The sequence below is a fragment of the Periplaneta americana genome, chromosome 4, assembly GCF_040183065.1.
Source record: "Periplaneta americana isolate PAMFEO1 chromosome 4, P.americana_PAMFEO1_priV1, whole genome shotgun sequence".
NCBI lineage: Eukaryota > Metazoa > Arthropoda > Insecta > Blattodea > Blattidae > Periplaneta > Periplaneta americana.
Genome location: NC_091120.1, coordinates 178,189,154 through 178,311,049, shown reverse-complemented (window position 1 = coordinate 178,311,049; position 121,896 = coordinate 178,189,154). Strand labels below are relative to the sequence as shown.

Below are 121,896 nucleotides of genomic sequence, written 5' to 3'. Positions count from 1 at the left end.
TAGGTCTATTTTATTTTTTTTTAATTCTACTCATTCATTTTTAAGATGTAGTGACATTCTGAGAATTTAGATGGCAATTTTGAGCAATTGTGCTACATATCGGTGGACTAGATATCTTAACATTTAGCATGTTTTCTGAATACCAAACACACTGCATGGAAAAGCACTAGTTTCATCTATATCTTCCTGAAATCATAATGCAGTCACTTTACGAAACAGTAATCATCTTGTGCAAGTAACTTTCCAAACTAGAAGACTCCAAGGAGTATCAGTAGATTATATTGAAACATATGGTTAATGGCTGCCAACTCGACAGCTAGTGGACAGTTTTCCTTACAGCTTTAAAAAAATTTGGCAAACTAAAGATTTTAAAATCACTCCACATCATCTATAACGGTGGTGAATATGTTGATTGTTGGTTGCAAGTAGTGATTGCAGTATTTACTGTAAAACTTAGCCAAACATGGTGCCCAGACAAGGAATCTAAGCGTGGTGCTTCGTTGTAGATTATATGGACTTAAAATGTTGCAATTACGATATCCTGTAGACACAGTCGTGCATGGGTTTTGAATTTACCGGGTTGCATGTGAGATTCCTTGTTTTAACACCAATTTGTCTTCTTAATTGCAGTAAGTATTATGACCCCTGTGGAGGTCACAGAATAGTACCCATATGGGGGGGGTGCAAAAATATAAAAGTCGTGGTAGAGAGGCTTAAATTATGGGAGAGAAAGTACAATTGTATAATAAAAGAAAAAGAATTGTATATTTAAAGATGTATGTTGACATCGGTTGTTGAATATTGTTATTTTTCATTAGTGCAGAGTTTTGCACCTGCCCGATGAATGGGGGTGATAAATGACAAATGGTTGGATAGGGGAATGATGATGATGTGTAAATATAACACTAATTATTGTGATATAATTGGCCAAAATGTTGAGTATCAACCCTTATCTTGCTCTTTTGTCTGGGGTATTTTGTTTATGATAAAATATTTAAATTCACGTAATTATCCTTCTCATGTTTTTACTATGGCTCAATTCCATTTAAACATTTTTAAATCTGCAGTCGAAAGAAAACTTGACAAAGTTTAATTTCAGCCCATATATTGCTGTCTTCTGAGAAGATTAATCTTTTACCTGAATTGTATTTCATACACACAATCTCACATTCATTAAAAGAATCATTTCAGTTGAGCTATGACTTTCTTCCATTATATTATGTACATAAATAGCTCTATTCATGAAATGTTACTAAGTTTGTTTCCGAAGCAACATCTTTTATTAATAAGAGAAATCCTGAAATGAAGCTTTGTCAATTTAGACTGTAAAAGCACTGAAAGTACTTACTTACCTTTCTGTTTCTTTGTTTCTGTCTTTGAAACAGACAAAAACTATAAAAATCACTTGTTTGTTCAAATTTTATCTGGATATATGAACAGCAATACATCACAAAGCACAGTTACATTTTTGTCTCCTGTCTTGATTTCAGTTTTTTCCATATGAATTTTTTTAAGATAATCAATGTAAGAAGTGGGATAAAACCACCAAAGCTTACTGGAAATTAATGGATGCAACATCTTATCCTTGTTCTATTTTCCCCTCCTCATTCCCGAATTTCTCCCAATTTCAGCTTTCTACGAGGGATATCTCGATGTACGAACTCGAATACATCACTAACTCGCAAATGTTCTTAAAAAACGTACTGGTAAGTAGAGCTGAGACGAGATGTTATGGCACCAACCTGCGCGAAGTTTTAAATTGCCGCCCAGCAGGGTAGAGGAGTGGGGGTTGTTTGGGTTACGGTTCTCAAGCTCAGAGCGGCAGGCATATGCGTTTCATCTCTTTCTAAAAACATTCGTCTTACCTTAGTATCACCACTTTCCTACTCAAGAGTCCGAAGGTACCTAATGGAATTACGCCCGCTATTCCATCTTTATATTGTTATGCTCCGTCTGAATCAGACGACTGTTCTGTGCTGGAATCAGATGTCCCTAAGTTTATGGAAATGTTCTCCAAAATACTGTCCATCACGTGCTCACTTTCAATGTAATTGTTCTCTACTTTCTTCACATAATCATACACTGATATCCATTTTTGGAAGAAGCGATTGCAGAATCGGCTTATGCGTAGCGTAGAAATTATAGATGAGACTTCTTAGGACTTCCTCATCAAAACTGTCTACAGCTGCAACAATCTTCTTCTTCGGCTGTGATTTTTCCGGACTGGAGAAAGAATGTGCTGTTTCTGCCTCAATATTTTCCCCTTCTTTCCTAATTCTTGCAAAGGTTCGCTTTGAAATACCAGTGGCAGCCAGTACTGTTGCATACACGATTTTCAATGGAATTGGTATTTCATTTACAACCTCTTCTGACATGAATTTCCATACATTTTATGCTATTTCATGTCCTTGACTATGAACGACTCTATGATTTCACACCTTAGACAATGCCATAATGAGGGCGCTCAGAAGGACAATGTTTTCAGTATCAGCAATAGCTGTAGTAGCAGAACGATCTGAACACTCGGAATGCTAGTAACCAACTAACCGAACACCCCTCCAGTTGAGTGTGAGGGCGAGTCCAAGCAAACAAACTAAAATGCGTCCCTCGTGCTGGTGCCATAACTTCTCGTCCTGGCTCTATAAACCAGTTGATGCTCGTAGTTAAAGACTCTGACATGAAAGTGCCCCTAAAAAAATCTAAAAATATACATTTACTGGTAATACAGTAGAACCTCTATTATCCGTGGTAATGAAGGGGATGTGCTGAACGGTTAATCGAAAAAAATCGGATAATCCGTACCATAAATATTTCGTAATTTTCTCCATGGTGTAGTGTTTAAGACGCTAAATAGTGGACAGTTCACTAATTTTATTCTGGTTGCCGACAACGGGTTTTTAAGGGCAAGAAAACTCTTTATAATGGCTGTCTACAGAAAAATAGGAATAATGGAGGTCTCATTTGTAGATTTACATACTTTATACACTCTATACTTGTTTTTTTCTTTTAAATATCGCAGTTATAACTCCAATCTCGTATTCTGATGCGATATGAGCCATAGTTTCCCTTCCCCAAACCATTCAATTATTTGTACATTTTTCGATACGTTTTCTCTTGACACCCGTGGAAGACATTTTATATAGAAATTATACAGTAGCATGACTGTGAAACGAGCAAGCCCGGATTCAAATCCTGGTTGAGGTTTATTCCGGAGTTTTCCTTCAACCCATTAAGAGCAAATGCTGGGTAACTTTCGGCGCTGGACCCTAGACTCATTTTTGCTGGCATTATCACCATCTCATTTTGACGCTAATAACCTTAAAAGTTGATAAACCGTTGTAAAATAAATAATTAAAAGAAAATGAAAAATATAGCACGGAAATTCAAACAGTAGACCATAGTGTGTAACGATAAAGAATTGTAATAATGCTCTCTTGAAAAAATACGTACCAATACAGACCTAGGCGTTATTAACTCGATTGAGTCACTGCAGATCACCCTTTAACTCCACCTTCCCCGGCTTAGACAGTTTTGTTTCGGTATGGTATGAGCCGAGAGGAAGTCAGTGACGGATTGTATCAGGCTTTTACGAACTCACGGCTCTTGCTGGTCGTCTAAAATCCACCACTGATGCAAAGAGCCTTACTCTGCGGTTTTTTATAAGGCGGTGTAAGCGAAAAGGATATGGGTGGGGGTGTCTTTGATCCTTTAACTTCCCGTCTTATGCCAGAGCTGTACTAATATAATGTACAAAACAGTATTTCATGTAAATTAGTTCTGAAATAAAAGTGAAACAAAAACAGTCGGATAATCCACCAATCGGTTAATAGGGTGACGGATAATTGGGGTTTTACTGTAATAAATATTTGAATCTCAAGTGAAAGAAGATGTCTTTTTCCATTCCTGCAATGCATTTATTCTTGGATACTTGAGTTTATTTCTTAATGAAACACTGCATCTCAATTACAGCAACGTTATAAGTCATTCGTTATCTCGTGAAACCAAATGCATTCTTGTGGAATATGCACTATCGTGCAGAAGGGAGAGGGAGAAAGCATGCCTGCCAGCAGCCTTGGATGCACACTAGTGCATCTCCTACTCACAGGTAAGAGACACTAGCCCAAGGGTGCACTGTGTTGATGACTGCTGTATTAAGTCAACAGTCATCGTACAAGGAGCACACTCATTTGAGTGACTTGGTTGCCAGAACTCCACAGTAAATATTGAATTGGTCGGAGCTGAAAGGCATTGTCAGTTTTTGCAACTTTTCAGAAGAAGGAAAAAACATTGTATTGTGAAGAAAATCAAGTAAATTTATTGAATGCTTATGTTAAGCTGTAAAATAATTCCCTAGCCTAACAATAGGAAGATAATTCCTGTGTGTAATAAACGTTAAAAAAAATATTTAGAAAAATTGACTCAATGCTTTTCAGCTACGTGGTTGCTACTTACACTTCATAAATGCTTTACATATTTAAATATTACATGGTATCTTAGTTATATTTATTTTTAACATAAATATCACCTACATTCAATGAAAAGATTGTTTTAAATTACAACTTCTATTATGATACAGTGAAACCTGTTCAAATCGGAACCTGAATAATCCGGAATCCTGTCTATTTCGGAACAATTTATTGGTCCCAGCGAAATTTGTATGTATTATGTGTAATTTTTCCTGAATAAAACGGAAACTGTCGAACGCGGAAACGGCAACTGACTGCTACTGTTCAAAACGGAAACAATATCTTGGACACACTATATTTTGAAACAACGTGTAATTTCAAGAAATATACGAAATATATAGGTCACTAAGATAAAAACAAGTTTTCTTTGCAAAATTCTAGAGGGTAGGAGGGTGTGTTGGCCTGTCGGTCATAAATTTTATTACCCTGTTGACTAGGCAGATTAGTCCCTTTAAAGATTTTCACACCCGTGTACTGTCGTAGCTAAACAGAGCGCAAGTGTAGTGATTTCCAGGTAAAAAAAAAAAGTTGTATAAAATGTGGCATTAACATTAAGTGATGAAGTAAAAAGTTATCGAGATAAAGGAAAATTAGAAACAAACTCTATGTGAAACAATATTGAAGTACAGTTGTAGAAAACTCAGGTGTGACACTTTAAAAAATAAAGATCATAATGAGTGGCGTGCGGCCAATATTGGTGACATAAAAGGAACCAGAAAGCAACTGTTTATGTGAAAATAAATGAACTGTTGTGAGAGTGGGTTCTTCATGACCTTTCAAAGAACAAGCCAATTTCTGGATCTGTTCTGCAAAGCAAGCTATTGAACTGGGAAAGAAATTAAATAAACCAGAATTCAAGGCTTCTAATAGATGGCTCCTAGTCTAATTAATTAATAATGTGCAGTGATATGCAGTACAGTATTAGAGTATAGTGTTAGATATTAAATGTAATGAGATTAGTAAACTTTAGTAATGTTTAATGACTAATGAGTGAGTTACGATAATATTTATACAGAAAATGAGATTTTAATCAAGATGATTCACCAACGTAATAAGCGACAGAAACCTGATTTAATGTGATGAGTGTTAAATAGAATATTTTGTACTTCTTGCAGTTTGCGGCATGCCATTTTGTTTTTCATGTACTTATATGAATGACAAAATATTCCATTTTAATGTCACACCTGAATAATACGGAAACCTGTCCACAACAGAAAAAAAATTAGGACCATGTCACTTCCGTCTTGAAACAGGTTTCACTGTATAGCAAAATACAGGCTAAGTAGAGTACAGTAGGGTAAAACATACAAAACCACTTACGGCAGCTGAACTTACGAGGATTCCACTTTAGTTTGTGTTACTAGCCATTTCAAAATTAAATAAACAGAATACTATAGATTACAACATCTTTTATGATACAACAAAATTCAAGCTAGGTAGGGTAAAAACACGAAGTCACTTATGACTCTTATTACACTGGAACATAGGTAACACAAGGCCGCGAGATTGGTGGGAATCGGAAAGCAGCAGCTTAGCTGCTTGGTCAACCTCACATGGTGCGGCGGGGCGCTAAAAGGCAGGAAGTCAATGACTTAATGCTTTTCTCGTCCGTTCACGTTACCAGTAGCAACAGTTCCTTATACAAGGAGAAGGCTGTCTTAATTCTTTCTTGCGCTGACCAATAAGTCTTGCTTAAATAGTTTATAATGCTAAATAAAAAAATATCCAATTTTGACTTAATGCCTTTCAGCTCCGACTGATTCATATGCACTGTTGAGCGAATGATGTACGTAAAGATTAAATTTTTGGTCCTACAGAATTGTCTGTTATGGTTACCATTGGCTATGATAATCTTCAAGCAGAGTTAATAATTTGAATAATGATTAAATATCGATCTTACTCGTGTTAATTGTGTAAGCATGTGCAGCTTACAGCTGTTTCGGTGCTTCTTCACACCATCCTCAGAGCCTACTAGATCTTGGAGTCATCTCGAACTTCGCTGCCTGTTGTGTGGGTGCATTCGATTGTTGAAAAGTGTTGAAATGTAGTGTCAAATAGTGTTTGTGTTCTGAAATTGATCGCCGTTTAATCAATTATTTATATTCAAGTGTTAAAAGTAGTGTACGAAAGATTCAACATGGATAATAATGTAAGTTTTCTGTGTTACTGTTACTACGTTTTTTCTCTATTCTCCTATGTTTTAATTTTGTTTCAATGTTGCTAACTTATTATACCGATACCTATTGTTTTTTATTTTGTATTAAAACTATCCTTACTTGTTCGAGATATAATTATAATAATAATAATAATAATAATAATAATAATAATAATAATAAACCAAGAGCTAATGCTAAGAAATGGTTGAGAAGACAGAATAAAGAAGATAATTTACTAATCTTAACATTGGTAAGTCAATACATTGTCCTATATAGGCCTCCTCCTTTTGATCAAATCATGATAACTCACATTAATGCTAATTAATTGTCCAATTAACAATGTGAACTATTTAAGTCAAAGCATATTGATAAAACCAAGCTCTGTAAACATTTATACCGGTACTTAAGTTTTACGTCATTAATGACATATTCCAAATTGTTAGATAAATTTGAACTTTCAAATTCAATTTCCCGTAAATGTTATTTTTGGAGTTATCTGATTCTGATCTATGACCACAGAATTGTAATCTGTACCTACTAATAATAAAACTGAGACCTTAAATTTTTCTGGTTATTTTCGCTTTTATAAAAATAATGTATAAGATGTTTAATGATCTGTCCTGAGACCAAAATAGCATTTTTTAAATTTTTGTTTGTGTGTCTTATGTTTGTTACCTTTTCACGCGATAATGGCTGAACCGATTTCTACGAAAATTGGTAAAGTAAGTTAGATCCCACTTAGATTTTAGTTTATATGGCATTCAGAATACTTTGTTTAAAAGAGGGGTTATAAGGGGGACAAGTAAATTGATCGAAATATCTCTCTTATTATTGATTTTTAGGATAACATTACATAACAAAAGTTGCTTTAAAAAATGTTTCCGATAAGTTTTATTCTAAGAAAAAATTTTTATAGGACCAATATTTAACGAGATATATGACTTTTAGAATAACAATGTGTTTTATATCCGTGCTACCTCAATCAGGCTAATATAATAAAATAAATTACTCTACGATTATTTAAGGTGGCCTTATATAACAAGCGGAAGATATTCGTATAACACTCTTTTCTTTCTTAATTTATTGAGTATGCCCGATCAAGTAAAACTCATATTCAGGGACTATGCAAGCATATCCGATTCAAGCAATTTAGCTATAGAAAAAAGTACAATGCATATCAAGCACATCAATTCAATTTACAAACATAAACAGTTTATCAATTGAGCTAATTCAAAGCATATATAATACCTAAATCAGTAGAGCTATACAAAAATATGCAATATATAGCAAGGAGATTAATTGTAATTTACAAGTATAAACAATTTATCAGTTGAGCTATACAAAAGTATGCAATATATATAGCAAGCAGATTAATTCTAATTTACAAGTATAAACAATTTATCAGTTGAGCTATACAAAAGTATGCAATATATATAGCAAGCAGATTAATTCTAATTTACAAGTATAAACAGTTTATCAGTTGAGCTATACAAAAGTATGCAATATATATAGCAAGCAGATTAATTCTAATTTACAAGTATAAACAATTTATCAGTTGAGCTATACAAAAGTATGCAATATATATAGCAAGCAGATTAATTCTAATTTACAAGTATAAACAATTTATCAGTTGAGCTATACAAAAATATGCAATATATATAGCAAGCAGATTAGTTCTCAATTTACAAGTATAAACAATTTATCAGTTGAGCTATACAAAAGTATGCAATATATATAGCAAGCAGATTAGTTCTCAATTTACAAGTATAAACAATTTATCAGTTGAGCTATACAAAAGTATGCAATATATATAGCAAGCAGATTAGTTCTCAATTTACAAGTATAAACAATTTATCAGTTGAGCTATACAAAAGTATGCAATATATATAGCAAGCAGATTAATTCTCAATTTACAAGTATAAACAATTTATCAGTTGAGCTATACAAAAGTATGCAATATATATAGCAAGCAATTAATTCTCAATTTACAAGTATAAACAATTTATCAGTTGAGCTATACAAAAATATGCAATACATAGCAAGCAGATTAATTCTCAATTTACAAGTATAAACAATTTATCAGTTGAGCTATAGAAAAATATGCAATACATAGCAAGCAGATTAATTCTCAATTTACAAGTATAAACAATTTATCAGTTGAGCTATACAAAAATATGCAATATATATAGCAAGCAGATTAATTCTCAATTTACAAGTATAAACAATTTATCAGTTGAGCTATACAAAAGTATGCAATATATAGCAAGCAGATTAATTCTCAATTTACAAGTATAAACAATTTATCAGTTGAGCTATACAAAAATATGCAATATATAGCAAGCAGATTAATTCTCAATTTACAAGTATAAACAATTTATCAGTTGAGCTATACAAAACTATGCAATATATAGCGAGCAGGGGGCAAAGGCTAATTGGGAATTCCCGTTCTCTGATCAGGTCAAAACCCTGATAGAACTGATATTTAGCCCTTGTGGTGAAGTCTTGAAGGCCTAATGAGTCAAATCCACTTTCCTCACCTGCACGGTGAGGTCTCCTGGGATCTTTTAAGATGCAAAAGAGAGAGTACTTACGGGTCTACAGTTGATATTTTTGCAACCAATTCTAGCAACCTAACCAATTCTTCTTCTGCACCGAATTCTTCTCCCACTCACCATTCCTTCCAATGCATCCTTCAGCAGACAGTTTATTCTCAGCTAGTGACGCAATCAAGTTCCTTTTTCTCTTCCTGATCAGTTTCAGCATCATTCTTTCTTCACCCACTCTTTTCAAGACAGCTTCATTTCGTATTCTGTTTGTCCCTTTCACACACTCCATTCTTTTCTGTCTTTCCCTTTTACACACTCCATTCTTTTGTGTCTGTGGCTTTCACATGCTCCATTTTTTTCCTCCCCTGTTTGTGATCAAGCTCAGCACCTGGTCTATTGTACAGAGCATCATATTATGATTTTAATATCCCGTTGTGGACAGCCAAGAAAACACTACATAAGTTCATTAATTACAATAAGTACTGAAATGCAACACACAGTTCTGACGTCATACTAACATTACGGGTTAAATTATCAAGTACTGGTATATTAAAAATTATTACAATAGAATTTCACCATCAAATGATTTGTGTTACACAACATTCGACAGTATGCATTCGACTTTCAAACATAAATGATCGTGTGAGTGAGTCGACCAAGTTTTTAAGTTATAGTTGTATTTTAACATTCTTCCCTGTTAATTTATCACTAGTTCATTACAAATGAGCCGTTTCCAAAGTGATTGTGCCAAGTGAAAGAAGAGAAGAAAATAGTAAGAAAAGTCTGAAATCCCGAAGTAAAACTTAGGTGGACAATTTTCAGATATTTTTTTTTGGAAATTCTGCATGTGTTGGACAGGAATGTAGAAGTATTGTGTAAATCTTGCACGTTTTTATAACTGAGATCTTAATTCTGCAGAGCTGATATCTGAATGTCACAACTTTGCTGCATATCTGAAAATAAATATGAAATATTTGCAAGAATATGCTGGAGATGATCAGGATTATAAAGATCTTAATATTCACAACCTGTACACAGTTGGGCTATTTGAAAAACGAGAATATTTTGTCAGCATTCCCCAGTATGGAAATTGCTATGAGAATTTTTTTTTACATTTTTGTGACCAATACATTTGGAGAATGTTCATTTTCCAAGCTATGTACCGGTAATATTAATAAAAGATGAATTACTGGTAAGAAATTGCACGCCACAGTCAGGCTTAAATCATTTAATGATTATGAATAGTGAACATGAAATTTGGGGAGATGGATTTTGAAGACAGTTAATTATTTTGGCTTCTCAAAGTGCTGAAAAGTTCCTCTCTTAGAGACTAGAATTTGTGGGAAGAATGTTAATAAATGCGTGAGTGTGAATAATGAAACTCGTCCCTGCATTTAACATTGAAGAGGTGTATTGTTGTTGTTGTTGTTGTTATTATTATTATTATTATTGCTACTACTGCTGTTGTTATTACTATTACTGTTGTTGCTATTATTATTGCAATTAAGGTAGTATTGATTTTTATTTTTTTACTCAAAGGGCCCAATTACCACGCCCAATTATTATTTTCTTCAGGCCCACACCTTGCTAATGATGGAAAAATGACAATAAAATGTATAAAACAAAGATGTAGGTCTGTTCACTCAGTCATTGGAATTTTTGTGAATGCCATGTCTTTTTTTGTCCAAACATTATTCTTAAATATATTATAGATCTGAATTTAGGAGATAATCAACATCTAATGGTCCTGCTCTGCATAATTGCCAATGCCAATAAGGTGTTTGAAGTAGTGTGAAAATTTCTCATCTATTGTTTCTGCACTCAATTGGGAGGATAGCGTATACACAGTCTAGTATATACAGTCACAAAGCTCAATACGTAGCAAATATGAATCCATAGATAGTTGCTAACCACTAGGATCGCTAATATCGCCTCATTACAGACAATGCGAAATAGTACTGGCACAATCTATCATTCCTAGCACTCTCACAACTCAAGCTTCGTGACCGTATATACTAGACTGGCGTATAGATGGTAGCACAAAAATGTTGCTTTGTACCGTCCTCTATGGGATATTATTGAAATCTCTTTGTTTCGTCACAAAAAAATCCAATGAGAAAGTATCAACGATCCACAGCAGTAAAATGGCGTCACCGCGGAGAAATAGATATGGGAGTGGAAATCAGTAAGCGCTCGTGCCATCATTTGTGTACATGGCGAATATGTCAAGTTGTTTACGTATGATATCATTTAGGGCAGGGCACTTTGTAGGTACTGTAATGGTAGATTAGAGTTTTGAATGCACCGCTCAAAAATTGTTATCACTCACCTTAATACGAAAACATTTACGTGAATACGAATATAACATGGGTAAGCAATATTGTACATGAAGTACATAGAAAATCTGTTTGGTATCGAGTTGAATGTTGTAAGTTTCTTGTTTGTTTGACATTTGCATGAAATGGAAAGTTGCCAAGACGTGGTACACACCTTTAAATCCACAATAAATGTCTCTTTTCAGTGGAAGCGGTGGTCGAATTTGATTATGTAGCTCAAGAAACTGACGAACTAACGTTACGAAAAGGAGACGTTATTACAAACATCAAAACACAGCCAGGTGGTTGGTGGGAAGGCACGTTGAATGGAAAACGAGGAATGTTTCCTGATAATTTCGTGAAAGTAAGTATTTCAGATAAAAATATAAATATTCACACACTTTATATGTCATAACTCGCCAGATAATATCGTACCGTCTATCGTTATATTTCTTTTATAGCCTATATTTCTAATTATTAAATGATGGCATAATATTCTTAACACTGTGAATGAGCAATGTATAAAAATGTATGTTTGTTCCAATTGTGTAACAACTATTGTATCTCTCCAGATAGTATTAACTCTAGAGAGGTAATAAATATGTATTTTATTATCTCGCAAAACAGATTGCGGTATACCCAGGTTGCATTTGTCTTTCAATTCTTGTCAGAATGCGTATTTCATATTTTCACTTAAGGGAACTGCAGAATTTCTTAATAGAATACACATGTTATATCTTAAGATTGGCATATTAAATAGTTCCTCTCAGCATCATAATTCTAATTATCTAATAGAGTGATTGTCACTAGGCCTATTTTCCACTTTGTAAACTGTCAGAGTCTACCAAGTGACGTAGAATCCGTCGTAAATTAAAAGACTACGTGGTAAACCTGATAACTCGTATATATGCCAGTAATTTAATTTGTTCTATTAGATAGACACGACCATTAAATTGAACAATTTCCTTTATTTCAGGTTTCAGAGTCTGACAGTACGAAAGATTCAAATGCTGTGACAGTAAGATCAAGTAAGTGAAAACAGTTACGTAATAAGAAAAGTGTAACGAAAAAGGGATGATGTCAATAAGTATTGTTATATATATTTTAGTGGAGAATTTAAAAAAATTGAAACATTATTTTTAGTCACTTTCTTTGATTTCATTTGAGAATTATGAGAAGTCACCCCCATCCTCTTTTCTTTTCGTGACGCTTTTCACATATTTTGTGTTTAATCATGTGTGATAGGTTATTTTGGTTTTTAATATTCATTTATGTGCGATATAGAATTTAGTACTTCAGTGATACAGAATTTAGTACTTAAGCTGCTTTGGTTTGAGCATTACCAGTAGCTGGCAGGATGTTTCAACTATTGCTGTTGAAAGTTGAGGGCATGGAAGGGATAGAATGTTTACCGTTGATTAATATTTGCAGTTAGGTACTCTGTGACATTATTCCTAACCATGATTCAGAAATAAAATGTGATGTACGAATGCCTGTAGAGTTGAATTAAAATATTCATGGCTACAGACTTAGTAGGATAACTTTTTTTAAAGTAAAACTCTTAATCGAAATTTTTATTTACTGAAGTGAAATTTCTTTAGGTAAGGTATGGGTCAAACGCAGTGAAACAAAATTCTGTGACAGACATTTTAGTCGGACCCCACTTCCAAGGAAACACCTATTGCTTCTCTTAAGATGCAGCTACACGGTTCAACTTTTCTTTCAACTTTAAGCATTCAAGCAATGCATACAAGAATGACTGAAACACATTTAATTGTGCATGCTTTTTTCCACTAAAAATGAAAGGGCATGCAGCAGTTGAAAGCTACCCATCACCGGTGGGTATATTATGCGTTATTTCGTTCAACAGCAGCATGTAGCGAGCAGCTGATTGTTTTAGGTGGCCGTGAATAAACTGAAAATTCTTTTGTTTGGTGATGGCAGACCTTTTAAGCTGAAAATGGCGGCAAGTATAATTAGCTTTATTGAAGATTGTCACAAATATGAGTGCCTATGGAGTGTTCAACCTCAGTTTTGCGAATCTAGTAGGTCTAAGTATTGGATTGATATTTAACGTAATTATTTAATAATTTGTGTGTGTGCGTGTTTTTTTTTTAAATTGAGCGTTCGTTTTCAACTTGATTCTTTCAGTATTCTCCCCAGAATTGCATATGTGTAAACACATGAAAAATTGAACCATGTAGATGCATCTTTATTTTTTTTTGTATTAGCCTACAGCAAGAAAACTGAAGTGAACATTAAGAACGTATATCTTTGCCAAAGCTAAGATCTTTGACTTAAATTTACCATGTGAACTCCTGACATGCAGCCATTTGTTTCAATTCGCTGATATCAGCCAAAGCAAGTTGTTTTATTCTACACGAAAAAAAAAAAAAACAAAAACAAAAAAAGCAAAACAAAGTAAAACTGGAAAACTAATTTTAGTAGTTAATATGAATACATGGGTTTGTTAAAAGCAGGACATTTCTGAGATTGCTGAAACTGTTAATAAGACATTTACACTACATAATGGAGGAATAAGGTCTACTTATACAAAATAGAATTGAAGTAATCTAAAATTAAAATATAAACGCCATTTTGTTCTTTAGTCATTAATAGTCTCTTCTCGAGGCCTTGTGTATCATTGAGATGAATATCCAGCAACTCAAGGTGATGGTAAATTATCTTTTACTTTCAAATAACGCTGAATTTCCACAGATTAATGCATAAATTATTGCTAATGGGGCTCCCAGCAGGCAGTGTATCTTCTGTGTAGTATTGTGAAACCAGTATCGAATCCAGTGAGTGAAATTATATTGTTGAAAAGTGTTTTGCTAGAAAATATGCTGAAATCAGGAGCTGGATGAACAAGAGCATGGGGTGAAAGAAAGCATACAAATGAACCGCCAAAAACTGAGCCAAAAGTGAAGAAGGGTAAAGTGGAATGAGTCATTGTAGCTGGTTTTCAGAACCAGATTTCTCTAGCTATTGTAGCTCCCCAAATTCATCACAAGGCTGGTTGGGGATGGTCCCATACACTGGTTGAAATTTCATGAAATGAATAAAAATTTTAGATTTTTTTCAAATTTCGAGGATGTGTGTACCATTGCAGAAGTGAGGTAACCTTGTCTATGAGAATTGTGTGTGCTTGAAGAATTGTTAAATGAAGTTTGAATGTTAGAAACCAAGATACTTTTTTTTATATTATTACTGCGTTCTCATACCATTTCTTATTATAATAAGGCTAGAGTCTAATGCAAATATTTGCAACTTAAAAAGAAAGGAAAATTAACGTAGACCTATTTGAGAATATACATAATTTTTTTATTTATTCAAACTGCCCCCCCCAACAGAGGTAGCCCATATTACTCGATACAAACACTAAACTATAAATTGCAGTGCAATAATTCTATATATATTACCGAGTGAGTTGGCTCAGATGGTAATGTTTGAGACCTGCATTCAGGAGGTCCTGGCTTCAAACCCAGTGGCCGGCCAATCTGACTAGGGTTTTTCATGGTTTTCTTGTCACAAAAGGCAAATGTCGAATTGGAAATTTACATATAATGATTCATCACCGCTACAATCACCAATATCATAAATATTAATCAAAATCTAAATCAGTAACATGAACACAACCATCAACAACACACAGTAATTCAACAATAGTAAAACTGGCCTACTGACAGAGCATAAAAGACACAATATGACCATAGATGTTCAAGCCTGTATAGATAAACTTAACAGAAAATATTCTAAATTGAATTTCATTAATATAGTAGGCCTATAAGTAGGCCTAATATATTTTTGTAACATTCTGTATCATCATCATTAATGGCACGACAGCCCTTCATGGGCCCTGGCCTTCTTCAGAAGTATTCACCATTCCTCCCTATCCAATGCCAAACTTCTCCAATTTCTAACACCCAAAGTCTTGATGTCATCCATCACACAGTCTTCCCATCTCAATCTCGGTCTCCTAACCCTCCTTCTTTCCATTGGAATAAATTTAAAAACTCTCTTCACAACTCTATCATCTTGCATTCTCACAACATGCCCGGCCCAATCCAATCTTCTTATTTTTATGAATTTAACAATGTCCGGCTCATTATATAATCTGTACAGTTCGAAATTATATCTTCTTCTCCATGTTCCATTTTCTCTAACTGGTCCAAAGATTTGCCTAAGAATCTTTCTTTCAAATGTACATAATAATGTCGCATCTGACTTCGACAATGACCAAGTCTCAGATGCGTAAGATAGTACAGACCTTATAAGAATTTTATACATCATAATTTTTGTATTCCTAACATTCTGTATACCTGAATAATTTTTTTGTATGACGCTGGTATAATGTTAGCCTACTTGATTTGTTTCTAACAACTTTTGTATATAACATTTTACTGTGAAACTAAAAGTTATAACAACAATAACAATATTCCATACATTTTTTTTTTTCACTCTTTTTATGTATAAAACACATTGTATGATCTGGTGAATATATTTATATGAAATTTGTCCAACATTATTATGGTCAATAAGATTGTTTACGTAACACACACAAAATAATTTGTTGACAGATATCAGATTGTAGATAAATTTGGTTAGTGTAAGGCTATTTTAAGCTGCTGACAGAAAGTAAGGCCCCATGTTAGACTGTTGCTGCTTGAGGTTTTAGTTATTTACAATAGATAAACTTAACTGACCTTGAACAGTAAACTGGGTGAGTAATATCGTTGAAATTCCTGAATAAATAACGCTAACATGAAGTGTTATCTGTACACTATTAGATAGTTCAAGGAAAATCCTTGCACAGTGGGTATGTGTTGAAAATACCAATATTTGAGGCAGCTGTTCTTAGTGAATATATAGAATAGCATACTTTTTTAGTGAGTCGGGTAAATAAATGTCATTTACATGTAAGCTATTTTAAAAATAGCGTAATCTTTCTTGAATGCTTATTGCAATTACGGTATTATTCAAATACTATATTATGAAAATAATATAATATTCTTTTTTATTGCAACTTTTCTTGAATACAAATTATTTTGAAAATAATATGGAACACTTCCTTGAATGAATAGGGCTCGCATTAAGCTTATTTTAGAAATTATTTGGAAGTAATACATTGCATGAATGAATAGGAATGAATTAGTTTGAAATTAATATAAAACGTTTGCTTGAATGAATGTGATAATAAAATTGTTGTATTGTTCACACATAAATTATTTGAAAATAATATAAATCTTTTGTTGCTTAAATAATTAGATAGTTGTAGTATTACGTACACATAAATTATAAAAAAAATTAATGAATATCATAATATTGTTGTATTACTCACATATAAATCATTTTGGAATTAATATAAAACTATTCCCTGAATGAAGAGTGTGATTATTGTTATAATGCTTAATATTATTCACATACACGTTATTTTGAATATAATATAAAATTCTTGCTTAAATGCATATAAGACTCTTACCTGAGTGAATTGAAGGCTAAAATTGTAATATTATTCACATTTGAATTGTTCTGAAAGTAATATTACAATCTTGCTTGATTGAATATAATAATTGTAATATATTATTGGCATTGAAATTGTTTTGAAATTAATATAAGTCTGGCTTGAATGAATGGGAGAATTGTAAAATATGTTATTCATGTTTAAATTATTCTGAAAGTAATATAACACTTGCTTGGATGGATAAGATAATTGTAATATTATTCACGTTTAAATTATTTTAAAATTAAAAACTTTTGCTTTGGATGAACAGGACAACTGTAGTATTATTCACATTTAAATTATAAAACTCTTGCTTTGTATGAACAGGATAATTGTAATACTATTCTTGAAATTAATATAAAACCTTTGCTTGATTTAATGGAATATTTATTATAGGTACTAGCCATACCCGTGCGCTCCACTGCACCCGTTAGAAATAAATATAAAGTAATTATATAATTAAAATAGGATATTTGATCCAGGGAACATTCGTGTTTGATAGAAGGATAAATCGTTTATTATGTTACTTAATTTAAATTCAATTAAAAAATTAAAATGCGATCATTTTGATCCAGAGAAGTTACTGTGATAACATTATAGCATTATGTCCATCTAGAGAAACTTCACTTTCCAATGGTGAATTAATAATTAATTATACAAATAGGTTAATTTAGCTTCCGATATTACTTCATAGAAATGCAGAAACATTATCTGTAGGCTGTCTTTCATAACTTTCGATTGTTGCTGTCCAAGGCCCCTTATAGACGAAGTCATTTGTTTTTTAATTCATTACACGGCCTTAGATGGCAGTTATTTTAATTTTAAAACTCATTTATCTCATTAAATATCAGTCCTATCAAACATTTTCAAGGAATAAAACTTATCGCAAATTATTTTTAAAGAAACTTTTGTTATGTAACATTTTTCACAAAAATCAATAATAAGCGAGATATTTCGATTTATTTAATTCAGACCCCCTTATAACCCCCTTTTAAATAAAGTATTTTGAATGCCATATAGCCTAAAATCTAAGTTACAACGAACTTAATTTATATTCCAATTTTCATCGAAATCAGTTCAGCCATTATCACGTGAAAAGGTAACAAACATACAGACAGACAGACAGACATACAAACAAAAATTTCAAAAAAGCTATTTTCGGTTTCAGGGTGGTTAATTATATATGTTAGGACCAATTATTTTTGGAAAATCGAAAATTACCAGAAAAATTTCGGCTACAGATTTATTATTAGTATAGATTAGTCATGCATGAATTACTTTGAAATTAATATAAAATCTTTATTGTAATATTATTCACATTTAAATTATCCTGAAACTAATATAAAACTCTTGCTTGATTGAATAGGATATATTTTATAGGCTATCTTATTCACATTTAAATCATAAAGCTCTTGCCTGAGTCTGCTTGAATCATATAGGATAAGTGTTAGGGCATACATCATTCACACTTAAATTGATTATAAAACTCTTGTTCGAATCAATAGGATAAGTGTTATCTGTTAGTCACATATAAACTTTAAAACTCTTGCTTGAATGAATAGGATAACTTTAATATTATTCGCCCTACAATATGATATTATATTGACAAGTATCAAATCGAAAGTTTAGAGGTTATAGGGCTACAAATAGGTGCACATGAAATAATTCCTCTACATTTCATGTACTTTTGGAAAGCATTCTCTTATAACAGAGTGTTTAGTACTTTAAAACCTCCTTATTAATTTTGCGGAACCATTTTTATTTTATTACGTACTGCATTTCCTTATGAATCAATAAAATTATTAATAAAGAAGAAAATGAACTTAAATTGTAAACTTACGGAACTTTTGGAGAACTCTAATCTAATTCCTGAATCCAAGTATGTGCCGTTGTTTCCTAATTCAATAATTCAACTTTTTTGACTGGACTAAGGTTGCCAACTCTTAGAGGACGAAAATTCAGGACACATTAAAAAAATAAAAAAGCACATAAACTTATAATGAATTTCAGTGTAAATACATTTGTATTTTGACGCTCAATTAATCAATTAGAATTACCTTCGTGTTATTATTTGGTTGTAGCAGTGTAGCCCTATATTAAAGAACATCCCATAAATCTGTACACATTGAAAAGCACAGGGGTTGATAAGTATACATGTCTCTACACTCACTACATTAACATTGTTTAAAAGAATACTTGTTGCTTCCTTTGTTTTTGTTTATTAGTTCTTTGTTTGTTGAAATATAATAAAAAAATTCTCTACATGACATAATAAAGTTCGTCTTTACTAAGAGTTCTGATTTTACAAGTTCTGGCCTCATCCGGTTTCTTTATTTTTTTAAAAAGCTTGCTCCACATAAACATTGCTAATTGGAAGAGCATCTCTTGAGGAGTTGATAGAACTTTTTTTCAATAGGCAATACTCTTGGTACAATGCATCACCATTTTCAAAGACCAGTTCTGTATTAACGTGCAATATATTCACAATTTCAGTAAGGACACTGAATGTGAAAGTATCATTAAGGCTTAGAAAAGTGATTTTCTTAAGAAGTGAAGAATAGTAATCAAAGCATTTTTGTAGTCAATGGCCCTCTGATACATATTCAGTGCTCCCTTTGTAAAGAGATGCACATCAGAATCACTCAAGTTATTCAAATGCTGATTTACTATCAAGCCATGTCACCAATGAGCGCCACAAACTTGCTTCTGTGTTCTATCTTACACTTCTGTTCACCAAAAAGTATATCATATAATTATAAAATATCTTTGGTAGCCATTGCAAACTACGTTGGATCTCTAATAATGAAATATCAATACGAAATTTCGGAATATAATATTGCAATGAACAAAATTCCGGACATTGTGTCCTGAAAACAATTTAATTTTTTATGCTCGACCATGCCGAAATGTAGTAATTATACACCTGGTAGCAGCCCTTTAATGGACCTCATTAAAGTACACCTATTCATTAAAGTTCAGGTGTTCCGCCAATCAGAAAGCACCATATGAAAGCGCAAGTATCGATTTCACGAATTGCACAATAAATAACCTACATTTAAAATAAAGTCAGTTCTGTTACTATACTAATTAGCGTTAATTGTAAATAATAATCAAATAAATTCAATTTGTCATCTCGTTTTTCAATGTATAATTCAATTTCAAGGTTATATCAAGATAAATGTTTCTTTTACTCTCGGAAAATATCAATACTTTCGCGTCTGCGCACATCTCACAATTTACGAGGTAGGTCAGTTCCGCTCCTCACTTAGATAACAATAACATGAATACTTATGAATAATTTCAAGTTAGAAATATGGTCGAGCATAAAAAGTCGTATGAAACTTGCCTATACAGTGAAACCTCTCATTTACGGACATCGAAGGGACGTAACAATCTGTCCGCATTTGGGAAGTGTCCTTTATTGGGAGGGAGGCTCCCCAATCTAACAGTAAATTTATAATATGCATTATGTATCCCTTCACGCTTAAATGAAATGTATTAGGCCTACTGTAGTTTAATTCTAAATACAGTCTACTACAGTAAATTCTTTGCAACTACGAACTACAGTAGATAAGACCGAAAAAGAAAAAAAAAACAGTACTGTGCTGTGCCATGCAATTTTATTCCAGGTCTATAGTTAATTTACAGTTTTCAATTTAACCTTTACGTTCAGGTGCCATGTCTCTCGCAACAGAACAACTGATTGAAGTGAAGAGAATAATCCTACTAATCCTATCAGATGTTGAATACAATTTCACGATCGCGAAAAGCTTGGACCCATCAGACAGGTTAAATTTTATGACTTTATCTACTCGCTTCCAGCTAACAAAGGGTAGCCAGCTGGGCTAGTGGTAACCTACAAGACCCTTATTGTCTTCTTTCATGTTAAGGAATTTTTGTACAGTTCTCAAAACTAAATTGTTCATTTCTGTAACACATTAGATCTTGAAATCCAAGTTCTGTCCGCAGTCAGGAGGTAAAGCAAGCTTTAGGACTGTGAAACAGCTGTCCGTGTCCGTGTCTGAGAGTGTCCGTAAATGAGAGTTTAATTGATCATTATTTCTATATTATTTCAGTTGGGACATAAAAATCTGTCCGTATCTTGGAGGTGTCGGTAAGGAGAGGTTTCACTGTAATTGTAATTAAGACGCTCGTATGAAAATTATGAAACTCACTTGCGCTCATTTCATAAACATATTCGCGTCTTAATTACTACCATTGTAGGCTCGTTGCATATTGTACTATTCCTGCATAGAGGACTGATTTCCTGATAATCCAGGAAAATTCCAGCAATCAATCCATGAGTAACCCCGATTTATAATTTGCATTGGGTAGCCCGTGGTCCAGATAACACAGGGGTTTCCTCCAGAAGCTTCAGTTCCCCTGTGGCTTCTTAACAAATCTCCATCATCATCTCATCTCATTGCAGTGTAACATAGTCTAGGTCCTATGACACACCCTGGACAATGACTCTGTCGGTAAATTGGTCTTCACAACTGGCTTCATATGGCTTTAGAAAAAAAAAAAAACTTGAAGTTAGTGTGAGCAGTTAATTTTTTTTTTTTATATTTATCTATTTGCTGTGTGTATGTGTGTGCTTGTGCGTGCATGGAGTTTGAGGAGAGGTTTCGATGTGGCCTCATTAATGTTTCCCTTATAAGTTACTAGTAGCCAGATGTACACATTTACACAAAGCAGCATCACCACTGCCGTTTCTAGATGTGTGGTGATGTTGATATGGAGATATCAGTATTCAAACTGATGTATGAGGTTAGATTGAATATGTGTCTGCCCATATACAGCAAACAAGGCACATAAAGTTCTGTACTGCACACATACCTACATATAGATACATGATAGATAAGAAATGTTTTGCAAAGTATGATGTGATAATGACGGTGTAATGCTGTTGTCAGATTGATTGTAGCTCCCACGTCAATGAGTTGGTTATCAAAGTGTAAAGATGCCATTTCGTGTTTTATCTTTCACTTTAAACTTAACAATTTCTTGATCACCTGAAGTAGTACTAAATTTCTGGTCACCTGGTTTCTGTAACTGTTTAAACTTAACAATTTCTTGACCACCTGAAGTAGTACAAAATTTCTGGTCACCTGGTTTCTGTAACTGTTTAAACTTAACAATTTCTTGATCACCTGAAGTAGTACTAAATTTCTGGTCACCTGGTTTCTGTAACTGTTTAAACTTAACAATTTCTTGACCACCTGAAGTAGTACTAAATTTCTGGTCACCTGGTTTCTGTAACTGTTTAAACTTAACAATTTCTTGATCACCTGAAGTAGTACTAAATTTCTGGTCACCTGGTTTCTGTAACTGTTTAAACTTAACAATTTCTTGACCACCTGAAGTAATAATAAATTTCTGGTCACCTGGTTTCTGTAACTGTTTAAACTTAACAATTTCTTGATCACCTGAAGTAGTACTAAATTTCTGGTCACCTGGTTTGTGTAACTGATTAAACTTAACAATTTCTTGACCACCTGAAGTAATAATAAATTTCTGGTCACCTGGTTTCTGTAACTGTTTAAACTTAACAATTTCTTGGCCACCTGAAGTAATAATAAATTTCTGGTCACCTGGTTTCTGTAACTGTTTAAACTTAACAATTTCTTGACCACCTGAAGTAGTACTAAATTTCTGGTCACCTGGTTTCTGTAACTGTTTAAACTTAACAATTTCTTGATCACCTGAAGTAGTACTAAATTTCTGGTCACCTGGTTTCTGTAACTGTTTAAACTTAACAATTTCTTGATCACCTGAAGTAGTACTAAATTTCTGGTCACCTGGTTTCTGTAACTGTTTAAACTTAACAATTTCTTGATCACCTGAAGTAGTACTAAATTTCTGGTCACCTGGTTTGTGTAACTGTTTAAACTTAACAATTTCTTGATCACCTGAAGTAGTACTAAATTTCTGGTCACCTGGTTTCTGTAACTGTTTAAACTTAACAATTTCTTGACCATCTGAAGTAATAATACATTTAGCTGGTCACCCATTGCGGTTTCTCTGGAACCACAATGGACTGTTCTTGCCTAAGTGCGTTAATCACCTCAATTACTCTTTTTTTTTTCTTTTGTTTTTCTGGTAGGATGGAAGAGAAGGCCTTATGACCTTAATCCTGTCATACTTACTTACTGGCTTTTAAGGAACCCGAAGGTTCATTGCTGCCCTCACATAAGCCTGCCATAGGTCCCTATCCTGAGCAAGATTAATCCAGTCTCTATCATTATATCCCACCTCCCTCAAATCCACTTTAATATTATCGTCCCATCTACGTCTCGGCCTCCCCAAAGGTCTTTTTCCCTCCGGCCTCCCAACTAACACCCTATATGCATTTCTGGATTCGCCCATACGTGCTACATGTCCTGCCCATCTCAAACGTCTGGATTTAATGTTCCTAATTATGTCAGGTGAAGAATACAATGCGTGCAGTTCTGCGTTGTGTAACTTTCTCCATTCTCCTGTAACTTCATCCCTCTTAGCCCCAAATATTTTCCTAAGAACCTTATTCTCAAACACCCTTAACCTATTTTCCTCTCTCAAAGTGAGAGTCCAAGTTTCACAACCATAAAGAACAGCCGGTAATATAACTGTTTTATAAATTCTAACTTTCAGATTTTTTGACAGCAGGCTGGATGACAAAAACCTTAATCCTGTCAGGTTATCTAAATAAAATATTTTCTTGTCCTCTCTCATAATCTTCTTGTATGTCCTCTGACACTTTTTGATCCTCTTTCTTATCCCATTTTTTGCCACTTTTTTGCTCTTCTTTCTTTTTTCTCTGATTTCTTTCTCTAGTTCTTCCCCTGTCAAGCTTCTCGTTTCCTTTATTCTGATCCTATTTCTCTTCTTCTCTTGCTCCTCCATTTTCGCCTTTCCTCCTTCTCATTTCCTTCCCCTTCTCTTCCATATCTTTTTCTTATTTACCTCTTCTTTTTATCTATTAATTTGAGAAAAGTTTGTTCCGGCATCAGGAATCGAACCCGGGACTTCTCAGCTGTGCGCTCTTTCCATCTGAGCCATACCGGGACACGATCCACGGTGCCTGCCAAACTCCTCTCATATTGTATGGCTACTTACAGTCATTCATTATTCAATGAGGATGGCAAGACCTCATACAAGAATATATATGTATATATCTTTTTTTTATACCTTCTCTTCCTGTCCGTGTATCATCTGTCTTCTCTTGCTACTATATTTTCTACTGTTTTTTTTTATTTTCTTCCTTTTATTATTGCCATTTTCTCTTCTTCTCCTACTCCTCCACTTCCATTTTCTGAGCTCTTTCTATGCCCGTTTCCCTTCCTTTCCTGCTCATCTGCCTCGTTCATGGGCGCCCATAGGGAAGATTGTGGGAAGTCATTTGAGCTTTTCTTGCAAAACCACATAAAATAGATCTTTTAGGAAATGCAATTCACAGTGAGTAGAAGAAATTTACAAACTATATCAGAGTGCTTCATAATGGAGTGGCTATTTAATAAATTTAATAAAAAAGCCACCCTAAATAAGGGTTCGAATAGATCGGCCTACTAATCAATTCATAAAGAATAATCATGAAAACCAATTGTGTGACAATTTGAAAGGAAAATGAAAACATTAAGATAAATGATATGAAAACATAGGAAATCATTTACAATAAAAGTTTGTTGGGTACAAATGATTACTAATTATAGCTAAGGATTATTTTAACACATGAGATCCTATGGCATCAATCGTTGCATCAGAAATTTTAAATTGTTTAAGTTGATTTAAAGTTTCTCGTGGGATCGTGCCACAGGCACCAAACTTGAGCCCAAAAACTGTCCAATGTGTGATGTGGTATTGTGCTCCGAGATGCTGACAACAAGGCTCATATATGACTTGTTTTTCACGACACACCTCTTGTGCTGTTGCTTGCGCATCTCGAAATGGATTGTGGGATCAAGAATGACACCCTTATCCTTCTGCCGATCAGTTATGATGATATCAGCACGTCTAGTAGAGCCATCAGAAGAGACGCAACCAACCTCCTCATAAACCTCATAGGAAGCATTCTGACGTTACTGAAATATAATTTATTTTATGCTCGACCATGCCGAAATGTAGTAATTATACACCTGGTAGCAGACCTTTAATGCATGTCATTAAAGTACACCTACTCATTAAAGGTCAGGTCTTTCAGCCAATGACGACTCAGGTTACAACTGTTCAGCCAATGACAGGTCAGCTTTCTACCGTTATAAAACCGCAAGTATCGATTATTCTCGGATATGCAATCGAAAGAGAATTAGTGAAAAGTCACGGAGGCTGGAAATCCAATACTGTCGCAGAAGGTTATGTTCTGTTACTATAATAATTAGAGTTAATTGTAAATAATATTCAAATAAATTCAATTTGTCATCTCGTTTTTCAATGTCTAATTTAATTTCAATGTTATCTCTGTAGGTTCTTATGGCCTAGCAAGGTCAGTGTGGACATCTGTTCCTCGGAAAAAATCAATACTTTCGCGTCTGCGCACATCTCACAACATATGGGACATTGCTCAAAAATTAATAATATCAAGTTAGAAATATGGTCGAGCATAAAAAGTCGTATGAAACTCGCCTATAATGGTAATTAAGAAGCTCGTATGAAAATTATGACACTCGCTTGCGCTCGTTTCATAAATATCCATACTCACTTCTTAATTACTTTCATTATAGGCTCGTTGCATAATGTACTATTAACGTAAGTTAGTGAAAACTAATGTTCAGTAAATTTACAATATGATACATATTTCCGATTTTGTTCAATTTTTGTGGAATTTAATACAATAACTGTATTCACAGGCTTTTGAGCCAGTGAACAATGCTATTTTTTTTTTTTTTTTTTTTTTTTTTTTTTACTTTTTATTGCAATCTACTTGAAAAAAAGTATGAGTTGATACCTCCCCTCATGAAGAAAATCCTGCCTGCGTCCATGGCCTGGTTCTCTTCCTTACTGTACAGTGTATGGGATCAACTTCGCCTGTTCTAGCTCTTTTTTGTTTTGTGTTCACCTTTTATGTGATCTGTCTCTCATGAACATGGTGAACATGTTGATTGAATGAAACTCTTACTTTCGCAGAATGACTTAGTCATCATCCATGCCTATCACCTTATCATGTTGGTACCGCAATGAATTCCTGCCTTACATGTCCTCATCTTAATTCAAGTCTTATCGGATTATCAGAATTCTAGGAAGATTTCAGGTGATCCTATCTAAAGGCATTGAAAAACCCACCCAGCCAACATAAATCAAAGAAAGAATAATAAAAAAAAAATCGTGTCATTGAACTACATGTACCTGTACTTTCTCATTATATAGGTTTTTGCGAAATGCCATCTCAAAAAAAGAGCCCATGATAAAGGACATCGTCCACACTTGTGGAGTAATGGTTAGCGCGTCTGGCCGTGAAACCAGGTGGCCTGGGTTCAATTCCCGGTCGGGGAAAGATACCTGGTTGAGGTTTTTTCCGGGGTTTTCCCTCAACCCAATACGAGCAAATGCTGGGTAACTTTCGGTGCTGGACCCCGGACTCATTTCACCGGCATTATCACCTTCATTTCATTCAGACGCTAAATAACCTAGATATTGATGAAGCGTCTTAAAATAACCTACTAAAATAAAAAAATAAAGGACGTCAAGTTAACGTAAATTCAATATGTTATATACCTTCCCCCCTAAGATGCAACATGTTTATGCATATTAATGTGCTCAATTCGAGCACTGCATTTTATTATTCACTCCAGATATCTTGAACACATATGTCATAGAGTCTTTGAATTTCAGTACATTAACTCATAAAAATGTTGTGCCCTATTTTATTGGAAGAGTAAAATTGCGAGATATAGGGTAGTTATGTATATTGAATTTACATAATTTGATGTTCATTATCAGGTACTGTTCTTCTTAGCATTTTAAGGACACGTCATCTTAGCCCTGGCAAGAGGGTAAGGCATTCATGGTTGTAGTAGGAATTTCCGTCCTATATGCCTGCCACCTGTACCCCCAAGGAAACACCCTTGGTACTCATTTCTTGAGGCTGAATAGCCAAACTCTAGGGCTGTAGTGCGATCGGAAATGATCGGATCAGTGGAGGAAAACCATGACCCCATCAGGAATCGAACTCGCGACCTTTCGGCTTGCAGTGTTACGTCTTAACTGCGGCAACACTTATTGTTTAATCTCCTAAATAGCTAATCCTTAATATCTTTGAGACAACCTGTTTGGTGACATTATGGTATGTGTTGTTTCATTTGTCACCTTATCTAAACATTTGTTCACCTTCTTTTTGCAGATAGTGGACGGCGATGTAAAGTTCTCTTCAGCTATCAGCCAGCCAATGAAGATGAGCTTAAGTTACAAGTGGATGACGTTATCGACATTTTGGCAGAAGTAGAAGAAGGGTGGTGGAAGGGCAGATTGGGAGAAACGGTGAGTATTAATAGATGAACATTGCATTAACTGTATCAGTCCAACTGGGCAAGCTGTGAACTCTGTCTGCGTTACTGGTAAATTTAATGAGTGTGGTTGAGAAGCCAGGTTTGAGTTAAATCAGCACAGTAGTGTGCAAATTAATTGGTTCAAACATGAAATAAATGTTGTATTACTTATCAACTATCCCCTCTTTCCTTGGAAATCCTGTATATTTGCCTAATTCTGAGCAAAATTCCAGATCCCATATTTTTTTTAACGTATCCCTATTTTTACTCATTTATTATTATATCTTGAACAAAAATCTTTTTTGTTTAGTGCAGACCACTGAGTTCACTATAATGAGATCACTGACACAAATTGACGTAATGAACACTCCATTTTTTCTGTGTCAGCACCACTCTGTGGCAAAGACCTTAGCTTCGTCCACCACTACTTATGCTACATTTGATTTCTCTCTGCAATCATTAATTTTGATAGAAGAGCTTGTAGCAGATGGTTTAGTTTAAAGTGGGATATTTTGTAGAACGTGGCCAACTCAACTTTCAAGTATGAGTGGTGATGAAGAATATCACTACTTGCCAGAGAAAAAGACTAAAAACCTTTGTATATACAACTCTCTTTGGGAAATCTCCGATTCCCCAGGACAACATCAGTGAACTTATTCCGTCTCCAGACAGAACATGACTGTTTGGCAGTCCGCATCCACAGAATGTCACTCAGTCCATTACCACAGCCTAATATATACAGTCACGAAACTCAATACGTAGTAAATATGCATCCATAGGTAGTTGCTAATCACTAGGATTGCTAATATCGTCTCATTACAGACAATGCGAAATAGTACCGGCACAGTCAATTGTTCCTAGCACCCTCACAACTCAAGCTTCGTGACTGTATATACTAGACCAGACGTCTCCAAAAGCATACTCGCGAGTAAGCCCCTGAACGGAACCGAAGCCAGTACGTAATGAGCGTGCTCCGCCTCACCCATCCCCACCTGTACTGTACTCAATGTTTATGTGTAAACGAAGAGCAGTGGTGGACTGCCATTATCACTGTGTTGGTCGGAGTGTTCGACCGTTTCACAATGTCTTCTAATCATGGACGTAGTACATTCAAGGATGAAAGGGAAGAGAAATATATTTTCGTGTTAGTGGGAAGAATATGAAATGTTTAATTTGTTCGAAAAATCTTAAGAATGTGTTAAAATTCAACATGTGAAAATAATTTATTTGGGACGTCTGTATGACTGTTGGTTATACATATTAATAAGTATATTACGATATGTTTACACTCAGTTTCTCAGGATATACTTATAGTTTTCGTTTCATTTTAGGTGAAATACATACAAATATTTCGATAAATTTGAAACAAGAAAATACAAACACAAATCACACACGTATCCTCAGTCTTAAACAAAAAAACTTCTTGCTAGGTATGTTCTAACTTGGAATATTGGAGAATTAATGAAGCCCTTTACAGAATAAGCATTTGTAAAATCGTGCATACAGAATGTCTTCTAGATGTAATGCGAAATGAATTATTCCATTATTGAATATTCCCCATTCAAAAGTAGAAGCTTCCTAGTATGTCAAAATAATATACAAACGTATGATATTTGTTATCCTTTCGATGTTATTATTTGTAAACATAAGGGAGATCGTTGCCGCAATCCCTCACTGACCACTCCCATCTGTTGAGGTACGAGTCTCTCCCCCTTCTCTACAGCACACTGTGTTCGGCGGGCAGCATCAGGATCACAAATGACTATATGCATTTTGGAGACCTCTGTACTAGACTGTGCCATTACCTTATTGCCCAATATGTCGAAATTGGAAAATAATAGTGTTGTGGGATTAAATCGATTAATCAATCAATTTCTATTGTAAGATTAATCTATAAAAATATTTAATCAAATAATCGAATCGATTAAAATTGATCGGTTGTACTTGATATTAATTATTATTTTGTTAATGCAAACTCAGAGTAAAAATTCCGACAATATTCGTCTCTCAGAAACTGTTTATTTCAAACACGATAATACCCTTATTTTGTAACTGCAAAGCAGATGTTGTTGTTGTTCTCTAATGGCCGCAATTTGGGATCATCTAACCCATTTTGCTTCTTGCTTCCCAATAAAGTTGAGAGAAGTTTTTATTTTGTTGTGCTTCCTTGTTTAGTGCAATGCATGTGAATAGGTGTTCTCTTCCCATAGATGAACCTAGTAAGTTGCATAAGCAGGTTGCATAGGGCAAATCTTTGCACAAACACTTCAGAAAGAGATTAAGATATGAGGACAGTGACCTGGTCTACACCTATTGAAAGTTGAAACACAATGTGAAACCCTTATTAAGTTTGTCAGCTCATCTTCCTAGAATATAAAATACACACTTTTCTGCAATTTTCCCCCTCATCCCTTAGCCATGACTACACTGTTTGCAAGTGAGAAAGTAACTATATTCTTCTCTTTCTAAAATTTTGTAGCAGTAGGTGCCAGTCTACTGTTCTGTTGCAGTTTCTTTACTGAGTTTCTAGATGAAGCTTGTGTGTTTAGTTTGCTAAAGAAAAAAATCAGATTTTTGTGGTCTGTGAAAAAAGTGAAAACTCCATTATGTCATAGACCTATGAGAATTTGAGAAGTGAACTCAGTGAAACGTTTTGATTTAAATTGAACGATCGTGGAGAAGTACCGTATTTGCTCGCGTAATTTGCGCCCCCGCGTATTTTGCACACCCTAATTTTTAAGGGATTATTTTGAACTTTATTTTTGCTCCGTGTATTTTGTGCACACATTTTACATACATATTTTTTTCAGTGTAGTAGGGATTACGTACATATTTTTTTCAGTGTAGTAGGGATTTTCCTTCCCTACAGTCCATCGTAGGTCATTCACGAGCAACTGAAGTACCTGCTTCAGAAAGAAACCCCAAAGTCCCGCTACTTTAACAATGCTTGTCCTTGATAGAGACAAGTTACCGGTATAGAAAATTAGCCCTACCGTAAATACTTGTATTTCAGAACAGGATCTCTTATTTGAAAAATCCGCATATTTTACTCACCCCAAGTTTTCAGTGGCCAAAGTTAATTAAAAAGTGCTCAAATTACGCGAGCAAATACGGTACTTGACAGAAAAAAAATTTCGTGTTTAGTGATGCAGGAAACATTGTTACTAAATGTAGAATAGCACTTAATTCGGAGCATGTGAATGCACTCACATATTTAAAATCATGGATGGAGCATTATTAACTAGGTGAGACTTCATACTTTTTTTTATTTGTGTTTGTCTCAAAAATCCCCGAAGAATTGACATAATAAATTCTGTGGCCGGGAGAAAAAAAGGTCTTCAGTCAATTTTTTGTGAAAATGAGATTTTTATAATATAAAAATGAATAAAGTATTAAAATAAATATCCTTAAGTCCTTTATTCGATTCAAAAAGTACTTAGGACATTTGGTAATGCTCTATAAATCCAGTCAGGAGTCTTATTGACTTTATTTTATTTACGTTTATTTTATTTTATTTCATGTAATTGTAATTATTGTACTGGGTGTTCATTTCAAAGTGTGTCATGACGTCACTGTTGTTGGGTCACCGATTTGAAGCGAGTTTCAGTTTATATGTTAGAGAAGTTGCCTATTATTTAAGGCATTCTTCAATCTGAACTTGAGAACATGTACGGTATAACTTGAACGTCGTAGCAACAGATGGCGGTCTGTACGGTCTGTGTGCTACCATAACCTCTTTCGAACTGTGTTTTGCGCCAGCAAGTCGTACGCAGGGTATTTGTTATCATCAGTTGCGTACGGTAACATTCCACAACACAAATCAAATGCTCCGTGTCCATGTTGACCGTCGAAGTTAATGTCAACAAATACGTAAGTAATCGTCTTAACCCTCTCCCCATATCCCGACAGTACGTATTTCCAAACAGTTCACATTCCTGCCACTACCGGTGTTACCGTACGTATCGGCACGTACTCTTCAGAATGAACGCCGTACTTGCTAGCCAACTTCTCTGCCTCTTAGATTATACACCTGAGCTGCGGAAGTGTAGGAAGATTGAATTCTCTAGGCTCATCAGCTAGCCACATGACGGCATACAGCGAGCCAAGACACATTTTGAACTGAACACCCAGTATATTATATATCACTGCCACCGGGTGTATACCCAATTGTAGTGTTAATACATACATACATACATACATACATACATACATACATACATACATACATACATACATACATACATACATACATACATACATACATACATACATACATACATTAACTGTTTTACTAGATTGTAGAGAATTGTTTCTGCTTTCAGAATATATAAAATTCTCATTTTCACAAAAAATTGACTTAAGACCTTTTTCCTCCCGGCCACAGAATTATAAGGCTACATAATAAATATGTTAGTAAATAACTAAAATAGTATTGTTTTGTAATACAATACAGTATATACAGTACATAATAATATATACTACATTTTGATCGATCAACAGCACTAAAAATAATGAATAAAGACCATTTTTTCAACTGTCATGTCATTGCGAAGATTGGTGCTGGTGAAGATTCTCAATTAGAAAAGTAGTAGTGGGATACAAGGCAAAAATGGAGAAGATCCATAGGCAGGAGCATTAGCTAACAATGACAATAACAACAACAATAGCAACAACAACAATCTTTTTTCATATTCACTTGTAACATAGAATTCATTACTCTCAATATTAGTATGATTGGCAATGATTAGCTACTTAATTTTGACTTGGGCGAAAAATGGCCTGTAAATTTTACGCAGAGCCCTCTTATTTTAAAAATACAGGCCTTTTTTTACAAGTTGTAAATCCACAACACAGACATCCCTGTTTTGTTCCTTTTCTAAATGAATTTTTTTTTTGTGGCACAAAAAATTTGGGTTTGAATTTAACAAACCTCTGCTCTAGTCACAAGCTTTGTATTCATTATAACACTAAGAAAAATTTTTCATTTGTAAATGTTAGGCAAAAAAATGGGAGATAATCTGAGAAAATGTGATACTAGGCCATTAAAACTTAAAATATGTTCTTTCTGAATAACTTTAAGATAATATGAATTGAGGTAAAACTCTGTGAGATAACATGAAAGACTGAGATAACGAAAATTCCCCGAACCAATGTGAGTCATTATCACCTCGTTGTGGACTGGCATACTCCATTAGAATCCTCGTATTTGCCATTAAAGGTCTGAGTGCTGGTTTTCATGGAAGGAGCAAAGTTCTTGTAGGTTATACAAATTCTGTTATCAGATAACGTTATTCCACTAAATCAAATAAAATATTGGTTTATATGTGTATCCTTCACATGTCTTTTGATAGCATTTCCTGCCCAAATACGTTATCAGGTGCTATGTTCATAGCTTAAGCTTCGTAAAGGCTTATTTTATGATGTTGGGAATTAGAGATATGATATAAACGAATTAAGAAACATTTTCACTTTCAGTCATCTCTGAGTATAAGAAAGTATTCTGTGGCATACTTCCTTTATGCAACTTGCAAATATGTCTGAAGCCCAAGTAGCTTATTTCGTTTATATGGGCAATGTTTTAATAAACGTGAATTATAAAGAAAACGACAATTTTGACTTAGCACATTAACATCCTTCATATTAATGTAATATACAATACAGTTAAAGATGTTTGATGTTTCTGGTTACACAAAAGAAAAAATATTTTTTTGGTTAAGTAATTAACAACAAAAACAAAGTAGTGATAGGAATACTTACTTACTTATTGGCTTTTAAGGAACCCGGAGGTTTATTACCGCCCTCACATAAGCCTGCCATTGATCCCTATCCTGAGCAAGATTAATCCAGTCGCTGCCATCATATCCCACCTCCCTCAAATCCATTTTAATATTATCTTCTCATCTACGTCTCGGCCTCCCCAAAGGTCTTTTTCCTGCCAGCCTCCCAACTAACACTCTATATGCATTTCTGGATTCGCCCATACATGCTACATGCCCTGCCCATCTCAAGCGTCTGGATTTAATGTTCCTAATTATGTCAGGTGAAGAATACAATGCGTGCAGCTCTGCGTTGTGTAACTTTCTCCATTCTCCTGTAACTTCATCCCTCTTAGCCCCAAATATTTTCCTAAGAACCTTATTCTCAAACACCCTTAATCTCTGTTCCTCTCTCAAAGTGAGAGTCCAAGCTTCACAACCATATAGAACAACCGGTAATATAACTGTTTTATAAATTCTAACTTTCAGACTAGATGACAAAAGCTTCTCAACAGAATAATAACACGCATTTCCCATATTTATTCTGCGTTTAATTTCCTCCTGAGTGTCATTTATATTTGTTACTGTTGCTCCAAGATATTTGAATTTTTCCACCTCTTCGAAGGATAAATCTCCAATTTTTATATTTCCATTTCGTACAATATTCTGGTCATGAGACATAATCATATACTTAGTCTTTTCAGGATTTACTTCCAACCCCTATCACTTTACTTGCTTCAAGTAGAATTTCTGTGTTTTCCCTAATCGTTTGTGGATTTTCTCCTAACATATTCACGTCATCCGCATAGACAAGAAGCTGATGTAACCCGTTCAATTCCAAACCCTCTCTGTTATCCTGAACTTTCCTAATGGCATATTCTAGAGCAAAGTTAAAAAGTAGAGGTGACAATGCATCTCCCTGCTTCAGCCCGCAGTGAATTGGAAAAGCATCAGATAGAAACTGGCCTACATGGACTCTGCTGTAAGTTTCACTAAGACACATTTTAATTAATCGAACTAGTTTTTTGGGAATACCAAATTCAATAAGAATATCATATAAAACTTCTCTCTTAACCGAGTCATGCGCCATTTTAAATCTATGAATAACTGATGTACTGTACCCTTATACTCCCACTTTTTTCTCCAATATCTGTCGAATACAAAAAATCTGATCAATAGTCGATCTATTACGCCTAAAACCACACTGATGATCCCCAATAATTTCATCTACATGTGGAGTTAATCTTCTCAAAAGGATATTCGACAAAATTTTATACGATGGCAACAAAAGTGATATTCCTCGAAAGTTACTACAGTTAGTCTTGTCCCCCTTCTTAAAAATAGGTACGATTATGCACTCCTTCCATTGTTCTGGTGATAGGAATAATAATTTATTTTATTTTTATTTATTTATTTAGAATATTAATGTGCGAAACAACAGCACAAGGCTAATTACAGTTTAGCACAGGTACAAAACGAAACAAAACAACAAATGATGATGAGAATGAATGATAGAAAATGGCAATGAGATGAAAATACAATCAATATCAAAATGCAACAAAATAAATAGCACAAATAATATTATTAAAATTAGTTCAGTGAGATAATTAAAATAATGGCAATTAAATAAAATGTATTACAAATGAATTAATGAAATCATATAAATGAAGACAGGAATCATATAGTTAATATTGTAAAGTTATGCAAATGACGAGAATAGTATGATACATGTCTAACAATGGCATAAATAATAAAACTGACATAAAACTCGAAAAGTATTACTACACATTAATAATAATAATAATAATAATAATAATAATAATAATAATAATAATAATAGTAGTAGTAATAATAATAATAATAATAATAATAATGATTGGGGCTCGGATTTGTGTGATGTGTCATGTTTTTAATCAGGTCTCTTTTTACAAACTTAAGTTAAATTAAACACATTTCTAGCTTTTCTGAATTTGGGACAGTTTTTGTTGGTCATATAAGTGCATGTTTTATCATATTTTAGCTCTAAGTCATATTTCACCAAAAATGGTTTAGAAGTATATTTTCGGTCATTATGCAATTTTTTAACAGTTCTCCAAGTATTTATTATTCACATGTTTTGTATCAATATTGGCAACGGATTTTGTTTGCATGGAAAACTCAGATGTATTGTTCAGTGGAGATGAACTGTTGGCTGATTTCTCAAACAGCAAGTGCTATCTGATTTCTGCAGCAAATTGTCTGTTTTGATAGCTTTTGTGTTTAGCAGTAGTGCATTGTTATTGGATTGTAAAAACATTTTGTAGAATGGTGAATAAAAAGGGGTTTCTAGGTAATTTTTGGACAATATTTAATTTCTTTTGGTGATGATGATGATGATGATGATGATGATGATGATAATAATAATAATAATAGCAATAATAATAATAATAATAATAATAGTAATAATAATAATAATAATAATAATACATTACATATTATTATTATTATCATTATTATTATTATTATTATTATTATTATTATTATTATTATTATTATTATTATATCGTTGCCATCGTTGATTACGAATTAGGTGTTTAATGGGTCTGTTAAATAATTACTGGTTTTATTTGTGACATAATTTTTATATTTCTTCGAAATTATTCTTATTTTTATCAGAGAGAAATTTTGAAACTAGATAATAAATCGAGCAAAATAGAGAAAAATTGTAATAATATGCATTAAAATATGCAAAATAAAATATATATATGCATTTAAAAGTAAAAATCCTCGAAATATTTATTTATGCTAAATAAAGTTGGTTTCATTTGAACATAAAAACCATGATCGGCAAAGATACACTTTTACTTTTTCTATATATATACATATTTTTGAAAAATATTGAAGTGCAAGAGGTCAAATGACTTTATTGTCAAATGCCTGGCCTTAGAAAACAACAACAGTTTTTTCAATATGCCAAATCAGTAAAAACATGGAACTGCATGAAGTTCCGCAGTCTATTAATATTATATTGTTGGAAAATGTGGCAAACAGAAATATTTCAAGTAAATCCTCTCTCTCTCTCTCTCTCTGTTGTAAATATTAACCATAAAATCTAACTTTATAAGGACTAGCACCAGAGTGTCTAACATGATAGATGTTGCACTAATAGTGATTGAATGAGTCTTTTGTGAAATGAATTAAATACATTTCATGTAAGTAAACATTAATTTTGTATAAGTGTTTTATTGGTGTACAGAGCATTTCTATGCTGACTGGTCCCAAGTAGTCATGTTCTGTCGACTTTTATGATGGTAATCTGGAGCGCCCGTTCCGATGAAGCTAAGCGGTAGAGGGTGGAGTAGGACCGGTCTGCGTAGTGAAGTGTGAACAGATCTGTCTGTATGCTGACATACAACCACTCGCCACCTGCCAGCAGATTTTGTTAGGTAGAGGCTGGAATGGGACCGGTCTGCATAGGAATTCTCTGTATGTTACGAATACATGTCAGACAGAAACATACTGTATCATTAATATCAAGATTTTTACTTTTACAGGTTGGTGTATTTCCTTCAAACTTCGTGACTGAAATTGTGGATGCACGGCCAACAGGAGTTCGTAAAGCAAGAACTAGCAGTCGTGAAGAAGCTAGTGAGTATTTATCTTATTTTTCTATTCTGGAAGTATGTTAGGTATTGTGATTACCTGATAACATACAGGGAGTTTCTCTACAAATGCCCAGGAATTCAGAAAATATGATCTTGGTCAAATCCTTTTTCTGCCCTGACATTTCATTCTTATATTTCAGTCCCTCCACCATTTTGTGTCGTCAGAGGAGAAAGTTACTCATAGCAAAAAACATCCGACATGTAGAAACTTAAATTTAACTGTAATGTATCATAAGTCGAACTCAGAGACTGTCATTTTTTTAAGTCAGCTCACATTTGTAGATATAAAACTACAGTAAAACCCTATTTTAAAATTCCCATTTTTAAGGAATTGCCGTTTTCAAGGAATAATCTCTTAATTCCCAGTCAAATTACCATAAGAATTGTCTGAAGGCAGGTCTGAACCTCATGAGTGATACCAAGAAGATACCACTTATGAGGCTACTAGGCCAGGAGATAATAGGGTAGGGTGGCCAGTTCCTTTCCCCCTCACCATCAGAATAATGTACAGTAGCATGCAAATTAATCCGAACACGACATATTTTTACATTTTCTGTCATTGTTGGCCTCACAGCTGCTCATACCGCTTTAATTGACATCTGTAGTACGTGTAATTCCATTGTTGAAGGTCTGTCGTTATTATTTTTTTTATAATATGTGACATTTTGCCTGTCGTTTTGTACTTATAAGCATTTCTGTTGTGTTGAAGATTTAATTCTGCAATCCTATGTACATTCTGTCGTCTTCACAAATGGATACAGCTCCACGAAAACGGTCTAAAATTATAACATTAGCAGAGCATTCTTCTATGACACAGAGGCAAATTGCTGCAGAATGTCATATCGGTTTGGCTACTGTTAATTCGATCATAAAATGATACAGGGAGACTGGATCCATCACACTCCAGAAAAAAGGAAACTGTGGCCGGAAAGGGAAGACTTCACCTGCAGATGATCGTTTAATTGTCAGGAAAAGTAAATTAAATCCTAGACTAACTGCTGTCGACTTAACCCACGAGTTAATGGCTACCACTGGGGCGAATATTCACATCACAACAGTGTGGCGTAGGCTTTTGGAAGCTGGACGAAGGGCTCGTATGCCTATTAAGAAGCAACTGCTAACCCCTGTTATGTGCAAAAAACGCTTAATGTGGGCAAAATTACATCAACACTGGACAGTGAATAACTGGAAGAATGTGCTTTTTTCCGACGAGTCTCATTTCGAGGTCCACGGCCACCATGTTTCTTACGTACGGAAAGGATCTGAAAAAGTAACAGCAGCTCATCTCCAACAAGCACCCAAATACCCCCCTAAAGTAATGTTTTGGGGTTGTTTTACACATGAAGGGCCTGGAGCATTAATACCTATCAAGGGAATGATAAATTCTGACAAATATATTCACTTATTGGAAACCAGAATTGTACCCCAGCTACAAAAATCATTTCCGGATGGCAGAGGTGTGTTCCAACAAGACCTGGCACCATGCCATACGTCTCGAAAAACTACAGAATTCTTCAACAAGAAGAATATTCAGGTACTCCCCTGGCCAGTCAACTCACCCGACATCAACCCCATTGAGAACTTGTGGTCAATTTGCAAAAGAAGAATGCAAAAAATGGATTGTTCTACAAAGGAGATGATGATTTCTGCCCTCATTGGTGAATGGTTTCGCGATGAAGAAATGAAGAATATTTGTGGGAAATTAGTGGAATCCATGCCAAATCGTCTCAGAGCTGTTATTAGGAACAAGGGAGGTCACATAGATTACTGAGGTATGTCTTAGATCCTTTTTTTTATCCCGTTTGAGTGTTTTTGCATAAGTAATTACGTTGTTCGGATTAATTTGCACGCTACTGTAATTAATTCCTGCTTTTAAGGAAGCCGGTTTAGGGAAAATCATTATCATTCCAAATGCCATCAGGCCACAATATTCTCAATGATTGATCAAAAACTCTAATGATCATTGATTAATTACTGTTAACTTTGTCCAACTGCTCATTATGTAGTAGGAATTTTTCTCCAGGGCTCCCTGCTTCCAAATTACAAAAATAACGTTCATTGTTTTTCGTCTATGGATATTCATTTTTTCTCCCTGTTTCTTCCAAAAGTTTATTATAGCACTGGTCAGCATAGGTAATTCTCACTGATCTGAAATTAATTTTCCGATCCCTTCTGCTAAGAAATTGCTCAGCTTTGGATGATTCAGCTAGTTCAATGGAATATAGGCACATACAATGTTATGCATAATTTCTCACAAAATGGCGAAAATGTTGAATGAGTTTCCACCAGAAGCATCTGCTGTAGACCACCGTTAGCTTTATCTTGATTAGTCACTGCAGACCACGTTTATGTTTCTCTTGAAAGATGTGTTGTTCTACCATAAACTTTTTTTTCAGCAGCCACTTGCAAATCACATACTTTACAGAATAATGTTTTTCCATCACTGGGAAAAATATTTTCTTTCACTTTGGGCATCTTAAGGCTTGCTCTCACTTAGCGGAATCGAACTGCACAATACTTTTGTGTTTTGTCATAGAAAAGAGGATAATTCTACACAAGATTTATTAATTTTTCTTTGTTCATATTAAATTGTGATTTTTGTATATGTACTATTTCAGCAGTAACTTTCAATAATAAATGAATTAAGCCAACAAAAGTGGATATGGTTCATTTGTTTTTTCACGAAGACTTCACGAGAACTTGTGATCATACCCGAAACAAGAAATTCTGTTCTGGCAGTGGAATAAATATTCTAGCTCCTGAATTCTGTTCTGTCCGATTTGCTTTCTGCTATCTTTCTTTTAAATACATTGTGAAGAGAAATTCTGTTTGATTCGATTTTACTAAGTGGAAGCGGGCCTTTACTAGTGTAATATTTAATAGTCAATTGAATATCTCCGGAAGTATAGGCGAGTCCATTATGTACAGTTCTTGAAAAATTGGGATAGGAGCTATTGCTATAGGTGAACTTGTTTCCTGGAAATTTCTTGGCTTGTATGAGAAGAAGGACAAGCGGGAATACTGGATAATAAATAAAATGTAAAAGTATAATAAAAATGGCATTGCCTTCCAGAAAACTACTAAAAATGCTCAAAACGACCTAAAATGTGCCTAAAATATTTACCCTAGGTCAGCATTTCTCAAACTATGGTCCGCTGACCACCTGTGACCCTCGATGTCTGCCCTTGTAGTCCTTCAAAAAAGACAGAAGAAAAAATAAAATTCGAACGAATTGCATATCACACTATAGCTTAAAATCTCAGAGTTTGGAAATGACACATGGCAATCGAATTTCACTTTTTCTCCCAGTACAGACATTTTATGAAATTTATCACCCAACCCATTTATCGACTTCCCACTCTACTTGTCTTTTTTAGCAAGAGAGGGATTTAAAGCATTATATACATGGTGTTTCTCGACATATTTTCCCTGCACATCTGGCGCCGCACTTGTAACCCAGCCAGGGACCACCCGAATTCATAACAGAGGACCAAAGTACCGAACCTTAATTCAATTTTAAAATATAAGCATACTGGTATTAAAATATGCTTCGAAAATGATAAATTTGCTTTCGAAGGGAACAAGAGTAAGGTGGTCTACGGAACTGTTCTGACTTTAAAAAGTGGTCCCCACTTCGAAAGAGTTTGAGAAACGCTGCCCTAGGTATCCCTAAAAATGATCAAAGTGGAGAAAGAAAACCGTGAAAAATTGCCTTCATTTAACCAATTATTTAATATTACACATTTTCATATATGCAAACAATGATGCAAAATTATCAAATGCTTGTCCTAATCATTAACTTCAAATGAGTCCAAAGTGCAGAGTATGAAAGAATCTGCACTATACCAACGACTAAGTAGCCTTTATATTTTGAAACAGTCACGAGAAATACTTAACCTTTGCTGTCATCCTTTACGCTACATTAACATTTGCATATGAAAGCTTATCTTCTCAGATCTCTAGAATCCTGGCACTAATAGAAAATTGAACTTAACATTTATAGGTGAAAGTGATGGTGAATTGTCGACTTCCGTTTCAAGTCCAGACTCCAGCCAAGTATTGGATTCAGTAGGCAAGCCTGATCAGGACACGGAGGCACCAGTACTACCACCAAAACCAGGTATATACAGCATTAAAGGTGTGTATTACTTATCAACATTACCATAGAGGGAGGTGGGATATGATGGTAGAGACTGGATTAATCTTACACAGGATAGGAACCAATGGCAGGCTTATGTGAGGGCGGCAATGAACCTCTGGATTCCTTAAAAGCCATAAGTAAGTAAGTCATGATGTCAACTATTGAGGGAAAAAGTAGCAGTGGATTATTCAGAAGAAGTGTACGGTAGATTGTATCATTATTTTGACGTGAATATCTCTTTAAAATCAGACCAATGTATGAGGTACCAGGACAGAAATGGTGATGTAACAATGTAATATTTGCAGGGGAATCCATTCTGACACTATAACTTTGTGATTAATAACACGATTGAAATAAATATGGTCTTGTTTGATCGGGTATACGACTACGATGCGAGCATGAACTTAGTGAGGGCCCTAGCGACTGGCAGTAATTTTGGGCGTATGGGAAAATTTCCAGGCAGTAGACCTATATCTCGCAACTGCGATGTGTTAGCGCCCTGATTTTGATGCCAAATGAAAAACCTTGTCAGGTCTATTGATATGTACTCACATAAACCCCACGGTTTTGTCCCCGATACATTCACACCCATTTTTTGCTTTTATAAGTTATCCTCCTCATCATCATATAGTTTTCTGCCCAATGGCGAAACCTTCACTGCAAACACAGCATTCTCCAATCTTCCTTCTTTTTCGTCATCCTCTTAACCTCCGCAAATAATCCATATATCTTAATGTTGTCTATAATCTGATATCTTCTACTGCCCTGAACTTTTCTCCGATTCACCATTCCTTCCAGTGCATCTTGCAATAGTCATTTTCTTAGCCAGTGACCCAGTCAATTTCTCATCTCTTGCTGATCAGTTTCAGTATTATTCTTTCTTCAACTGCTCTTTCTGGCACAGCTTCATTCTGATTTATTTAAGTATAGAAACCAATATTCCAGAATCACTTGTTACACAGACATTATGATCAGTATCTGTAATCCCTAGGTTCAATACTCTGGGCTAATGAAGATTGCCACACTCAGGCATACATTATGGCATGATGCTAGGGCTCTGATATCTCTGGAAATATGCATGCACTTATGCCCTAAAAGTACTAAAATATGACATAAAAACATGGAAATATGACGCAAAACAAATTAAATATTGTCCACAAGTTACTTAGAAAACTTTTTTATTCACCATTCTACAAACTTGTTTTTGTGAATAATAACTTCTTATATTGTCCATTGCAGACTGTTCAGTCTCTGGAAAATAGAAGGGAGAAAAGAGGGGTGAAAAATATCATAAGTTTGTCCTCAGCATGACTAATTCTTTTACACCTATGTAAACACAAATTTCTTGCCGTTACTGCCATAAAACATGTGAATAATAAAAAATATACGTTTATATGACCAACAAAAACTGTGTTGTCATGTTCAGGAAAGCTAGAAATGTGTTTAATTTAACTTATGTTTGTAAAAAGAGACCAGGTCAAAAATAAGTCGTGTCATAGAAATCTGAGCTGTAGTTATGACTGACATCTTCAGGTGATTAATGCTCTGTGACTCTCTCAGAAACTACCATTTCATGATCTTGAAAAAGCTGTCGTCATGAGTGAAAGTTTCCCTTGCTAAGCAAATTCATTAGCATTGTCAGTGTTACCAACATCAACAGTATCATATGAAAGAGGATTTAATGTTATGAATCTACTGAAAAGTAAATTCAGATCTTCTTTATTAAAGACAGCATAAATCATGAAGCGATGATCAACATGAATGGGATCTTTATTTTGATCAAATGCTATTAGCAGAACACTAGTTTTCAAATCACTGCAGCAGAAAGAACACTTAAGGTACGGTCACACATCGCTACTTTCGCAGCGCAACTTTTGTACTGCAGCTGCAAAAGTTGCGTGTCATGTTCAACGTAAGCCAAAAGTAGTGCGCTGCACACTACTTTTCGTGCTGCGCAACCCGAGTGCTGCAAAAGTTGCAACTGAAGGTTGCGAGTCTGTTCACACACAAGGCGCTACTTTTGCAGCCGCAGTCATGCTGCAGGTTTCCATCTCCGTGTTGACTTCTCAATATATATTTTGTGGTTATGTTCTCATTATTAAGAAACTCATGCGAAAGCTTCCTTATCTATTAGTTGCTTTTTTGTCATATCTAGTATTCAGAAATTGACATTATTTTTACTATAAAGCTTTAAAAAACGTCTATATACTTAAATGATAACCAACAGTATATTCACGTAATCAATGTTGGCAACCCTCCTGTTTGGGACTACGCTATGGAAAATTAAAAAAAATGAATTATATCGTCAGCAATTATGCTCAGACTGTGTTGTGTATTTAATAACTGTTACAAATAATTAATTTTCATCACATTTAACATTAAAATATATCCAAACAATAGAAAGTATCATTGGCACATTTGGGTGGTAACACTGGTTGCAACCGCAGCAAAAGTTTCAACAAAACCGATATCAAAAATGCTGCAGCTGCAACCCTGAGAACCTTGTTCACACGTCGCTACTTTTAAGCTGTGCGCAGCGGGCAGCAGGTTCAGCAACCGCTACTTTTCGGGTTGCACCGTTGTTCACACGTCGCAGTACAAGAGTTGCGCAGTTTTTTGTACTGCAAAAGTAGTGACGTGTGACCGTAGCTTAACTAGTAAATAGCAGAATGCAGTGGGATTTAACTGGATTGCTTTTTCTAGAGGAAAGCAGGTCAATTTAAAAATTGTTTTGTGCCTGGCTCTTAAATTTTCGATCACTTTGTCCATCTTTGCTATATAATAACAAGTGTCCTTTAATATGCAATTATACGAAATTAGTGAATGATTAACTCAATTTCTCAACAGTGAAAGAAGTTTGTCGAGTCCTGTTTCCATACGATGCTGCAAATGACGACGAGTTGACACTAAAGGAGGGTGATGTCATCACTCTGCTAAGTCGAGATGTCGCAGACAAGGGCTGGTGGAGAGGGGAGCTCAAAGGGAAGGTTGGCGTGTTCCCTGACAACTTCGTAGAAGTAATTCAGCAAGAAGAGGTGATCTTCTATTACAACTTACTTTACGAAGTGTAGTCCAAAAGTACTGTATTTTCTCGAATACCCCACGCCCTCGAATAAGCCGCACACTCCACTTTTGAAAGGCAAAAAATAATAAAAGAAAAACACAAAGTACAAAAATAAAACTTTCAAAAAATCTATTCACGATAAATTAAAAACAATTAAACACAAATACAGTTCAGTTAACAATACTTAAATAAATTTTATCCTGGAACAGAACGCATTTCAAACCCATCTTAGGTGCATGCACTGCACACATATCAGTTGTCGTGCTTAATCCACTGTTGACACGATATCCTGCAATATTAATAGCATGCGTCACAATTCCCAGGTTCTTCCGCATATTCTATAATTTTAAGTTTTTCGCTGCTAGTAAGGGATTGAAATCTCATACATATAGTTCATTCATTCATTCATTAATTTTATTCCATAGATCTTACATGAGCAATGAAGCTTTAAGATGTGGAACAAGACAAAATTTTACAATATTACAATTACAATTTTTACAGTTTTACAATCGAGTAATTTTCTACAATTTTGTGCAATTTTTTACAATATTTTGGCGAGATGTAGTGAGATGAGGTGAGGTCCGGGGATTCGCCAAAATATTACCTTTGCCTTTTGGTTGGGGAAAACCTCGAAAAAACCCAACCAGATAATCAAATCAAAGGGGTTGATGCCGAGGACTCACCATAGACCATCCGGCTTCAGTCCCACAGCTGTGGAAAACCTCGGAAGAAACCAAAAACCAAAGGGGGATCCAACCCAAACCCGAACACAGCTCCGGATCAGCAGCCCAGCGAGTCTGCCGACTGAGCTACATCGATGGCTCTACTAAAAGTGTACAATACATAGCCAATCAGATTATTAAATTTACAAACGCAAATGATCATTCATAAGTTGAGCTATATGTATAATACAAAACAAGTAAGTTAATTAAATTTAAGGCATAAACAATTCAACCAGTTGTGATATACAGAAATTGATAATACATATCATGTTAACTACTTCAAATTAAAACACAAACAATTTATCAACAGAGCTATACAGATTACTATTCAATTTAAAGCATATACAATTCATCGGCCAAAACTATACAAATATATACAATACGAAGTAAGCAGAATAATTTAATTTACAAGCATACTTTCATTAAGCTATACACATTTGTGCAATTAATATCAAGTAGATTAATTCAATTTATAATCATAAACAATTCATCAGTTGAGCTATACAGACTACTATACAATTTATAGCATATACAATTCATTAGTTATGCTAAACAAAAATATACAATGCATAGTAAACAGATAAAGTCAATATAAAAACATATTTTAGTTGAGCTATATAGTGGTACTCATTTTCAGAATTAAAATAGAAGACGCACAAACTATACACTTACCACACTTGAATTTGATTCTGATACATGTACTGGTAGTCCAAACATCATTTAACAATGTTAAAATTGAAATATCCATGTGGGAACTTACTGGCATGTGCTACCATCTTAGAAATTGCACAGGAGGAAAATAGGGCCTGCTAACTTCATTTCGAATAAGCCATGCATTCGTATTTTTTACTTATATATTTAAAAAAAAAGTGCGCGGATTATTTGAGAAAATATGATAATGCATAAGAGATTAAATGAATTAAACATCTCTTAAAATGTGTTAACAGTTGCTGGGCTGGTCGCTTTTATATCTTTGGAAGAATTAGAAAAGCCCATCAGGTTATTAAAGAAAATAATATAATCGCTAAATGATTTGTTTACCTGCAACTCCTGATTCTCTTGCAGCTAACATTTCCGTAAGTCATAACTATAACCTGGATTCATATGCTCTATATAGTAGTATCATTACTTCGTATATAATTAATCACACCTCCATATATTTCTGGATACGTAGCCTTGGTGTGGAAAGCAATGTATATTTGGTATGTCCAATCACAGGAGCCTTTAAAGAAAACAAAACAAATTTGAGCGCTACATCTTTTGATAACTGCTGTAACATAACTTGCACATGTAATGCTTCCAGCATGTGGTTAAATGGTAAACTACTTCCCTTCTTTAAGTATTAGTTATTATTACCAGTAAATAATGACTGGAAGATTTAAACTTTGTAACATTGTAAAGCGTGATTTCTCAGCTCTAATGTACAGTATGCCTACCCAAATATAGTTCGTCATTTTTAGCTTATAGTGTGTATAAATCTAGGTTCTAGTCATAACTAATATATTTCAAAAATAAATATAGGCCTAATTTAAAAAAAGTCCCTATTTATCACATTTATTGTAAAAATGATTTTTTTTTTTTTTTTTTTTTTTTTTTTTTTTTTTTTTTTTTTTTTTTTTTTTTTCCCCCCCACAGAAACAGCCAAATTTTGTGAAAATTCTTCGGAAATTTGTTGTCAGATCACTTCCATATTAGATCCTGCACATACTTATTGGTGTATCTCTGAGTCATTTTTGACGTTTATTGCTCCCAAAAAATGGGGGAGGGAAGCCTGTTCCTGGCTATATTATGTGCAATAATTTCATATCAACTAGTACAGTCACAGTGGTCCAGTTTTGTGGCCTCCAAATTTGCAGAATCTGAACCCACCCAGTTTTTTTAACCTGGAACATCAAAGGCTAAATGGATGAAACATTACGGAAATTTCAAAATCTGACATCAGTTGTTTAGCAATGGCAGTGAGTTTTGTCATATTTTCTGATACGACATAGAGTGCACGCAGGTTGAGGGGAAGTTTCGACATGAGCTCATTAACAATTCTCTTGTTGGATGTTAAATTACACATGGGAGGAATTAACCTCATGTTGTTTTTTGTTATGTGTGTATCTATGTATTTATTGGTGGTCATGGTGATATTTAATATGGACAATGAAAGCAAAACTTTCATCTTGTATAATGTACAATAGGCTATTACAAAATACCTAAAAATAAGTAGGAACAACTTTATCTGTGCACAAATAGGGCACTTTATATATTAATATTACAGTTCCATAATTTTGTTCAGCAGCAACAGCAGAAGAAGCCTGATAGACCACCTGTGAAATCTCAGACCGCCACTACAAATCGCGTAAGGGATAGTATCACGAAACCTGCAGTGACTGTGCCTCCAAGTGCTCTACCTAAAGGAGAAACAACAATCCAGCGTAAGCTGTCAGAAACATCTCTCAAAACAGGTAACTTGTTACTTGCTGGAAAGAATTTTATGAAGTTCAGGGTTGTCAGATGTCCCGATTTTCATATAAAAGTCTCGAGTCCCGCTTCAATTTGAGGCGGGACGCAAAAAGTCCCTCCTTTAGAAAATTAACGTCATTTGTATAATTTTATCGTTACCTAGTAACTATTTTGACCTAGGCCTAAATAATTTCAACAAATTTAAATTAATTTTCTTAACAATGTAGGTTTAAATATATAAAAAAAAACGAATTTTGGCAAGTGTAAGTTTTGTAACAGCTAATTTGGTGGCGAATATGATATTTTTAAACATTTAAAAAAGAGATGTTCGTCACAAATGCATGGCAAAGAGAACTGAAAAAAAGCTTGTTGAAAATGCTAAAGTCCAGTGATAAATATGTAGGAAGCTCTGAAAATGTATACTGTACGGTATGTTAAATTATTGATTTGGAGCAGTAATATGCTAAGGCACAAAATGAAACGAATTCAGGTATCAGTAAATTTTGTGTCATTCTTATCAATTAACAAAAACTGAAATTTAAATATTTTGTGACATCTAGTGCCATATTTTTTTAAATTTGTGCTTTACAATTGATAAAAAACAACTGAGGAAATCTCTAAGACAGAAGTATGATGATATTTGATAGCCGTCCCAACCAGGGTTTAATAATCGGTCTCCTAATCATTTCTAAATGAATATTTATATTTAATTTAAATTTTTCTTCAATAGAAACCCTAGTTAGGTAGGCTATCATTGAAAAATTTATTGGATATGTAACAAACAATTTAGGCTACAAGGCAAATTACATTTTATAAAGAATATAAATGATGATTAATTATGCTAATCGATGACTTCAGTGCAGTGGAGGATATCATGTCCAGGGCGCTGTCAGGAACTTTTAATTTTCGGAAGACTTCTAAGGACTCCCGTGGGATTGTGCCTCTAGCCCCAATCATAATTCCTATAACGTCCCATGTCTTGATGTTATATTTGGTTCCCAGATCGCTGCAGCATGGCAGATAAATTGCCCGTTTTTCTTTGCAGACTTCTCTAGGTTGTTCCTCGCTGTTCGCAAAATGGACTGTGGGATCGAGAATGAGTCCACAATTTTTTTTCCTGTCTATAATAATGATATCTGCTCTTCGAGTTGAACCGTCAGCAGAAAGGCACCCAATTTCTTCGTACACCTCATACTTATCAGTCCGGCGAAGTTCATTAAGTCATTAAGTTAATAATTTGGCATAACATATTATTGCCTCCACAAAACTGGCTTCATTTATACACCGACAGATCCTTGATCTCCAGAGAACAAGGTGCCGGTGCAGGTGTTACGTGCTGTCTCTTCTCACTTTATAGATCTCTTGGATATGGAACAACAAGTTTTGATGGTGAAATCATTGCAATAAGGGAAAGTCTCAGGAATCTTCTATGCCACATCAATAAATTTAGGAATGCAGTTATATTGTCAGACTCCAAAGCAGCTATTCTATCAATCGTCTCTAAACACACACCTTCATCTCAAACAGCAGAAATAACTAAAATGCTCTCTCAATTAATATCACTCAATAAAAGAATTGTATTCCAATGGATACCATCCCATTGTGGAATCCTGGGAAACGAGAATGCGGATGCTTCAGCAAAGAAGGGCAGCACTGCTGCTTACAGACCAGTTACTAAATCTACGTATTACTCTGTGAAGAGATTTATTAAATCTACATACTTAGACTTCAACAATCAAAATTTGATAACACAATCCCAAGGGAAAAAATGGAACTCTCTGCATCAAAATCCACAGTTATTTCCCGATTTACCACGAAAATCGTCTGTAGCTGCATTTAGATTGGCAACAGGCCATGATTGTTTGGCGAAACACCTGCATAGAATTGGAATATATCAGTCCCCTAACTGCCCATTGTGCAACTCAAACCAAGAAATGGATTCGGAACACCTCAAAATCTGTGCTTCAGTGGCTGGCCATGATAATATCTTTGAAAAATATTGGAGTGCAAGAGGTCAAATGACTTTATTGTCAAATGCCTGGCATTAGAAAACAACAACAACAACATATTATTGCCACAAGCTCTTCAGAAAGATGCGAGAGAAACATGATGTAACTTACAAGCAGATAAATATTGTTTTGTACTTGGAAACATGTATCTACAATATGTTTTTTTCATTAAAATTTCAAATTTGAGATTCATATTAGTTATCTTCTACTGTATACAAAGGGATATTTTTTTTTTTTTTGTAGTCATGAAAATGTCAACTCTGCCCATATTCATATAATTGTTTCTTTAAGACAAAATGTACTCTATCCTATATTATGATAGAAAAAGAATTTCCCTCTTTGGCAGATCTAAAATCTGGCAACCCTGTGTAAGAGATACAACATAATAGATTTTCTATAATAACTTAAGTATGGCTTGCTCCGAGTTGTGGCCAGGAAGTATTCATTACCACGTGTTTACTGTAAGTTCTGTACTTTCATTGCTCTTGTAAAGCTTGCGTCTGACCTTCTATAAAATTAGTGGTAGGCAGGATGCATTCATTGCTGCATGTTTACACAGCACACAGTGAATGTGTTGATCGTAATGTGAGTTTGTTAATGATAAGGCTGTGTTCCCATATTGCTAGTGTGAAGTGCGTGAATATGCAGTGAAGCAGGGTTTAAGCTAGAAAATAAATAATTGTCGCAAAAATGCACAAACTTAAAATCGTATTTGTGCAAATTGCGAAAAGCTTGTGCAGTGTTATAAATAATTCTATAGAAAGATAAAATTAATAAAGTATGCTGAAACAAAAAGTTATGTAATTTGTTTCTTGGAGTTTTATTAATAATAATAATGGCTTTATTTAACCTGGCAGAGTTAAGGCCGTAAGGCCTTCTCTTACACTCAACCAGGATTAAAACTTGCTTACATAGTTGAACATAAAACTGGATCGGAATTAAGTAATTACATACTGATACAATTTAGGTACATAATGAGATCAAAAGAGGTAGTTACATGAAAATTTACCTCATAAAATAAAAATAAACATAGTGGAATACATATTAATGTTGTTAGAATCAAAAATACGAATCACATAAAAACAGAAGCCGATAATTCAATAAAAAATATACACAGTAAAAATAAAAATAAACACATTAGTATACATATTAGTATTAGATTACAATTAAGTAGGATTTATATAATTAAACCAGAAACCGACAATTGAATAAAATGTACACAAAAAATACATTAATAATAAAAAAACAACACAGTGGGATACATATTGGTGTTAAGTGATAAATAAACACGATTTACATGATTACACAATAAAAATAAGAAACAAAAAAAATAAAAATAAATACAGTGGAACACATTCCATTAAATATTTGCAACGCGTTAGGTCTGGCAACTCATCATAAGATATTTTTCTAATTTACATTTAAAGGAAATTAAAGTTCGGCAGCCCTTGACTTCAGGCGGCAGAGAATTCCAGTGACGAGAAGTAGCAACAGTGAAAGATGAAGAATGAAGAGATGATGTGTGCAGTGATATTTCTAGTGTTTATCATATTGTGACCGAGTATTTAAGTTATGATACTGAGAAAGACTGTGGAATCGGACAGATAAGTAAGAGGGAGTAGAGATGTGTAAAATTCGGTTTAAGAGAGAAAGGGAATGTAACTTTCTCCTCTCATTTAACCTGAGCCACAATAATTTATCGAAAGAATGCGAAATGTGATCGTAGTAGCGGACATTACAAATGAAATGAACACACGCATTATGAACAAGTTGCAGTTTCTGGGATAAATCCACCCTGAGATCACTGAATAAAGCATCACAATTACTTTCAGTCCATCTTACCACACTCTATATATACTTATGTAAGTAAATCGTTACAAGTAGGTATGTTTAGAATCAATTACTGCTGAATTTACATCACATTAAAATACGTTATTTATATGGGCACTCTAAACATTGAAATTCTTTACGAGTAGGGCCTTCCAAGATTTGTTGTTAGCAGAGTGCTAATTCTTTCTACTGAAAGGCGGTTTCTAATTCCAGTTTTTACAAGATTAATGCAACTAAATCCTCACTCACAATTATTTACAGTATGTGATGGAATTGTTACACAACACAGAACTGCACGCATTGCATTCTTCACCGGACATAATTAGGAACATTAAATCCAGACGTTTGATATTGGCAGGGCATGTTGCACATATGGGCGAATCCAGAAATGCATATAGAGTGTTAGTTGGGAGGCCGGAGGGAAAAAGACCTTTAGGGAGGCCGAGACGTAGCTGGGAAGATAATATTAAAATGGATTTGAGGGAGGTGGGATATGATGATAGCGACTGGATTAATCTTGCTCAGGATAGGGACCAATGGCGGGCTTATGTGAGGGCGGCAATGAACCTTCGGGTTCCTTAAAAGCCAGTAAGTAAGTAATTATGCAATGGAATTGTATGAACCAATTAGAAGAAATTTTTCACTTAACTGACATGAGTTACACCAATTCTTTGAAATCCATTCCTGAACATCTATTGCTCAATACCTTTTTGAACATCGCCCATGCCATTAGCGTTTTATTTAAATTCAGATTAGTTCAAACACATCTCTGATTTCATTTTCTCCATTACCATCTTCGTTTCTGAAGCCCAATGTGGTTGTCGCATTTTTGCACGTTTACATTGAAAGTTTGTTGCATTTTTAGAAGTCGAATAGCAAGATTCAGGGTGTAAGGGGTAGTGATACGCTTCCTATAGCCTCTCCTACCCAATTCCCACCTCAACCTGCCTGTGGTACACCCTGCTTTTAACAGATGAGGTTCTGGGGACCGAGTCACAGCGGTATAACTGTTTCATCTAAAATGGAGGAAATGCCATTTACATATGTGCTGGCCTATCACAGCACAACAGCGTCCGTCAGCAGCACATGAGGGAAAGGTCGGTGGATCTAAATAACATCTATTTAGTCCTCCCAGCTAGGTCCAAAGGACCCGTTGACCAACGGCAGGTGCGGTCCCCCTTGCATAATGGGGTTTACGTCGGGTGATGTAACTGCCACATTGTAAAAACTGGTGCCCGTTAAGAAAACAGTTACATGAAAGCCACAAGACTGCTAATGGCTTCATTGCCAAATGCAAGGCACTAGACAACAACAACAACAACAACAACATAGCAAGATGCGACAATTGCGACTGTGGCTTAAACCCTGAGTGACAGTGTACTGCGGAATGAAGAAAAATATTTGGAATTGAATTTATTAAAACTGAAATTACATATTGTCACTGTGCCTCCAAAATCCGCCATGTGTTTTTAAAAAGATTTTAATTCCCTTACACTTTCTGTATAATTTCATTATTTTTAATGTATTGATTGAAATTATACCGAAATTAGCTTTGAAAATCAATGGAATTAAAAGTGACAATGCTTTTTTCTTTCTCTTGCAAAATCATTTTAAAAACACACAGCGCATTTTTGAGGCGCAGCAACAATATACAAAATTAATACCTATATACAATTTGAACCTGAAAGAACAAATGCTCATGCATGGGGCAGTTCAGTATAATACTAGACAATTTAAGAGGCATATTGGTCCGACAAGTTAGCATATAAATCAAATAAGTATAATAATCCTTCAATAACTGTCTATTTAACCTAATAAATAATACAAGAAATTACATTAGGTCATTATACTCAAGATTGGAGGAAGAAGATGCGGATGCATTAGTAAAGAAGGGCAGCACTGCTACTTACAGACCTGTTACTAAATCTACGTATTACTCTGAAGAGATTTATTAAATCTACATACTTAGACTTCAACAAACAAAATTTGATAACACAATCCCAAGGGAAAAAATGGAACTCTCTGCATCATAATCCACAGTTAATTCCCGATTTACCACGAAAATCGTCTTTAGCTGCATTTAGATTGGCAACAGGCCATGATTGTTTGGCCAAACACCTGGATAGAATTGGAATATATCAGTCCCCTAACTGCCCATTGTGCAACTCAAACCAAGAAATGAATTCGGAACACCTCAAAATCAGTGCTTCAGTGGCTGACCGTGATATCTTTGAAAAATATTGGAGTGCAAGAGGTCAAATGACTTTACTTTATTGTCATACACCTGGCATTAGAAAACAACAACATTAGATCATTACACAATCAAATATAACTAGCGGTTTCGCCAATTAAATGGCATCTTCAGGTCTAATTAGCATATGGTAATGCTTTAAGCATAAAGACGTAGGTAAAAAGTAACATAATAACATATGATGAATAGCTTGATGTGAGATAATTAAAAAAAAAATATTATATGAATGAATATTATTCATGATTGTAGTCATTCATATAATATTGTTTTAATTATCTCACATCATGCTATTCATCATATTTTATTATGTTGCTCTTTACCTACGTCTTTATGCTTAAAGCATTACCATATGCTAATTAGACCTAAAGATGCCATTTAACCTCTTCCCTTACTATATATTTTACCAGTTTTGTAAAAAAAAAGTGTCATATTTTTTTATTTTCGTAAAGAGGTCTCTAATATTGCAGAATCACTGTACACCACTAATTTTCTTATGTACCTAAAAAATCACTATGAAATAGACATACATTCATACTGAATTATTATCCCGAGTTATCTCATACACCTCTGGTAGTTGTCCCACTTTGATTTTCTCCTGAACTATTTACCAACTTACGTTTTTTTTTATGGATTAATTTATGAGGTACATTACCAGTGCTGTTATCAAGGCGTTAAATGTTGCTTGTTGTGTGATAGACTCGAAAGCAGCATATTACGCATAGTGGCACATTGCATTCCGGACAGTAGTATCTGCTCTTCTATATGAGAGCGTTTTGGGAAGAATGGTGTAGCAGTCATTGAATATTTGTACCAGTACATCTGTTCTTCAGGTTTGTGAATAATGTTCTGCAGTATCACTATGCCCAAAAGTACACGTATTTCAGAGTCTGTAGTAGGCCGCCACGAATTATTTTCAGCATTCTGTGAACACTTATTAGCATGCCGAATCGTCTCCTCAAATATAATGTTGATAAGATCATTATTAAAGAATAATTTAAAAAATTGAGAATTATCGTTATCAGAAACAATGTTAAAATTTCAGGGAATGGGGACCCCGGAGGTGCAGAAGAAATGGTGCCAGATGTCTTCTATTCAAACCACTGTCGAAAAGACGCGACATCAACTGATCTGAATTTGTTTGTTGGTCTATAACTTCGTCTTCTGATACCGATGTTTCATTTTCTAATCTTCAACAGGAATATATTCCTGATCAAAAGTTTCGGAATCACTAACTTGATCCATCTTCACACAAAACAGCACAAAAAACACTAAACACAAACAGAAACCGCCAAAACTAACTAGCATCTACTCACTACTATGTGTGAATGCTATATGAGCATAGAATTCCACTTGCAAGGAAGAAGTACAAAAAACACCACCAGATATAGCAATATCACTAACTTCTGTAGCCATCTAGTGAGGAAAAGGTTAATGAAAGAATGGAAATGTACATATTCGGGATATAATCCTTAGCAGCGAAAATGGAACTCAAATGAGTTAACTTGGGTTAATAAATTTTGACACGAGTTAGCAACCCAAGTTAACTCGGGTTAATCAGGGAAATGGTTAATTGGCGAAAGCGCTAATCATATTTGATTGTGTAATGACCTAATGTTGTTGTTGTTTATTGTTAATAAAATAACATTGACAGAAATGCAATCTTAGTTCTTCCCTGAAGGAGTAAAATACTCGTGCTCAGGGAGATATCTAAACACAAAGATAAACACAAAGATAATTTTTTGACACAAACTGGGTCAAGAAAAAAAAAATTACAGGAATAAATTAAATTTAAAAATACAATTTCAATTTTAACAATTTAAGTCATACAAGTACATATACATATTAAACCAATATATATTCTTTAAAAATTAAATTCCTAATGCTATTTTTGAAATTCCTGATACTATAATTTTCCAAATTTGGGTATTTATCAATTATTTTATTGTATAACCTTGGACCAAAGTAGGTACCATGGCTCAGAGCTGTGCTTGTGAAACACTTTGGTTCCTCTAGTCGTATAAAATCGGATCTTTTAGTTCCATATTTATGATGATACAATTTGAATTTATTACGGTTTTTATGTATGAAGATTAATAAGGCAATATAATAAATCTGTTTAATTTTCAAATTATTAAAATCAGTAAACAAAAGCTCAGATGAGTAATCAATTGGTTTATTAAGGCATATTTTAATGATTCTTTTCTGAATAAGTATTAGTGGAGTGAGATTAGAATTACAAGCATTTCCCCACCCTAAAATTCCATACTGGAGAATGCAATTTCTTGTATTATATATTAGGTTAAAAAGACAGTTATTGAAGGATTATTATACTTATTTCATTTATAATACTAGAAGTTAAGTAATGTAATTAAAACTTATACAGAGTTTTCATTTCAAAACTTGCCAGTCTAAATAACTACTGTAATTATTTAAATTGAATTCACATGATTTCAGATGAGCGACCAAGTTCTGCAGGGTCTGTTGTTCCTCCACTCCCCGGCAAGAAGCCATCGTTACCTCCTCCACCAGTGAAGAAACCTCAGCGTGTTGGATCTTCAAGCCTCATCTCCACACAAATGGCTAAACGGGAAATACTCCCTGAGCAGAGACTGTCGATTGATGCCGTTGATGGAGCTGGACCTAGCCGACCAGCACCACCACAGCAGAGTTCTCCACGAGGACTTCTGGAGTTCGATAGCGTTGAGAGAAATGCTATGCTCACGCATCCAACAGCTTCTAGGGTCAAAGCCCCACGTCGCAGACCTCCTTCCACAGTGTACAACAAAGAAGTGGTATGTTCCAAAGCTTTCACAGTTTGCTGGGCTTCGCCAGTTACAACTGCAAAAAGTGCCTAGTAGGATACTGTACCTCTACTCCCCTCTTCTACCTTCTTTTTTCTGGTATATTGAACTTTATTTTGTTTCTTTGCTATAGAATCTTGATTATCAACAATTTCGTTGTCTATGTTCATTATGAATACTCAACTATTCTTTACACAGGTAAAGACTGCGTCTTAACATGTTAAGGCTGGTTCACAATAAACCGGGAACGAGAACCAGAATGAAAACTAGAAGCAGAGGACATGAATATAAAAATTTTTGATTCACAATAAACCGAGAATGTAGACGACTATGAATATCGATATGCATGTCAATAATGATATGTAAAGTCGATATTACACATTCTGATGTTATTTGTGTGTAATTGACCAATGACGTTCTCTCATGAGTACAAGGCAGCCAAAATGTTTATACAGCCAGTGCTGACATACTGCGGAGAAATTTAGATTACTTCACCTTTCATAAACCACATAGAATAAGTTCAAAACCAAGCTCTCAGGCTCATTACTGGTGGAATCAAAACAACTCCAATAGATTCTATGAGATTCCTCACTAACATTAACAGCATCAAAATGACAATAGAAGAAAAAGCACTGATTCAATATGAAAAACTTATCAGATTACCAGGAAACAATTGGCATTCATACAGTTCCCTCTGTAGATTGAAAACTCCAAAAAGTTTCATATCCATTGTTCAAGAATTAAAACAGAAAATCAATATCCCGAATTTAAAAGAGAACTTACAAATTAAACCAAACCCTTTAACTCTATTAAATATAGAATATAATCTAAATTTAACAGAAGAAATACTGGAATCAGAAGTAAACACTGAAATACTAAAACAATTGTCTTTAGAGACAATTAATATTAGGTACCCTCCACAAAACTGGCTTCATTTATACACCGACGGATCCTTGATCTCCAGAGAACAAGGTGCCGGTGCAGGTGTTTACGTGCTGTCTCTTCTCACTTTATAGATCTCTTGGATATGGAACAACAAGTTTTGATGGAGAAATCATTGCAATAAGTGAAAGTCTCAGGAATCTTCTATGCCACATCAATAAATTTAGGAATGCAGTTATATTGTCAGACTCCAAAGCAGCTATTCTATCAATAGTCTCTAAACACACACCTTCATCTCAAACAGCAGAAATAACTAAAATGCTCTCTCAATTAATATCACTCAATAAAAGAATTGTATTCCAATGGATACCATCCCATTGTGGAATCCTGGGAAATGAAAATTGCGGATGCTTTAGCAAAGAAGGGCAGCACTGCTACTTACAGACCTGTTACTAAATCTACGTATTACTCTGTGAAAAGATTTATTAAATCTACATACTTAGACTTCAACAAACAAAATTTAATAACACAATCCCAAGGGAAAAAATGGAACTCTCTGCATCAAAATCCACAGTTAATTCCCGATTTACCACGAAAATCGTCTGTAGCTGCATTTAGATTGGCAACAGACCATGATTGTTTGGCCAAACACCTGCATAGAATTGGAATATATCAGTCCCCTAACTGTCCATTGTGCAACTCAAACCAAGAAATGGATTCGGAACATCTCAAAATATGTGCTTCAGTGGCTGGTCATGATAATATCTTTGAAAAATATTGGAGTGCAAGAGGTCAAATGACTTTATTGTCAAATGCCTGGCATTAGAAAACAACAACATAAACACAGGTTAACCAACTTCGAAATTTCAACTGAAACATTTCATTAGGTACGGTATTATAAATATGCCCATGCATCATTATTATCACAATCTATTTTAAGTCTACCATAACGTAAAATAATTAGAGAAGAAACATTTGTAATAGAACAAAAATGAACACAACAGTAGTTATTGAATTGAAGCATGAATATGTAGTGTGTAATACAACCAATACAGTAATAAAATATGATTCGCTTCCGATCGGTGTTCAAAGACGCAGCTATTGAAAGCCACGTATTCTCCTTCATTTTCTCATCTTTATACGAGGCGTGCCGCTTATCGTAAACGTGAGGATTTTCCTCAACACTCAATATTAGAATCTCATCAAATAAAACTTGCTCCATGATGCACAGCACAGAACAAAATAATGCATAGGTTATGTCATGGTCTTCTTGCTACAAAATATACAACGACGAAATAGCTTTTAGATGGCAATAGAATGAATCTAGTGGGCTGTGATCGGAAACGTGAACACCAAAGTTGAAACTTGGCCAACTCTCCGTTCCCGATCCCGGGCTCTGGCAAGCTTTTCGTTAATTGTGAATGCCCACATTTAAATGTACACATTTTAACAATTTTACCATTTTCGTTTTCGTTCCGATTCTCGTTTCTGGTTTATTGTGAACCAGCCTTTAGTGGTGAGGATAGGTGATTGATAATGTGAACCAATTTGTTCTTCCCAAATGCTTACTCATTTCCATGGTTTTACCACAGTCTAGTATATATTATCGCCGCGCTCTCATGGTTAACATGTCGGCATCATACAATAATGTGCGGTGTTCTTTTAAAACATAATTTTGTCGACCGATTGTTGCTCTGTAGGTTTCACTCTAAGCATCACGTTGTCACGTCTAATTCCTCTATAAGAATAAGCACTAGTTTGTTATATTGTTAAATGGCTATTATTATAATTATAATTATTATTATTTCATATACGAGTATGTTGACATTCTTAACTCTTAATAATAATTTTTAATCACATACCTTAATGTTCGTCCTCAGCACAAGACATTGCAACCTCGGTTTTAGTCCATGTGGATTAGACAAGTAGGTGTCATTTTATAACGGAAGCAGCTTATTGGTTGCAATATTGAAATTGAGGCGAGTGATTGGAGCGGCGACTTAAGAAATTGAAAACAATAATGCAATTAAATTTCAAAAACCTGCCAAATGTTAACCATGAGAGCACAGCGGTAATACAGTCACGAAGCTCAGTACGTAGTAAATACTGTATGCATCCATAGATAGTTGCTAACCACTAGGATCGCTACTATCGCCTAATCATAGACAATACGAAGTAGTAACTGTGCAGTGTATTGTTCCTAGTACCCTCGTAAACTCAAGCTTCGTGACTGTATATACTAGACTGTGGTTTACATTAAGATTTTTCCCATTTATCATGCCACAATCACCTGCTTAAAAATTAAGTGGTTGAACTCAGCCATGGCTACAGGCTTGTCATTGAAGTGCTTCAGATTATGTTTTCGGTTATGTATTAATTTTAATTAGTGTTAAAGTTAGAGGGAGGTACACCTTTATGGTAAAAAATTACTCACATTTATAAAAAAACACACACACACACATATACCAGGCTTTCATTTCAAAACTTCCTAGTGTAAATAACTATTTATTTCAATCAAATTTAACTTAAACAAAAAACACATCAATTTAATATTGAGAGGAAAGTTTAAAACCAATGCTAATTGTATTTTGGGGTCACCCCCTCACCCACACTACCCCCTTTCAAATTTCAAATTATGATACTTAAATTTCAAAGAGTATTCAATTCAATTATGTTGTTGTTATACGATGAAAGAGTAATGGAACGGAGAAAAATTCTCTCTGGCGCCGGGATTTGAACCCAGGTTTTCAGCTCTACGTGCTGATGCTTTATCCACTAAGCCACACCGGATACAACCCCGGCGCCGGACAGAATCATCTTAGATTAAGCTCCACCTCTTGGGTTCCCTCTAGTGGCCGCCCTCTGCACTATGTCATAGATATCTATGAACGTAGGACAGAAGTCCACACATGTGCTGAGGTGCACTCGTTATGAGTGACTAGTTGGCCGGGATCCGACGGAATAAGCGCCGTCTTAAATCACGAAGTGATTTACGCATATCATATATATTATTTTAATGTACCGAAGTACGTATGATATTTCCATGCAGATATTCTGGATAAAGCATCAGCACGTAGAGCTGAAAACCCGGGTTCAAATCCCGGCGCCGGAGAGAATTTTTCTCCGTTCCATTACTCTTTCATCGTATGATGACGCAGAATATCTGCATGGAAATATCATATGTACTTCGGTACATTAAAATAATATATATATTGTTGTTGTTTTCTAATGCCAGGCGTTTGACAATAAAGTCATTTGACCTCTTGCACTCCAATATTTTTCAAAGATATTGTCATGGTTAGCCACTGAAGCACAGATTTTGAGGTATTCCGAATCCATTTCTTGGTTTGTGTTGCACAATGGGCAGTTAGGGGACTGATATATTCCAATTCTATCCAGGTGTTTGGCCAAACATTCATGGCCTGTTGTCAATCTAAATGCAGCTACAGACGATTTTCGTGGTAAATCGGGAATTAACTGTGAATTATGACGCAGAGAGTTCCATTTTGCCCCTTGAGATTGTGTTATCAAATTTTGTTTGTTGCTGTCTAAGTATGTAGATTTAACAAATCTTTTCACAGAGTAATACGTAGATTTAGTAACAGGTCTGTAAGTAGCAGTGCTGCCCTTCTTTGCTAAAGCATCCGCATTCTCATTTCCCAGGATTCCACAATAGGATGGTATCCATTGGAATACAATTCTTTTATTGAGTGTTATTAATTGAGAGAGCATTTTAGTTATTTCTGCTGTTTGAGATGAAAGTGTGTGTCTGGAGACTATTGATAGAATAGCTGCTTTGGAGTCTGACAATATAACTGCATTCTTAAATTTATTGATGTGGCATAGAATATTCCTGAGACTTTCACATATTGCAATGATTTCTCCATCAAAACTTGTTATTCCATATCCAAGAGATCTATAAAGTGAGAAGAGACAGCACGTAACACTTGCACCTTGTTCCATGGAGATCAAAGATCCGTTGGTACATAAATGAAGCCAGTTTAATTGTCTCTAAAGACAATTGTTTCATTATTTCAGTGTTTACTTCGGATTTCAGTATTCCTTGTGTTAAATTTAGATTATACTCTATATTTAATAGAGTTATAAAGAGTTTGGTTTAATTTGTAAGTTTTCTTTTAAATTCGGCATGTTGAATTTCTCTTTTATTTCTTGAACCATGGATATGAAACTTGTTTGAGTTTTTAATCTACAGAGAGGACTGTATGAATGCCAATTGTTTTCTGGTAATTTGATATTTTAATGTATGCGCTTGGGTTATGTAGTGTGCAGCGTGCTACTTTTGGCTTATGTGTGAACACGATACGCAACAAAAGTTGTGTAGCGAAAGCAGCAACATGTGACATATCTTTACTGTGCATAATGTTAAGGAACTACTGTATCAAATAAAAATGATTACTACAGTACAAAAAAAGAACATTACTGTATATAAATTATATGAATTGTTTTCTCTTATATCTACAATATTGTTGCAGGATTCCGTTAGCAGTGGCCTAATGAATGGAAGTGCAGAAACGGGGCGTTCTGTTCTGGACAACCACATTGTCGAAGAGGAACCAGAAGACGAAGAAGTAGAAAGAACGAGAGGACGTGCGTGGGAGAGAGGGAAAGCACCATGGGTTGAAGAACTCAAGTTAAATCAGGCCAAGAAGACCTCAGCATTGGGCTCAACTTCTACTACAGCTGGGCAAAGTCCACCAGAACAGACTGAAAGAAAGCTATCCAAATCTAAGCTGGAACCAAGTAAGTTACAGACTCAAGCATGTTTTTCTATTGAAAAAATATTAGAATAAGTTAAGTTATTGGGATCCACAACTATATTAACGAGGTTAATAATATTGTGTCAGTTAAGGCAATGGGAAAAATTGGTGACAAATTAATCACTAAATGACATTTCATACAAGTTAAGAGGAAGTGAAGGCATTTCCTTCCCCTTCTACTTGCCCTGAGTCCGTCAGTAACAGAACGGTAGCTGTTACCTCTTATACCTGCACCCCCCAAGTTCTACACACAAGATAATAAAATATTAAATAAAGTAAATAAGTTGATATAAAATAGTGACACAGGTGTTTAACAATTAAATGTTTGAGTATATTTTAATGCTGTTCTTACAATATTGTCAATTAATAATTAAATTAAGGAATGTTAGTTTGTATTATGAAGTTAGGGGGTAGTGACAGTGCAGATTGTCCCATTGTGTATGCTGTAGAGTAGCAACTAGCGGTGAAAAAAAATTTGTCTTCTGCTGTCAGTAGCTTTTTAATTTGCCAGTTGATATAAACAACAATCAAATGCAATATAAACGCTTAGTATAGACTCTCGAAATATAGATTACCGGTAAAGATTTTCAGTAGTAAGAATTTTCACTATGTTCAAAGTCAGTCAGTCGAACGTTAGTGAGATGGACAATAGCATCTTCCCCTTCACGGATGGTAAAGAGTGTGAGTAGAGGGGAAAGCCTATCAACCAAACTGAAATGGGGATTAGACCAATTTAGGTCATGGCCTACTGCTGCAGTGTTGCCATAATGCAAGGCAAGTTCTGAAATTTGAGTAATTTTCCCAGTTGAAGTTATCAACATTGTAAGAAAAGCAATGCTCTGTTTATCTCTTGTTTTCCCATGATGTGAACACCATGTTCTAAATTATAAGTTTGCTAACTTATTGCTGAACCAAAAGGGAGGCGTGACTTGTGAACTTACACTGATTATTATTATTGTTTTGAAGATGCGTGTTAGTCAATAATCAACATAATATAAAACATTTAAGAAATTTGAAAACATAATTATGCAAAATAACGCTCAATACATTGATTAATTCATCTTCAGAGGAATTTGCCAAGTCTTTCATTTGTACTCATCATTTCAGTAGATTTTATTGTAATTTAACCCTCTATTGACCGAATTTTTATGCAGTTAATGCCCTTTTTATCTATCTCTTCAACCTGATGTTATACCTATTAGAAGGGAGAAGGAGCATTGAGTTCATAGCTGTGCTGTCTAATGTGTGTCAGGAGTGGGCAACATAACTAGCCTAAGATTGCATGCTCGAAACTAAAGTACTACTGTGAACTGAAACCTGTGGTAAAGGATGGGGAGGGGCCATGTAAAATAAAAAGTGTATGACGTGCATGGAAGCTGAAAGGGTTTTATTTTCCTCCTTTCTTATAGAAAAAATTATTCATTATAATGAAATTAAAAACAGTTATATTACCAGTTGTTCTGTATGGTTGTGAAACTTGGACTCTCACTCTGAGAGAGGAACATAGGTTAAGGATTTTTGAGAATAAGGTGCTTAGGAAAATATTTGGGGCTAAGCGGGATGAAGTTACAGGAGAATGGAGAAAGTTACACAACACAGAACTGCACGCATTGTATTCTTCACCTGACATAATTAGGAACATTAAATCCAGACGTTTGAGATGGGCAGGGCATGTAGCACGTATGGGCGAATCCAGAAATGCATATAGAGTGTTAGTTGGGAGACCGGAGGGAAAAAGACCTTTGGGGAGGCCGAGACGTAGATGGGAGGATAATATTAAAATGGATTTGAGGGAGGTGGGATATGATAATAGAGACTGGATTAATCTTGCATAGGACAGGGACCGATGGCGGGCTTATGTGAGGGCGGTAGTGAACCTTCGGGTTGCTTAAAAGCCATTTGTAAGTAAGTAAGTAGTGAAATTAAAAATATCTATTTATTTTTTAAATAGTTTTAATGATTCGGTCTTGTATAAAATTACCGAATGCATTATGGAAATGCATCAAATGAGCGATATACAGATTCTCATCATACATAAAGAAATTAATAAGAAAGTTGGAATGTTGCTTTGAGATAACACTGGTCAGTGAATGTCAAGTAATCAACCAATGAAGCAAAGTAAATAATATAACACCAGTAGCTTAAATTCTTTTTTTTTTTTTTTTTTTTTTCCTAATTGAAAATTTAATTACTATTGTTGCAGATTCGCTATTAATTTCCTAGTTTTATTTGTGGGCAAGTAATAGTTCCCATTTTCTCTCAGTGCTTTCGAAGTCATGATAAAGCACATATTCATACTAATTTTAATGAAGGCTGAACAAAACTTAATATTTTATTATGCACAATTTAATGATGCTGCATAAAATCTAATATTTATTGTGCACAATATGCCTCCTTTCTGGGACGTTCAAGGATTCTGTGCAACAAAACTTTTTTTCTAAGAATGTACTATTTTGCGGCTATCACTCATTTATCATCACAACTTCAGTTTGCCAGTCACTTTTCTCTTCTTTTTGATGAGAGTGACAGTTATTATACATCTCTTATGGATTTATCATTGCAAGAATATAGTCATATTAAGTGACTCCAGAGCCACAATACGATCAGTAGATCAATAAATCAACCAAAAATAGAAAAAATAAAAGAAATCCATTCCATGATTAAACAAATCTAAAGTTTAAATAAAATTATAGTTCTTCAGTGGATTCTCACACATTGTGATGTAAGTGAAAATGAGAGAGCCAACAATCTAGAAAAGAAAGGTACTGTACTAAAATTGATGAGAATTTAAAATTTTTAAAATTTGAAAAGCTTCCTCAAATTAGAGGCTGCCATTAGACAAAGCATACAAAACAATACAAGAACAAAATAGAAGATGAGAGCTAAAAGAGTGAGAAAAAAGGCAAACAAATACACAAACAAACAAAGGCAGTTTACAGAAGAAAAAAAATTCAAGTAAAGAATCAATGAAAGCTAAGAAGGAAAAAGAAAAATGATAATGGTGCGTCAATTTTTTTCCATACACTGAATTAGAGTCCATATACGTGGTTCCGTAAAAGTTTGACTGACTCTCTAATTATGAGGAGGGCCAGTTCATTCAGAAAAGATTTGTGCAGTCCTAGGGTCTTACAGAATTGAGAAGAGGAGTTGGGTATCGTTCCTCTTGCTCCAAACATCAATCCCGTAACTATAATATTTCATATTATTCAGTAAAACAAGTTATTAAAAATAATTATGATGTGTAAATATTAAATACTACAGAAAATTCTCATTGAAAAAATTTACTAGTAAAATCAGATTTAATTCTGACCTACCACGTAAATTTGCGATGGGCCATGTTCAGACTCCTTACAATCAATCAGTCAGTCGTTTATTAATGTCTTGAGCAACAGTTTATTGCAATAGACATAAAATATACTAAATTACAAGGGATACAAAATAATATTTTACATAAAATATAAAAACAGATGAATACAGCAATATAAATGAAATAATACTGGAATTAATAATAACAATAACCAATATTAATAATAATCGTAATATACAAAGCAATTCAGCTTATAAATTTAGAATACATCTACAGTGGAGTCAAGAAATTCACTAATACTATGGAATGGATGGTTGATTAACCAGTTATACAAAACAGATTTAAATTGTATATAACTTGCATATGATAAATTTTGCAAACTACCTATACTTAGTACTGGGATATACCGGCCTAACTTACAGGTTATATAACTTACAGGTCATGATTGTCTGGGTAAACATTTACATACAATTGGCATTGTCTACTCCAAATTTTATATTGTGTTCTCAAGAAGAAGAAATTGATATGAATCATTGAACACACTGTCAAGCACTTCAACAAAATAAATCTTACATCTAAATACTGGGAAGCAAGAGATTAAATAACTCAATTGTTAACTCAAGAGCATTAGATACCTACCTACATCTATATATATAATTTGAACTGGTAATGGAAATTACGGGAAAACTGCTGAACGGATTTTAATAAATGGCCCCTCATTTTGAAGCTTGGAACCTAAAGTTTTTCGGAAAAGTAGTAGTTTTCAGTGAAATGTCAATTTTCCTACATAATTTTCCTATTTTTCAAAATCCATCTGTTGTCAGTTTTGAGAACTAATTTTATTCAATCACGGCCGACTTGATTGAATTTCAGAACAAAACACACACTACAATAAAGAATAGGCTATTACACGAAGGCCATGACCTGCAGATTGCCGACATATTTAGAGCTCAATTCAATTTGTTATTAAAAACTGATTCTGCAGTGTATAATTTTCTGAGTACAGCTGTGTATTGGATATTCAAATCTGCGAAACTTGTGGTGGTTTGATGACATTATTACCATTAGAAATTAAATATTATTATAGTTAATATCATGATGCATCTATTTTTTCATTAATTGTACATAATATTGATGCTATATTAATGACATGAAAGTGAAACGTTTTGTGGTTATGTAAGTAAATGTAGAGAATATTTTAATTTAGATTTTCATTTCTATAATTTACTGAGTGACTGCTATATATAACTACAAAACTTAAGTAAGATAATAATAATATTGTTATTAAAAATCAAATATTTTATACTAATTAACCCAGTGGGGTTGGGTCTTTTTCATATACTTAATGGCGGTGTAGTGTAGATATTGATATGTGTCATTGTCTTCAGTATTGGCTCGAGAGAGCGCAAAAATTACAGTTCCTAAGGAAAGAAAAAAAGGTATTACTTACTGATAAAATAAGAGGCCTAGAAAATTTTGTAGTCTCCAGATCATTTCAGCAAGATCTCTTAGTAGGATAAAATGATTTTACGCTCTACATTTCAAGTTCTACATGCAGTAGCTATACGAAAATGCTATTGTTCGAAAGCTTAGCAAACCTGACATTTTTTTAACTTTTGCCTACAATCCACAATGACCTGAAATAGCTACTGCTATCGTCCTGACATTGATACTTCCGTTTTCGCGTTGAAACTCAAAAACTGAAGTTGGATAGGTTCAAGAAAAAGTATTTGGCCTAAAAAAATCCATTCAGAGGGAGTATGTTTCATTATTATGGAAGCAAATAACTATCAAAAAGACAAGTATTCTTCATTGAAAATAAATCTGAAAAATTTTTCTTTGAACGTCTAACGAACTTAGTTTGCAGCAGTATTTGCTGCACAAGCCACTAGTCTAGACTGAAATGTATGTGGGCTATTGAAAGGCCACCATTGTAATTTTGCTAACACATTCGATTTATGTGTTAGAAAGGAGCTTTACAGTGAAACCTACCTTTGCGGTCACTTCATTTAAACGGCCACTTGGCCAAAAGGCCAATTTTCTCTGGAACCAATTGGATTTTCCATAAGATCAATACAAATTCTCTCTCTATTTAGCGGCCACCTCATGTGCCGACCAGCGGCCGGGGTCTATTTGGATTGGATCCTGACTATAACGGTCACTGTCCAACAAAAAATCTTTTCACGGATACTGTCTGACCTATTTTTTCGATGGTTAGAGGACAGGAAGCAATAGCTAAGTGTACAACAGTACACCCTCCATATCTTGGGGTTAGTTGGTTACTGTTTTATTACTCTTTTGTCACTTTCCACTCCGACCCTGCACAGCTATAAATTCTTACTTGTTTTTTTGAGGATTGAAACACAGACTTTTTCTATCGAAAATGTCAGAGTATGTTTTAGGTAGTTAACCATTCGAATTTTATTTTTTTTCTCCTCTTTTTATCTTTCTCTATATGGACCAGCTTTTACGAATTTTTCTTCTTTTCATTCACTTGATTCAGAGGAACTGTGAAGTTAATTTGAGAGAGAAATCATGTCTAACAATAAATTTAGAGTGGTGTTAAGTTTAGAGGTGAGACGAAAAATGATTGAAGAAAGTGAGAAGGGAACATCTGTGAGAAAAATTACACAAATAGGCTATTCAAATGTGGAGGAACACAAATAAACGGCATAATTAAGAATAACGATGAAATATTAAAAGAATGGGAGGAAGAGAGAATCTGTGTTTATTAATGTGAATGATTTCGTTTACGAATGGTTCAAATGTGCGAGGGAGAAGAAATTGCCAATAAATGGGCTTATAATTCAAGAGAAAGCTCTTGAAATTGCCAAAGAACTCAATGTAAGAAATTTTGTTGCTAGTAATGGGTGGATACAGTGCTTTAGATAACGGCATAACATTGCATATTGTTCTGTGTCTGGTGAAGGAGGTGACATTGCAACCAGTGTTATTAAAGAATGGAAAAAAATAGACTGCCTTCAATTCTTGCGGAATATGAACTCAGAGACATTTACAATGTTGACTAAACAGGTTTTTTTTCAGGGCCCTCCCTAAAAAAACTTAACTTTTAAGAAAAAGAGTGTAAATGGGGGAAGTTGGCAAAAGACAGAATAACCTTGCTCTTTTGTTTTAATGCTGCAGGAGAAAAAGAACCACTCTTAATGATAGGGAAATCATTGAAACCGAGATGTTTGAAAAATGTTGACATGGGCTTATTGGAGGTGAAGTGGACTGCCAACAATAAAGCTTGGATGACATCATCATTGTTCGAGAATTAGCTATGCGATTTCAATTCCAAGATTAAACGACAAAATCGCAGTGTGATCCGTGAAATTGGGGTTTCTTCCCCCAAATACGACATCACACCTCCAGACCCTTGATCAGGTATTATCCAGTCATTTAAATTGAGGTACCGCAAGCGAGTTTTGAAAAGGCTAGTTGCAAGAATGGAAGAGGCTGACATTAATATGCATGATTGTTGTACGCGCACAGTCCTAAAAAGTCAGTGAAATTCAGTATTTTCATGGTGATTCATAAAAAAACCGCAACCTTAATCAAGTGGCCACCTGATAAAACGGCCATTTTACAAGGTAACTTCAGATGGCCGCTTTAGACAGGTTTCACTGTACTTAATACAAATTAACTCACATGTGACTTACAACCCCCTCTTAGCTTATGCAGGAAAACTTGTTGGGATTAATTTTTAAATGTTCATTTTATTTGCGTGAAGTGCACATTGAATCCTGTGTTGTTTTATTTTGTTTTCTTATACGAAATATTTGTAAATTAATTGTTGTCATTTATGATTTAATGCAATTTTATACAATCTTTGACTCTTCTTAAAAATTAGATTCCTTTTAACATAATGATAAACTATCTTATCTATTTTTAACACAAATTTTTCAACTCCACCTTTGATTTCTTATCTGTGTTGGATTGAAAGTACAAAAATTACCGCAACATTCTAACTATGATGTAAGAAACGCGTATTTATCTTTATTTGTTGGGTATTATGTCTGATCGATATCTGAATTAAAATTACTTTAAGCTGTAACTAAACACTTCTGAGAAAATTAACTTCATTGGTTAGAGTTGAAAGTAAGACACCTAAAACAAAGACCCTAGAAGTGAGAGACATACAGACAACACTATCATTTATCCTCCTCATGGAAGTTACCTGAAGGAAAGTTGATGTATTTCGTCAATGCCTTCATGTCTCAGAAAGATAGATTGGAAATGTGCATGCCTTCTTGTAAGAAACTGTTAAATAATTCAAGCATCTTCGTGTGAATCATGAAAAGTCTGAGAACTGTGTAGTTTCCTCTGACTCATTCGTGAGAATATTGATTTTCTGCCACAATACAAGACCACAGTGTAGGAAGCTTTGACCTGGATTGAAATGTTGATGTAATACTCCTTCTATTTCTGTTTAGCAGTGACCTTACACTCCTTGTCCAGTCCACTTCCTGGCCTTCCATGTGCTTTATCACTTAGTTTGAATTATCCATTCTTCTTTAGAAGATAAAGGTATGTCTATTACAAAAATATTTAACAGTTAATCTGTATAATATTTGCATTGTGCATTTTAATTTTACAATTATTATTAAATCTATCGTGTAAGTTTGTGGATATTTATTGTGGAATTTTGAATATATTAATATATGTATTTGTTTATTACCTATTTTGATTATTTGGTAATTATTGAATTCATTTATTTGTTCATTAAATTTTATTTTTAATAGTTTATTTATCATTTGGTTCAACTTACATATCAGTCATTCATTTATTCGAGAATTTGCTAATTGATGGATGTGTGTACTTGTTCTGTACTTATGAATCAATTTATATATATATATATATATATATATATATATATATATATATATATTTAATGTATTGTCAGTCACTTGTTGATACTTTTTTGTTCATTTGAATTGATCAGAATGCCGATATTTTAAATCTAAGATTTGGATGGCTATCATTTCGATATATTACTTTTATTTAACTATTTACTTACTTATTTGTTTACTTATTTATTTAGTTATTTATCATTTGGTTAATTAATTATTTTCCTTATTGTTTGCGTGTTTATTAGTTAATAATATTTATATTCATTCATTCATTTATTCATTCATTCCATTAATTTATACATTACTGGCATATAAGCTGCTCTTTATTTCATTGTCCTTGGCAACGTAAACAATGACTTTCTCCACAGTGAATTAAAAGTTTTTATATCACTGCCTCCTTGACTACCAACATATTACCCAATAATAAAATTCACACATTCATTCATTTAATCGTTACCTCAGAACAACAGTGAGATATCTTGCAAAAATCATATTTTAAATAATGAGGATAAAAATTGCTATTGAACATAGAGTACAATATGTAAACAAACTTTTGATTTAATATGAAACTAAAACAAAAATAAACTGACAAGCACCACTGATCTACAAAATGAATTATGAATGATGGAACATTATCACTTCAACACAATACCAAAAATAGACCTATAATTTAAAATTAAAATTATCTTATACACTCAGATTTAAATATTAATGAATAAAATATTGTATAGCACACGAGAGTAAAAAGATTTTATGCACTTGTGGAAATTATAACTCTAGACTTCGCCATGACATTAAACTTGCCACTTGGAGATAAAATATAAGTTTACTCTTGTATACTATCAATTTCCGATACAGAGTTCATTCATTTGTTTGCTTAATTATTGATTAATTCATTCAGTTATTTATTAGTTTGTTAATTTAATTTTGTATTTATTTTTTACTTATAATCTAAGTATTTGTTTACAATGTAATATTCCTTATATAATGAATATAATGAATCTTGGGGTTAGTTGGAAATTTGTAACGACTGATACTTTCTTAACACTTCAGAATTTTCTTCCTTACATAGTTGGGAAAATCATTTGCTGATCATCTACCAGACAAAAAACTAGGATTTCACTTGTAATAGTGGATCGAACTGATGTTTTGGGGTATCCAGTCAGATTAATTAACATTAAGTGAGCATTTTGCTTGCTTTTAAAATTTCATTAATTGACTTGAAAGGTTTTTCACACCCATTACAGTACGCATTTAAAATTATTATTAGATTTCAGATATGTTAAAACCAGTTATTGCATGAAGCATTACAGAAGTACTTGCTGCGCTATGTGTGTCATGTGGCAAGGTGATGACTTTAAGTAAATTGATTTGTTTCTTAATCTAATTTCATCACACACAACCCACTGTTACAGAAGTGAGGTAGTTTGCTGCTGCTGCTAAAGATTGTATCTGTGTTGCTAATATTTACTTTCCTGCAAATGATGTATAGGAAGCCCTTTGTTATTGTATTTCCTGAAGGTGGGAGTATGGAATGTTTATTCAAGATAACCTGCCGATAGATAACATCCCATAAGCTGCTTATTTTGTTGTGAACATTACAGCATGAAGAAGTCATCACACGCTCTAGCTTCAGGAAAGGAATACAGTAATCACCAGTTTTAAAACATTTGTCTATAGGATTGACTATTTTTGTGTGTGTGTGTGTGTGTGTGTGTGTGTGTGTGTGTGTGCACGCGTGCGTGCGTGTTTTTTATGCTGCATCATACATAGAGCTCTATGTTTACAAAATGCTTGTGTGCACACACGACTAGTTACTGTAGGCTACTTGTACAGTCAGTTCCTTATGAATGAACTCAGAATTTACATTTACAGGATTACTTGTGTTTCAAATTAATTAACTCGGAATAGATATTACATTTACAAAAAAAAACATCGTTGTCAATTCAGTCAAACACAATTTCACCTTAAACAGATAAATAAATTATTTCGAAGTTTGTTGTTGTTGTTTTCTAATGCCAGGCATTTGGCAATAAAGTCATTTGACCTCTTGCACTCCAATATTTTTCAAAGATATTGCCATGGTCGGCCACTGAAGCACAGATTTTGAGGTGTTCCGAATCCATTTCTTGAGTCCACACCTGTGGAGTAACGGTTAGCGTGTCTACCCATGAAACCAGGTGGCCCGGGTTCGATTCCCGGTTGGGGCAAATTACCTGGTTGAGGTTTTTTCCGAGGTTTTCCCTCAACCCAATATGAGCAAATGCTGGGTAACTTTCGGTATTGGACCCCAGACTCATTTCATCGGCATTATCATCTTCATCTCCTTCAGATGCTAAATAGCCTAAGATGTTGATAAAGCGTCGTAAAATAACTTACGGAAAAAATCCATTTCTTGATTTGAATTGCACAATGGACAGTTAGGGGACTGATATATTCCAATTCTATGCAGGCGCTTGGCCAAACAGTCATGGCCTGTAGCCAATCTAAATGCAGCTACAGACGATTTTCGTGGTAAATCGGGAATTAACTGTGGATTATGATGCAGAGAGTTCCATTTTTTCCCCTTGAGATTGTGTTATCAAATTTTGTTTGTTGAAGTCTAAGTTTGTAGATTTAATAAATCTTTTCACAGAGTAATACATAGATTTAGTAACAGGTCTGTAAGTAGCAGTGCTGCCCTTCTTTGCTAAAGCATCTGCATTCTCGTTTCCCAGGATTCCACAATGGGATGGTATCCATTGGAATACAATTCTTTTATTGAGTGTTATTAATTGAGAGAGCATTTTAATGTTTAGGTGAGGGGTTTGGACTTTTTCCATTGCTGGTTGTCACAATCAAAAAATTAAGACACAATGTTTCGAAGGGTGGTTCTCCCTTCGTCTTCAGGTGGAAGGAAGGAGAGAAGAGAAAAAACCTATTGTTGGGATCGTTACATACGTATGACTGATCATCGATTCCTGGCTTCGGTGGAGATTATAATTAAGAAAGACCCGAAGTCATTTGTAGTATGTTGGCACTAAAACCAAACGGGATAAAGAAGATGGGCGTGAAGTGGCTAAAAATTGATGAAAAACACACAAAAGGAGGGGATGGGGAACTGAAAAAATGAACAAGTGTTATGATACCGCGATAAAAATAATAGAAAGATAAAAAAATAAAAAACTAGTAACAAAGGACAAGATAAAAACTACTACTGCCACCTAGCGGTAGCAGACACTACTACTAATTACTAAGCTGCAACATTAGGTTGCGTTGTCTAATGGTGGTGGAGATGATCCCAGGTGGTCTACGTGTTGTTGGTGACAGCATTCTTCCTTTTGTATTGAATATTTCTGATGTCTTGTTCAACTATGGGTAACCAAATATCCAGAAGAATTAGACTAGGTTGACTAATGGCATTGTCCGAAAAACTCATATGTGCGGCTTCCTTGTATTTCCTCTGAGTCAGAGAACGCTCAGTTTGTAGGATTGAAGTATTTTCCCACTTTATTTTGTGTCCGGATTCAAAGCTGTGTTGTACTATTCTTGATTTATCTATTAAGCATTGTTTGAAGTTGTACTTGTGCTCCTTAATTCTTGTGGACAGAGCTCTGCTCGTTTCACCTATATACACGCGACCGCATTCACACGGAATGTTATAAATGCAGTCTCTGGTATCCATGTAATTGGGTTTGGGTTTGTTGTTGGATAGGATTCGGCTGAGTGTACTCTCTGATTTGAAGACCGCTCTGATGTTATACTTCTTGGAGAGCATTTTAGTTATTTCTGCTGTTTGAGATGAAGGTGTGTGTCTAGAGACTATTGATAGAATAGTTGCTTTGGAGTCTGTCAATATAACTGCATTTTTAAATTTATTGATGTGGCATAGAAGATTCCTGAGACTTTCACCTATTGCAATGATTTCTCCATCAAATCTTGTTGTTCCATATCCAAGAGATCTATAAAGTGAGAAGAGACAGCATGTAACACCTACACCTTGTTTCCTGGAGATCAAGGATCCGTCGGTGTATAAATGAAGCCAATTTTGTGGAGGATACCTAATATTAATTGTCTCTAAAGACAATTTCATTATTTCATTATTTGTTCTGTTAAATTTAGATTATACTCCATAATTAATAGAGTTAAAGGGTTTGGTTTAATTTGTAAGTTTTCTTTTAAATTCGGGATGTTGAAATATTGTACAGGGTGTGCTAGGAAGAAAGGTAATATTAGTCATTCTAAGAAAATGGCATGTAAAGATGTGTTTCAAACAGTTCGTAGAATTTGACGCACATATTTTCTTTTCTGTTGATGTAATACTTTACCATCTGAAGCACGGGAATTGATGTAAAGTGTCAGTTGGCTGTTGTGAGTGCTCATAGAGACATTGTCTAGTGCTAGTGGTAAGTATTTGTTGACAGTGACATGGGAGAAGTGATGTTAGAAATGCCTCACATATCTTCACAAATGTGGAATATGCAGATATGTTGTATGTTTACAGTTTAATTGTTGGTAGTGCTCTCCTGCTGTTGGAAAATATTCGCTCACAAGTTGCAGAGTGAATTAACTTATGATAAGTGCCAGTCATGAGCAAAAAGTGTGGCATCTTGCTGCCACTTGAACAATAGCATTACCTCATAATCTCTTTCTTATCAGTAATTTCGCAAGCATACATTCCAGCAACTCTGCCTGAGAAACTGTTTGGAATAAGCCACATGATCATGTAAACGTTTTTTCTTAGAGTGATTTGATACTATCACGTCCCAGAATATTAATCTTTTCTTCTTTAGCATACACAGCTCCTATCATCCTTTTCTGCACAAACAAACTAACATTGAAAGTCAGAATACAAACAAAATGAAGCTAAAATTAAAAAAAAAGTAACAAACCTAAATTTCTCAGCAGAGTGGAGTTCCTATGGAAATGAAAACAAAAGCAGGGCAATTGTTACACATGTTCTGCCATCTTAAACATCGGAAATTGAGTCTTAATCAAATGAAACCCATTCAAGCCAATTTATAAAGTTATTTATTAACCTTTTCCGTGGCGCCGTTGGTATGGTATAACACCAAAGCCATGCCACCAGTTACCTGATGTCTGCGTGTTTTTACGTTTTGGTGTATTTTATTTTGTCTTAAGTTATTACCTAAGAGATAACCGATTAATGGTTTTGAAAATTTAAATCATTCTTCATATTAAGTATGTCTCTAAAGTCTGAGTTAAAAATAGTAATATTTTTTTATTTATTTTTATTTATTCATTTGTTGTTGAACATAACAGGAAAAACCCAATTACAATGTTCACGACTAACAAATTAATTTATAAAACATAAACAAGGAAAAGGAAACATACACTTGTTAAAAACTGAAACAAAATAGAAATAAGAGAAAGAAAAAAAGAGAAATTGAAATAAGGTGTGAAAATAGCTTCAAATTAACTAATAACAATATTCTGTAAAATATGATAACAAATAATTCTGTATCTAGAGAAATTCATATTGAAAGTATCAACATTCGGATGGGGATGTAATTTATTGTATAACTGTAACATCTGGAAAACTGGGGAATTTTTGTGGGATTCAGTATTTGTCCTTGGTATGTAAAATAAATTTCGAAATTTCGTTTTAAGCTTAGGTGCATATAATGTTATATAACAAAATAAACCAACACAGTCCAACTTATTGTTAACAATTTTATAAAGAAAGTTTAAAGATTGACAATTTCGTCTAATTTGCAACTTAGTAAAATGAAAATGTTGAAGCATTGCAGCATAACTCTCATAGGTAGGATAATCATTATAAAGTCTGTAATATAACCATTTTAGAAATTTATTTTGAATTTTTTCTAGTAACAGAATATATTTGTTAGTAACTGGGTTCCAGATAACAGCAGCATACTCTAATTTTGATCGAACAATGGAATTATACAAAATTATTATAGTTTTGACTTTAAACTTACAAGAATTTCTCATAACAAAACCTAAACTTTTACAGGACAAATTTATAATATATTATTATTATTATAATATTTATATTATTATATAATAATAATTATTATTATAATATATTATATTATTAATATTATTATAATATTTATATTATAATATTTTTGTTTGCATAAGGATAAATGAGTACATTTTGCTTTTGTTACGTTTAAAAGTCCTGTCCAGACACTGGTGGAATTTATATACCCAGTTGTGAGGGAAAAGGTTAAGATAATTAAGAAGTATGATAGATATAGAAAGATCATTGTTTAAGGATACGTGCATGCAATAGGTTTCCTTAGAAGAAATTACTATAGATATTCACATAGGAATCTCATTGTGTGTGAAGACACCAACTATAAAAAGATCTTGTCTATTCCTTACACCATTTCAGCATTGTGGCCTTCACTTTATCACCTGTGCAGAATCTGTGATCTTTTAGAGTTTTCTTTAAGGGTACAGACAAATGAAAATCACGTGGTGAGGAATAGGGGTTTAAGGGATTAGGTACAGCTTACAGCAGTAAAATTTTGGAAATATTCAACATTTTTTTCCTCCATTATTGTATCTTGTACAATAATGAAAATAAGTATGTGTAAAACACTGTCCTTCTGCTATATGACAAAAATATTTTTACGATTTAAAAAAATGATTTACATCTTTTTTTCAAAATTCAGTTAACTGTGCAATGATGAAGCGTTTCCCACATAACTAAAAAACTATCCAACTTTCTGTGTATTTATGTATGTCATATCCACAATATGATGCAAGATCACTTCTCTACCTTCGATAGATCGTCTGATAAAAAATAAATCATTTTACAAAAAGATTCAAATGTCAGTATTTTCTATTACACAAAATAAAAAAAATATATATATATTATTTATTAAGGAATGTAGTTGAAAGTGCATGATATTGTAAACATGAGTTTCAGCAATAAAATAAAAGATAGAGAATATGAAAAAGTTAACAAGTTTATGAGTTATGAGTGAAATGCTTGATCACTGCACAGTGAACTACCACCATTATGATTAAAAAAAATGTAAATAATTTTATTTTAAACGTAAAAATATTTTGTTTCATATAGCAGAAGGACAGAGGTTTAGACATACCAATTTTCATTATTGTACAAGATAAGTAATGGAGGAAAAATGTAGAATATTTCCAAAAATTTTACTGCTGTAAGCTGTACCTAACCCCTTAAGCTGGGAAGCCTGGAGCTTCCTGTTATTTGTTATAAAGACTTGAATCACTGCTCGTTGGTCACCTTTGGTCAGATTTGGAATAACAAGCACTTGATATCTGTATACATCTTGTGTATAAAAATAAACTATAGGCAAAATAAATATACTACCACATATCACTTCTTCATGCTTCATATGTGTGTGCTCCCATTCATTCATAATGTTGTGCCCAAGAGTAGGTCTTTCTCTGCAAACCCAGCATTCTCCATTCTTTCCTATGTTCCACCTTCCTCTTAGTCTCTTAGGGCCATATTCATAGACATTCTTAGCACGGGCTTCCGGTGAGTGATCAGCGAACTAACGTTTTTCATATTCATAAACCAGTGTTAGTGATATGATATATGATATATGATATGATATGATATGATATGATATGATATGATATGATATGATATGATATGATATATGATATGATATGATATGATATGATATGATATGATATGATATAATAGTAGTTTAATATCAAAAACGGACATCTGTCGTCTCCATAGTTTTGATCTAGAGGCAATTTTTTATTTCACAGTGTTCTTTGTAATATTTAACACAATTTATTTTATAAATGTATTGTTAGAGTTTGCGTGTGGTTTCACTATAACTGGAAAGAGAATGAAAAATTGTACAAAAATCTACAGCTATCTAAATTTCGATCTGAGGTCAGATGTCCGCCTTTGATATTAAGCTACTCAAATATCTGATGTGATATGATATATGATATGACATGATATGGTATGATACATGATATGATATGAATCCTGTACAAGTAATCAGTCGATAGCCAGGGCTAGTTTAGCACGCTCGTAGCGTGGGCTAACAAAATGTCTGTGCATAGCACCCTTAGAGTCTCCTCATAAGATCCATGTATCTTATTGTTGTCTAACATCTGATATTTTCTTCTGCTCCGAATTTTTCTTCCATCCACCATTTCCTCCAGTGCTTCCTTCACTATGCAGTCTGAGTATTATTCTTTCTTTCACAGCTTCGTTTTATGGCCTGATATGAGTTGTAATTCACTAGCTCCAATGTGGTGATATTTCGTCTTGCTTTCAGGTCCTGAACCGAAGCAAACCCCAACTAGTGTAACAATGAGGATCCATCCTTCAAGGCCGCAGTCGATGTTCCACGACTCCCCAGCAAGGGTTTCGCCCCAGGCAAGGCCGTTGTCTTCAGCAAGTCCACCTGATCCTGTTCGCCTCCTGGCAGAAATAAGCCAGTCTCGCTCAAAGCCGTCGACAAGCCCTGTGCTGGCCGGGCTGCAGGCACGACAGGACACTGTGAGTCCCTCAGTGAAGCCGACCAGCACGAGCTCGTCCACCAGTCCTGTGTTGGCCAGCCTCATGGCCAAGCAGGCAGCCGACTCCACGAGCCCTTCCTCCATGTCAGACCCCGACCTCCTGGCGAGTCCTTCAGCCCGCAGTCCAGGCCTTGCCACCGGAACTTCCATTACATATAAGCAGTTTGCAGAGCTCAAAGATAAGGTGAGTGTTTATTACTTTCTACACAGTGCAGTAAGCATGAAAGAATCCTCATTAAACAGAAGTCACGCGTACAGATTTTAACTTGAATAAGGGAAATTTTAATGCCATATTATAGATAAGTTATGATATAGTACAATAGATATTTAACAATTTTTTCAGTCTAAAAACTTACTTTTAAAATAATATATTAACAAACCATTGAGAAGATCAACTCCATATATAGATGAAATTATTGGGATCATCAGTGTGGTTTTAGGCGTAACAGATCAACTGTTGACCAGATATTTTGTATTCGACTGATAATGGAGAAAAAATGGGAGTATAAGGGTACAGTGCATCAGTTATTCATAGATTTCAAAAAGGCATATGACTCGGTTAAGAGAGAAGTTTTATATGATATTCTTATTGAATTTGGTATTCCCAAGAAATTAGTTTGATTAATTAAAATGTGTCTCAGCGAAACGTACAGCAGAGTTCGTATAGGTCAGTTTCTGTCAGATGCGTTTCCAATTCACTGTGGGCTAAAGCAAGGAGATGCACTATCACCTTTACTTTTTAACTTTGCTCTAGAGTATGCCATTAGGAAAGTCCAGGATAACAGAGAGAGTTTGGAATTGAACGGGTTACATCAGCTGCTTGTCTATGCGGATGACGTGAATATGTTAGGAGAAAATCCACAAACGATTAGGGAAAACACAGGAATTTTACTGGAAGCAAGTAAAGAGATAGGTTTGGAAGTAAATCCCAAAAAGACAAAGTATATGATTATGTCTCGTGACAAGAATATTGTACGAAATGGAAATATAAAAATTGTAAATTTATCTTTTGAAGAGGTGGAGAAGTTCAAATATCTTGGAGCAACAGTAACAAATATAAATGATACTTGGGAGGAAATTAAACACAGAATAAATATGGGAAATGCCTGTTATTATTCGGTTGAGAAACTTTTATCATCCAGTCTGCTGTAAAAAAATCTGAAAGTTAGAATTTATAAAACAGTTATATTACCGGTTGTTCTTTATGGTTGTAAAACTTGGACTCTCACTTTGAGAGAGGAACAGAGATTAAGGGTGTTTGAGAATAATGTGCTTAGGAAAATATTTGGGGCTAAGAGGGATGAAGTTACAGGAGAATGGAGAAAGTTACACAACACAGAACTGCATGCATTGTATTCTTTACCTGATATAATTAGGAACATTAAATCCAGACGTTTGAGATGGGCTGGGCATGTAGCACGTACGGTCGAATCCAGAAATGCATATAGAGTGTTAGTTGGGAAGCCGGAGGGAAAAAGACCTTTGGGGAGGCCGAGACGTAGATGGAAAGATAATATTAAAATGGATTTGAGGGAGGTGGGATATGATGATAGAGACTGGATTAATCTTGCTCAGGATAGGGACCAGTGGCGGGCTTATGTGAGGGCGGCAATGAATCTCCGGGTTCCTTAAAAGCCTGTATGTAAGTAAGTAAGTATGTACATATTTTAATTTGAATAAGGGAAATTTTAATGTCATATTTACAGATAAGTTACGATATAGTACAATAGATATTTAACATTTTTTTCAGTCTAAAAACTTATTTCTGAAATAATATATTAGCAAACCATTATACAGGGTGAAAGTGAAATAGTCTTACAGATTTCCAGAGTGAATGGTTCATGTTGCATGTAACAAAAAACTATAATATCATATTGGTGGAAAGTTCATAGTTTTTTTCAGAAAAAAGTTTTTTCCCAAATGTTTAACAATTTCTTATTCGGTAACTATTGTGGGTAGGATCGTGATTTTTGTCCATATCGATAGGAAATCTAATAAAGAATAATTTATCCCTCTGACGTATTTCAATAGTGTGAACGGTTTTCGTGTAAATTTAATTTTAAAAACCCCTAATTTCAAGCCATTGCATGAAGTGAGCGAGTGTCAACATCATGGCAGCTTACGTATGGAGACTTGCCAAGTTCATTGACCTCTTACATCTTTATTACGAGTGTATTAGCGACGATGTTGCCGGACTGCTGAAACTTCAAACTTAATTTTCTAGTTAACTGTGCATTTAATCATAAAACGTAATGTAAGTTTTTCTATTCATTTACATATACCCTATCATCCCTTTCAATCTGCAAGATTATTTCACTTCCACCCTGTATAGTAATCGATGAAGCATGGACAAATGCTTTCGGCCAAGAACTAGTCATCTTCAGGTCTGTGTAAATTACATTGGTATACAATAAACATACATTTTTTTACTTAGGTGTATGTACAAAATCATCAAGCCTTTCAGGCTGAGGTGTGTTGGGGTAAACCCATTTCCAATTCTAATCATAATCATAATATACAAAAGCATGTAGCTTTAAATAAAAGTTAAAAAGTAAAAGGAGTGAGTTAAAATTAACATGTAGCTCAAACATCATAGTATGGCCTAAATGAGTTTGACATTAAAACTTATAATGAATGGCACCCCTATATTATGATACTTAAATTTGAAAGAATATTCAATTGTTTATATATCTTATTCATTTGTTCTCACATCTTTTGTTTTCTGTCGTTGCCTGGCAACCTGGATTGTTGTACAGTCAGTTGGTTGTAGGGTGAAAACACAGTTTATTTTGGGTAATTTCCTAATTTAAGTAATACAGTCTATTTCGGAACTCATCTACATAGCATTTTTATTGCTGGGTGTACAGTGAAACCTCTCATTTACAGACATCAAAGGGACGTAACAATCTGTCCGCATCTGGGAGGTGTCCTTTATTGGGAGGGAGGCTCCCTAATGTAACAGTAAATTTATAATATGCATTATGTATCCCTTCACGCTTTAAATGAAATGTATTACTGTAGTTTAATTCTAAATACACCGTACTGCAGTAAATTCTTTGCAACTTTGAACTACAGTAGATAAGACCGAAAAAGAAAAATACAGTACTGTGCCATGCAATTTTATTCTAGGTCTGCAGTTATGCTATACTGTAATTTACAGTTTTCAACTTAACCTTTACGTTCAGATGCCAAGTCTCTCGAAACAGAATAACTGATTGAAGTGAAGGGAATAATCCTACTAACCCTATCATGTGTCGAATATAATTTCACGATTGCGGGAACCTTGTACCCATCAGACTGGTTAAATTTTATGACTTTGTTTATCCACCCGCTTCCAGCTAACGACTTTAACTACCCGCTTCCAGCTAACAAGGGGTAGCCAGCTGGGCTAGTGGTAGCCTACGAGACCCTCATTGTCTTCTTTCATGTTAAGGAATTTCTGTACAGTTCTCAAAACTAAGTTTTTCATTTTTGTAACACATTAGATCTTGAAATCCAAGTTCTGCCCGCAGTCAGGAGGTAAAGCAATCTTCAGGACTGTGAAACAGCTGTCCATGTCCGCGTCTGAGAGTGTCCATAAACAAGAGTTAAATTTATCATTATTTCTATATTTTTTCAGTTGGGACATCAAAATGTGTCCATATATGAGGAGTGTCCGTAAATTGAGGGTGTCCATAAGGAGAGGTTTCACTGTATATCCTTACTCCTCATTATTTTTTGTAATGAAGAGTATAAGGGTACAGTACATCAGTTATTCATAGATTTCAAAAAGGCATATGACTCGGTTAAGAGGGAAGTATTATATGATATTCTTATTGAATTTGGTATTCCCAAGAAACTAGTTCGATTAATTAAAATGTGTCTCAGTGAAACATACAGCAGAGTCTGTATAGGTCAGTTTCTATCTGATGCTTTTCCAATTCACTGCGGGCTAAAGCAGGGAGATGCACTATCACCTTTACTTTTTAACTTCGCTCTAGAATATGCCATTAGGAAAGTTCAGGATAACAGGCAGGGTTTGGAATTGAACGGGTTACATCAGCTTCTTGTCTATGCGGATGACGTGAATATGTTAGGAGAAAACCCACAAACGATTAGGGAAAACACAGAAATTTTACTTGAAGCAAGTAAAGCGATAGGTTTGGATGTAAATCCCGAAAAGACAAAGTATATGATTATGTCTCGTGACCAGAATATTGTACAAAATGGAAATATAAAAATTGGAGATTTATCCTTCGAAGTGGTGGAAAAATTCAAATATCTTGGAGCAACAGTAACAAATATAAATGACACTCGGGAGGAAATTAAACGCAGAATAAATATGGGAAATGCGTGTTATTATTCGGTTGAGAAGCTTTTATCATCTAGTCTGCTGTCAAAAAATCTGAAAGTTAGAATTTATAAAACAGTTATATTACCGGTTGTTCTCTATGGTTGTGAAACTTGGACTCTCAGTCTGAGAGAGGAACATAGGTTAAGGGTGTTTGAGAATAAGGTGCTTAGGAAAATATTTGGGGCTAAGCGGGATGAAGTTACAGGAGAATGGAGAAAGTTACACAACGCAGAACTGCACGCATTGTATTCTTCACCTGACATAATTAGGAACATTAAATCCAGACGTTTGAGATGGGCAGGGCATGTAGCATGTATGGGCGAATCCAGAAATGCATATAGAGTGTTAGTTGGGATACCAGAGGGAAAAAGACCTTTGGGGAGGCCGAGACGTAGATGGGAGGATAATATTAAAATGGATTCGAGGGAGGTGGGATATGATGATAGAGACTGGATTAATCTTGCACTGGATAGGGACCGATGGCAGGCTTATGTGAGGGCGGCAATGAACCTTCGGGTTCCTTAAAAGCCATTTGTAAGTAAGTAATGAATAGAAGGCATTATTGGCAAGTTTGTCATCCTCAGTATATTGAGTATTGTCATCAGTGATATACATCCCCAGATATTTTAAACTTTTCACGAAGTCAATTCCTTGTTGTTGTAGGCCTGTTTGTGGTTCTATAAATTGATATGGAAGATTTTTGGGTCTTCGCTCGAGTTTTATTGATACTAATTTCAAAGAAATATGTTAATGTGATTTTCGCATGCTTTAAGGTGTCAAAACTGGAGCAGACATTAGAAGCTCAGCGAGAAATGTTCACCAAGATGCTTACAGACTTGACCACGAAGCTGAATGAAGAGACAGAGAGAAGGGTTCAGTTACAACAAGCAATGGACAAGCTTACCAACCTGGTGACGCAGGTGTGACTGTTGCCATTCCCACCTAGGTACGCTCACCTGGCATCAGCACTGCTGACATGATGTCTGGGGCGAGTGAATAGGTATGTGTCAGCTTTCCGTTTGTATGATTTATATTCTTTTTAAAAATAAATAATGTTACATAACCTGTGTTCCTCATATCGTGAGGATGTACGCAGTGCCCATCTTTTATAAAGACGAGGTTTTACATTTAATTAGCACAGTGGTTGTGTAAGGAGGAGTATTGTTAGTGATAATATTGGACAGAAAGGAGAGTAACAGTTATCTGTATATGGGGGATCAGTAATGTTTTATAATCTTGTCTTGCTCTCTGCTCTCATTAGTCATGTCTTTAGTTGTGTATTGATTCTTCAAGCTGTTGCCATCGTGGAGGTGGCTTGATTGTAGCGTTATCCAGTGTGCCATTAAAGAACGTGTGAACCATTGCACTTAACAGGTGGAAGGTTTAAAATCTTGTCCTCTTCTGACTAATGTACAGTCTTAAAAAAATAAGATTTCAGTAAGATATAGTGGCCATCATGAAGATAGTTTCTTGAAGGTTATACATAGGCTTGCAGTTTATAATAATAATTTATTTCTTTCCATTTCCTCTTTCTCTTCTCTCACTTTTTACTTCCTTCGTCTCTTTTCTTTCCCTCTACCTCCTGCTCAATACTGTATTATACATTTGGTTGAATTTATTGTTCAAATTCTAAACTTATATTTTCTTGCACCGAGACTACTTTTTCAGTTATCCTTTAATTTATTACTGTTATTGCTGTTAAAGTCTTATTTTTTTTAAGAGCTCTCATATCTATTTCTAATCTTCATATCATGCAAGAAGACTCCACTTATCAACAAACATAATTTTGTTGTTGTTGTTTTCTAATGCCAGGCGTTTGACAATAAAGTCATTTGACCTCTTGCACTCCAATATTTTTCAAAAATATTATCATGAACAGCCAATGAAGCACAGATTTTGAGGTGTTCCGAATCCATTTCTTGTTAAATGGCAAGTTGTAGCCGATTTAAGTAAGAGTTCAATCAGAGGACTGGATAGGAAAGGGTAAAGAGGGAATTAGGTATTGGATAGAGGAAAATTATACCAAATTCAGTCATTAACTCATCAAGCTGACCAGTGCTAATGGATGAGTAGCCCCTCCCTTTAGTTCAGCTCGTAAAATTATGCTTACTAACAGCTGCACCACGGGAAGGTAGGGATGGGACATTGGGTATTTGTCCAGGTTGGTTCCTTAAAGCCTTCAATGGGAAGGATTAATGGCTCCCCCCCCTGTATCAGACAGATACCCTTTTGCAGACAAACATAATGTAAAATTCTTCCTTGCCCCAACTGCCGATGGTTCCTATGTTCACACCAGAAAATGAGGCTTGCATTGACATGTGTAGAGCAATGATGTCACGTGACATGACAGACACTCAGGTATGCCTCATTATTTTAAACTATCAACCTAACATAATGCATGGAATGAATACGGAATTTTTACAAAAATGCACTTACATTATGAAGAGTCCGCATCAGATGATGCACTGATTCGTTAGGGTTTCACTTCATGATGTTTGAGCCCTGAATTACCACTACTTGCTCAATCATCATAGCGTACACTATTATTTATGTCAAAAAAGATGTTAAAAATGTGCAATTTTAAAACATTATAGCATCAACAACTAAATACAAGGAGCATACAGAAACTGACTGGTAGACTATGGTTCGCATCTCCGTGTTTGGGTTATGTTGTGAGTTGTGATGCAACTGTATGTAAATTATACAACTTGCTTGTCATCTTATCATACCTCATTACCAACTGTCTGTGCTTGACCCTTTGTACAAATCACAGCCTTTCTTGACAGCGTTTATTGCCTTTCCAATAGTTTCATGAATCGTATTTATTTCTCTTCTTTAGAAAAAAAAAAGCAAGATTCCTATTATGTTTGTATGTACAGGAGTTTCTGGCAGTTTGCAACTGTCATGAGCATGCACACATCAATTTTCTGCTCATGAATTCCAAGTGTTCATGCTCACGACAGTTGCAAACTATTGGAGACTGCTGTACAAACAAATTTATTAATACTTCGAAAATATATAACAGGTTGTGCTTTCAGACAGGGTCTAATTAATATAACAATCTAGGCGCTATAAGAAGGTTCTTTACCCTGCAGCCAATAGGATGAGCTTCAGGCACGTGCATTTGTTGGCATGTGGAGTCTTCTTGTGTGGAATGAGGATTATGTGCCTGATGCCTATACAGTACCTTAAAAATGTTTTGCTTTCTCATAGTAGAAGGTAATATTGAAACACTTTTGAGCATAACTATGCAGGAACTAACTTCGTGATACACTGTAGAATCAAATTAGTTCAATAGGTAATGGCTTTAAAGATATATAAATGTTTAGCGTGATGGGATTGCATCAGTCTTGTTGCAGCATGCTTATAAATGAGATTCTTAGATTGTGTACTGTAACAGTTACAGTAAATGCTGGCAAATTTGTAAAATCCTTAGTCAAGTGAGGATCTGAAGGCGTTCATATTAGTCAGAAGAGGATGTAAAATCTACATCTTTGTTTTTGTTGTTATTATTAATGAATACAATTTGTCTTGGCACAACTGAGAGTTATTTTTCCAAGATGTTTTCTATCAGATGTAAGAGGAATGATGGTATTTTCTTGGAAAGCATTCGGCTGCTGTGGTAATTAGATAATTTTGCAAATCATTTTATAATGTCATAATGGATGTTCGAATTACATTTTTAAGGCGTTAAGATTACCAGCTCATTCTACAACATCGAATTGAACCTTTATCTATCCTTTATGGACTGTTACTTTTTTATCTGAAAATTCTTTTGTTTGACGTCTTCGTCTTCCAGAAAAAAATCTCTTCCCATAAAAGTGCTTTACTTGTTTCTCCCAAACAGTTTGTACTCCATTTGTAAAAAATCCTATTCTATGATCTCTTATCTATAAGACTGAAATCTATTGGAGAGAAAAATATAGATATATATTGCTCTCGTTTCCGCGAAGGTAATTTTTATAACATTGACATTTATATTAAATATGGAAACATTACATTCATCTCTTCTCTTCTCTTAACTTTCTTCAATTAATTTCTTGTCTTCCAGTTTGTAATATTGATTCATCGTCCACATTTTGTATGTCTTTCTAATATGACAGTCATTTACACTGTAGATCCTACCTTTTCTTCCTGCCTTCTTTCTTATCCGCTTCATGTTCATCTTTACCTTCTATAATATTTCGTACAGACGTTCTCTGGTGTCTGTTACTTTTACTCAAATTTCATTAGATTGAATTGGTAATCCTATCCTCAAGCTGTACCTGATATCTTTGTGGTGCTTTATAAGAGACCAGCAATACAGTTGCTCCGAATTTTTCATTACATTTTGCAGAATATTGAGAATATTTTTAAATAAATTCCAGTGATTTATTTATTTATTTTTTTTATCTTTCATTCACAGAGTCCTAAATGTTAAATTCTTCCATAAATCTACTTCCAATTCCTTCATTAAAGATTAAGCAATATCACAAAATTTTGAAACTTGCGTTATTCTTTGCGTGTATGTCTATATACACGTGCAGAGTAATATATAATTATTTTGAACCGAATTGGATATTTGTCACCATATTTGGTGTCTCCCTAAAAACTGTTCATGCCAATGAGGTATATGTTTTCTGGATTATCAAAAGTAATAAACATTTCTTCTGATTACCAAGTAGCTGAATGCTTTTAACTGCATAATATTTTTCTTGCTCATAAACCAGCGTGTATAATGTGATACAGCGAAACTAATCATGGATAATTCAATTTATTGAAATTGGATTGTATAGAATTTGAGAATAAATTCTTCGTCTGAATTCAATTCTTAGTGAAGGCTAATTGACTGATGAAAAAAAATTTTTTATTATTATTGATGTTGATAGTTGTTTATGGATTACACTATAGATGCTATTTAGAGATGATGATGATATGATTACTGTATTTACTTGTGTAATTTCTCGATCTCAAAATTGGAGGCAAAAAATTGAGGAAAGGGAAATTATGCGAGAACTACAAAATATCGAGAATAATCTGGTCATATGTAACATCAAACAGTTCATATACTAACCAAATCAATGTGTAATACGAAATAGCTACAAAGATGTTTATGATTGGTATCAAAATTTAAAAAATCGTCTTTGTTCAAGTTTCCCTCTGTCCTTGGAAAGAAGTCAGGGTGATGCCAATTATTAATCTGTAAAATAACCTCGTTAATGGGGTGCAGATTTCTTTCTGCATTTCCAGTATGATATACTGGAGATTTTCACAGCGAATAGCTCTTGTTGTATGCAACAAAAAAGTGTAATACCATATTGATGGGAAGTTCATAATTTTCTCAGATAAAAATGTATTTTCCCATATGTATGTGTATCCAATGTCTACCCACTTCACTTCCGTAATTCAGGTTTTTCCCCAAATGTTTAACACACTCTTATTCGGTAACTATTTTGAGTAGGATCGTGATTTTTTTCCATATCGATAGAAGATGTAATAAAGAATTATTTATCCCTCTGGTGTATTTCAATAGCATGGAAGGTTTCCGTGTAAATTTAATTTAAAAACCACTAATTAGATGCCACTGAATGGTTTGATCAGGTTACAACGTTGTAGTCAGAGAGGGGGGGTGGAGGTAGTTCACCTTAGCAGACAGGTCTGAGTTCGTTGACCTCTTGCATCTGTCTTACGAGAAGAAAGAGGAGTATGTTATGGTGATATTGTCAGACTGCTGAAACTTCTAACAAAATATTCTAATTAACCGTACATTTAACTTCCTTGTTGTCAGAGGAATCTTAGACACATTTCATTATAGAAGGGATAAATAAAGACCTTGGGTTTCCCAGGCCTATTTATTCAGTACTTGGAATCTTAATGAAACACGCTCTTGAAAGAAAAATAAGTGTTCAGTTTTGTTTAAAATAAGAGGGAGAAGCCACCGGCGTGGCTCAGTCGGTTAAGGCACTTGCCTTCCGGTCTGAATTTGCGTTCGGGCGTGGGTTCGATCCCTGCTTGGACTGATTATCTGTTTAGGTTTTTTTTTCGAGGTTTTCCCCAACTGTAAGGCGAATGCCAGGTAATCTACGGCGAATCCTCGGCCTCATCTCGCCAAATACTATCTCACTATCACCAATCTCATCGACGCTAAGTAACCTCGTAGTTGATACAGCGTCGTTAAATAACCAACTAAAAAAAAAAAAGAGGGATAAATTACTCGAAGAAAATATAATTCTGAAAAAACATGTCTTAAAAATCGTGGGAGGGGAAATTACTCGAGGAGGGAAATTACACAGATAAATATGGTATATTGGACCAATGATGGAACGAGAATAATGTAGGAGATCAAAATGTTTAGGGAAGACTTTCTTCAAAGCTGATTTGTTGTCTACTTCGTCTTTTTTTTATCTGTCTGGATTTCAAATTTAAATAACTTCATTCACTCAGTATCTTTAGAGTCTTGCACTGTTTCATTTGGGGACTTGTACATGAACAAATGGAAAAATCAGTATTATTTCTGCACAAAATTTCAGCTTTCTAACATACTGTATAAATGCGAATACTCCACACCATCAAATAATACGCACACTCTAATTTAGGAGAGGAAATTTAAAAAAAATGTTGGCTGTATATGTAAATCCCACAAGGGTAGCTGCCCTTCAATAAGGGTTGCCAAAAGACAGAGCATACTAAACAAATAAAAATAAAAATAAACATTTGTGTAGTGATTGTTATTTTCAAATGGAAGCTACCCTTGGGAAAGTACGTTTTATTTACAAGAAATTAATCCTACATAATGATGTACTCCAAAACTAAATAAAATATCAATTTGTTTTAAGAAACTCGTCATAATCTTCACAGCCAATCAGAAAGAGACCATCCAATGTCTCACCTCTCATGCCATCTATGCGAAAGATGTAAAACGTTTTTGTTCTACCCGTGGTTTGCAAAGGAAAGAGTCCCGTGAGTCATTAGTTTACAATTCAAAAGCATAGTTGGAATCGCAGACTGGGATGAATCATTAGAATCAATTCCTAATATATGATTGAATCGTTGGAATCGACTTCTGAAAGAGAATTGTGTTGCCCAAGTCTACGCGTCACAGACTGAGGCACGAGGCTGGACTTAACAGGATCCAGTGTTTGAAGCAAAGAGGTACCAACCTTATTTCAAATAATGTGCAGACCCCAGTTTTTCTTTGCTAAATTCTGGGAAAAATACGTTTGGAGTATTTGCGTATATACAGTTAGATGTGTGCGCTGCATGCAAAATTAAGAGTAATTTTTCACAAGTATGTAATAGTTAGTAAAGAAAAAACCATGCACCTAAAAGTTGCGTCTCAGACTTCAAACATTTCTAAATTTAATTATTCATTATAATGCTGTAAACATTACATGAAATTATGGGTATAACTTTTTATGCATTTACAGTTTAATAGTAAAAAATTTGTAATTTTTTTTTTTCCATGCATTGATGTACAAAGCCCTTTTAACTTTTCTGAACATATTACGCCAAACTCAATTATTCTCAACATTGGGTATGCAAAAGATACTCAGTGGGGCGTGAAGAGTTCCAGAAAGAGCCATGTAAATCTCAAACTGAATTAAATATAAAGCAGTTGGTGACTGATCTATCCCATACAGACTTTCGCTTAAGTTTTTATCCTCAGTTAATAGCTAGTTGCTAGTTATTTGTTTTCAGTTACTTGAAAAAAAAAAAAGTACCATTTAAGAGTTATTAGAAAGTTATTGTAATTTGAGAAGCAATAACTTATGAATTGTCCTCAGTCATAAAAGGCAAATGGCAGATTGGAAATTTACATGCCATGATTCATCACCGCCTCAATCACCAATATCATAAACATTAATAAAAATCTATAATCAGTTACATGAACACAAGGCATCTACAACACGCAATAGAAACAGGATTTCAGCAATAGTAAAAAACGGCCTACTGGTATACATACACACATGATTCTAAACACACGATACGACCATAGATGTTAAAGCGTGTATAAATAGACTTAAAAAAAATATATAATAAATAATCTGCTTGCCATGTATTGCATATTTTTGTATAATTTTTTACTTTTTCCACATCTCATAGTCAGAATGCTGATGTAAGATCTGTGGTATATAACAAAAGAAATCAAAGAAAATATATTAGTGTTCATATTGACGTAATATTGCATTATACACATGCCTGGTCTCTCAGAAACTATACATAATTTAATAATAATTAATCATTTATGATATTGAAAAATCTGTTATCCCTATGGTATATTTATTTTAAAATTTTCTGAAATATTCAGTAAATTGATTCAAGTTGCAAAGAAATGTATTTTTTATTACTTTAAGCATACCCTACATTTAATTGATAAAACTGTAACTCTAGTCTCAATCTGTTTGAAATGTACACAAAGTTTTTCTTTAATATAATTATCATCATTGTTTATACAATAGATTCTTGATATGTTATTCACTATTTCATAGGTTCTTGTGACGTCATTAATGCATAAAACTGTCTTGTTTTATTAAAAAAAAGAAGTTATTTTAAAATGAAATACCGGTAATGTACTTCAAATATTTAATGAAATTACCTTTATTAATTTATAATACTGTATATATATTTACTTCATGTTTTCAAAACCCTTTTCACAGCTTTCAAATTTGTTGATGTTTTTGTGACACTTTTCTGAAAGTTTATTATTTTATTTGCAGTTGTTTCTTTTTCTGTTTCTTTTTTTGTTTTAATAATCTTTGACTGCAGTCTTCATAAAAAAGAAACTTCACCATGACCTGTTACGGGAAATATATTTAAAGCTTAAGATGTTTCTTCTATCTCGAAGAATGATATGGTATAATTTTAAATACGAAAGCATTTCATAATTGAAAATGTGTTAGTAAAACTACAGAAATTTACTTTATTAACCGCTGGATATTTTAAGATATTTTCTGAATAAGAAAAAGTTATCATTACAACTTTCTCAAAATTGAAAGCTGTGATTTAAGAAAAAAAATTGTATATATTTGCAGTTGTGCATTATTTCTATCAATTTTAAGTTGTTTTTTTAACAGATATAAGGAATTTCAAAGTTTCATGTTATACTGTAAAACAGTGTTGAATCAGAAAAGTCATAAATGAATCTTACAGGTGCTTTAGAGTATTTTAACCTGCTCATAGTTGGATTAGAATTTATGTTTGTACATATATAATACTGGCGGCCGGGTAGCTCAGTTGGTAGAGCAGCTGGCTACGGACTGGAAGATCCGGGGTTCGATCCCAGGTGGTGACAGGATTTTTTCTCGTTGCCAAACTTTCAGAACGGCCCCGAGGTTCACTCAGCCTCCTATAAAATTGAGTACTGGGTCTTTCCTGGGGGTAAAAGGCAGTCAGAGCGTGGTGCCGACCACACCACCTCATTCTAGTGCTGAGGTCATGGAAAGCATGGGGCTCTACCTCCATGCCCCCAAGTGCCTTCATGGCATGTTACGGGGATACCTTTACCTTTTACTTTTACATATATAATACTTCTCAGCAACCAGCATAGCTCAGGCAATAAACACGTTTGCCTGCTGTTCTGGAACTGTGCTTGGGCATGGGTTTGATTACCTGGTTGGGTTTTCTCGAGGTTTTCCTGAACTGTAAGGCGAATGTTAGGTAATCCGATACTGGTAGCGAATTCTCGATCTCATTTGGCCAAATACCATCTCTCAACTCATTTTTACACTCCGATATTCGTAAAAAAAGAGAACTGTGTCAAAAAACAAAAAGTGTTAACAGACTATTTTAGTGAGATGTGAATCTTCTCGAAAGTGACGAAATTAAATTGTCAGTAGTTTTATTGTTGTGGTAAAACAGTTTATGACCTCTCATATTCTAGTGCTGCAGGGTATTTTCACTTATGTAAGTTTTAAATAAACCACAGTATTATATTTATGACAAATTTTGTTTTTATCGTGCTTTGTCTTGTGGAGTGGTGTAAAAAAAGTTTCCTTAAATTAGATGGAAAGGTTTACAATATTTATATTTGGTATCAACATTTGAAATTGTTATTGTTCATCTCCTTCACATATGCATGGCATGATATAGCTAGTAGAGTATGTCATTTACGTCTGTTATTTGTAATATTCGTATATAACAAGATGCTCTTGACAAAGATTGCTTTAAACTATTATATTTTCATTTGTTATTTTTATTCTGTGGTGTGACAGCCCATGAAGGGCTAAGGTCAACCAGCCAACTGCTGGCGTCACATTCACATGCTTCAGCAGAGTGAATGATCAACCAACCAGAACAGAGGTATCGTGTGGTTAGCATAATGATCTCCCCAACCGTCACAGCTGATTTCTGTAATTGGATTTCGCTACCTATCATAGCTCCCAAAACTCATCACGATGTTGGGTGGGCACCAAATCCATACACTGACCAAAATTTAATGAGAATATTCCTTCCACATAAGGACTCGAACCAGCGCACATTCCGTAATTCCAGTCCTATAGTCCCGTCGCTCTAATTTGCGGCAGCCAATCACGTTGCAGTTAGGCTACATTTAAATGTGTGCGTCTTGTGATTCGCTGATGAAGACGTTATGCATTTTCTAAGGCTCGATAAATACTTAATATAATCGCCCGCCATTTTGACTCTTTCGTTGGGGTTCGCAGAAAGCACACAAGGATGTTATTTGCTGCTCAATTATTTGCTAAATTACAGTGTGTTTGATTTATTATCAATAGGCACTACGACATGATAATGTTTAATGGTGTGGCAAATAGATTCCTCGTCTGGTAGCTCGGCAACGAAAGAACAAAAATGGCGAACGATACTACCTACATAGACTTTATAGAGCCTTCTCTTCCTAAGACGTAAGCAAAGAGGAGGAGTCATGCCAGGAATAACAGCGTCGCGACTATAGGTATGATACCTTAGATCACTACGCTTTAGCATGGGACAAAATTAATGCAGATATTGTAGTCATAAGTTTTCTTGAACCTTTCGTCTCCTAGTTCTATCTTTTCGAAGAATTAGTATGGCATGTACTTGTCAGTGTATCATAACAACATGCATGCTCCTTCTCTAGGTAACACAAGTCTATTCAGAAGATATTGTTCCTTTTACTGGCTGGTTTTCTACACTAGAGAAACTCAGTTCAGTCAATTTGAAATTGGGTATTTTTTCACAGCACTCCCGTTTTGAGAGGAAAAACATGATTTTGATTAATCTGTAATGAGTAAATGACTATAACTACTATAAAAGGCCACTGGCGTGGCTCAGTCGGTTAAGGCACTTGCTTGTGCTGGTCTAAAGTTGCGTTCGGGCCGGGTTCGATCCCCTCTTGGGCTGATTACCTGGTTGGTTTTTTTCCGAGGTTTTCCCCAACCATAAGGTGAATGTCAGGTAATCTATGGCGAATCCTCGGCCTCATCTCGCCAAATACCATCTCGCTATCACCAATCTCATCGATGCTAAATAACCTCGTAGTTGATACAGCGTCGTTAAATAACCAAGTAAAAAAAAAAATAAAAAAAACTACTGTAAGATATGTAGTGTTGTGTACTCTGTTCCTTTCTCTTTTGGGCTGGGGACCGGCTATGGCGGAGTTGCTATAATAGTGCTACTATTTTTAACAGTACAACATCTTTTAATTAAATTTTATTAAATATAATACATATAAATAAGTTAATAATAAATGTCATAAACAATATGTTTCAGTTTTACAGGAAAGTTTAATAATTAGCATAAGAATAAAATAGTCGTCCCTACATTCTGTGATCAGGATTTGTAAAATAGACACAAACTCACAAATAGTACAGGACTGCTCCCCAGAGATGTCGTGGTGCCTGCGTTGTTTGTATATTGTAACCCATCTAAAAATAGTCACTCACTCCTGGTTAGTTGTAGATTTTATAAAACACCAATGCGAACAAGTCATTTCAACTCGCTGCTTGCTCTTGCAGCTCACACTGTTTATAATGTGAAACCATAGATATGTCATACATAAGAGGATGTAAGCTCTTTGCGCATGTGCAAGATTTGCTGCATTTCACTGCAGTTCATTGCGATAAGGAAGTGAGCACACAGTACCGACTGGGACTTGCAGACGACGCACAAGTTGTAGAGAATAACAGTTCCTGATTCTTCATACATTGGAGCACGTAAAACGAATGAAAGATAAAAATAAATAAGATTATGCTAGTGACAGAAAATTAACTGTGTGCTGCAGTTAGACTATTTGGCCACGAAATGGCACATTTAACGTTAGAAATTAGGATTTATTTACAAGGGCTTGGACCTTTTTCCATTACTGGGTCTATCTTTGTTGTCTGAAAAGAATAAGAAGAGCTAACTTCTCATTGTAGTCATTACAAATTACTAAATCCACGTGATGTAATGACCCTGACATTTTTTGTTCACTCGATGATGGATATAGCTCGAACCTTTGATATATTGCGATTTTTTTATATACTTAGGCTATATTTCTAAGGCACACATTTTCTGAATATTTTCTTAAAATGAATTACGTTTGCGAAATTTGGATTGGAAAGAAAGCAGAATAAATCCTGCTCACTGCACATACTCTGTAAAGATAATAGTATCCCTGCTACAGGCCATGGAAATCTACAGAACAGTAGCCGATTCCCACCTTTCCTAGGGTGACTAGACGCCATCTTTTATCTGGACATGTCCTCCTTTTTAAACCTTTGTCTGGGGTCCGGGCGGATTTTTAAAAAATCAAGAAATGTCCTCCTTTTAGTAACTTGTATGCCTGGTATTTTGAAATTATCTGATTTGACGCCTTTTTCAAGTAACTTGCCTGTAGATGACAGCAGCATCGACAGAATATACTCTTTGCCAATGATCATAGTAACTCTCTTTGCTCCCCCTTGTTATGGTCTTTGCTCACATGTAGCTAGCAAATCAAGAGACTGAGGTGCGAATATAAATCTAAATAGATATTTTCTGTCCTCTTTAATAATTATAGTTCCCTTGACTTTCATATGTAGCTAATTGTTAAATGATTCTTATTGTTTTCATAATTATTTTGTAATAAAATAGATATGAACATACTTTTAAATATGATATAAGTCTAAATCTATATTGTAAATACTTTGTAATGAATATGATAGAAGTCTAAATCTAAGTACATATTATCTATCCTCCTTTTTCGAACAATGTCCTCCTTTTTGAAGCTTTGTGATCTCTTTTTGTATCGATGTGAATCTGGTCACCCTAACCTTTCCTAGCAATTGGCATTAATAGCAGTAAGGATGTCAGTCCAACGTTCTTGTCACCTTTATATCCAAAGAAATTCTATTAGAGGTTGAGTGAAACCAGAGCCACATTACAGCTAGAAGTATTAGATCATGATCCCACCAGGAATCGAACCTGTGACCTTCCAGCATTCCGCATAACGCCTTAACAGTTGCTATCACATGACCCTAAGTGCTCTAGTTTCAGAAAAATTAGTCACTATCTGAATTCGCTCTATTTTATCTTTTTTTTTTTTAAATTGTATGTACACAGCATAATTTGTTACTGAAGTTTTTGTTTTATTTTGCGGTAATACATGTAATTTCATTTTAAGTGATTTTTTAATGGTTCAACCTGATTCAACACTGTTGCGACGTGAGGTGGTGGTACATTTTGTAATAAGGATTAGTTTTTATGAATGTGGATTTAGCATGAGGCAAAAAAAAAAAAAAAAACAGTCTTATAAACTATTAAATAAGGAAGAAACCCACACTCCATACGGGATATAAAATTGATCGAAAGAAAAAGGGCTGGATCTTTGTGTACAAAATACTGCAAGCCCAGGATTTGGGTACTATTAGAAGTTTCTCACTTCTACAAGCATAACACTAAAAATATTTTCTTCACTTTGTGTGAAGGATTGTAATGTTATATATCAGTTGTAAAATTGACTGAGAAGCGATTATTAGGATTATTAACCACTCCAAAACAGTAAGCATAAAGTAAGTAATTAATCCATAAATTGCAAACTGGCATTAACATTTAAAGCTCGAAGTCAAAAAATATAATTTTTTGCATAGCTTAATAATTATAAGAATTGTTTGGTATTGTCCAATCTCATATTTTCGTTAATAAGTTATACTATGTTTTGATTTAGAATCTTCTTACACAAAGTTAACATAACACAAGAACATATTGAACAATGGAATTTTTAGTATGGTCAAATGAATATCATTTACACAAACTTAACATAATTTATGGTACAAACTAAATAAGAGTTCAATGTATAAAGGCACATGTGTGTGAGACATCAGTAAGAATAGGCACAGACATAATAACTAACCTCAACAATTAACGCGATATTAGCAGTCAGATTAATAGTCTATTACTATTTTAGTTACTGTTATCGTTGGTTTCGTATAGCAAAGGTCAGATATACTCTATGAATTCAAATATATAGGATTATTCAAAAGTGAGGAAAGATTTGAAAGTCCTCCAACTTTGTTAAGAAATAGGTTTGTAGAAAAACAATAATACAATTTTTGTTCATAAAAGAATGGGGTTTATTCAGGTATAAACTAATCTTAGAAACTTGAGATATGGTCGCTATTTTCTTCCACTATCATTGGTAGCTCCTCTTCTATGAAATGAACAACTTTCAGAAGAAAATCAAGGGGAATATCTTCAGATTTCTTTACAAGCTTTTACATTGCAGTGTCCATACCTCAATCCATTTAGAGTTCTGAATCTCCTCAGTATAAATACTTACTTATGGCTTTTTAAGGAACTCGGAGGTTCATTGCTGCCCTCACATAAGCCTGCCGTCAGTCCCTATCCTGAGCAAGATTAATCCAGTCTCTACAATCATATCCCACCTCACGCAAATCCATTTTAATATTATCCTTCTATCTAACGTCTTGGCCTCCCCAAAGGTCTTTTTCCCTCCAGCCTCCCAACTAACACTATATGCATTCCTGGATTCGTCCATACGTGCTGCATCCCCTGCCCATCTCAAACGTCTAGATTTAATGTTCCTAATTATGTCAGGTGAAGAATACAATGCAGTTCTGCGTAGTATACTGGAACAATCTCTGTTACATTCATAATAACACCGAATAAGGCCAATTCGTATTTGTAGAGACTAAACCATTATTTTCTGGTATGAATTTATAAAAAAAAAATGTAATAGCTCACTCACGAATAGTTTGAATTGCTGTTTATTTGTTTCCTTTGCCATGATGATGATGGAATATTTATTAAAAATCACCCGCCCTCTAATGAGGGTGACCACCAGGATCCAGAACAATGTTAATCAGAGTTTTTACAAATTTTAAAACAATTAATGTGGGAATACAAAGACAAATTAATTTGACAATAATAAATATTTAAATATTGGCTTATAGTGGAACAGAATTTTCTGTAAAAATAAAATAATCTTTTCTGACTTACGAATAACCTTATAGTTTCTTCTTTACCCCTCCAAAATTAAGGTGAACGTGTAGTTCAGAATATTTACACTAGATTAAGTTCTTATTCTTACACAGCAACTTTCAACGAGCTCATATAGAAACTCCCACTAAAATTGCATATATAGTTAGATGATCATTGCGGGTAAAAAATATAAAATATTAGCTGCGCATACTACGGAAACGAAATTGAGACTTGAATAGAAGAATATAAAAAAAAAGTTGAATAGTCTTGAGTAGATAATGTCACTCATCTGGCAAAGCATGTTGTGTCCATGATCTTGCTCTGCATGTCATGTGACAGAACAGGGATTCACAGAAGACAGCTCAACTTCTTTCTCCAAGTATGCATCGTTGTTTCTTATACAACATTCCAAGTATTGCTTGTACCTATACAGTTAGTAAAGATAGCTAACTTTTCTTATTTGTCTCTACTGTGGGGATCTAGCAATGGACGTAGTTTGAGTGAAGGTTTCCATATAATCTCAGTAACAGTTATCCTGTTAGATTCTTAAAATGTTATTTTGTGTAGAAAGTCCTCTAACATTACAGTAAGTTTGTATAAATGATTGTTCATAGTTGTACCACTGAAAATTTGTTACATATAATAGAATTTTTCAAAAGTAAGGCGTCATTTTAGTTGTTCATATTTTCTATACTATTCTTAAAAATTCTGGCGCTGGCCTATTACACAAAAATGGGATTTTTTGCATCACCATGACAACTAGTTTGTTTGTTTCTGATTGTTCTGGTGGTCGTGTTATCAGTAGGTACTTTTCTGTAACTTGGCCTGCAAGATCACCAGATATTAACCTAACAGATTATTGGTTGTGGGACTATCTGAATGAAAGAGTGTTTTTGAGCAAACTTACAACAATTATTGATAAGTTGAAGGACTTCATCGCAGATATTCGAGAACATGTACTCAGAGCTGCTGTACAAGAACAAATTGGCGGACACATACAACATCTACGATGAAGTTATAGCAATGGGTGATGATGCAAAAAATCTTATTTCTTGTGCAATATGCCAGTGCTAGAATTTTTAAGATTGTGTAGAAAATGTGAGTAAATTAAAGTTACTTTTTTCTTTTGAAAAAAGCCTAGAGGTATTTCTTTACCCATCTCTTTCGTGATAGCTTTAGACTGAACTACTTATTAAGATACGAGTACATTGAAATGATGTTATTAAGTGCGTGAAAATAGTCGTGGCCTATTATGGGGCACTAACCAACATTCCTTTGCAGAAAATGACAACGAAGACATTTTGAATAAACAGAATTGGATATTCATCTTAGTCATAATTTAAAATATTTTCAGGCTGTTCCTTATTCCTCTAATTCATAATATTGAATATAGGAATTATGGAATTAAATAAAATGTTGATTTATCTAACATTTATAAGTAAAGCATGAGAGATGAGATTGTATATGATCCCCATTTTGTATGGATAACCAGATGTGTATGGACTGAAGATTTTTACCATTCACTTTTTTTTTGAATGGCTCTTTGAAGGCTCGTGGAGGTCATTCTTATAATAGGTGTACGACAAGGAGAGGTTAGGTAAGGTAGTTGGTTGTGTAACATTGTTATGAATTACAATATTACAAAAGCTGTGCGAATGCCATAATTTTTACTTAATTTTTGTACAACATATTTCTGAAATCTGCTAACATTTGTTATTTATAAAACGGCAAATGTATTTATATTCGTCTAGTCTTGTCTCAATGATGTCAACTTGAAAACATTCCATCCAAGAGTATTTCTTCAGTGGTTAATTAGTATTGCTTTTAATTATAACATAATTATTATTATCATTCCATGTGTCAAGCTTCCACAGCAAGTTGAAGCATTCATTCCCATTGATTCATTTATTCTGCTTGTGAAAAATGTGCAGTATTGATGAGGCAGACATGCATTGGATAACCAGAATTGAATTTCTACAAAGATTGTACTTTAAATGTGTATGTATATATTATATATATAGAGAGAAAGTAATTGATAAAAACATTTACTAACATACTGTACTGAAATATGCTGATCAACAGACCAATACAACGATTTTTAATCAAGTCTATTTAAAGTTGTGGGGACCTGATTATGTTCACTGGCTCAATAATAATTTGTTTTATGATGTTTGCTGCTTTTCAGAGAGTAAATATAATGTATAGAAGATAATACGTTATTGTACATCTCTTACAGGTATACAATTGAACATACATTGATTTCATGCTTTGTTTCTATAGGCTCCACACTGTAATTCCTTACTAACTTATTATTTATATTGGAAACTTTTCGGCAGAAAAGAAAAAAGTTAAATTTCTATATTTAAAACATGAAATTTAATTAATTGAATAACTAGTGGACTTACTCGTGTTAATTATGTAAGATTTGTCCGGCTTACAGCTGTTTCAGTGCTTCACGCACCATCCTCAGAGCCTACTAGATCACGGCGTCTTCTCGAACTTCTCTGCCTGTTAAGTGGGTGTGTTTTATTGTTGAAAGGTGTTGAAGAGTGGAGTCGAATAGTGTGTGTGTACTGAAATTGATCTGTGTGTTGAGAATTTGATCGGGGTGTGTTTGTGTATTTCGTATTGTTCTAGTGTGTTGAGTTTTTGGTTCTTGGGTTGTATGTGTAGGATTTCCATGTCCGTATTTATGTTATTGTATGTATGGTTAGTATTGGTTATGTGATCAGCATATGTAGATGTATTGTATTCTCTACGCCGATACATACGCCGATCACATAACCAATACTAACCATACATACAATAACATAAATACAGACATGGAAATCCTACACATACAACCCAAGAACCAAAAACTCAACACACTAGAACAATTCGAAATATACAAACACACTAAAACACACCCCGATCAAATTCTCAACACACAGATCAATTTTAGTACACACACGCTATTCGACTCCACTCTTCAACACCTTTCAACAATAAAACACACCCACTTAACAGGCAGAGAAGTTCGAGATGACGCCGTGATCTAGTAGGTTCTGAGGATGGTGCGTGAAGCACTGAAACAGCTGTAAGCTGGACAGATCTTACATAATTAACACGAGTAAGTCCACTAGTTAATCAATTAATTATATTCAAGTGTTAAAAGTAGTGTACGCAAGATTCAAAATGGATGAAATTTAAATTATACATAAGTATATGTTCATTATAACAGTGACATTTACTGACCTAGGATATAGTCTATGGTTAACAGTGTATTTATTATTTATTTTTATGTTTTTAAAACTATTTTATTTTGGGTGTATATTTTTCATGTTCAAGGAACTACTTCTTTCAGCATTGGAATTTAAATGCTAAGATCAATTTCCAATTACTGGTAACTTTTTTTTTTCTGAGTCATGGATGTCACTGATACACCAGTGCTTAATTTGTGAGTAAAAGTTGGTAATGATTGCTTGTGTAACACATTTTGAATGTTAAAACAGAGTTATTTTTTCCAAAAACTGATATTCTGAGTTTGATGGAAGAGCTTGTACGTAGGATTTATTTCAGGTAAAAATTCTTAAAATTAATAATTGGTGCAAGGCCACTGTTTGACATTTAGGGCCATATTCATAGATATTCTTAGCGCGGGCTTCCGGTAGATGATCAGCGAACTAACATGTTTCGTATTCATAAACCAGTGTTAGCGACATGATATGGTATGAATCCTGTACAAGTAGTCAGTCGATAGCCGGGGCTAGTTTAGCACGCTCGTAGCGCGGGCTAGCGAAATGTCTATGCATAGCACCCTTAATGTCCATTATAAGAACCTAAATATTTTTTTCTAGTATTTTTCTTCATTGATAGTCTTTTCTCATATTATTGAATTATATTGTATTATCATTACTGAAATTTTAAATTTTAAACACTACATTTGAAGATAGATAGTAATATTACAGGTTCATAATTTGTAGACAAATGAGAGAATGATTTTATTATAATTTAGCTCTTTGTCATTCCCTTTATATACTGGATAGACTCATATTATATAGAATTGACAAAGAATTAATATACGTTTCCTCCACATAACTTTTTAAGCACAAAAAAAGAAATCCTATATTTCTGCAGTACATCGTTCGTAATACAAAATGATTTATATAGAACTAACACATTTCTTTCTTTCTTTACTTCAAAACGAGTGATGTTAGCCACAATTTGTTATACCTCAAATGTAGAGTATTATTTGGGAGATTACTAAACTCTGTAGCAAATGTTGAAAATTCTTTATTTATTCGGCTGGAAATTCACTTAATGACCTGTTTTTAACGTCAAATTAAGCAGGAGTTTTGATTCCCTGTCACGAGATGCGCAGATGTTTATTCTTTATTCTGTATGTTTATTGTCATCAAAATTATTACTCTTTTAGAGATCCAGTTGTTTGCAATTTTCAATTATTTGTTTACCAGTCCCAATATTGTATTATATATTATATAGAATTGACAAAGAATTAATATACGTTTTCTCCACATAACTTTGTAAGCACAAAAAAAGAAATCCTATATTTCAGCAGTACATCATTCTTAATACAAAGTGATTTATATAGAACTAACACATTTCTTTCTTTCTTTATTTCAAAACGAGTGGTGTTAGCCACAATTTGTTATACCTCAAATGTAGAGTATCTTTGGGAGATTACTAACCTCTATAACAAATGTTGAAAATTCTTTATTTATTCGGCTGGAAATTCACTTAATGACCAGTTTTTAACGTCAAATTAAGCAGGAGTTTTGATTCCCTGTCACGAGATGCGCAGATGTTTATTCTTTATTCTGTATATTTATTGTCATCAAAATTATTATTCTTCTAGAGATCCAGTTGTTTCCAATTTAAAATTACAAGTCTTCATGAATTAAAATTTTGGGGAATATCATGCTAATATGCTGAATATGAAGACTTGTTTACAAAGCAGATTTAACTGTTGTGTCATACAAATTTACTGTGAGTATAATGAAGTAATCATTTGAACCTGATATTATATTGATATGTTCATGTCGAATGCACAAGTATTAAATTTGTGTTAAAATTAAGATTACAACTCTTCTCCAACAAATGCTTCAAAGCCTGAATTTTAATTTTATGTCTATTTATGTACTGTATATTAGTTTAAGCTTTTAACTTTTGATATCAAGGGTATATATAAAAAACAGAGGTTATTATATTATGAATGCAATTGAATCGCACTTTTTACAAAGGAACTAAGTCAAAATTTGCTACTTTTCAGGAGAGCAAAAAACATTTTTTCATGCACATATAGCAGAATAAAATATTTAAGACTTACATTATATAAAGATAATATGGGATTGAGTTTAATGATAACAGACTTTTGAAGAAAATTTTGTGCTACAATGGTATACATATATTTCTAAATTTGGGACTTAGTTCCTTTCTTCACTGGAAATTATTTTTGAAAGAACAAAATAAATAGTCTAAGTTAACACATTTATTCAACGCAGATCTACATGTATTTTGATGAAATTGATATTTTAGGAATTTTAAAATAATATTATGAATCAAAAAATTAATTCAAAATCGACATGTTTCATTAAAAAATTAACACATGTGAAATGGCTAGTGGGTCTCATTCATGGTGCGCCAGGACCTGTGTAGTAGAATATTAAAATATTTCTTCGTATAATGCTTCAGCATTTTCATCACTGACGTATTTTATTAGTTTCTTAAGGTCTTCAATCTTTTGGGCATTGACGGGAACTCTTTCTTCTGGATATGCCTCTGTTAGTTCAGTGTCAAACTCGTAAATTCCCCTTCCCAAGGTGAAACCTATTGCTTATATAACTCTTGATGTATGGGCGAACTTCTACAATGCCAGGACTGTCTGAACTATACATACAGAGGGTGTGAAATGAACCTTTCTTTCATGAGAATTCTTTGAAGTTTCTTCCGATATGATATTCTTTTTGAAAAATTTAGGCCACCACAGATACTAATCAGCTTTTCAGAGTCCACTTTGTACGTTTATTTCTATATATTCTTTTATTGTATACACCCTTTCGGCTCCTGTTATTGCTTTTCTGAAAACCCCAAAATCCCTATCACAAGGAAGAAAGGAGTAGCCTCGCTCAGGAAAATAATGTTTTATAGTTTTGAATCTTCTAGAAGCTGCCAGGCCAAGACAAAACATAATGATTTTTGTTTTGGCCTGGGCAGCTATCTGAGAACATGTGTATGTTTTCATCAAAACAATATTTAAAAAACAAACAAACATCATTGGCTCCCTTTCGAACCTGTCTTTCGTAATACACGTACAGCACACATTGGTTGGATTTAAGATCATGAATGCAAAATATATTAACTTATAATTGCCTCATATAGAAGACTTCTTTGAACTGGTAATTGGGGGAAGGGCAGATTTATAATATTATGCTGATAACGTTCATCATGTCTTTGAATTTTAGGGATCATCTTAGTGAAGTTACTGGCTCATGTATTGACGCACACAACTTTCTCTGTTATGAAAATACTTCAAGAATAAAATAGTAATGATTATCTAAACAACTTATTACCTATACAAACATTCCTTGTTGTCTGTATAAACACATGTTTCTTAAGCAAGTCTAACAACATACCAAAAATTAAAGTACCATAACAGAGTTACAAATGATATGTTGTCATATTTTCGATGTCCAAACGGTGAAGAAACGCACTAACTTCCTGACTTAGTCCTTTTCTTTACCGTAGCACAAACATCACGGTGATGTTAGAGACACGTTAATATTGTAAGTCAAATTTGAATATTGTAAGTTAAATATTTAATTTTAAAAAAATCTTCCTCGTACGACAAAATTTTCCTTCTTGACACGTGTCCATCCTTAACATTGTCTCAAATGATAAATATATTTTGGCGTAGAAATAGTTTATGCAGATAATAAGGAGTTTTCAGCCAAATGGCATGTGGATACTACTTTATCAAGCACAGTCCCCATCTCCTGCTTGTAGTCCTGTATTGGGTTTGTTCCACAAGAGTTTTATCATAAGCAAATCTGGCATTACACCATTGTCACAAATAGCACAATGATCTCATAAATCCCCCACTTCGCCCTTATTAAATAAAAACTTACAACCTCGAAGGTAGTTTATATGAATATGTTATATAATTTCATATAAAACTGTAAATATATGCAATGAAGTAAAACCTGAGAATTGTGTGATTCCGAATCATTAAGTGTACAGCTCAGTACTGATTATTTACCATGTTTTGTCACAGATTAAGCATTGGCTCAATTATAGTATTATGTATAGAAAAATCAAGAAGTTGTATGTGTTAGAAAGTGCAATTCTAACCGACTTAAGGTGTTAAGGAAGTTAACAAATCGCATTTGTAACTGAATCATGTTTATAAAATGTTTGTAACTGACTCTAGTTTTGTAGAATTGCTTTGTAGATCATGCATTACGGCAGACATGGGGCAAACAGTGTTTGCTTTACTTGTACAGAGTTCCTCTTCTTGGAGGTTATGTTATTATTAATAAGAAAGAAAAAAATTATAAGGAGTTCAGTCTGCAGACAGCCAGTGGAAATGATTTCTACACCGGCTTCATTGACTATTTTAGCATTATTATATTTTTATTTTAAAATGCAATTAAAAGATTCTTTATGTATTCTTTATTGGTTCGGTGGACGTTGTTCCTTTGTTTTTACCCATGGATTTATTCTGCTTGGCTGTGTGGAGGTTATCAGCAGAAAAAATGCGACTTTTACATGCAATATGCAATGAGAAAATTTACCATTTCCCTTTTCATGATTTTCTATAGATATTTGTCATTTACTTGGAAATTTATTTGTTAATTGCAGAGACTTAAATAATTTTCTTGTCATTGGTTTTTTGTTTTAAAGGACAGTTCTCTGGTGTCAATGTGTTTGGTTCCAGAACGATGGTTCTATGTACCCCGTGTAACAATGTTGACTGGTTTTTTAATATCCAGGGCTTCCAGGAAAGTGTATACTTTTGTAGAGGTGATCTGTGCTCTCTCTCAGGTACTCTTGCAATGTAATAAAGGTACAGTAAAATATACATTTTAATTTCAAAATTGAGAAATTTGCTTTAACAAAACATACTCACAATACTATTTCGTAAATTTTAATTGTATATCTGCATTTTAATACTTTTAATACTTATTTTAGTTAAATTGCTTGTTTTTTTCCAGATACAGTTTTCTATTGCAGGTGTGTGTCATATTGGATCGTTGTAACGATTTTATTCTGTTTGTGCAGATGACTGACTAAATTGGGTATAGTATGTGCCATGTTTGAAAGACCCTCTCTTAAGCACATTCTCTGTTACTAATCTAATATCTATATTTTTTTTATAAAGTACCTTTGAACTAAAGAAAACACTGCGACCCCTTTTTGATAAAAAGTAGCATGAACTGAAAAAAATATTTAAGGTATTCTGAGCTAAAGAAAACTAGGCATCCCCTTCATCCCCTTTTTTAGTAGAAGATATTCTTTGGCTGAAAGAAATTATGCGCCAATTTTTTCATGGACGGTATGTCTACTCAGGCTAAAGAAAACTAGGCATCCCCTTTTTTGACAGAAGATATTCTTTGGCTGAAAGAAATTATGCGCCAATTTTTTCATGGAAGGTATTTCTACTCAGGCTAAAGAAAACTAGGCATCCCCTTTTTGGTAGAAGGTATTCTTTGACTGAAAGAAACTATGCGCCAATTTTTTCATGGAAGGTAGGTCTACTTAGGCTAAAGGAAACTAGGCATCCTTTTTTGTTATTAAAAATGCCCTGAGGTAAATAAAACAAACACGGCTTCCTGTTTTTTTTTTGTAAAAAATACCATGGACTAAATAAAAGCTGGTTTCCCCCCTTTTTTATATAATAAAAGTGTCCTTGGGCTGAAGGAAACTAAATGCCCAATTTTTTTAAGTGATCTTGGGCTATAAAAAGCTAGGCGTCCCTTTTGATAAAAAATGCTCTGCGCTAAAGAAAACTTGGTGCTCTTTTTTTCTTGGTAAAAGTCCCCTGGCTAGAGAAACTAGGTACCCTGCTTTTATTTGTTAAAAAAGTAACAATGGACTAAGGGAAACTAGGCGCCCCATTTTCTAGTAAAAGTACCCTAAGCTAAAGGAAACTAGGTACCCCTATTTTATAAAAAATAACAATGGGCTAAAGAAAACTAGGCGTCCCCTTTTTATAAAAATAACAATGAGCTAAATAAAACTAGGTATCCCCTTTTTTATATAAAGTAACAGTGAGCTAAATAAAACTAAGCAACTTCTTTTTTATAAAAAAAAAACAATGAGCTAAATAAAACTAGGTACCCCCTTTTTTATATATAAAAAGTAACAATGAGCTAAATGAAACTAAGTACAATCATTTCCCATAACTATGGTCCTGGAACACAACTATGGTCCACGATACAACCATTCAAAGAACAAGTAACATAGTCCATTCATAGATAGCTGCAGTGACTTGACTTCAAAGTACAGTATAGCAAGAATATAGATAAATGAGCTACTACGTTATGGAGTACAAAATTTTAATAGTTGTATTATGGACCGTAATTGTGTTCCTGGGCCATAGTTACGGGAAATGACGGTACTCAGTAAAACTAATTATCCCCTTTTTTATATAAAAAGTAACAATGGGCTAAAGAAAATTAGACGTTCTTATTTATTTCTATTTTTCGCAAAATTTTGTAGAAGGACTATTTACTAAAAAATCTAATCGTCACTTTCTACAGTGAAACGTTAGCCACGTTTGCCATTTAAAATGTAGGGATAGACAATTATTGGCTATCGAATCCTTTTTCTTTATTATTATTATTATTAGAATGCCAGTTGCCTAACTTATCACAAAAACTTGTTAGTTCTGTTGCATTTTCCCTTTAATGTTTTGGTCATTTTAGTAGCAGTCGCTGTTATTACTGCTATTGATGGCTGTAAGTGTATAGCTATTTCTGGTCACTAGTTCCCACCTTCAGAATATTATTTTCATTGGAAAGAAACCTATAAAGAGGTTCATAATGCCATCATTTAGTTTAATATAATAAGTTTCCTCTCAACAGCATGAATTTGCCATCTGTTTATCTTATGTGCACTATTTTTTTATTATTAAAAAATTACACTACATTGCAGCATTATTAACATACTTTTGGGATATAATCTCACCTATTTCTATGTAACTGTGGTCTGAAATTATCCACGAATTCCACTTCGCCACTTAACCTCTCGACTTCATAAGAGTAATATTTCTTAACTTTATTCTTTTGAGTGGATTGTAAGATCACATAGGTACATCTGTTTATTTCTTCATGATAAGTAAATTTTGAAGTCATTATGAGGTCAAATAACCAAGATAGTGTGTCTTGAACACATTTCACAGATGCATTAATTTACCTGTTATTACATTTCCCATCGATGAATTGTTATGAGTAGATTACTTAATCCACGTTAACCAGTTTGGTTCCACCAATTAATAAAAGTTGAATCTGAGACAGAGTGTTGGATTTTAAGCTGTATGTACCATTCATATTGACACCAGGAGAACTGGGGAGAAGGGATGTATGAAGGACTATGTCTGAGGAGGGGTCAGCTTTTCATTAAAGATTCCTACAGGAATTGGAACCAAGTTCTAAATTTAATAAAATTGCTTTCCCATTTTCCATTCATGTTTAGTGTATAAATTACATTCAAACTCTCCTAGTCCTTGTTCCCTTCTCATGCATAGTCATTATGTTATTGTAATTATAAAATAATCAATTAAATAGCCTATTTACAGAAATTGACAAATATTTGTTTTTCTTCACTACATATCCTCAAACTTTTCCTTGAAATCTCGAAATCCTGTGCAGTGGAGTTGCGATTATTGTCCTTCATTCTTTCCACAACAACAAAACTGCGACTGCTATCGAAACAAAGATTTAAATACAGGGTGGGCCAAAAAAAAAACAGAAATTGTAATTTTGTTGTAGGTATTACATGAATTATTTTAGTAGGCTTAGGTTCATTGTCATGTCGGCCTCGGTAGCATAGTCGGTATAGCGCTGGCCTTCTGTGCTCTAGGTTGCGGGTTCGATGGCATTTAAGTGTGTTTAAATGCAACAGACTCATGTCAGTAGATTTACTGGCCTGTAAAAGAACTCCTGCGGGACAAAATTCTGGCACACCAGCGACGCTGATATAACCTTTGCAGTTACGAGTGTCATTAAGTAAACCATAATTTAAATTTTTCATTGTCATTGTTTAGCTTGATTTTGCAATTTATTAAACATGGAGCATTGGACTGGTGAGCAACGAGGATTTTGTTGTCATGATCCTGTCCCATCTCTACATGTGATTCGCAATTTAGAAGAAACAGGCTCAGCAGTAAAGAAGAAACCTTCAGGTAAAGAAAAAACTGTACGTACTCCTGAAAATATTGAGATCATTAGAGTTGCTTTAGTGAGTAGTCCGATGCGTTCAGTCCGGAGACATGCTCTAAACATGAGCCACTCTAGTGTACGACAAATACTGAATAAAGATTCAAAATTTCACCCACACAAATTGCAAATCGTTCATAAATTAAATCATTAGGACTTAAATAATCGTGTCATTTGTTGTGAAAGATTTTTTAATGAAAATGTTGAAGATGCTTTTTCCAATGTATGGATCATGTCTGATGAAGCCCACTTTCATTTAAACAGCTTCGTAAATAAAGTAACTTTCAGTATTATGCACAGGAAAATCCACGGAAACTTTCACAGAAGGTAACCATTTGCAGTGCTGTCTCTTTCAAAGAAATTATTGGGCAACATTTCTTTGAGAATGCCAATGGTCATTTTCAAGAAGTAGTGGTTACATGCAAATGACATACTATATTCTATATTTTTATATAATAAAACACAAAGAAGCTGCATTCCGAACAATGGTACACAGACTACTCAACATACCAATGAACCAACATGATTACAAAGAAGAACTAAACTCAATCAAATACATAGCACAAGAAAACGGATACAACTCCAACATAATACGAAAGCCAAAACATAATCACAAAAAACAGAAGAATACAACACAAACGCAAGTACACAAAAAATATATCACACTAACATACGAAAACAAAAACAGACACAAGAAATTAAATTACAACATCGCATACAGAACAAATAATACTCTACAAAAACATCTCAACACAAACAAATACAACCATACAGGCAGATCATTTCAAACACGTTACAAAGAACACATCACAGCCATAACAAAATTACAAAACACCTCCACATATGCAGAACACATCACAAATGCTAACCACACATACAGAGACATCAACACAGACATGGAAATTCTACACATCCAACCAAAAACCCAGAAACTAAACACACTAGAACAATACGAAATATACAAACACACAAAAAAACATCCAAATGAAATTCTCAACACACAACTCAATTTCAGAACACACACACTCTTTGACTCCACATTACACTACACAAACACACCCCCACAGGTAACAAAACAAAAGGTGCCAAGACCAACAACAACCAGTCCTGATGATGGCCAATAGCAGGCCGAAACATGTTAACAAGGTAACAAAATTTAACATGTGAAACACACATAATACGTTTTCCAAAGTGATATAGTGTTAAAAGTTGTGTAATCATGATGTAGAATAAAAGTTAATTTAATACAATATCAAAAGTTTCATTTCACTGTTTAAAATTCACCCCTTTCTCTGGTTCACTCTGTTCTTTGATCTCTGTTACAGTGGCAATTTGTTCTTAAAATAAATAGCCACATATAAACTTCTGTCTTTGAAGTTATCACTTCAAATATAATTGTGTGTTACAAGAAATATCTTCTATTTTCACTATCACAAAGATTTGATTATAAAAATTCTGACATTTCTTAAAGGACTTCGAACAAAAAAGCGTAACAAATTGTGTACAAATCAGTAAAGACCGAATCTCTTGTTTCGGTGTGATGCCATGTTTGTTTACCGACTTTGGCATTGAAATTGACAGCTGATGTGATTGGATGCTCGAGATCATGGGAATACCAGTCATAAAGGAGAAATGTACTGCTACAATGATCGGAAAAATGAAGATTACTAGAATTTTTGGCGATAATAGAATTTAAAGGTAGTAAGTAGGGAACAGGGGTTGGGAGAAAATTGCAATACTCATAGCTGTTCTGTAGTCCTTACCAACATAGGCCATTTGAGAAGTGCAATGTTACACATAAAACTTATGTGAAAAATTACAAATACCAGTATTTGTTTATTAATGCAAAAATAAATGGAAGACTATTGTGCAATAAGAAACAGTAGAGATCATTAAAGGTCTTTATTTTCTGATTATTTTACATAATATACGCTACCATTACATTATCCATTCCTGGGTAATCAATACTTGAACTTATCTTGGTGCTGGACCTTACACTTAAAAATCTTAACTCGCGTTTAACGTAACGTTTTTGTCGAATAACTCCGTCACATCTGTACATATTTACGTCAGTAATAATAATAATAATAATAATAATAATAGATTCAGGACCAGTAAATCTTGCTCAGGCTAGGGACCAATGGCAGGTTTATGTGAGGGCGGCAATGAACCTCCGGGTTCCTTAAAAGCCAGTAAGTATTATTATTATTATTATTATTATTATTATTATTCATTCATAGTGTTCTGCCCAAGGGCAGGTCTTTCACTTCAACCAATATTTCCTATTTCCTATCTTCCTCTTTGTCTCCGCATACGATCCATATATCATAAGTCCATCATCTGATATTTTCTTCTGCCTCGGACTTTTCTTTCATTTACCATTCCTTCCAATGCATCCTTCAGTAGGTAGTTCTTCTCAGCCAGTGACCCGGTCGATTTATTTTTCTCTTAAGTCAGTTTCAGCATTTTTTCTTTATCAACTCTTTCTAGCACAGCTCCATTCCTTATTCTGTTTGTCCATTTCCATTCTTCTCCATATTCACATTTCAAATGCTTCCAGTCGTTTCTCTTCACTTCGTCGTAATGTCCATGTTTCCGCCTCATACAATGCTACACTCCACACAAAGCACTTCACTAGTCTCTTCCTTAGTTCTTTTTCCATAGGTCCGCAGAAGATGCTGCTTTTTCTATTAAAAGCTTCCTTTTTCCATTGCTATTCTCATTTTGACTCCCTGACAGCAGCTCATGTTGCTATTTACAAGACATCCCAAGTATCTGAAGCTATCCACTTATTCCAAAGCCTCATTTCGAATTCGCACGTTTACCTTCTTCAGTGTTTTTTTCTGATAATTATGGTCTTCGTCTTGTTTGCATTTATTTTTACCCCATACTGCCCACAGCTGTCTTTATCTGCACTACTACTGCTGCTGCTGCTATCTATTTCAGTGTAGCTAAGTAATTGCCGTGAAGGTTTCTTATAGACAGCGTATCAATAATTGAGAAAAATAATACAAGAATTAGAGCAGCGGTCATCGGCATAGTGCACTCTCGGGGTAGCGTCTCTTACTCGCGGATAAGAGGCTACACTATGGTGCATCCGTAGCTGCTAGCGGGTATTCAACGATTTTCACTTCCTAAATTACCAAAACTACCTCAGCGCTAGTTTAATCAGATTTGATTTTATGTATGTGACACGCTTTATAATTCGGAAACTATGTTTCAAGACTGCGGTCCTTTTACACAGAACAGTATAAGAATTTCGTTGCACAGAAAGACCTAAGAATTTAACTCGTATTACCGCCTTTGAATCGTAATATCACGGTCTCTTGTATACATTCTGGAAAATATTTGAGAGGTTTCGGCGTGATTATCAAGGAAGCCGTGTAGCACCATTTGAAGCTATTCCGATTCAGTTGACGTTTGGGCACGTGTATGAATGGATGTTTTGCTCGGACGCGGAAAGGTTAAACGCGTATTCGGTAACCGTTGGTGTAATTATGTATTTATTCAGTGCGCTAGAAGAAAATTAAATTTCTTACGTAGGATGTGTTAACAACTTGTACAAGAATAAGGTAAATGTTAGTGTGACATTCATTTTTCCTCTGTAAATATTACTTGATGGACGTGCTTATTTACATGTTCAACAGGTGTACTTGACAACAGGTGAATTCTCTATAACTTCAGTGTTATATTATTGTGTCTGCAATGACGTTCTTAATGTTCTCAGTGGATTTTTTTTAGTGATAATATTTGTGAAACGGTATAAAATGTGGATAGAAACAGAATATAGAAATGAAACGGCTTGATTACTTATTGGAGTTAGAATTCTGAAAAATATATATAATACACGTGGATTTCGGTATTTTGATTGCTGAAAATACGTCTAAAAACCTGGCTGTTTACAACATAACGTTGTGTATGCATGGTATATGTTTCACATTTTAAGTGGGGTACATAAAATTGAAAGCAAGACTCGTTTAATTTCTAAGTGCGGTTAGTGAACAGTGGCGGCTCGTGAAATGTAGATATGATGGAGTAATTAAATAAAACGTGGGTGAGGGTTTATAGAATGACAAGTCATATAGCCATAGGTGGAGTTATGGGGTAGGGGTACGGGGGGGGCAATGCCTCCCCAAACCTGTCTGAATACATTTTTTTTTCTATTAACATCAGAAAATATTGAATGCAAAAGACTTTTCTTCCTTTGTTTATAATTAAATTGACTAATTAATGTCTTTAGATCATGTGTCTAGACTGTAATATTTATTTTAAATTTCTGAATGTATAAGAATTTCTGGCTACGGACTGGAAGGTCCGGGGTTCGATCCCAGGTGGTGACAGGATTTTTTCTCGTTGCCAAACTTTCAGAGGTTCACTCAGCCTCCTATAAAATTGAGTACCGGGTCTTTCCCGGGGGTAAAAGGCGGTCAGAGCGTGGTGCCGACCACACCACCTCATTCTAGTGCCGAGGTCATGGAAAGCATGGGGCTCTACCTCTATGCCCCCCAAATGCCTTCATGGCATGTTACGGGGATACCTTTTACCTTTTATAAGAATTTCTATATCTCGTTTGAGGAATGGAAGCTCTGTAATGTTTCTTTTGCAACAACCTGTACTCCTGTGTTAGAAATCTGCAGCGGCCATCTACTGAATTAGGTGTTAGTGGAAAAATAAAAACGCCATAATCCCATGTTAAAGGAGTGAAAATTTTAAGTAGTTTTCATAAAACGAAGATTTTTTTTGTGAAAACAGCCATTTTCCAGGAAGATGGTACGATGGTAGCATTTACAAATATCCCATTCGTAAACAAAGGCAAGAAAAGTTTTTTGAATTCAATATTTTGTAATATCAATAGAAAAAAAAGAGTCCAGGCAAATTTGGGGGGGGGGGGAGGCAGTGCTCCTACATATCCTCCCATACCTCTGCCTATGGTTATGCCCCATTATAATTTGCAGTAGACTCTATACAACTCGGTCCGAAACATCGTGGATATGGATATAACACTATAAGAAACATGCCCCCCGAAAATACCTTTATTAAATGATCATATTCCAATATACTGTACCAAGGTCAAGCTATAACGGGGGAGTAAGTAAATGATGGCCCCATAACCTCGTTATATGGGGATTCTATGGTTTTGCTTTGCCCCCCCCCCCCCGAGGAAACGGTTCTCTCTCCGCCTATGCTTATAGCCCATTGAAAATATATGTAAATCATCATCATCATCATCATCATCATTATGAATATTCGAAATTTAGGTTCACTCGAGTCAGTTTCTACATCTGAAGAAGCCATCGTCGTAGCTCAGGTGGTAACGGGTTTGTCTGTTGATCCGGAGTTGCGCTTGTGTGTGGGTTCGATTCCCACTTGTGTTGATTACCTGATTGGGGTTTTTCCGAGGTTTCTCCAACCGTAAGACGAATGTCAGGTAATTATGGCGAATCCTCGGCCTAATCTCGCTACGTATCACCAATTCCTTCCAAGCTAAATAACCCAGTAGTTGATACAGCGTCGTTAAATAATAACCAAAGTAAATCTCAAGATACTTTTGGTTTGACCATTGTTTTTGAGGCCTTCCTCTAGCTCGGTGCCCTTTACTTTGGCATTGGAATTTTTTCTTAGCCAAACGGGTTAATTTCATTCTATATAGGCGATTTAGTCATTTCTTTTGATATAAGCCTACCGGTACCTGGATATCCTCTACTATATTTTGAATTTTTAATGTCTCTGGTCTGGCCAGTCTGCTTAAACCTAAAAGTGGACGTAAAAGTCTCATTTGGGCTTTAGTTTGGTTTTATATTTTGAATAATTCAAGATTCAGTTTTCACTGCTACATCTCAGAGAGTATTTTGCTGTCATGCTATAACCTTGATTTTGTTTAATTTATTCATAGTGTTCTGCCCAAGGGCAGGTCTTTCACAGCAAACCCAGCATTCTCCAGTCTTTCTTATTTTCTGCCTCCCTCTTAGTCTCCGCATATGATTAATAATATTTGCAGTTTTTCTTGAGAAAGGTAAATGCGGTAGCTTCCCGTTGCTTTCCACACACCACTCTCTCTCGCATCTTGAAAGACCCCAGTGGGGCCGAACGCAATTTTGTTTATATACAGGGTGTTTCCGAGATGGTGTTACAAACTTTCAGGGATGATGGCGAAGGGCACATGTATCAATTTTGAGATAAGGAACCCTGGTCCGGAAATGACTGAGTCGAAAGCTATAAGCAAAAATAGTTGTGTGGAAATGGAATTGTAATTTGGCACCACGTGTCCTCCTTCCCTTAACCTTTGAAACAGTCGTGGAAAGATGGTATGGGCCGGATGTCTCCTACGTGGGTACTTGCCGCTATACAATCTGTGAGCTTGTCTACTGTTCCCATTGGCTCACCCGTATTCGAAAATCAGGTCTGCATATTCCGCTCTCGTGTACTCCTCCATTTCACTAGGACTGATCGACTGGACCCTGCAACTTGTACACATACACTGCTGTCTACAGACGTGCATATCAGGACCGACCATGTCCGTTACACATTACGCTATCTGCATTGCTTTAGTGTAGTTTCCTGTCCCCACCCCTCAGACAGTACACTGACTGGAATAATGCAAGTAGACCACGTAAACAACGTCAGATGAATACAGTATGTGTAAGATGTACAGATAAATACACATAAATAAGGTGTACAGAGGAATAAAGTTATTTCATTTCCACACAACTATTTTTGCTTGTAACTTTCGACTCGGTCATTTCCGGACCAGGGTTACTTATCTCAAATTGATACATGTGCCCTTCGCCATCATCCCTGAAAGTTTGTAACATCACCTCGGAAACAACCTGTATATTTAAAAATAATCCGTTTAATAATAGAATTCTGCATATTTTGTTGTACTTCTGTAATTTTAGATCTGTATAATTTTTATCGGACTTAGGTGGCCAAGATAATTAAATTCAGATATATGTTCGCTATCTGTAATATTTATTTCCAGTTCTACGTAGGTCTTTCTTGGAATTTTTCCACACTCTCCCACAGGTTTTGTGGTAACACTGTATTTTGCAAATGTTACTCCTATGACCGCAGTTTAAGCTATGCGTACGTTGCTTTACAACTGAAAGTTCACGGTTCATACCACTTCCCTGCTTTTTTCTTTAATGTTTTATTTTAATTACTTTTCTATAACGCATGAATCATTTCTGTGTTGCATTATCTTCCTTCACAACTTACTTACTTACTGGCTTTTAAGGAACCCGAAGGTTCATTGCCGCCCTCACATAAGCCCGCCATTGGTCCCTATCCTGCGCAAGATTAATCCAGTCTCTACTATCATATCCCAACTCCCATAAATCCATTTTAATATTATCTTCTCCATCTACGTCTCGGCCTCCCCAAAGGTTTTTTCCCCTCTGGCCTCCCAACTAGCACTCTATATGCATTTCTGGATTCGCCCATAGGTGCTACATGCACTGCCCATCTCAAACGTCTGGATTTAATGTTCCTAATTATGTCAGGTGAAGGATACAATCCGTGCAGCTCTGCATTGTGTAACTTTCTCTATTCTCCTGTAACTTCATCCCTTTTAGCCCCAAATATTTTCCTAAGAACCTTATTCTCAAAAACCCTCAATCTCTGTTCCCCTCTCAAAGTGAGAGTCCAAGTTTCAGAACCATACAGAACAACCGGTAATATAATTGTTTTATAAATTCTAACTTTCAGATTTTTTGACAGCAGACTAGATGAGAAAAGCTACTCAACCGAATAATAACAGGCATTTCCCATATTTATTCTGTGTTTAATTTCCTCCCGAGTGTCATTTATATTTGTTACTGTTGTTCCAAGATATTTGAATTTTTCCACCTCTTCGAAGGATAAATCTGCAACTTTTATAGTTCCATTTCGTACAATATTCTGATCACGAGACATAATCATATACTTAGTCTTTTCAAATTATTTATCCATTTCTTGTCTTTATAGTCGGCCTGGTTGGCGCAGTTGGTATAGCTCTGGCCTTCTATGCCCGAGGTTGCGGGTTCGATCCCGAGCCAGGTCGATGACATTTAAGAACTGTCACATAACGTTTACAAAATTTTGCAGAATTGTTTATCGTTTTAAATAATAAACACACCATCAAATTCTGAAATACGTGCTCTTAATTTTGTATACACTATACTTGTTCTATTATTCGGCATATCTCTGCAAGAAAAGTGCTCGAACTGTTGACTGACACACTTGAACACATCTGCACTGTTTAGTTGTTTATACTCTGGCGGAGCAAATACTGTGCAGGTTCTGAAATAATTTTGCAACAAGTTGCGTGTAATTTTCATATATTCAACATAATCACATTTCAACTTTATACAGGGTGTTAAAAAAGTATTCAATATTTTAGGAGGCGATAGTATGTATCAAAACTAGAAAGTAATGTCTAATAAACATGGGTTCTACAACACATACTTTCTGAGATTTGACGTGTTCATAGGAGGTGCTCAATGTGATGTCCATTCATGGCAATGCATTTCTCTGCCCTACAATACAACAGGCTACCAGATAATCATACCGTAGTTGACATCTCTGGCATGGAATAATGATACGTCGCAAGGAATACTGAAAACAAAAGTCTGGTTGCGGATATGAGCGGGATTCAGCAGAGATGGTGTTGTGAATTTTCGTAATCAGCATGTGTCGGCTGATGAAAATCCCTATGCAGTTGAAGAAACAAGGCATCGGCACCGATTCTCAATCTTGGTGATAGATTAATAGGACCATACGTGCTGCCACAGAGATTAACTGGGGATCGTTATCAGGACTTCTTTGTAATGTATTAACAACAAATTTAAAAGAGTGCGTGATTCCTTACGCCCAGGGGCAGAAGAATGCATTGCCATGAATGGACGTCACGTTAAGCACCTCCTATGAACTTTTGTTTAGATCTCAGAAAGTATGTGTTATAGGACCCATGTGTATTAGAAATTTTTTCTTGTTTTGATCATACTAACACCTCCTAAAATATTGGATACTTTTTTAAACACTCTGTATACGGGCTATTCCATATGAAATCGATCAGTAAAAACCTCGCATTTTTTTATACTCTAATTTTTTCCTTATTTATACAAGGTGCTGAGGAGAGTGCATTTGCAAAAATATACTATCGAAAGTCAAACGGTTTTCGTATTATTGAGCGTATTTTATAAAAACAAGCCCTTTTCAGCGCTCAGAACTCTGGAACCTTTTACTGCAGAACATTGAACGAGAGCTCATTTTGAAGCTGACATTTGGTAGGTTATGTTAAGAAGTAATCCTTATTTTTATTGTATACAGAGAGACAGATAATCTGATTTTACTTACTTTTAGGCTTTTTGCCAATTTGTAAAAATGTAAAAAAGTATTGAGAAAAAACCTTACATTATTAAGAGGAATTCGGCATTGTTTGGTTAGTGGTACGGCAATAAGTCGAGGGTATTAAATAGATTATTTTCACTCGCCTAGACTTGAACGGTGCAGTACCGCACGCACTGGCCGAGAGCTGAAGATAAGCGAGCGTTGGGCGTCATTTTACTCCTGTGTTTATGAAAACCTGTGATAAAGCTAGCACAGCCATGACTTCTAGACGACACATCACGTGTTTATGTCTCCTGGCCTTGCTTACCTCGGCTAGCTCCCGCCTCACAGTCAGCTGGTTAGTTCACGGTGTATTATTTATTTTCTTTATTTGATATTTTCAATACTTTCTTATCAACGTGCCATCAGTAAAAAAATATGTGCTTATTTGTACTTTCAATGCGGAATCTAACTATATATTTTTAAAATATTTTTTCCTCGGCAAAGGCGTCTTAATGAGGAAAAATCTAAATTTCTCCATTTCCATAAAAAGTAAGAAAATCTGTTTACATGTCAATATAAACTTTAATTTCTCAGCATCAAAATAAACCATGATTTTGATCATTGGGTGAAAGGGTTTCGGAGCTACAACAGTTTAAAGTTGCAAAATTTTATGAAAATACGATAAACGTAAATATTTTTAATTTGAACACTATGAAGTTCTGATGCCTCAAACTTTGCACAAAGCATTGTATCACAGTTGTCAACCGACAGAAAAAAGTTTTATTGTATTTAGAAATTGTAAGGTCAATTTTCTCTATATTTCGGTTGATTTGAGATGGAATAGCTCATACTTAACATAACGGCCATAAAGCAATTCTAAGCCTTTATAAAATTGTTTGTCTTGGTCAACGAACAACTCTTCCACAGTGCATATTAAATTACTGTTTCATTAGATTAAAAATTTGTTTTGAGGTTCACTAACTTTTCCCATAATAGGCTAACATCTTATCAGTACAGCCTCGTATTGTTTTGTAAATTCATGAGTTCTTCAGTTGTAAGACTGCAATCTCACTGGGTTTCCAGAACAGCTTTCAAAGTATGTGTAATGCTATGGAATTGAGATCGTAGGGAATGGTGTTGATGTCCAACTTGTGGAAACTGGTGAACTTCGAGAAAAATTAGAATTGCGACCTTGACGGTTACAAATGTCACTATGGATTTTTAATTAAACATCTCAGGCCTGACCGCGTCTCGAATGCGGACCACCTACGTAACAAAAACGTGATCTACAGTGTTGTTCTATTTTCCAAATAAAACGCTGAATTATCGTATGAAAATATATATTTTAATTTCTTTTCAAATGAGAAAACTATTACACATGGACTTTGCAATATATTCAAGTCAAAAATAAACTATAAACTTCTGAAAACATTAAACAAAACAAAATAAACAAAAACATGTCCAATTTCTATGTAACAATCTTGTTCGTACACTTTGATTATTTACACTTTTGAAACACAATTAATATCTTGTACAAGGACATCATTTTATTTTTACTTCAATTTTTATAGTACCTGAGTTTTTGAATGCACTTCACTCCCACTCCATCTACTAATGATGTTCCAACTGTCCTCCATACAGAGTCAAGGCCGCATATAGTGAACTACTGAGTGTAGTACGTTCCAGAAATATGTTCGCGTTTTCCAGTGACGAAAGAGCTTTCAATATTGAATCATATTTTCGCACAGGCACTGTCGTCTGTTTGCCTACGTCGTATCCCGATTTCCCCCACCCGCTTCTACTCGCCCCTCTGTAAAGGCTAGTGGCTGGGCTGTCTTAGCTCTTTTCTGAAAACATTAATTTCTGTTAGGAATTGAATGTTTACGTAATATTATACAACTGTTTAAAATAACTTAAATAAAAGGGCCTCATTAAGTAATTAACTGTCACGTGATTTCCCCCCCCTTTCTACGATCCTGCGGCATAACCACTTGGACGGACAGTAGATAGCATGTCTGAGTAATTTTATCTGTGCGGGTCAGGCAGAAGTGAAGATTGAATTTACTGTACGTAAGGTACTCTTTTATAGAGTATATTTCAACATGAATTACTAGTACGAAGGACGAAACTGGTAATTGGAATTAGATGCAATAGTCTATAGTGCGATAATATGCACAAAAGAACTGAAGCCTGTATCGAAATGAACGGCCAAACATTTAAAAAATGTGTTTAAATATCCATATTATGATTATTTTTCAATTTAACTTCATTCTCTATATTGTACGCTAATGTGCTCTAGACAGTATAATATACACTGCATAATGAATACGTTCGAATGGATAGCTCAGTTCGTGAGTAAAAACACTTATTGTTCGTACTGTTCTGTATTTTGATTAAAGAAAAACCTAATGAACATTATCAAACTCAAAATCGCGATATTCCCTAGTTTACGTAAATGTATGAACTACTTTTCTTCCCTCCTATACCTAGTAAAGTGATTTGTTTGTATTTTACGCCAGTATCATCGAACTCCAGTCGTGGAAGGGGGATCAAAGGTGTTTCCTGTTATTAACCGTTAATCCAAAGGTATAGCCAGGTTGATATTAAAAATGTTGGTAAAAATAAAAAAAAAAAATGTCCCTGTAGCATAACCTTTCGACTTTATTACTGGCTGGCATCTCCTTCTCATTAATTTTACCCAGTTTTCACACCGTTCTGGTTTGATTTTAGTCCATTTTTCTCTCACTACACGTTTGAAATCCTCTATGGTTGTACACCTCTGCTTTCTCACATATCTTTTCAAAATGTCTCACAAATTTTCGATGGGGTTAATTCTGTTGATTGAGGAGGTATTCGCAGTTGTTAGGATATGTTCCATATGAGTCAATCCTTATTGATTTGAGCAGTATGTTTGCTGTCATTGTCTTGTTGGAACATATACACAATGGCATCCCCATTTTTTGTGGACTCTGCTAACATTTGATCTTAAAATGTTATTGCACACATA

General features: G+C 34.5%; 2 protein-coding genes across 4 annotated transcripts in view; both read left to right on the top strand.

Moving 5' to 3' along the window:
- The first annotated feature begins 11,397 nt into the window (after nucleotides 1-11,397).
- cindr (CIN85 and CD2AP related) lies at nucleotides 11,398-84,419 on the top strand. 2 transcript variants are annotated; one of them, XM_069824433.1, is made up of 12 exons: nucleotides 11,398-11,538; nucleotides 11,690-11,847; nucleotides 12,460-12,511; nucleotides 27,302-27,438; nucleotides 36,736-36,829; nucleotides 40,850-40,966; nucleotides 43,835-44,022; nucleotides 47,061-47,226; nucleotides 55,769-56,106; nucleotides 61,491-61,758; nucleotides 78,191-78,618; nucleotides 83,541-84,419. In XM_069824433.1, exons 1-12 carry the CDS (start codon nucleotides 11,535-11,537, stop codon nucleotides 83,691-83,693), a joined length of 2,103 nt encoding a protein of 700 aa, XP_069680534.1. In that variant the 5' UTR covers nucleotides 11,398-11,534; the 3' UTR covers nucleotides 83,694-84,419. The 2 variants fall into 2 exon arrangements, with proteins under 2 accessions (XP_069680534.1, XP_069680533.1); XM_069824432.1 differs by having other exon boundaries at nucleotides 47,058-47,226.
- A 28,592-nt stretch (nucleotides 84,420-113,011) lies between these two features.
- LOC138698483 (uncharacterized) overlaps nucleotides 113,012-121,896 on the top strand; it is an 883,962-nt gene continuing 875,077 nt past the window's right edge. For both annotated transcript variants that reach the window (XM_069824439.1, XM_069824438.1), the window contains exon 1: nucleotides 113,012-113,152. The gene's annotated coding sequence lies outside the window, so the exon portion shown is untranslated. The remainder of the gene's footprint in view (nucleotides 113,153-121,896) is intronic.

Bases quoted from the DNA above. Each gene is read 5' to 3' on its own strand.
- cindr (XM_069824432.1), top strand. The intron at 36,830-40,849 runs GTGAGTATTTAT...TAACATTTATAG, and splicing joins TAGCAGTCGTGAAGAAGCTA to GTGAAAGTGATGGTGAATTG. The intron at 78,619-83,540 runs GTGAGTGTTTAT...GCATGCTTTAAG, and splicing joins TTGCAGAGCTCAAAGATAAG to GTGTCAAAACTGGAGCAGAC.